General features: G+C 43.1%; 1 protein-coding gene across 3 annotated transcripts; it reads left to right on the forward strand.

Moving 5' to 3' along the window:
* The first annotated feature begins 3,779 nt into the window (after positions 1-3,779).
* ATP8B1 (ATPase phospholipid transporting 8B1) lies at positions 3,780-117,297 on the forward strand. 3 transcript variants are annotated; one of them, XM_082853604.1, is made up of 28 exons: positions 3,780-4,051; positions 55,172-55,374; positions 74,148-74,245; positions 75,966-76,079; positions 77,630-77,728; positions 77,842-77,903; positions 80,842-80,914; positions 81,028-81,098; positions 82,733-82,815; positions 82,936-83,094; positions 83,264-83,352; positions 85,437-85,627; positions 88,224-88,432; positions 89,876-89,919; positions 90,566-90,722; positions 96,506-96,694; positions 98,442-98,554; positions 100,181-100,345; positions 101,092-101,203; positions 102,200-102,275; positions 104,341-104,473; positions 105,296-105,584; positions 109,478-109,701; positions 110,877-110,960; positions 111,732-111,977; positions 112,302-112,440; positions 114,151-114,281; positions 115,373-117,297. In XM_082853604.1, the coding sequence occupies exons 2-28, from the start codon at positions 55,194-55,196 to the stop codon at positions 115,595-115,597; spliced, it is 3,756 nt and encodes a 1,251-aa protein (XP_082709730.1). In that variant the 5' UTR covers positions 3,780-4,051; positions 55,172-55,193; the 3' UTR covers positions 115,598-117,297. The 3 variants fall into 3 exon arrangements, with proteins under 3 accessions (XP_082709730.1, XP_082709732.1, XP_082709731.1); XM_082853606.1 differs by lacking the exon at positions 3,780-4,051 and adding an exon at positions 9,047-9,147; XM_082853605.1 differs by lacking the exon at positions 3,780-4,051 and adding an exon at positions 44,421-44,510.
* The last annotated feature ends 26,882 nt before the right edge of the window (positions 117,298-144,179 follow it).

Below are 144,179 nucleotides of genomic sequence, written 5' to 3' on the forward strand. Positions count from 1 at the left end.
TTCTTGTGGGTTCCAGGTAAGATAAGTTTTCAAAGAATTTCTCTCACCTAGGATGAAACTCCTTTACCTTCCTGCAAGGTTTCTTCAAATATAAGAAACCTTTCTTCAAATCCTACCCTGACCATATTATTTAAAATTGCACCTCATTTTCCCACTTCTAGTCTCTTAACCCTGCTCTTTTTTCCCCTAGGTGATGTCCTTTCTTTTTTTTTTTTTAAATTGAAGTATAGTTGATTTACAATATTATATTAGTTTCAGGGGTACATAGTGATTCAAAATTTTTATAAACTTCATTTAAAGTTATTATAAAATGTTTGCTTGTGCTTGTGCAATACAATATATCCTTATAGCTTATTTTATATGTACTAGTTTGTACCTATTAATCACCTTCTCTTATCTTGCCTCTCCCCCCTTCCTTCTCCACTAGTTTTTCTGTATCTGTGAGTGAGTTTCTGTTTGTTGTATTAATTCCTTTGTTTTATTTTTTGGATTCCACATATAAGTGATAACATACAATATTTGTCTTTGTCTGACTTATTTTAGTATAATACCTTCTAGGTCCATCCATATTGTTGCAAATGGTAGGATTTCACTCTTTTTTATGGCTGAGTAGTATTCCATTGTGTGTGTGTGTGTGTGTGTGTGTGTGTGTGTGTGTGTGCGTGTGTGTGTGTGTATATATATATATATATATATATATATATACCATTTCTCCTTTAGTCATCTGTTGATAGACACTCAGGTTGCTTCCATACCTTGGCTATTATAATTAATGCTGCTATGAACATTGGGATGCATGTATCTTTTTAAATTAGTTTGTTTTTTTTTTCAGGTAAATACCCAGGACTAGAGTTGCTGGATCATATGGTAGTTCTATTTTTAGTTTTTTGAGGAACCTCCATACTGTTTTCCACAGGAGCTGCACCCATTTATATTTCCACCAACACTGTACAAGTGTTCCCTTTTCTTCACATCCTTGCCAGCATTTGTTATCTGTGGTCTTTTGATGATAGCCCATCTGACAGGTGTGAGGTGATATCTCATTGCGGTTTTAATTTGCATTTCCCTGATGATTAGTGATGTTGAGTATCTTTTCTTGTGTCTGTTGGCCATCTGTATGTCTCCTTTGGAAAAATGTTTATTCAGGTCTTCTGCCCATTTTTTAATCACGTTGTTTGTTTTTCTGATGTTGAGTTGTATGAGCTCTTTATATATTTTGGATATTAACCCCTTTTAGGTCATATCATTTGCAAGCGTTTTCTCCCATTCAGTGGGTTGCCTTTTCGTTTTGTCCATGGTTTCCTTTTGCTGTGCAAAAGCGTTTTCATTTAATTAGGTCCATTTGTTTATTTTCCCTTTTGTTTCCTTTGTCTTAGGAGACAGATCAAAAAAATATTGCCAGAATTTATGTCAAAGAGTGTTCTATGTTTTCTTCAAGTTTTATGGTGTCTGGTTTTGCTCTTTTTTATTATTTAATTTTTTAGTGTGCAAATCTTATGTGCACAGGTCGATTAACTTTTATGTATGTACACACTAGTATAACCACCACCCAGTTCGAGATATAGAACTTTTACGGTGCCCTAGAAGGCTTCCTCAGTGGCGCCCTCCCAGCCAGTCCTGTTCTATTTTTTCAAAGCGTTTGTCGCCTTTTAAGATACAATTTGCCTGATTGGTTCATTGATGTATCCAAGTCACTAGAACAGTGCCTAGCACATAGCAGGGACTCAATAAACATTCGTTAAACGAACAAATCTTTCAAACAACACCCATCATGTCTCACTGTCCACACCTCGCCCTCCCCATGTACCCCTCCCCCCCTCCCCCCCTCCCTCATAGTCTGTAAGAGAAGCAACCTAGCTTGTAATCTTCAGTGTCTACACAGGGATGTTAAATGCAGCCGTGGGGATGGTATTTATCAGAGCCGGGCATGGGCGTGGATTGGATGTGTTTGAATATAGTTTCTCTTCTATGCAATGTTTTCTTGGACAGATTGAGCTCTTGCTGGGATGTCTGCAAGGAGGAAGGGATCCCTCCTTTAGTCTGGAGTCATCTCTTGATTCCTAGGTTTACTGGCATTTGCCCTTCTCAGCAGCCTCTCTCCCCTCCACCTCTCTTGTTCCTCCTAACACCGTCACCCAGTCTGGAGAACTTGGCTCATCTTCCACGCTTCCACCTGCCAGTCGGGTGCAGGTTCTGGCCACTCTGTGCCCTGGCCATTTCTCCTCCGTGGTGTCCCTGGAAGCCCCTCTTCCTTTTCATTTCCACCGGCAACTCCTTCAGGCCCACCTTATGCTACTGTACCAAGTGGTATCCCAATCTTAGCCTTATCCTTTTCCAAACTCTCCCCTTTACTTTCCCCAAAACACAACCTGATCATGTCCCTGCTGTGGTCATGAACTTTGAATCGTTTGCAGGTGCTGCCAAAAGCAAGCCCCCCCAACGCTGTAGCCTGCCTTCAATTGGGACCTGTTTCCAGCCCCCAATTCCCTCACTAGTCTTGTTTACCGATGCACTGCCAGCCATCTGGTCTACCCCATTGTCACTAAACAGGCCCTGTGTTTTCTGGCTTCTGGACATTTCCTCTGTTGTTGGGCTCAGAAAATAAGCGCTGGAAGGAACTATTTGAGATCATCTGGTCCAGACTCATTTTATGGATGAGGAAACTGAGGCTCAGAGAGATTAAACGACTGACCAGCACCACCTGTGTTTAACAATATCGGTTGAATCTTTCATATACTGAAGATCAAATTGGTGGACCACTCTTTGAATATCCTCCTCATGCAACCCGGATCCCGGAAAGTGTGGATCTTTGAGTTCCACCTCAAGCATGGCCTCTGAAATGAAGTCTTCCTTAAGCCCCCAGTTTGGAGTCTGAACTCTTGGCCTCTCTGATCTGCAGATAACTTGCTATTTGTCTGTGAGTCCTATCTCCCCTAGTACATTTTCAGCAAACTCTTTGCTTCACCTTTGACTTTCCTCCATTCTTATCGCAGAGACTTTTCCATAGCAAGTGAGCAGTAAAATTCTGCGGAACAGAGTTTCTGGTGTAAGGGACGGTGCTTCAAAGCGCCCAGACACCAGCTAGCAACCAGGCACGTGAGTCCAAAAGTTCCAATTACACCGCACCATTCGCACGCCGCGCCCTGGCTCCTTTTGACTCCAAACCCGTAAAGGTGAGGGCGTTTGGTTTCAGCCGAAAGCCTGCTTGCTGCAATTACAGGATAAGTTTCTCGAAGTCTTTTGGCGCTGTCTCTTCCCCCGCCCTCCGTGCGGCGAACCGCGACGCGCATTCGGTGACCGGTCCCCGAACGTGACTTGGCATCGAGAGGGTACAGCTCCCCTTACCGAGGGAGCTCAGGTCCCGGGCGAGCCGCGGCCTCGCCAGCTTTCCGGGCTGGCGCGGTCACCGACCTCAAGCGGCGGTCAGACTGGCCGAGGGTGGCGGCGAAGTGACGCGGGGCTGGCGGGGCGGGGTGGCAATCGCGTCCCCAGGGAGGCGGGAGCGTCCAGGGAGCCGAGAGCGGGCCAGGCGAGGCGGGAGACGCGCTCGGGGCACGGCCTGGGTGACCCCCTAACGCCGGGGCGCACGAGGGCACGGGGCTCGACCTGGGTTGCGTCTGCCCGTGCCGGGGCTCGCCGTCCAGCTCTTCTCCGCCCAGGGGAGGAACAGAAGGAGGGCCGACGGCCGGGCCCGCCCCCAGCCCCAGCTGCGGCTGCCAGTAGGAGACTAGAGGCAACACCCGGGAGCGGAGAAACCAGTTTGGCTGGTTTCGCGGAGCGGAGGGAAAAGGGCGGCCGCAGAGGAAGGGGGCGCGTACGCGGGGCGGGGGCAGGCGGGGAGCCACTGGAGAGCTGCGAGAGCCGGAGGAGCCTCCGCCAACTGGACACGCTTACCGGGGCCCCGGGCCAGCCCCGTGCGCCATGAAGCGCTAGCGCTGCGGCCAGCGCTGGGGCCGGGCTGGCGGGCGGCGGCTGCGGGCAGGTGCGCAAGCGAGCGCGCGGATAGGCGCGCACCCGGCGGATGCCCCAGTCGGGGCCCAGCGAGCGCCAGGTAAGGAGGGGCGCGGCGCCGCGACCCCTGATCTGCCGCACCCCGCGGGCCCCGCAGGTCCCCTGGCCGCCCAGGGGCGGCGGACTCCGGAGAACAGGGATGCAGTGGCAGCAGCTGTCCGCGCCCTCGGGCTCCTGAGCCCGCAAGGGTGGGATTTGGGTGGCGGTGCCGGGAGCCTTCGCTGCCTTGGGGATGGGGAGACGCAGCTGGTGGGGCAGGCAGCACTGTGGAGAAGGCCATGGGCTTTTCACCTGCGGGAGGAGAGGGAACTTGCGGGAGGTGTTTGGGTTCTTCTTTCGTTTGCTACGCTCAGGTCCGGGCTTAAGTTCCGAGGGGCAAGCCTGGCAGGGCCTGTGGGTACTTGAGGAGCGCCGCTGGTTTCCCTGCAATATCTGTCGCCCCTCTGGAAGTCCCTCTTGACAGGGTTCTGCTGGTGGCCCCTTTGGGAGCCGATGCAAACGCGTCCGAAAAAAGACCTTTGGGCCGAATGCACCGGCAGCACCTTCAGGGAGGGATGGAGGGTGAGGTCGCCCCCACCAAGCCTACTGCGGGACCAGGAACCCTCCAGACATCTTCCGAGGGCCTCAGTGCAGGTTGGGAGGTGATGCGGAAGAGGGGTACATTTTTCCCCGGTGATCGTAGGGTCGTATCCGCCAGCTCCCATGGCACTGCCAACAGGCCATCTCCTTCCCTCCCCAGTTTGATGCCTGGCGCTGTCACCTCGCTCTGGGCGTGCGGAGTGGCAGCTTGTTGGGGGAGGGGTGTTGCAGGGAATGGCGAGTGTTTTAACCCCCCCACTTCCCCACTCCTCCCCAGGTGAGGGAAGAGCTTGTAATTGTCCGCCCAGCTTCTCCGGGGAGTGTAAGCGCCTGGTCCCCGACGGGGGTGGGGAGGGGAGGCTTGGAACACTGATCAGTAACAGCTGTAGGGGAGGACGAGGGTGCTGAGGGGATGCAGAACGGCGGAGGAGGTTCGATACGCGCGGGGAAAGGGAACCCGAGCTCCATTTCTGCTTAGTGACCCCCTCAGCCCCGCCCGAACCCTTCGTCCTGCCCGCGAAGCCCCTGGCGCGCTCGAAGTCCTTGGGTAGCTCCGGACGCCGCCAGTTTCCCCTCCCGGAAACGGCCCGCCCTGTTGGCTTAAGAAAAGTTTCTCTCCCATCTTCCTGGTTGCATTGCCTTCACATCTCTGCCTTCATTCCTCGAGAATGAAATGAGACAACACAGGCGGAGTACTGAAAGACCACCCAGCACGCGGTAGGCTCCAGAGGAAGGTTAACTGCTTTTAAAAACAAAAGCCAAAAATGATGTGTGATAAAATCTCCAGTGATGGTCAACACAAGGGCAGATTAAAAGAGAAAACAGCACAAAATGTGAAGTAGAAGTTCTAATTTTCATGTCTGGGGAGTACTTTTGTGTTGGACCTAAAATGCCATTCATTAATTCCAGGCCTGTTGTTGAAGCCCTTATTAAAACCTATTATAAATGCATATACTGTGCAAAAGGTGATGAACGGTTATTAGCTGTCGCTTGTTACTTTCTGGGGGAGAAATCTGCCTGCCTGCAGTTATTCCTCGGAATCCTCTTAATGGTATTCATTAGGTAGTGGAGGCTTCCATGTTCTAATGTTAGGTGAGAAATCTTAACCTCTGTTCCTTTGCCATTTTATGGTGACCGTACATTCATAATTTTTAGGATTTCTTTGGTCTGTTATTGGGGGCCGAACAAGACTCAGACAGCTTAATACTAGTGAACGGAAATGCCATCTGCGTGAAAGCGGCCTTGGCCACTTTCAGGTTCTCTGTTTTTTATTTTAAGGAAAATGCATATCGGTATGCACTTATTACTTGTTAGTGATAGAAATAGGAGGGGTTTTCTGTTTGCATGTTTTTGGAATTGAGCCTTTAAAATAATGTGGTGAAAACGTGCATGTGTAAGTTGTCTGCAGGTGTAAAGCGAGTTGAGGACTGGCTCTGTTTCACCTGTATTTTTCTGTGGTCTTGGCAGTAACAGCACTGACCACATGCAGCTGTGGAATGTTTCTTGCCCTATCTGTTGCCCTTTCCCTCCTCCTTTTTTCTTTTTCCTTCCTTCTTTCTCTGTTTTCTAAAGCAAGGAGTCGTGGAAAACATATGGATTTAGATCCCCACAGGTTTCAGTTCTTTTACTTTAAATCGTATTTAATGTTTGCAATTTATTCTTATCTATTTACTTTAAAAACTGTATAACCTTAGACGAATTCCTAAATTTTCTGAATTCACTCATTTGCTGGAAAAAATATTTTTCAGCCTCCTTGGGTTGCTGAGGATTAAATGAGAGAACAGGCGAACCTTCCTTACACATAATAGGTGTTCGAATGTTGCTTTCTTATTTTCTTTATTAAATGGATATTTAAAAAAAATTAGTATGATGCCCAGATAGTTGGTGTATTTTAAATATTTTATTGCCTTACTGAAGTTTGAATTCAATTTTAGTGTTTCCTAAACATTCATGGAATCCGGGTGATCCTTATAACTCACCTGGGAGAGATTTTAATCTACTAGTTACCTTTGCTCTTTAGTTTCAATCATTGTAAAAGAAGCCTGCGCTCTTACGAATGCAGAGGAACTTGCTTTTTAGATACCAGAACAAGTTTTATGGGGTCTGTTCGTGTCCCATGTCTGTAAAGAGAGGTGCCTTTACAATTTCTTAGGCACTTAATTTTAGAATTTGCTTCTATATCTGCTTCTAGATTAGTCTCCTGGGATGTGTTTTTTTTGGTGTCTTTAGGTATCTTGTGAGTGTTCAGGTCTGTTTGTTGGCATTGTTCAATTAGATTAATTGCATTCATGCCTGTAGGTGTTGTTTTGTTACTTATTAAGATAAGTAAAAATTCATTTGCTACCAGAAGAGTTTTAATAACACGAAAAGAAGACAGGTTTATTCTGTTAAGCAGTTTACTCCCAGATCCCCATCCCTGTGCCCAGCTATAAATAATATCCAGTCCAAGATCTTTTGAGGTCCTGTGTCACCGAAGAGCTGGCATTATGGAAGAAGAGTCTGGAAGGTATACACACACACATGCACATCAGTGTGTGTGTGTGTGTGTGTGTGTATGTGTGTGTATAAAAGTCTTGTTTCTCATTTTTATTAGAAAACAAAGGATTTTTTATCATCTGATTATTTAGGAACATATTAATACTTTTCCTAATTCTTCTAAATGTGTTGCATGTTAAAATAAATTGTCACCAAAACCATGCACAATGGGAACTATGTTTGATAACTGGTCCCATGGAGACTGAACCCTGAGGCAGCAGTGAGGGGTTAGTGGCAGGTGCTTTGGAGTCCTGTGACCTGGCTTGGAATCCAGGCCTCACTGCTCCCTAGCTGTATAACCCAGGGCAAGTTATTAGTACTTAACTGATCTAGCTTTAGTTTCCTCATCTGTAAGATGGAATAGTAATAGTACTATCTCAGAGCGTTGTGTGCTGAGTTCCAAACGAGAGAATTTATCTAAAAGGGCTTAGCACAGAGCTCAATTAAAAGTAGTCAGTATTATTACTGTTGTGTTGTTGATATCTCTCAGCAAATATTTATGGCTCATGCAGCCATTGCCTTTCTCCTAGACTATGCGGGAAACGGGAATCACTCTGTATGTTAGTATTCATTTAGCAAACATAGGTGTCTGTTTGCACCAGGCATTGGTAAGAAAGAGTCCCCTGGAGCAGGGGCGAGGTTCTGAACTTTCAGATCCAGGGCTTGGGTTCTGGAACCCAAGTGTCTGGGGAGTGGCACGAAGGACCAGGGCGCTCAGTGACCTAGGGATGTGCTCACTCAGTCACAGCCACGAGGGGTGGCTGCTCCCACCGGGGCATTCTATCCTCCTGCAGAGTGGAGGGAGGCCCTTGGGACGTACTGAGCACTGCTGGGTCTCCTTTTCCCCCACTTCCCGTCTGTCTTTCATCTTCCTCACCTCTGTACTCTTGTATTAAAAAAAAAAAAATTAGGGCTTCCCTCGTGGCGCAGTGGTTGAGAGTCTGCCTGCCGATGCAGGGGACGCGGGTTCGTGCCCCGGTCCGGGAAGATCCCACATACCGCGGAGCGGCTGGGCCCGTGAGCCATGGCCGCTGAGCCTGCGCGTGCGTAGACTGTGCTCCACAACGGGAGAGGCCACAGCAGTGAGAGGCCTGCATACCGCAAAAAAAAAAAAAAAAAAAATTACTCTTCCCTGTTCAAAACTTGGGAGTTTCTGAACCTTGAGTCTTTTTAAAGGATCGGTACTTTCTGCATGGCTTCTGAGTTGTGGCACCTGGTAAGCATCGCTAATGACAGAGACCTTTGCTACAGTCCCATCCATCCACCCATCCATCCATCCATCCATTCATTCATTCATTTAAAACAATGGCTTGAACATCTTCTCCAGGCACTGTGCTGGGGATTACCCACTTGCTTCACGGAAGCCTGCGGGATTCACAGAGGGCCTGAGTCGTGTTTTTTTCTTTTTTCCTCTTTGGTAAGAAAGTAGACCTGGTGTTGTCTTTCTTCCTGATCTGGACTTTGTCCCTCTCTGCCTGGAGAGGTGGTTGTCTTAGACCATGGAGGGTGGCCCTGGCCGCTCCCAGTTCTGAAGCTCTGTGTTCATTATCAGTCTTCAAGTCTAGTGAATTTGCATTTTATAAAGGAGAGCTGGGCCTGGAGGCTATGACAGATCAGTGGTAGGAAGCTGGCTCTCAGTCTTGGGGAAAGGACTCCTGGGGTTGGGGGGTGTCAGGTCACCCCGGTTCTGGGGCCATCCTTCTGTGGTGATGGCACCTCCCCCTAGCGTGACCGAGAAGCCTGGCACTCCTCACTGAGTACGTGTGTAGCCTGACCTTTGGCTAGCAGCTCTGGTCTTTATTTACAGGGCTGTCATTTATGGCTTTGTCTCTTTGCTGTGTGGCTTTTGTTCACCAGAGTTGAGGTTTGCTTGACTTAGAGCAAGGCAGCATTTGAAACCAGTTTTCTAACCTTTACTCAAATTGAGTTGAGCTGGAATAGCCTCATCGGAACAACTCGGGCACCAAGCATTATCCGCTTACAGTCTCTGATCGCCCGTTCTTGCTGTTTGGGGAAGTTCCCGTGAGTTGGATGCATTACTTATTTTATAAAGTGCGATATGATTTGTGGACAAATCTTTACTGTGTCTTCTTGGGACACAGTGAACTATTGAGACTGTTCTCTAAGATCAGAGATCTGTGCATCCAGGGGAAACATTTAACACTCTCTATAAGAAAACAGCCATTTGACTTTGGTGGTTGAAATAGTCACTCGTGTGGGGAGGCAGGTCGGGGTTTATATATTTCACACTGGGAAAGAGTGGCCCTACCACCATATTGGAAACACATGTGTGGGCCTCTAAGCCAGGCACGGGCAGATGCTCTATAAGCTCAGAAGTTTTGTTAAAACAATGAAACTAAGAGTGTAGGCTTCTTCAGCTGCTGAGATGGTGAGAATTAAATGAAAATCTATGCTCTGTTTTTGGTACCAGAACAACACTGGGAGGTGAGGAGGTTCCTCATGATCTCGTTCTAGTGCAGAAGTTTATTTCATGGGCCTTTTGTTTTAATCATGGTAAAATATTTATAAAATCTGTCATTTTAGCCATTTTTAAGGTGAATTCAGTGGCGTTAAGCGTGTTCACAGTATCTTGCAGCTCTGCCACTATCCATGTCCAGAACTTTTTCATCATCCTATTCGGAAACTCTGTATCCATTCAACTGTAACTCCCCATTTCTCCCTCCCTGTGGCCGCTGATAGCGTCTGTTTGTCGCCATGAATTTGGCTGTTCTGAGGTACCTCATGTAAGTGGAATCATACAATATATGTCTTTTTGTGATGCTGATTTCACTCGGCATAATGTCCTCAAGGTTCATCCTTGTCACGGCATGAGTCAGAATTTCCTTCCACTTCCTTTTCAAGACTGAATAATATTCCACCATGGGTCTATATCCCACATTTTGTTGATCCATTCATTGGCTGAGGGGCGTTTGGGTTGTGTCCATCTTTGGCTATTGTGAGTAATGCTGTTGCAGGCATGGGCCTATGAGTATCTGTTTCTTCACGGGAGCTGTTGAGATCTGATTCAGTTTTGTGAGATTCATTGTTCATAGAACATGGTTAAGATGGGCAGGGTCATGTAGTATTTAATATCACACTTTCCTCCAAAACATCTTGGAGATAAGAACAGGAGGAACTGCAGGGAGGCTGGTTACCTGGAAGACATGTGAAGGGCAGCCTCATTTCTCATTTTCACCTGCAGCTGCTCTGACGAAGCTGATGGTCCTTTAGCGTATCATCACGTGCTGGCCTGCAGTGTGGGTGATACTGTGCTGTGTGCTGGGGTGGGCGTAAAAGCCCAGGAGACCTGGCTGTACCGTCTGGAGACCCATGCAGACCACATCTGCCTTCCAGGGAGGATATTCTCTAGTGGAGGCAAAAATCCTTAACTTTCCCCCAGAACTGACTTGAATGAAAGATAAAAAAAATTGTTTTTGGAGGAGGCAGGGTTAGAATGAGAGAAAAATTGATATTTAATGTCTGAAAAATGCAATACTTAAAAATCAGATTGTTTTCTACCTTAGGGTACAATCCATGGTTTTCAAGATAAGCTTTGAAAAAAGGCAAGAGATCACTAATAGACTGTAGGATGACAGAATCATCAGATGTTGCATCTGTGTACTAATGTGCTTCTTTGTGGAGCAGGATAAAACCAGAACCCTTTCGATCATGATTAGATGTCAGTCTATTAGGCTAAAGACATCTTAATCTGTATTTTCTAGAGAACAGTAGACTCTTTTGTTTGTTTGTTTGTTTGCGGTGCGCGGGCCTCTCCCTGTTGTGGCCTCTCCCGTCGCGGAGCACAGGCTCCCGACGCGCAGGCTCGGCAGCCGTGGCTCACGGGCCCAGCCGCTCCGCGGCACGTGGGATCTTCCCGGACCGGGGCACGAACCCGCGTCCCCTGCATCGGCAGGTGGACTCTCAACCACTGCGCCACCAGGGAAACCCGAGAACAGTAGACTCTTTATGTGAGTTTTTGCTCATACGGTGCCCTGAAAATTAGCCAAGATAAGGATATTTAAAAAGCAAGGCTTTTTTTTTTAAGTAAACACACACACACACACACACACACACACAGACTTCAAACTAACCCCAAATGTCACCATTCTTGGGTGTCAGTCCATCTCCCTGCCCTGTGCCAGTCCCAGCCACAAAGGGTATTAATCTCTTGGCGGTTTGATGCTTTGCCTAGCTCAATTGGAGATTGCTTAGAATGTTTTTTTAAATCACTCTTAGCCTTTCCCCCTTACCTAGAGAAACATGGTGAAAATTCTCAAAGGTCAGTTTGAGAACCTCAGACTCTTGAGTGGTGACATAAGTAGCATCCAGTGTGTCCTGGATCCTCGAGATCACTCGGACCAACACTTTTTTAAAGCTGAAGAAGGTTTGCTCAGACCCTGTACTCTTAGTAACTGCTGGTCTCATTTCCTGAGTTCTAGCGTCTTGAGTGGCTAGAGAAGTAAACTCATGGCTTCTCCCAGGGAATTTCCTGTCTCCTTAGTCAATTCACAGAGTGGACCCTCCTCCTTAGCCTTTAAAGTCCAAAACAAACAGCTAGCTGGCCAACAGATACTTACGAAGCACATCCTGTGCGCCTGGCGCTTGGCATCTGTTAGTCAGTCAAGGAGCTAAAGAGCCTGCCGTCAATTAGCTCACGTTCTAGAGAGGGAAGGGAGACTGTGGATAATAAATAGGTAAATTACATGGTATTTTTGAAGATTGGTGCTGCAGAGGATAAAGAGAGAAAGCTGGACAGGGTAAAGGAATTGGGAGGGTGTGCAAGGGGGCAAGATGCAGTTGGAGAGTGGAGAAGGTGGTATCTGGGTGAAGGCTCAGCAGGGAGAGGGTGAATCACAAAGATCTGGGGGTGGGGAGAGTGTCCCAGGCAGAGGGGACAGATGACTCGGTGCCTGGCTGGTGTGATGCGGGCAGTAGTTGGCTATTCCTCCAACCTGTGAGTGGGGAGGGCGGGGCATGGGGAAGACAGAGCAGAGAGGTGGGGGGCCCCATCGTGCAGGGCTTCCTAGCAGCAGAAGGGTTTTGGCTCTGACTGTGCAAGATGGATAGAGGGGTGGGGGGGAGTCGGTGCAGGCTGTCGCCCATTGGACGGTTGTGATCTTTCATTTGACTTGTATCTTAAATAGTCCTTCTGGTTGCTGTGTGGAGACCAGGCCAGGGAGGGCTCTTGGGTTGGGAGACTAGTTAGGAGGCTAACCCAGGTGAGCTATGTTGGAGCCTGGGACCAGCGTGAGACGTCTGAGAGAGAGAAGGTTGTGGATGTTTTTTTAAAGGTAGTGCCAGCAGGATTTCCGGACAGATTGGCTGTGGGGTGTAAGAGAAAGAGGAGGCAAAGATAACTTTCCTGGCAGAGCTTGGGCTGCAAATGGAAATCTGAATTTCAAAACGCTGTAAATTCAGTGTGCTCAGATCACTCATACTAGGTTATAAAGAGGCTCTTCAGAGATACACATTTATATAAGGTGTTGGTTCAGAGAACTTCAACAGAGAACTTTGTTTATCATTAGAGCATGTTCTACCTTGCTGGAGGGAGAGGGGAGGTGGTAGAAAATGATGATTTCCAGGAAGCAGAGGCCTTTGCATGTATTGGAAGGAAGATGGTCTGTAACCAACGGGGTATGCGGGGCCAGGAGGCCTCCTCTGTAAGAGAAAAACAGGCTGCCCCTGCAGGCCAGCAGCCAAATTGCAGGCGAGGCTGTGATCCCTGCCCCACTCCTCCCAGCCTTGCCATGCATTGTCTAATTGGGAAGGCAAGCTTTTTCCAGCCTGCAAATTCAGGCAGGCCACCCCCATCTCCACACACACAGGTTATCTTTTTTCAAACAGTTTTATCGAGATATAATTCATGTACCGTACAGTTCATCCTTTTACAGTGTACAATTCCATGGTTTTTAGTATATTGACGGAGTTGTACCGCCATCACCACAGTCTATTTTAGAAGCTTTTCATCACCCCGAAAAAGAAGACCCGTACCCTTTAGCTGTCACTCATATTCCTTCTCCCCTTAGCTCCTGACAACCTCTACTCTCCTTTCTGACTCTCTGTATTTGCCTATCTGGACATTTTATATAAAAGGAAGCATACAGCATATGTTCTTTTGTGATTGACTTATTTCACTTAGCATAATGTTTCCTTGGTGCTTTGCTTAGTGTAATTGTCCACGTTGTAGCATTTATCAGTATTTAAGTTCTTAATTGCTGAGTACACAAGTTACTTTTGCACATGAGGCATTCTTGAAAAGAATTCAGGAAATGGAAATGTATGTTAGTTACAAATAGATTGACTAATGTTAGAAAGGGAATTGTTTGTGCCCAGAGAGCTAAATATGTCTCTGTGAAGGGGTGTGTGTGAGTGTCTGTGTGTGTGTGTGTGCGCATGTATGCGCGCACACGCGCATGTGCATTAATTTGTTATCTTTCATAGCTGAATACAAAGTACGTGGGATTTGTGAGTGAATCTGAAGACTGGTGGCTTTCTAGTGACCTAATGATTTTCTTTCATTTAAAACGTCAACATTTGCTTATTAAATGCCCACTACACTCCAGCTCCCGTGCTATGTCCTGGTGGTTAATTCTGGGACGAACAAAACAGACAGGGGCTGCCCCCTTGTGACACTTACGGGCTTGTTGCGGGAGAGGTGGCAGGAGTCGATATTGAACAAAATATTGAACAAAAGAGATATGAAACAGACTGATATTAGAATTAGAATCTGTAATAAGCACTTAAAGGGAAATAAGACATGACTGAGAATAACGAGGGCTGACTTTAAAATGGCCCCAGAGGAGCCCAAATGGTCGTGGAAGGATGGATGGATAAACACAAAGTGGTCTATCCATACAACGGAATACTATTCAGTCTTAAAACAGAAGGAAATTCTGACACACACCACAACATGAATGAACCTTGAAGACGTTATGCTGCATGACATAAGGCAGACACAAAAGGACAACTACTTGTACGATTCCACTCATATGAGGTACACAGAATAGTCAAATTCATAGAGGCAAAAAGTAGAACAGTGGTTACCAGGGGCGGAGGGAGGGGGAATGGGAATTATTGCTTAATGAGTACAGAGTTTCAGTTTGGAAGGATGAAACCGTTCCCGAGGTGGATGGTGGTGGTGGCTGCACAACCGTGTGAACGTACTTGATATCACTGAACCGTACTCTTAAAAACGGCTAAGATGGTAAATTTTATGTTGTATATATTTTGCCACAATAAAAGATTTAGCCCAGGAAGATCTCTTGGAGGAGAACATTAAGTTGAGACCAGTTGAGGCGTTTCCTGGTCCAGCCCATAGGAGCAGCATGTGCAAAGGCCCTGTGGTGAGAGCTTAGTGCTGTGTTCTGGGAACTGTGAGAAGGCCAGGACAGCTGGGGAGAAGTGACAGTGGGGCTAAGAAGCATGGGGTGAGGTAGGCAGAGACCAAGCTGATAGGAAGGCATTGATGTATTTGTACGCAGTGGAGTGCCATGATTTGATTTCTGATTTCAGCTGAAAACTCAGGCTGTGATGTGGAGAATGGGTCGGGGGCGGGAGGGGGCCAAGACCAGAAGCAGGGAGGAGACCAGTTAGGAGGCTGCTGCAGTGGCCGAAAGAGAGAGGTCATGGGGGCTTGGGCCAGGGTGACAGAGCGGAGATGAGACGCAGAGGGCGGGAGCTGCATTTTAGAAGTGGAGTCTCGGTCTTGGTGATAGATCAGATTCGAGGACCTCACGGAAGGGAAGGAGCAGGTGATTCTCAGGTTTCTAACATAAGGGATGGGAGATAATGATGTCAGAGACAGAGGAGCAGGCTGGACGATTAAGAATTCAGCTTTGGTCGTGTTAACTTCCAGTTGCTGGGACACCCAGGAGGGGCCAGAGGTCGAGCTCTGATAGATTCAGAAATCTTGGCTGGAGACACGTAACCTTGGGAACCAGAAGCGTGGAGTTGGGTATGATGATTTCCACAGGGACGTTGGAAACCTTATGAAACCAGTGCTTGCCATCCTCGGGGTCAGCCTTTTAATTTTGGCCTCTTTTTGTGAAATCATACATTCGACTATTTTTTAGCGCCAATAAAGCAGTGAAATTTGAGGAAAGAAAGCAGCTGTGCAAATGCTCTAGCCCTGCTTTACGGACAAGGATGGCAGTGGAAGCCTGATACAGTATTGCCTAGTTGGCAGGACCAACACACACAGCTCAAAATGTTTGTAGCAGACGCGGGAAGGGGCCAGTTGTATATTTAATGGGAACTTGCTAAAGTCAGGGAACTTCTCATGGACAGTAGGGTATTTAACATGGCTTGTGTGGCTTCGTCTAAAAACCAAGTCATGGGGCTCCCCTGGTGGCGCAGTGGTTAAGAATCCACCTGCCAGTGCAGGGGACCTGGGTTCGAGCCCTGGTCTGGGAAGACTCTACATGCCGCGGAGCAACTAAGCCCGTGTGCCGCAACTACTGAAGCCCGGGCGCCTGGAGCCCGTGCTGCGCAAAAAGAGAAGCCACCGTGATGAGAGGCCTGCGCACCGCAACGAAGAGGAGCCCCCGCTCGCCGCAACTAGAGAAAGCCTGCCCGCAGCAACGAAGACCAAACGCAGCCAAAAAAAAAAAAAAAAACCACACCAAATCATGCTTTTTAATATGTGTATAGGGTGTATGACAAAATACACCTAGATCCTTCCCTCCTCTACCTCTGCCTCAATTGGTCTCCACTTAAATGTGATCCTGAGGTTTTTACTTTATGTCTTTGCTTGTTTTCTGGTCTGTTGCAGGCACCATCTTTAGACTAACTCTGAGCCTGCCATGTTTGCACATGTCCTTAGTGATATTCAAATAGCAGGGTTATTAGTATTTAATAACCCTGGTATTGTGGTAGACTCTTTTAAAGCAGGGGCTATTGTTTAAGGAGGAAAGCACTCAGCGCAAAAGGAAAAAGGATGACAGTGAAATATTTGATCATTAAAATGCTTTCCGTAGAAAAGGAACGTTTTCATTCCTGCAGTTAATAGTGCAGTTGCTGCTGCTAACTTTACCTGATAACAAATGTCATTTCCCTTTTTACCCAGAATTCTACTGGGAAAGAGCACATTCCCGCTGTCTCAGGGTCTCTGCATATGCTGTGTTCTTCACCTGCGACCCTCTTTCCCCTCCCCCCCTCCACCTGCTGACCAGGTGCTACTTCCTCCTGGAAGACTTCCTGCTGCTTCACGCTCCCAGGTCAAAGTGAGGGGCCCCTCTTTTGCTCCAGTCCCTCTCCGCACGTTCCTCTCCCAGCTTGGATCACGCCATCTCAGAGACGGTGGCTAGCTTTTATTTCACGTGCCAACTTGGCTTGATGCGTAGTAGTTGCCTAGATACTGGTTTTCAAAGTATGGTCCCAGAAGCAGCAGCAGCATGAACACAGCTGAGGGTCCCACCCAGACTTACTGAATCAGAAACTCAGGAAGTGGGACCCAGCATTCTGTGGCTCAACAGAACTTCCAGATGGTTCTGAGGACGCTCCAGGTTGAGACTCACTGGCCTAGAGGTATTGGATGAGTAGGATTCCAAGGCAATGTCCAGCCATGGCAGGGAGGAGTGTGTTAGGATTCCTTGGTGACGACACCTCAAGCAGGCGAGAAGCAGGAAGGATGCGGCCCAGGGGTGTGTCATCCCCCAAACGCCATGGTGATTGCTGGTCTGTTTGTCTCTTGCATGAGGTGGTCACCTCGGTGAGCAGAGCCCCTTTTTAAGGTTCACTCATGTTGTAGCCTGGCCCCCAGCACAGTGCTTAAATTGTAGGAGCTGTTCTAAATACAATTACATCTTAAGTATATTAAGTTGGTTGTTTTTGCAGTGACCCTGGGATAAAAAGAACCCACTATAGCCTGATCACATGAATTTTATGGCTTTCGTTCTTTTAGAAAGATGCCAGATGAGACTAACCAAGTTCTTGGACCTTATTACTTAGCAAAATAGTCACACACAAAAATAGATATTTTAAGATTTTGGTCCCGCCTTTTGTAACTTACTGCCATTCTTTTGCAAATGCCACATAATACCGGGGATGACTGTTAGTTAGCTCCTATTTGGGAAAAATGGACTCTTGTGACATCTTGGTCTGGGTGAGAGATCTTTTTACTAATGATACTTGGAAACTTCTAGATCATTCTATAACTCTGAACTAGAAAGTATTTGCATCCAAGGGAAAACAGCGAATGCCTACATCCACTCACTGTTCTGGTTTGGGTTTACGTTATTGTCAAAAGATAATGAGTTTTCAGGACCTGGAAAGTCTTTTGGGGTTAGTATAACAATTGTTTTCCATGAGATGGAGCAAAGTGAAGCTTAATACTCGGGCTGCTTTTATTCAATCAATTTTATGTGCTTGTCCACAAAGACAGAACATGAGAAAGTTGACATGATTTGTGGGACACTTATCCTGGGTTGGCTGTGAACATGTTGAGACAGAAACAGTCACCAGGTTTATTAAAAACTTTGCAAAAATATCCCTGACCTACTCAACCAGAGGTGATTTGGGCCCCCAGGGGGCATTTTTGGTTATCACAACGTAGGGGATGCTACTAGCATCTAGGGGTTGAGGCTGGGAATGTTGCTAAACAGATGATGCACAGGACAGCCTCCACCGTGAAGAAGTCTCCCACCCAGAGTGTCAGTAGTGCCAGGGCTGAGAAATCCTGCTGTAAATGATAGACAGGCATGATCATAAAATGCTGGGGTTCTGCAGGACTCAGTCCCAGGCTTGCTTCCCCCTCTACGAGGTAATCACCTCTATTTCTTTTGTTTTTAATTTCTTTTTTTAAAATAAATTTATTTTTATGTATTTATTTTTGGCTGCTTTGGGTCTTTGTTGAGGTGCACGGGCTTCTCACTGTGGTGGCTTCTCTTGTTGCGGAGCATGGGCTCTAGTCGCGCGGGCTTCAGTAGTTGTGGCACGTGGGCTCAGTAGTTGTGGCGCACGGGCTTAGTTACTCTGCGGCGTGAGGGATCTTCCCAGACCAGGGCTCGAACCCATGTCCCCTGCATTGGCAGGCGGATTCTTTTTTTTTTTTTTTTTTTGAGTGTATACAATACTTTTTAATATATTCGAAAGTTGTAAGACCATCACAACAATCAATTTGAGAGCATTTTCATCACTCCCAAAGGCAGGCGGATTCTTAACCACTGCGCCACCAGGGAAGCCCAATCGCCTCTATTTCTATGGCTTTAAATACTATTAATATGCCGATTTCTGCTGACTTTCCGTTACAGCCAGCTTTTTCTCCCTGCCAGCCTGTTCCCTCCACTTGAGTATCTCTTGAGAGCACCCACCCCAGACACAACACATCCAGCACTGAACCCCAACCAGTTTAGAAGACGACTCCTCTCTAGCTGGACTTGAGCTGTGACCCCTTTCTCTCCCACACGACACCACCTTGACCTTCATTTCCATTCCATCTCCAAGATCTGTTGCTTCTACCTCCAGAAGATCTTGAATCCACCTGGTTCTCTCCACCTGCCACCCGCTCCCTCTCCTGGACCATCCCACGAGTCTCCTGACTGATGCCTCTCTCCATTTTCCACCTTCCAGCCCAGAGCAGCCATTCATCCCGAAGCACGTCCACACCCGCCTGCAAAACCCTTTTGTAGCTCAGCGTTGCAGTTACAAGAGCATTTACCTCCTTTCCATGGCTCGCCGGGCCCGGCCCTGCTTCCTCCCCGCTAGGTCTGTTCTCGTCCTACTTCAGTTTCTATGAGGAGCCCTTTCCTGTCTCAGCACCTACACATTTGTGGCTTTCTCACCTGAAAAACTCTTCCCCTGAATGAATCCTCATCTCTTGCTTTTCGGCTCAAGTGTCGTTTCCTCAGAGCGTTCTCTGACCACCCTAATGAAATAGGTCTCTCCCAACGTATGCCCTCTGCTCTTTTTCTCTTGTACTCACGCGCGTAACCCTTTATTTATCTGTGGGATGACTGGTGTGCTGCCCTATGAGCCTGGAAGCTTCTGTCCTGCTCACTGTAGCTCAGTGGCTGACAGAATGGCCGAAGCTTGTGGTTTGATGACTATCAGTGGAATGTTAGTGGGTGGGGAGTGAATGGAGACCAGCCTGGAGGGGTGAGGGAGGGGTGCGTGAAACTTGAGGCTATGGGGGCACAGAGGAGGGAGTTACTAGCTCAGTTTAGGGGTGTTCAGGAAGGTTCCCTACAAGGGGTTACATTGGAGGGCCACCTTGAGGAATGATTTGGGCTCCTCAGAAGAATGACTTGGGAAATAATAAAAAGTTCCGATTGCGGTAGGGGTAATATTGGAAATTAAGTGGATCTTAAAGAAAATCCGGTGCCTGATTGTGCCCACCTGTGGCTGGGATGGACCTTCCAGAAAGTGGCTACTTCTATAGTGTAGACCAGCGGTATAGTGTAGACCAACGGCTTCTCAAACATGTGAATGCACATGTGAATCTCCTGGGGGTTCTTGTTAAAAAGTGGATTCTGGGGCTTCCCTGGTGGCGCAGTGGTTAAGAATCTGCCTGCCAATGCAAGGGACACAGGTTCGAGCCCTGGCCTGGGAAGATCCCACATGCCGCGGAGCAGCTAAGCCCGTGCACCACAACTACTGAGCCTGAGCTCTAGAGCCCGCAAGCCACAACTACTGAGCCCGTGTGCCACAACTACTGAAGCCTGCATGCCTAGAGCCCGTGCTCCACAACAAGAGAAGCCACGACAATGGGAAGCCTGTGCACTGCAACGAAGAGTAGCCCCCGCTCACCGCAACTAAAGAAACCCCGCGCGCAGCAACAAAGACGCAACACAACCAAAAATAAATTAGAAAAAAAAAAAAAAAGGGCTTCCCTGGTGGCGCAGTGGTTGAGAGTCCACCTGCCGATGCAGGGGGACGCGGGTTCGTGCCCCGGTCCGGGAAGATCCCACATGCCGCGGAGCGGCTGGGCCCGTGAGCCATGGCCGCTGAGCCTGCGCGTCTGGAGCCTGTGCTCCGCCACGGGAGAGGCCACGGCAGTTAGAGGCCCGCGTACCGCAAAAAAAAAAAAAAAAAAGTGGATTCTGGTTTGGTTGGTGAAATTCTGTAATCCTCATGAGCTCTTCGTCATGGAGATGCGGCTGGTCGCAGACCTCATGTTGAGTAGCAAGGACACCAAGGATGGGGAGGACCAGGTACGTTGATGAAAGAACAACAACCAGGGACCTTTGATAAATGGTAGAAAAGATGACTTCTGTGTTTTCTCCAATACTTAATTTTCTTTTAGATTTTCCTGTGAATCGTGTCAAGAAGTATTTTATGGCTTCATTTTCAGCATCTACCAGCTGTATTTGATACCTTTAAAGTTCTTATTTTACATGGGCCTGCCTGTATGATTAAACGAAATAGAAACATAAAAAAGTTGTTGTTTTGAGACAGATGCATCCATCCCGTTTTATGACTGTCATCCTTTTCAAAGAACCACAATAAATACAGTAGTACTTCTCTAAGACAGGAATTCACTTAGATATTATTGTCTCCATGCCTTCGTTCCTCCAGGTGCACTCTTCCCGCTGTAATCTGACCATTATCTATTTTATTCCTTCTCTGTAGGGCATTTTTAGCCCAGACAGTCTGTTCTCCGCCACCTGTCATGCTTCTGGGCATCACCCCCCTGCCCTGTCAACCTGTGTACCTTCAGAAAAGACAAACTAGTATTAATCTAGGCCAGTCATCATTCAGAGGCTAAATCTGTTTTCCTTAAAGAACCACGTTACAGTCCAGACTGAAACAAGTGGATTTCATGTTCTCTGGCGCCTTCCTTGAGATGCATAAACCAGAGGTGACTGAGGAATTGTCTCTGGGTGGGAGCCTGCAGCCCATTCTTGGCTGTGCTAATACATGAGGTGGTCAAACTTGGCTACAAATTAGAATCACTTGTGGAGCATCAACTATATGGATGCCGGAGATACTGATCACCCAACCGGGGTGCACCTGGCGTCATTCTAACCCGAAGTTGAGGCAGAGAACTGCTTGGATGCTGTAAGAGTCTGCTGTCTATGGGGTATCTTTTAGTGTATCAAAAACTCACTCAAGTTTATGGAAATGTCTAGATATAAACATTGGGGGAAGTGATTGAAATAACTGAGTGGAATAACTCCAAGACATCGGACTGGATTCTGAAAAGCATCAGCTTGTGAGTGACCTTGATTCAGTCACTTAACCTCATAGCTAAGGTCTGTGTAGTGATTTGCTGATTACCAAGTACCTTCACATGCTGGACATTAGTTTCACAGGAATTCTAAAGGGAGGGCAGGGCACTTTTTTCCCCTTTGCACTTTCTTGAAGGAACACAATTCTTTATTGCTTAAGGTTCAGCTTCAGTGTTCTTCTGGCCTGGAGCCCCTCCCGGGTACTTCCCAGGCTCGGTCAGGTACCAGGCTGGGTCAGGTATGACTTCTTCAAGCTCCCACTGCATCTGAGGCTTGCAACCCTCTCCTGCCCTTACCATATTGAACTATAATGATCTCTGTGATGGTTTCTCTCCTCTTGAGGAGACTGTCATCGTATCTTATTCATCCCAGTGTCCGTAGCCTACTAGGCATTCAATAACTGTTTGAAGATTTAGGTAATCCATTAATCACCACTTTACAGATGGAGACACTGGGGCAGGGGGGAGACTCAATACAGGTCCAGCACTGTCACCTCCCCTAACCTTTCTGAGCTCCAAATTCCTCTTGTAAAAATGAAGAGTTTGGACATTCTCTCTAATAACCCTTATGGCTCTAAAATAGGTGGTTCTGTTTTAAGATCTTAACTACTTGATAGTGTTATAAAAACTCAACAGAGCTCTTCAGATGGGTATGAAAGCCTTGAGAATAAAAGAGTAAAGAATATGATCAAAATAACTCATCTGTTGGCAAGAACAGAAATTCATTATTTACATTTTAGCCTAGACCAGGAACCTGGTCCTAACTCTGTACATCAATACAATCTACTTTCCCAGGAGTTTGAGAGAGTAGACACTCGTGGGTCCTCGCCCTTTTCTTTTTCTGACGTTCCCCAAGTGATTTGGAAACAGATCAGTCTGAACTGAAGGCCTGCCTTTTGCTGTTCAGGAGGTCGCTCACATCTGACCAGCAGTGGTTATGTGAATGGTCTGTAAGTGTGTTTAATGAATTTTAACCACCTGGCTGACTGTTTGCACAGCCAGCCTTGGCCAGGCCACATAAATCATGATTGCATTGCTGAGACAAGGAAGTTGTCTTCTGTCCAAATCATGATGGAATCAGGGACGTGGCTGCTGAAACTGGACTCTTGACCACTTAGAAATCATCTCCTAATCGGGGAGGGGGAGGGGCAGGTGAGCTGGAAAAGGAAATGTGAAGCCACATCTTTCTCTTAGGATAAAACCGTTCACAGGAAAAATAAGTTTCTCACATCTTGTGTGCAGTATGATTGCCATCAGGCAACCCCTTTGGCTGAAGCCAATGAACAGACTTTCAGGGCTGTAAAATGGGAGGAGTAGGCAAGTGTATCTGAGTTTAAACGAAGTGATTTCTCTGGCCTGGGGTATCGCTGGCAAACTCTTGTAAAGCCCTGTTGCCAGTGTAATTGTGACTCTTCCGCCCACCCACACATCTTCCGAGTTTTCTTGGTCTTCCCCCCAACCCCGCCCTGAATTGGAAGCCAGCCTACCATAGTTGAGCAGGATATAAGATCTGACTCTTTTAATTGTTATATTCCCGAAGCTGTTCATATATGTAAACACACAACAGGATGTTCCTTACAGCTGCACATAGTAACTTGGGAGCCAGGCATTTACAGAGTGAATCCTGTTAAAACCTTCAGCTATGTTTAGAGCCAAGGCGAACTTAATGCATTTTCATTTTAAAAGGACTTGTTAAAGAAATTGACAAGTTGTATATTTGTTAACCCTTTCAAGGATTTACTTAAGTGAGGAAAAGAAAAAATCTTGTTTGCTTTTTTATTTTAACCTATTTTACATATACTGATAAGCTCGTGAATTTGAGAGTCATCGTACTGGAAGACGAGGATCAGATATGTGAACTTCAAGGTCAGTTGATTTCTTCAGCTTTTGAACTCTAGCATTTAAATGCCACAGTGCTTTACAGTGGGCTTCACAGAAAGCTAATGTTTGACATTACACCTGAGTATTTTATTTCTCTTTCATTGCACAAGTTAAGAATTGATAATTAATCATTCCAAAAAGAATAGGATATCGACACCACGTATGGTGTTGTGAACATAAAAAAAAATGAACATCAGACCATAGCTGATACCAACTTTGATGTTGAAAGTTAATTGTGAATTTTATTTTTGCCTCTTCTCGGAGCCCCCCAGCTCCATCCGTGAGTGCTTATAATACCTCTTATCTTCCGAAGCTGGTCTGAGTGAAGTTGTGTCTCTCTGGTTTCATTTTACTGCGAGACATGCTTGTTCCGTAAGAGCTGTCTCAAATGACTTTTGACCAAAGTTGGGACCCTGCTACAATGTCTCAGGGTTCTCATTAAGTGTAGTTTGTGGCTTCTGTTTCTGGGTATTCACTCTCCTCATGTTTGGGCTTGACCTGGTGATGCGCTTCTAACGCATAGAATGTGGCCAAAGGGGTGGCATGTCACGTCCAAGGCTAGGGTGCAAAAAGACTCCTTGGACTTGCACTTAAGGTCTTCTGCCCATTTTTCCATTGGGTTGTTTGTTTTTTTGTTGTTGAGTTGTATGAGCTGTTTGTATATTTTGGAGATTAAGCCCTTGTCTGTCGCATCCTTGGACTTGCTCTGAGCAAAGCCGGCTGCCATATTGTGAGCTACCCTATGGAGAGACGCACATGGCAAAGAACTTAAGGTAGCCAATAGCCCATGAGGAACCAAATCCTGCCAACAGCCCTGTGAGTGAGCTGGGAGCCTTCCCAGGTGAACTTTTAGAGGACTGCACCCTGCGTGACACCTTGACTGTAGCCTTTGAGAGGCCCTGAGCCGTGCCCGAGTTCCTGGGCCACTGAAACTGAGCTAATACTTGTGTTTTAACTGCTAAATTTGGGGCTGTGGGGTTGTTATGTAGCAATCAGTAGCTAATACAAGGAAGAAGATTTAAGGTACAATTAAAGTGTCCCCTGCCTTCAGGGAGCTCACCATCTAACTAGTAAGCTCTTCGGTTGCCAAGCACTGTAGGTAAGCCAAGATGCCAAGTCATCATCGTTATTTTTCTGATGAAGGGCTCCAGCGGAAATAGTTTCCAAGCTTCAGTTTTTGTTGCACGTATTGTTTTTCAGTTTAATTACCCTTCAAAAGGTATGAGAGATGTAAAGTGTAAAATAAATCTTCCTGCCCCCTTTTACCCTAGTCCCCCTCCCCCAAGGCAACAGCCATTGTGAGTTTATGGTTAACCTTCTAGAGGCAGTCTTTGCATTTACAAATGCGAACATGCATATTTCTTTCCTTCCCCTAACAAATGGCAGTGGGATTTGACTCAACTTCCGCTTGGAATCGGGAGCATGGTTAATACGCAATAGATTGAAACCTTCAATAGTTTCTGCCAACGGATCCTGCTCTTAATAGATAAGACATTAACTTGAGGAAGCAGTTGAAGAACCTTTGAAAGGAAGATAACATATTGCATAATGATAGGGCAGAATGATAGGACCCAGAGGGGCCAACTGGTCTGTCTTCTTGCCTGTGGGCAGGAGGGTAGTTAACACATCCAGGGGAGCTGCGCTTGAGAGGCGCCCACAATGAAGCATCATGTTGATCTTTGGGGAAAAGGGTGGTGAAAATAACTGTCCATATCAGAAAATAAATATCAATAAAAATAAATATAAATAAAAGATAAAATAAACAATGAAAATAAAGATCAGAAAAAAAAGATCGGTTGTTCCAGACTTTTCTCCTCTCATCTTCCAGCCAACTTCTCCCTAAGAACCCTTTTTGTTGTGAAAAATTAGATGTGTGTGTGTGTGTGTGTGTGTGTGTGTGTGTGTGTGTGTGACTTGCTTCTGGTCGCCTTAGGGAACTAAGATGACCCTGGGTTAGGTGTGGAATGAGTCCTGAGAACAGATATGAAAGAAAAAGTGACGGGCTTGCTTTATGCCTGTTTCTTTTTATCACCCCCGTGGTGGAGACCCCGGTGGTAGCTGTTGTTAATCGCGTGGATGGTGTCCCAGGAGAAGAGTTTGCTCCTTCCCAGCTGGCCCTGAGACCTTTGCCACACATCTTAACCTGTTCATGTCTCCATTAACCTTCTGCAAGGTGAAGGTGATTAAATCATAACTTTCAAGAATGGCAGAAGCCTAATTAACATGGTATTTGAAGACTAATAAATGCCTTAGAAGAAGGGGGCCTTATGAATTGAGGTGGTACTATCATTACAGTCATTACCTTTAAAATTCTAGATGGCCTGCCGGGCAAGTTGCAATGGAGGCGAAAGAACAATTGGGCAGAGTTCAGCTGAACACAGATGGTTCGTTTTGTTTCCTTAATGTGTAGTATTGGCTTTAAATGGAATTAAATCATGAAGTAGGCTGGTTTGTTATGCCGACTCACAAGACTGGCCAATCCTTTGCAATAATTGTTCAAAGAACCATAGAAGAAGGTGGCTTACAAATGATGATGATTGTCGTTTGGTGCCTCGCGATCCCTTTCATTGGGATACAATGTATTGTGTAGTTTTTGTCCTGGCATTTTTACTAGATACTCATTAAAAAAAATTTTTTTTAACATCTTTATTGGAGTATAATTACATTACAATAGCGTGTTAGTTTCTGCTGCGTAACAAAGTGAGTCAGCTATATGTATACATTTATCCCCATTTCTCCTCCCTCTTGCGTCTCCCTCCCACCCTCCCTATCCCACCCCTCCAGGTGGTCACAAAGCACTGAGCTGATCTCCCTGTGCCATGCGGCTGCCTCCCACTAGCTATCTGTTTCACATTTGGTAGTGTAGTTACTCATTTTAAATGAATGCTTAATTATTTCACTGCTCCCTCATAGAATCTCCTTCTGTAGGTAGAAGAACCAGTTAATGTTTGTTTTAGGCCCTTCATCTGTGACCCTGATGATATGGAGTGAGAATCCCTCCCTCCCTCCATCTCTGCCTCTGTTTTCTTCCTTCCTTTCTGTCTTCCTTTCCTTCCTTCCTTTTCTTTCCCTTTCTTTTTCTTTCTTTCTTTCTTTTTCTTTTCTTTCTTTCTTTCTTTCTTTCTTTCTTTCTTTCTTTCTCTTTCTTTCTTTCTTTCTTTCTCTCTCTCTCTTTCTCTCTTTCTCTCTTTCTCTCTTTCTCTCTTTCTCTCTCCCTCCCTCCCTCCCTCCCTCCCTCCCCTTCCTTCCTTCCTTCTCTCTTTCTCTCTCTTGCTCTTTCTCTCTGTTCTTTCATTCTGTCTCTTTCTCAGTCTTTCACCAAATATTTGAATACCTACTATGTGCAAGCTGCTGGCTAGAAGTTCTGGATACCACAGGGAGAAAAATGAGACACAGTCCCCTGGCCTCATGGAGCTTACATTCTCGTGTAGAGAGACCTTGGTCATTAAGGACATTAAGAAGTGGAATGTCATTTATCTGATACATGCAAAGCACAAAATAAATTGGCACCAGGAGGGTAAAGAGTGAGAATGAAAGAGGTGAGGGCTATGGCTTTACACAGATGACTGCAGAGGCCTCATTAACAAGGTGACCTTTCATCCAGTCAGCAAATATCCAAATGCCTCTGACCTGCAAGGCCTTCACAGTCTCACCTGAGTCCCCCTCTCCAGCCATCCCCTCCAACCATCGTCTTCCTACACCTGCCTTCACTTCAGTAACTAAACCAACCCTGTGTCCTTCCACGCTCTGGAACCTTCACACCCATGGTTCCCTCTCCTGAAATGTCTTGCTTCTCTTCTCATCTCCCAGCCTGATCACAGACCCACCTGCCCTTCAAGGCCCAATTCAATCAACTTCCTTCCTCTCTGTCCTTCCCTGAAGTTCCAGCTCTTCAGGTGTAATTGACTGCTCTTCCTATGCATTCCCCTCCTAGCACCGGTCATAGGAAATTATATTACGGTGAGGTGTGTTTTCGTCACCGTTGCTGCATGGGTTGCAAGCCTATGAGGACGAGCACCGTATTTTATCTCTCTCTATACTTTATACACTTAGATATGCTTCATATGCTATGCGTACTTTACTTCTTTATATATCTCTCTGTATCTTTATATACTTTATATATAACCAATAATTTCTTGCATTAATTTGGGGGTTAACAGAGGAAATGGTGAAATTTTACATTGTATGAGTGTTGTTCCTTATGATTAATCTTTACTCTTTTTGTAAAGCACTGATGTAGGTCACGAACTTACAAGTGTGACATTGGAGATGGCAGGGAGGTTCTTTCTGAACTTGGAGGTCTAGGAGCTGGCTCATTTGTCTCAAAGCTAAAGGCCTCTTTCCTCGCAGGTAATCACGAATTTCTGGGCCTCAGGCTGTGCTCCCTTCTGAATGTGGTTTTTCTGGTTGTTCCAAGCAAAATACAGAGTGTGCCTCTTGACGTTACTGGAAAACTAATTTATCTTGTTTGATACCACTCAAATCTTCGGAAACTGGATGTATTCTGATCAGCTCACTGGTTTCCATTGTCAGGGATTACAGTAAAATTCAGTCTTAAGGCCAGTACCCCAGGGCACACCCCTCTGTGTGTGGCCTGAGAGACTCTTTTTTTTTTTTTTTTTTTTTTTTTTGCGGTACGCAGGCCTCTCACTGTTGTGGCCTCTCCCGTTGTGGAGCACAGGCTCTGGACGTGCAGGCTCAGCGGCCATGGCTCACGGGCCCAGCCGCTCCGCGGCATGTGGGATCTACCCGGACCGGGGCACGAACCCGTGTCCCCTGCATCGGCAGGCGGACTCTCAACCACTGCGCCACCAGGGAAGCCCCTGAGAGACTCTTGAGGCATTGACAGCTCATCACTTGTTAAAAAGGAAATTCAACATTGGACTCTTGAAGTGCAAATGCCTGAAAAGGACTCCTCAGCCTGATTCTTGGAAGCTTAAGTAAGGAGAACCTGTAATCTCAGATCACTTAGGAATTATGAAGAAGGCAGATTGAAGGGTCAGAGCAAGACGCAGAAGGGAATTATCTCAAAATATGAGATGTACAGAATCCACTGCTGGGGGTGGGCTGTATCATGCTCAGTGAAGCCATCTGAGTGTGTGAAGGGTGACTAACATATCCTCTAAAGGAGGGAGTTTTCTGCCAACAGAAAGAGCTCTGTTTTGATTTGATGAGGTAGTTGTGAAAAATGTTTTACTATCTTAATTCTCCCATCAGTTGTATCAGCACTAAGTCAACATTTCCTTCTGATAAAAATGAAAGTCCATTTCTTAGTAGAGAGGAGATGCTAAATAACCCACGTCTGACTGTCCCCTGTCCCTTTTCTGTCTCTCTTTAACATGTCCAGATGTTGTCACATGTGGGTATATTGCCATGCACTTGAGGTCTGCTGCAGGAGACAGGCTCCACACACCGGTCCTTCACACGTGGTTTGCCCCTCTGGCTGGTTAATCTCAAGTCCCCGTCCCAGCCTCTCCTTCTCCTCTAGCCCGTTCCCACCCCTGAAGCTCTTGTCTCAGTGGTTTGACTCCGAGGGCCCCTTGTTCTCACGGTGGGCTGGCTGGACATAGTGGAAGCGGTATTGTGTCGCACGCAGGTCATGGACCAAGGAAGACGGGGAGTGGAGAGAGGGCCTCTGGCCTTCCAAACTGAACAGAAACATGAATGCACAAGGTGACCAAGTTCCTTGGTATCGTTTTATGTAGAACACAGGCCTCTGGAGGCAAATGTGCATTTTGAGGACTACTCTGGGAAGATCCCACCTTATTTCCAGACAATAAACTAAAATCTTAGCATGTAGGCAGCACGGGTGGGTAGGGTACTTGGGGAGGACTGCTGGGCTAAGGCAATTCTGCCTGAGAACAAGAAAAAGGAGTTCTCGGCATGATGGTTTTACGAGCAGGATGCTGGAACCACACTGACTAGATTTGCATCTAGGTTCTCCTGTGTATTGGTTGTGAGATCCTGGGTGAGTGTCTTGACCTCAGTGTGTTCATCTGTAAAATGGGGATGACAGGACCAACCTCATTGGGTGTTTGTGAGCTTTATATGCATGTATGCGTGTGAGTGGTTGGAACGGTACCTGGTACAAAGGTTCAATAAATGCTGGCTAGTGTTATCATTAATACATTATTCAATCAGAATTACAAATAAACAATTCTTGGAGAATATATGCCATTTGCTATGCATCTGGAATGCTGTAAGCACAGGGCTCCTTATGAGTTAGTTTTCTTCTCCAACTCCCATCCTGACGGTCTATTCCGGGATCCTCTCTGGCTTTTTCTTGTCCCTTGAGATAATCCACATACTAACTGCCTTTTGCTTTACCCCAGCACCCTCAAGGAGCTTTACACCGTTTCTTGCTGGTTGTTCCTGATTTTAACTAAGCCAGGAATTGGTAAATAAATGGCCTTCCATTCATGGTGGCTTGTTGTAGAAAGTCTCATGGGCATTCCTGGAAGGGCTCTAGAGAAACTGGTTTTAACCTGAGGAAGGATTCTAATCACGGAGTATGGAGGAAGGAGCTTATTAGATCTTCTCCATCTCCCCACAGGACAGATCCAGGCAGAGACAGAGCACTGAGGGGGAGGGAGTTGCATGTAGGCTGGTGGAAAAGAGGGCTGGGGGTGGGGTTAGGGGTTGGCTGGGCTCTCCTGGGCTATTGAGTGGTTTTGAGCAACGCAGACACCAGCTCCTGTTTCTTTGTGACATGCCTGGTCCCGGAGTATGGGGAACAAAGGGGCTACATGTGGGCTGACTGGGTACACTCCTCAAAGCCCCCGTCCCTTGGCATCAGGACCAGAACACTCAGGCAACCTGGAAGGACCCAGTTCTTCACTGGGAACTCGCCCACCAGATTCTTCCGGGGGGTTTGGAGAGTGGGATCTTGGCCATTGCCTCTCTACTCAGGCTGGTCAGTTACATCCTGGTCAGTTTCCCAGCTGAGAAAATAAAAACATCTCCGTTTTTTGTTTTTTTTTTAATTTATGTATTTATTTATTTATTTTGGCTGTGCCGGGTCTTAGTTGCAGCATGCGGACTTCTTAGTTGCAGCGTGCAGACTCTTAGTTGTGGTGCGTGCGGGATCTAGTTCCCCAACCAGGGATCAAACCCAGGCCCCCTGCATTGGCAGCGTGGAGTCTTACCCACTGGACCACCAGGGAAGTCCCATCTCTGTATTATTATTTGCAGAAATTATCACCCACCTCTGGCTTCTTGCGCTTTTTAAGTGGCTAAAACTGATGGCTGTTGTGGTCAGTTCAAGGGTTAAACCTTTCTCCGGGTGTGTGTTTCATTTTACAGCATAACTCATTCCCTCCGTGCATCAATTTCCAGTTCTGTCCTCGGCTTGGGGTTTGTTACCAACTTGGCAGACAATACCGTTTGCCTTTTATTTTTAGAACTTAGGGTGAGGATTAGCAATGTAATATTAAGAATCCTGTGAATCGAATTAGGTAGGTAAAATACACAATAGAGAAGAAGCTGTAAACGCTTGACTTTTTTGGCACCTAATCAGTAAAAACGGCCTTTTAGAACTTTAATCTAGGGTGTATTATCCTCCCTCAATTGACCCTTGGCCAGTTATTTTGAGGATTTCAAAATGGCTTTGGAGAATAAGTGTGATTTTAGGGTTCTTCTTATCGGCTTGGAAAAAGTATTCCTTGTATCTCCTTATGTAAATGCTATCTAGGGTATTTGTAGCTTGAATACTTATTGTGAAGGGCGACCAGTGGTCTAATTTTTTACTCTGTAATTTAAAAAGTCAATTTAGAACTGTATGTGTGTGTGTTTTCATGAGTGAAGTCTCAAAACAGTTGTGGGCTGGTTTCCTATAATAAAATCAAGATGCCTGGCAAGTTTTAGATCCAGTCCTGCCTAAATCTTCCAGACCAGTGTGTCCAGTAGAGCTTTCTATGAGGATAAAAGTGTCCTGTATCTAGACACACGTGGCTATCGAGCACTTGAAATGTGGCTATAGTGCAACTGACTGAGGAACTGGCTTTCAATTCAATTTGAGGTAATTACATGTAAATAGCCTCACACGGCTGGTGGCTTACTAGTAGGTAGTCACAGCGGACTTGGACTATTCCCACTTGAAATAGCCTGTAACTCAGGCAGCAGTTGGCCGTCTGAGGAGCTAGAGCTTCAGTGGGGTTGGATGAACTAAGAATCAGAGGGACAGGTGCCACTGCCCCGTCTGCAACCCCTCAGGCAGTGTCTCTGCTGGAAGTAAGCCCTCCCTGGGATGTGATGATCTAACCTTAGTCCTTAGAACTTTAATGCTGAAAGCCCTTTCTAAGGCTCCACATCGCCCTGAGGATAAACTCTAGGCTCCTAATGGCTTTTACTATCTGTCACTTCTCAATTTCTTGCTCGTCACTTTTCCCTCTCATCACTTTGCCCATCATCCTCTGACTTCTCAACGTGTGGACAGACTTGCATTCCAAGATCAGGCTGTGTGCATTCTCTCCTCTAGACCTTTGCAAACACTGTGCCCTCTGCCTGGAATGCCCTTTCCTTTCCCTTCACCTGGCTCACTCCTACATGTCCTATGGGTCTCAGACTAGATGTCAATTCCTGTAGCATCTCCTCTGGGGAAAGCTTTGTGCCCCTGCTGCTGTGTATCCTAGGTGTATCCCCATCATAGCACCTACCGCACTTGTTTGAAATTGCTTATTTACCTATAAGTCTCTCCCCTTACACTAGAGCTTCACAAAGTGTGGTCCCTGGACCAGCCATATCTGCATCACCTGGGAGTTGGCTAGAAATGCAAATTCTCAGGTCCCAGCCTAGACCTCCTGAATCAAAAATTCCGAAGGTTGGGTCTAGCAAGCCCTCCACGGGAGTCTGATGCCAGCTAAAGTTTGGGAACCACTGAGCTAAGCCATAAGCTCCGTGAAGGTAGGAACCTGCGACTTCCCATTTGACACTGTGTCCCCAGCCTTTAGCGTACCTCATGGCTCAGAGGAGTAGATTCTCAAGAAACACCTCCAAAGATGATACTTTGGTTATGCTTTAGGTAGCTTGTCCTGTCGGAAAATTTTTAGCTGAAACCAATTTAAATCTCTTCTCCTTTCTCCAGAGGAGATAAAGAACAACTGAGCACCTTTTTTAAAATTAGGGTAAAGTATACATAAAATTTGCCATTTTAATAACCATACAGCTCAGCGGCAGTAAGTACCTTCACATGGTTGTACAACCGTCATCACCACCCATCTCCAGAACTTCTCCATCTTCCCAAACTGAAACTCTGTACCCTTTGAACACTAACTCCCCATTTTCCCCTCCCCCCAGCCCCGGAAACCACCATTCTCCTTTCTATTCTACTGTCTTTCTCTATGAATTTGACTACTCTAGGTACTTCACGTAAGTGGAACCATAAAGTATTTGTCCTTTTGTGGCTGGGTTATTGCACTTAGCATAATGTCCTTGAGGTTCATCCATGTTGTAGCGTGTATCAGTATTTCCTTTTAAGGTAGAATAATATTCCATTATATGATATGCCAGAATGTATCCATTCATCCATTGATGGACACTTAGGTTATTTCCACCTTTTGGCTATTATGAATAATGCTGCTATGACATGGGTGTATGTATATCTGCTTGAATCCCTGCTTCAACTCTTGGGTATATACCCAAAAATGGAATTGCTGGATTGTCTGGTAATTCTATGTTTAATTTTTTTTTTTTTTTTTTTCTTTTTGCGGTCCGCGGGCCTCTCACTGTTGTGGCCTCTGCCGTTGCGGAGCACAGGCTCTGGATGCGCAGGCTCAGCGGCCATGGCTCACGGGCCCAGCCGCTCCACGGCATGTGGGATCTTCCCAGACCGGGGCACGAACCCGCGTCCCCTGCATCGGCAGGTGGACTCTCAACCACTGCGCCACCAGGGAAGCCCTATGTTTAATTTTTTGAGGAACCACCAACCATACTTTTTTCCACAGTGGCTGCCTCACTTTGTATTTCCATCAGCAATGCACAAGAGTTCCAACTTGTCCTCACCAACACTTATTTTTAAATTTATTGAAGTATAGTTGATCTGCAATGTTGTGTTAATTTCTACTGTACAGCAATGTGATTCAGTTATATATATATGTCTATATACATATATTTTTTTTTCATATTCTTTTCCATTATGGTTGTTCACAGGATATTGAATGTAGTTCCATGTGCTATACAGTAGGATCTTGTTGTTTATCCATTCCTTATATAAAATAGTTTGCATCTACTAATGCCAAACTCCCAATCCATCCCTCCCCCATACCAATACTTGAAAATACCTGAGTACTTGAAAAAGAAAAGTTAACTTAAGGATAATGTCAGAGAAAGGGCCCTTCCTTAACTTTCTTAAATGTACTTCTTTGATCAATTAAAACCTATACACTGAGTACCTATTGTATGATAAATTGTATTAAAAGAAATAAAATCAGTAGAATTTATTCCAGTTGGTCCTTGAAAATGTTTGTTAGAATTTGAGGGAAAGAAAAAGGCATATGAAACCTTAAATGCCAACATGTTACTGCTATACATGTAGTAGTGTTCATGTTCTACATGTAGTAGTACTCCAACATGTTCCTCATACAACCTGTAGAAACAGAACTCCATCTTTAGAGAAGATTTTTTTTTTAACAACTATTCTATCCTTAGAATCTATCCTAAGGAAATAACTGGATAACTGTTCTATGACTCTATAGAGAACGTAAGAGAATATGGAGGGATTCTCTGCATTTAAGGCCTGGAAAGGATTCTCTGCATTTAAGGCCTGGAAATTATTAGCGTAATGGTATTGATCCCTTCTGCCCACTCTTCAAATAGTTAAAAGTTAGAAACTCCCTCTGGGAGCTTGCCTGTGTAAACAGGGGAGGCCATGCAGCTGACCAGGGAGGGAGCCCGGCCGGGGATCCATAGACAGTGAAGAAATCAATCATTAAACACTCAAATAATCAAGGATTAACTTGATGAAGCAGTTGATGTGAAATTGCCTAAACCATAGGAAGTTTTATCAAGGTTTTTTTATTTTGGTAGGAAAAAAATGAGAAGAATCGGTCTGTGTTCTAAGTTTTCCCTTCCCAAAAGTTGACATGGTTATATAATGCACGAGTTTTACCATTGAAATAGGATGCCGTCATAGAAACAGTTTAATACGCCAATTCCAGTGGGAGTGTAATATGTGAATATAAGAATACATTCAGCTTGGGGTTCTCCAATGTACGATTACACATTGTTGATAAACAACCTGGGACTATTTTGGGCTGGCTGGTATAGTGTGTCTCTTGCTGGCAAGAGACACACTGTGTATGGTGGCAGAGGTGTCAGATGTAAAGACAGTTTCTGTGTCTGAAAACAACACTTTCTCATTCTGAGAAATCCTCCTTTTATTCATTGTGCAAAGATACGGACCAAAAGAAGTGTGGTCTAGATTATATTTTGAATTCCAGAGTTTGGGTTTTGTGACATGTTTTTCCTTTACTCAGGAGAGTTGAAAAAGCTGGTAATGGATACACCCCAGTCCGCTTTGTTGTGGGCAGCTGGGAGAGTAAAATATTTAATGTCTCCCTCACTACTAGGGTGACATTTTCCTGCGGCCCGAGCACGGCAGGTTACGAGCTAGGTATTCCCCTCTCTATGAATAATTCAACAAATGAAGGTAAATTTGAGCCCTGCATGGGCTGTAGTAATTTCTTAGCTGTTCCTGAAGCGTTTCTTTGGTCACACGTTTCTTCTAGTGTTTACTCCTCTCACGGTAAGAATTAGGACGGCTAGTATTTACTGCACCCTCCCTTTGGGGCTGGCTGTATTCCAGGAACTTTCTATATATGCGCTCATTTCATCCTCACAGCAACCCTAAGAGGCAGGCACTATTATCGTACCCATTTGACAGATAAGAAAACTGAGGAACAGCAGTGTGACTTAATGAGCTTTCCTGAGGTCTCACAGCTGGCGGGAAGTATGGCTCTGGAGCCCATGCTCTTCACCACTGCTGCACTAGGAAGAGCTGTGGGCATGTTAAGCATGCTGCTGGGTCATGGCACAGGGGCATAACCTTGGCAACTGGAGAATTTGGACTTGGTTCCGGTTTCAGCCCTGTGGCAGCCAGCTGTGGGCCTTGAGCACTCCCTGTAACTTTTCTCAGCCTTGGTTTGTGCATCCTTGAAATGCAGAGAATGATATTTTACTCACATGTAGAGGAGAAGAAAACTAAGGATGGGACAGTATTTGAGTTAAAAGTGATTCTTAAAAAAAAAGTTATAATGTTGGGGGTGGGGAGGGAGGGAGGGATAAACTGGGAGACTGGGATTGACAAATACACACTACTCTATATAAAATAGATACCGAATAAGGACCTACTGTAGAGCACGGGGACTCTTCTCAAAAACTCTGTAATGACCTATGTGGGAAAAGAATCTAAAAAAGAGTGGATATATGTATATGTATAACTGATACACTTTGCTGTACAGCAGAAACTAACACAACATTGTAAATCAACTCTACTCCAATAAAACTTTTCTTTTTGAAAGTTGTAATGCACAAAAGCAAGATAAATGCTAAATGTTCTTAGTGATCCAAAGCACATATGCCTCCTCAGGTATCATACAAATGGGGCAGCCCCAAACCTAGAAAATGCTGCAGTTTTCTGTGACATTTCACTTTATGAAATATTCAGTGAAATCCACTTTTCACTTTAGAAAATATGAAATATTCAGTTTCACTTAACAATACTCTCCTTTTGACCATGAGAAGACTTATTTCATGTGAGTTATTTGATATGAGTTCACAAGATGGGCTAATGACCGCACAAAGCATGTGGTCCCTTCAGAGCCTGTGTTAATGAATTAGGACATATACGCTGCATATGATGCTGACCCAATGGTAATACATGAATTTTAAGGCTCGTTTTTTGTTTCTTTGCTTCTAATTGAGGAAGATTTCAGACACATATAAAAATAGAAATAATCATATAATCAAGCCCCCTTGTTCATGGCCATGGCCAACAGTCTTTCATCTATACCTCTATTTCTTCCCTGCCCCGTATTATTTCAAAGCAAACTCAGCCAGTGATCTTTCCGTCAAACCCAGTTTTGAAAGTTGTTTGTTTCACTTTTTTCATACCGTGATTGTTTGCTATGCAGACTTGAGGACAGCAAAAATATGCATTTAAGTAGTTAGATTACTAACTATAACTGTTTCCTAGCTGTACAAGAGTGATGGTTTTGTTTGTTTAATTTGGGTCCACTTTTAGGAGGTCTTGGAGTTATCCTCTAGAAAGTATATAGTGCCTTAAATGATCAAAGTTCTCTGGAACCTTACCCCAGTGGCCAGAGACAAGGTGATGAGGGGAGAGGATGCAGGATTTGTATTCAGATGATAAGATCTGGTTCTGGTCCCCTGCTTGTTATGAGCTCTGAGAATGTGGATACAACAGTGACCTCTGAGCTTGATTCTTTATCTATAAAGTTCATTCATTTGGTAGTTCTTTATTCAAAGGTCAGCTGTGTGTCAGCCACTGTTCTGAGCCATGGAGATATCCCAGAGAATAAAACAAAAATAATTTACTTTTCAATGACATTGTATAGCTCAAGTGCATTAATGGTATGTGAAAACTGTTTGCAAACTCTCAAGTAAAATACGAAGGTTACTGTTACCTTTATTTTCTTACTCTGCTTTTCACTTGAAAACTTCAGCTCACAAGTATTCTAGGCTTATAATAGTTTATAAGAAACTATTTAAGTTTTATTGAGAAGTATATTATTCATTGTCTCAGAGCTGTGCTGTCTTGCTGAATTTCTGATGAAGTGGTTCACTCCGTGGATACTTGGGTCCCAGGTGCTGTGCACCCTGCTAGGGGTTTTACCTGAGACCAAGATTGGGCTTCACAAGGATCTGTAAGATAGGCGTTACCTTCATTTTACAAATGAGGAGACTTAGTGAGGCTATCTTCCCCAAGGTCCCATGAGAGGTAAAAGGTAGAGCTGGGATTTTAGCCCTGTCTCTTTGTCTTCAGACTGAAGCCCTTAACCATCCCTTGATCCTGCCTCAGTTGGGAAATAAGAGGAATAGGGCTTGGTCCTGAGCTTTGGAATTTACTTCTTTTTAAGAAACAAAAGCAACCCTAGTACAAGGCAGAATACAAAGAACCGGTCAGGCAGACAGTAAGTTGTTCGCAAATGAAAAAGCCAGTGCATCAGGATTTGAGGATCTGGAAAAGGGATGAAAGTGACTTGCTGCCTTTGTGAGTGTGTCCCTGTGTGTGGGCAGGAGGTGGCTGGAGTGGGGCGGTGAGCGGGGCCAGAGCTGAGAGCCATAGCCTTTCTAATGCTAACGCAGATGTAAAACTAATCATTTCCCTAATGGAACAGACAGAAACCATCTGTCTGTAGCTTTTGAAGACAACCTGAATAATCTCCCAGATTTCCGCATCTGACCTAGGACAGCCTAGGTCATTGATTCAGTTTTCAGAACGTGTTGAATGTTAGTTGTATTTTGTATTTGGTCTTAATGGCAAAATTTAAATCTCTTTTGAGTGATTCCTCTCTTACTGATAGCGTGTCTAAACCGTGACAAGCGTTCGTAAAGATAAATCCTCATGTGATATGCACAAACACGCACGGAATTAGCAGCATCAGGGTTGGGCGACGTTGTGTTCTCTGCATGGCATTTAGACTTTGGAAAGCTAAGACGCGAAGTCACCATCGCCAGATTTCTGAGGTGAAAAAGCAAAGGAGAGGGTGTGGCCTCTGAGTCTGGGTTGAGTGTAGGCAGCCCTGAGCCCAGGGGCTGACCTGCTAGGCAGGTCTGGCTGAGGAGTGTTCGGAGGTGGCCCGTTTTGTGGCCAAAACACCAACTTTGGGTCTTGAGTGTAGCTTGGCTTTTCACTGACTATAGGATGACGGAGTATGTGTGTCACAACTCAGATATTGAGGAATGGCCCATCGTAAATCCAGAGCATGGTCTTTTCAGAGCGCTTTAAAAATGGGCTTTAAAAAGATTTTAATTTGTTCCAGATATCTAATGTTCAAATCCATGTAGTAGTTAAAGGCTTTTAAGTGGTTTTTTCTTGGATTGTGTACCGTGTGCACATATTCATTCCTGGCTTGGCTATGAAGATTGAATGATTATTTAAGCCCCTCATTTATTGATCGACTTATTGATGCTCTTCTGTTTATCCTTACACTACCTTTTTTTCCCTTTTTTTTTTTGGAAAGAGCTCTGGGCAGTCAGGAGGATTATTGTGTTGAAATATTAAGTTCAGGACAGTGAGATTTGCTACTTGTTGGGAGTTTATCCCTGGCATTGATTGATGATGGACAGTTGAGGGTTCGCTCTGGAGAGTAGAGGTGGGGTGGAAGGTGTTGGGGAGAGTCCTCTGAACACCTCCCCCAGGGCCTGCTTCCTCCCCAGCCCATCTTCCCAACTCAACTCAGAGTTCCACAGCATGCCTGCACCTAAACCAGGTGAGGTCACACGTTAACTATTACAAAAGTCTATTAGCCTTAGTAACAGTATGATAAAAGTTATGAATAGTATGATGATAACAATTGGGCTGAGGAAGTAATTTTCCTGTGTCCATAGAGCAAGTCCTTGCAGGAGGTGAGGGCTGAAGTCTGGGTCTTTGGAGAAGGTTGGCATCTGAAAGAGCAAAAAATACTCAAATGTATTTTGGTTGGTGGTTTTATGTTTTATTTCACTTCAGCCTTTAAACAAAATGCTCTCTCGGTATTACATGCCTTTGTGTTCAGGGTGGAGTAGATGTGGGAGAGGGGTAGGTATTGCTAAATCCAACGCAGGCCTCCCCACCATGTGCTAGTGCTCCCAGAAAGGTACACGGAGATTGTAAAGGGAAGCAAATATTGACCAAGGGGAGAAGAAAGTTTAGAATGAATTGGCATTTTTTCCTGGGGCCATGTTTTTTTTTTTTTTTTTTTTTTTGCGGTACGTGGGCCTCTCACTGTTGTGGCCTCTGCCGTTGCGGAGCACAGTCTCTGGACGTGCAGGCTCAGTGGCCATGGCTCACGGGCCCAGCCGCTCCGCGGCACGTGGGATCCTCCCGGACCGGGGCACGAACCCGCGTCCCCTGCATCGGCAGGCGGACTCTCAACCACTGCGCCACCAGGGAAGCCCTGGGGCCATGTTTTTTAAGAGATGGAATAAAAAGCTTTTTTAATTGGCATATTTTAAAAGCTCAAAACATTTTGCAGCTGTTTTAATAAATGTTGGACACCTCTATAGGTTTTATGTTTTCTCTTAAAATGCATATCAGAATAGATGTTTGTAGGAGGCCTTCATCAGTCATTCCTGTTTGAGCAGCCTACCCTTATTTGCATTAAATACCAGTTGTTTCTTCCAGTTGTTCACTTCAAATAACTTGTAACCTAGTTAAGTGGCAAAAAAGTAGCATGTCTTATCTTTGGGTAATTAGGAGAGAGAAAACAGAACATGGTCATTTACATCTTAAGTGTATCATTTGTTATGAAAGCTAGCCACCTCTTTCCCTTTTAGGTTCACAGTCATGTGGGAGGTGAATTCTGAATTTGTAGACACACAATAAGCAGTATCTAACTGTAACATCTTCTGTTCCTAGGAATTAAGGAACTTAAAAATTTAAAACCACACATTGAAACAATGTATGTATTTACTATGGCTACTGTAACAAAGTACCATAAACTGAGAGGCTTAAACAATGGAAATCTGTCCTCTCCCAGTTCTAGAGGCCATAGACGTCCAAGATCAAGGCCATGCTCCCTCTGAAGGTACTAGGGAAGGATCTGTTTCTGGTTTCTTTCCCAGCTTCTGCTAGTTCCTTGTGGCAGCATAACTCCGATCTTCACATGGCAGTCTCTGTGTGTGTGTGTCTGTCTCTGTGTCCAAATGTCCAGATTTTATAATGACACCATTCATACTGGATTGGGGCTCATCCTCATGACCTCACCTTAACTAATTACATCTGCAACGACCTTATTTCGAAATAAGGTCACATTCTGAGGTACTGGAGGGTTAGGACTTCAACATATGAATTTGGGGTGACATTCGTAGCAGGCAGCATGATATGGGGAACAGAGCTAAAGCCCAGGAGTTGGAGACCAGCCAGCCGTGGTGTACCCCAAGTATTTGACATGCAATGCAGATGATTTTTTAAAACCTCCTTCTCTATAGGACAAAATTATTTTCAGTTAGCAATCAGGAAATGAAATGAATAAGAATAATTTTCATTTCTGGAAAAGAAACCCAGGCAGCGATGTTTTCTTTTATTAAACTAGAATTCATTTTGAATTTTTGGAGATAAGTCAGAACTCACTGTATGTTTCACTGTTTTAAATTTTGAATGCAAATATAAACTCCAAGTGGCTACAGAGGGTGTTGGAATTGAAGGAAGCATTCTGTTTTGTGATTGGTTGTTTTAAATTTCATGTCACTCTTCTGTCTCTTGTCTTTATAATTGCTCATTTCACGTCTGCTGCAGAAGCTCAGGCATATGTAATACCAGAGGCTGGAAGACACTTACTGCTGGAAGCCAGCCTCAAAGCTCCTGTTGCAACAACACATGCACCTGAACTTCGGTGTGACAGGTGGGCTGTGTAACCAGGAGTTCTCAGAATTAGCTTCCGTAGAATCCCACATTTATTGTAGCTAAGTAGTTTTTTTTTTTTAAGTTTACCTATATATTATTGAAATTGAGCAGGAACTACAACAAAAAGATTTTTGAGAGGAGGAGTGTTTTATCACTGACATCCATTCATGGCGATAATAATGTAAGCAAAACTATGACTTTTTAGTTGGTTTTGCTACTGTCTTTGAATCTTCTACAGGGAATGCACTTCCTCGTTACCTGCAAGCTGGGCTAACCAAACTCCCTACTCCTTGTAGGTCCCTGCAGTGGCAGCCTGACCCTGACTAGCTGTGGGAACTTGGATGAGTCACATTAAACGATTCTGCACCCAATTCTAATGTGTGTGTGCTTTTCCCACACCACTAAGGAATTCTCTAACACCAGCTGGCTGTCCTACAATTCGACATAATTCTGACACTATCCATCGTACCTGAAGATAACCTCAGACCCCACAGGTTAAGGGCTCAGTCCTACAAGACTGCTCTCCCCCCAACTTCAGACACCAGTGGCATGTCCAGGTTGTCACCTGTGCTTTTGACCTACCAGCTATAGATGAGAGGTTCCAATGACCCCCTTTTGGGGTTCAATTAATTTGCTAAAGCAGCTCACAGAACTGAAATATTTTGCTTGTTCTAGATCACTGGTTTATCATAAAAGACTATAACTCAGGAATAGGCAGATGGAAGAGGTGCATTGTACAAGGGATGGGGAAAGGTTCACCCTCTTCCCAAATCTCTGCCTGTTCGCCAACCCAGAAGCTCTTCAGACCTCTCCTTTAGGGCTTTAATGGGACTTCATTGCATCGATGTGATGGGTTAAATCATTGCTATTGGTGACTGATTCAACCTGTAGCCCATTTCCCAATCACTAGGTGCTTTCCTAAAGTCACCTCATTAAATAGCAGAAGACACTTTTGTAACTCTCACCACTTAGGAGATTCCAAGTTTTTAGATCTGTCCCAGGAACAGGACAAACACCAAATACGTATTTCTTACTGTAAATCATGATATCACACACATCTCTCATTCTTAGTTCCTGGGAGAATGGGCCAAGGCAGTGGTCATTTTATCTTTTTTTTGAAAGCCATAGTTCTTCAAATAAAAATTCTACAGTACACCATAGATTTAAAAGAGATGGTTGGCTTCCCTGGTGGTGCAGTGGTTGAGAATCCACCTGCCAGTGCAGGGGACATGGGTTCGAGCCCTGGTCCAGGAAGACCCCCACGTGCCGCGGAGCAGCTAAGCCCTTGCACCACAACTACTGAGCCTGTGCACCACAACTACTGAAGCTCGCACCCCTAGAACCTGTGCTCCACAACAAGAGAAGCCACTGCAGTGAGAAGCCCGTGCACCTCAACAAAGAGTAGCCCTGCTTGCTGCAACGAGAGAAAGCCCGCGTGCAGCAACAAAGACTCAGTGCAGCCAAAAATAAAATAAATTTATTTTTTTTAAAAAAAGAGACGGCGGCTGAACTACTGAGCCCCTCTGCCCCAGGGGCTCTTCTAAGGACACTGCCAAGGGGCACCTTTGGGACACCACATGACCTGTCAGCGTAGGGGGCTGGATGGGGTAGAGGGCAGGAGCCAGGCAGCTCCAAGGACCTTCTTCCTCCCAGGTAAACAGAGGGCAAAAGGCATTTCATATAAAGTCAGAGACCCGGATTCTAGGTGACAGTGAGGAATTCTTTTGTAAGGGTGAACCCACGCTTACCAGTAGTGACCTCCATTTTATGCCCTTCCCCCTTGCTCAGTTTCCTCAGAGGTCACCTTGAGTGGAGACATCCGAGGATGTCGAGGGCATCCTGGCTGGGCACACGCCCATACTAGCTCCAACACAAAGTTAACTGTGTGTCTCTTAGTTATACGTCTCCTCAGCTATAAATTGGATTAATTATCTCTTCTCCAACTTACCCCATGGTGATGCTCTTAGGTACAATTAAGGCACTGAGTGTTGCGACTAAGCATAGACTTTCAATAAGGAATTTTACCCCATGTACCTCCTATATGCCCTTGGGCAGAGAACTTAACCTCTCAATGTCAGTTTCCTCATCTGTAAAATGGGGATAACAGTTTGACCCTCAGCAAATGAAATAAAATAGTACATGCCAAGCTCTCAGCTCAGTGACTGATACACAGAATGTGAAGTCAGCTACCTTTAAACACTTACCACCATCATCCCAGGAAAACACTGGAAGCTTTGGAAGCTCTATAAGTATTCTCATAAATCCTTAAACCTATCAGATCTTTAGAAACTTAGACACTTCTGTTAATTGACCTGTCCAAAAATCTGAAAGCCAGAACAGATAGTTAGAATCGCTGGCCATCTGTAGGAAACTCTGGAGATCGTTCAAACCAAACGTGTTTCCAAGGGACATATAAAATATTAACCATGTGTTTGCAGTATGATCTTGGTGCAAAACTTTGGGTGTGAATTCAGCTGTCTGGGAAGAGTTTGTAATCTGAGTTGTGTCCTCTAAGCTGACTTTAAATACAGCAGGGGAGACAGTAATGAAATATCAGCTGTGCCCTTCATCCCTTCAATTTCTGGGACCCAGAATTTGTGAAGATGTTAATGTTCAAATGGACCGAGAAGTAAGACTCTGTGACCAGGCATAGACATTCATGAAACCATGGCAGTGCCTTTTTTTGGGGGCTGCTTTGGGTATTTGTTGCTGCACACGGGCTTTCTCTAGTTGTGGCGAGCAGGGGCTACGCTTTGTTGCAATGTGCGGGCTTCTCATTGCGGTGGCTTCTCTTGTTGCAGAGCACGGGCTCTAGGCACGCGGGCTTCAGTACTTGTGGCTCATGGGGTCTAGAGCGCAGCCTCAATAGTTGCGGTGCACGGGCTTAGCTGCTCTGCAGCGTGTGGGATCTTCCTGGACCAGGGGTCGAACCCGTGTCCTCTGCATTGGCAGGCGGATTCTTAACCACGGTGCCACCAGGGAAGTCCCCATGACAGTGTCTTGAAAAGATACCAAGTAGGTGTCCTGATCATCCTTGATGTATCAATCATACATACTGTCTATTTAAACCCTGAAACGTATTTACAGATGAATATTTGGAAACTATAAAACATCTTTACACATAAAAAGGTACCACAAGGGAGTTGGTATTTTCAGTTGAGGCCACAGACCTTTCGGATGTCTATTATAATGGGATGAGGAACAACTAACATTTTAAATCATTTTGTGACTGGACCTCTGTCCAGGGCTCTTGAGGTCTGTTGTTTTTATTGCGTGAAGCCCGGAAGTTTAGTGAAGGTCGATAGTTTGGGGTCTCCATTGGCGCAGAGGGCTGTAAGGGAAAAAATGGGCCCAGACTAGATTTCATGGCATTTCATGATCCTTAGGAGAAAATTGGGATCTTATATTGACTAATGCACCGGGAAGGCGTGTTGATACGAAAGATAAAAAGGTAGGTTTCATCTCTCCTGCCTTGACATGCAAACCATCCCTTTTCAGGGCTCAGACCACCTCGGGATGAAAGCAACCTGCTTTCGCTCTTGCTCTTGCTTTTGGTTTTGTAATCATTTGCAAAGAGATAGGATTGATAGTAAGAAAGCGTGGGTGGGCATGGTCCTGATACCCTGACACATCTTTTCTCTCCCTTTAAACAGCTCTGTGACAAATCTTAAGAGATTTGGGGGCAAACACACCTGGTTGAAATCTCATTCTGTGACCCTGGAGGAGTCACCTAACCTCTATAAAGCCTGCAAAATGAGGATAATACCTGCTTTTTAGGTATGTTGTGAGGATTTCATGAAATGAGCCCAGCACATAAGTGACTGCTGAACAGTCTTCAGATATAAGGGGTGGGTAGGTATTATCAATTGTTGATTACTTTAGAAGGAAAACACACAGTGGGTTTCTTCTTCCAGAGCAAAAATCCTTTTCCAAAATACACATGTATGTGTTATTTACAAAGCTGCAGTAATAGGACACAATTATGATTTCTGTGTTTCCCCCAATTTAATGTTGTATTTAAAGCATTTCCTATGTTTCTAGGACTGTCATTTTTAATGGATACTCTACGATAATAATTTATAAAACCATTATCCTGATGGACTTTCAGATGGTTTCTATTCCCGCTTTATATAGCTGACGACAACAATCCAGAATTTTTCTGTGAATAGAGTTCTTTTACTTGTTGAATTGTTTCTGTTGGAGATGTTTCTATAAATGAGATTATTGGGTCACATGTTATAAATATCTTTAGTGTTATTGGGACGTAAAGTGTTGCTATATTGTTTTCCATTGGAATGTACCAATTTCAATGTCAGCAGCAGGAGGCGTGTGTGTGTGTGTGTGTGTGTGTGTGTGAGAGAGAGAGAGAGAGAGAGAGAGAGAGAGAGAGAGAGAGGGAATTCACTCAGCTTTACAACTGCCCAGCACTAGATGTAGTCATTGAATATTGTTAACTTAATAGGCATAAAATGGTGTCTTACGTTTTCATCAGTTTGCCCCTCTTTGATTGCTAGCAAGAGTAATCTTTTCCTGTGTGTTTGTTCCCATTTACGTGTTACATCAGACCTTTTTCTTTCCTTTTATTCAAACAAGCAGTTCCTATTGAATCTGAATGGGGAATACACATTGTCTCTTCGTAGAATGAAAAGGTTAAGATTTATATTCCGTTCTGCAAGATTCTGCTGATTCCTATACCCTGTAGTGTAACCTTTCTGTTAATTGCATCCATCCATCAATAGGCCGGTGACTCTTCAAACATTAAAATGAATTCAACTCGACAGACTAACTTTTGATTTCCCTTGGAGGTTTGGCTTCCAGGCAACTGTCAAATATGAAGCCCCAATGATTTTATATTATTTAAGCACGAATAGAAGTGAAAAACCTAATCACAGAGGCAATAGTAATGAAGTAAAATGGGACCATTGTCCCTAACAAGTAAGGATGACGCCTGAATGTAAAAATAACAATGTTTTTCTCCTGGTAACTTTCAGTATTTATGATCAAAACACACTGTGGATTGAAGCTCTGCTCCAAAGTCAACCTGTGGGGAATTCTGGCATTATTATCCTACAGGAATCCATTCTAGTCTTCTGTTTATTTTTCTTAGTTTTCCAGACAAAAGAATGGCAGCCCCACCCAATCTTAATTTGAAACACATTTTTCTAGCTGCCACCACCCTGTTTCGGGCCTGTGTTCCTTCTGGCAGCGGCTACGTTCACACGCTGAGCGCTATTGCTGAATGTGGCCACAGAGGTAATAGGGCCGAACTGCTTGGCTTTACCGGTGACAGGCGTGCCTGGGAGATTCTCAGTGTCCACTGTGACCCCTGGATGGTCTCCCTGCCTGGCTCTCACCTTCCTGGCCACCCACACTCCCTCCGCTATCAGATTCATCCTGCTGAAGCAGCGGGCAGATCGGATGTCTCTCCTTGCAGATACGTTCAGTGCTTCTGTCCACTGCCTGGAATAAAGCCTTGTCAGGTCCTCGTAGCGGGGGAAGATGACTCCAACCAGCCTTTCATGAGCTCTGCCCCAATCCCCCCTAAATCTTTCAGCCGGGCAGGTGCCTTATATTTACTTTCCTGCCGCTGTTTTCACTCTGTTCCTCATTCCTGAAAATGTCTCTCCCATCCATACAGAGTTCTTGCTCCCCTCTGTGATTCCCACACACATTGCCCAGCTCCTAACAGCTAGGAAATGATTATTGATTTCCATACACTCTAATGTGACATAAAGGGAGAAGCTTTTTTTTTTCTTTGCGATATGCGGGCCGCTCACTGTTGTGGCCCCTCCCGTTGCGGAGCACAGGCTCCGGACGCGCAGGCTCAGCGGCCATGGCTCACGGGCCCAGCCGCTCCGCGGCATGTGGGATCTTCCCGGACCGGGGCACGAACCCGTGTCCTCTGCATCGGCAGGCGGACTCTTAACCAGTGCGCCATCAGGGAAGCCCAAGGGAGAAGCTTTTAAAATTTTACAACTCATCCGTGAAGGAGAGACCTGTCTGTAGATGCCAGAGTTGGCTTTAGTTTGTCACGTTCTCCATTTCCTTTGCTTACGTTTTTCTTGTGACCTAGGAGGCTCTAAGTTGGTCTGTAGACAAGGACAGCACTTGCCACTTGCAGTCGGGGAGTGGGCTCTGATGCTTCCTGGGTGGAGCCTGAATGCCACTCTGAAGCCCCAGTGCGTGTACTGCACCACACCTAGCACAGAGCCGGGGATGCGGTAAGGGGGCCTGCATCCAATCTATGTTACCGCTTAGGAGCTAAATAACCTTGGGAGGGTTCCTTAACCACCTTAGGTTTCTCATTGGTAAAATGGCAATGATAGCACCTGGCCACCTGTCTCAGAATAATTCCACGACAATTGTGAGAGAGGATGTATGTGAAAATACTTAGGAGTGAACGGTAAGGGGCAACCTCGTGGTAACAGGAAGCAGTCTTCATTACTAGGATATGCTGGGGAGCCCATGACAGAGTTGGGATGACAGTATCACGAAGAAATCCTTTAAGTTTTATCAGGAGAATGAAAAAAACCGCCCTTCTCGAGAGGTCAAAGTTTTGAGGTTTCCCCTGCACCTTTTTAAATGGTAGCCGTCAGAGGTGTGTGATGTGAACTGGAGGTCGGTCTTCCTTTGTGGCAAAGGGCTCTGGGTGGACTTTCAGAGGAACAGAGGATAAAGCTGTGGACCCAGAGAAGGCTTTTCTATCATGAGTAAAGGCCCTGGCTGAATTGTCCCTACAACGGTGATATTAATGGTCCCTCAGTTTTGTGTTAATTATCCCAGGCTTCTAGGTTTTCTAGGCTTCAGTTTGGGAGGAAATAAAAATTAGAACCCCATTTGTCCTAGGAACAGTAATTGTATTGTTTCTAGAACAGTATGAAGTTTGAATTTAATCTAGATCTTAGGTAGGTTTTTTTTTTTTACATCTTTATTGGAGTATAATTGCTTTACAATGGTGTGTTAGTTTCTGCTTTATAACAAAGTGAATCAATTATACATATACATATGTTCCCATATCTCTTCCCTCTTGCGTCTCCCTCCCTCCCACCCTCCCTATCCCACCCCTCTAGGTGGTCACAAAGCACCGAGCCGATCTCCCTGTGCTATGCGGCTGCTTTAGGTAGGTTTTATTACTGTTGGTTCATGAGTTTTTTTGGTCTAATTACAACGGTCGTCCAGCTTATCAGATTTTACTCTCAAGAGTATTGAGCAACTAACACAACATTGTAAATCAACTATACTCCAATAAAAAAATTAATTAAAGAGAAAGAGTGTTGAGCAGATTCCAAACAGCGTGTGGCATGTGTCTGGACTGACGATGATAATAGAGATTTCTGCTGCCTCTCGGATGGGACTCTTCTTTGGAATTACTTGGAAATAATACCAGCCATATTAGGTGCCTTACCATAGAATTCTTATTATTTGTGATTAATGGTATGTGTATTAGTTATTTATTGCTGCACAACAAATTACTCCAAAACGTAGAACAACACGTATGTTGTCTTACAGTTTCTGTGGATCAGGAATCTGACCACTGCCTAACTGATTCCTCTGCTTCAGGGTCTCTCACAAGCCTGCAGTTAAGGTGTCAGCACAGGCTGGGGTCTCATCTGAAGGCTGGACTGAGAAAGGATCCACTTCCCGGTTCCTGTGGTTGTTGCCAAAATTCCTTTCCTTCTTTTTTAAATTCAAAAAATGTGCTTATTTGTTCTGGTTTTTTGAGATATAATTGACCTATAACATTGCATTAGTTTAAGGTATACAACGGAATGATTTGATGTATGTATATATTGTGAAATGATTACTACAGTAAGTTTAGTTAATATCCATCATCTCACATGGTTACAGTTTTTCTTCATGTGATAAGAGCTTCTAAGATCTACTCTCTTAGCAACTTTCAACTATACAATACAGTATTGTTAGCTATAGTCACGATGCTGTACGTGTACAAAATTCATTTCCTTAAGGGTTGTTGGACTGAGGACCCCAGTTGCTTGCTGGCTATTGGCCAGATGCCCACTCAGTTTCTTTCTATATGAGCCTCTCTGTAGGATACCTGCTTCATCAAAGCCAGGAAGGGGTGAGGGGACGAGAGCTGGCTGGCAACAAGGAAGTCACAGCCTCTTACAATCTAATCACGCACAAGACACCCCATTCTGTTGGTTAAAAGCAAGACATTATATATGTATAGCTGATTCACTTTGTTATAAAGCAGAAAGTAGCACACCATTGTAAAGCAATTATACTCCAATAAAGATGTTTTAAAAAAAAAAAAAAACAAGGCATTATGTCCAGTCCATTCTCACAGGGAGGGGATTACACAAGAGCATGAGCACCAGGTGGTGGGATCATTGGAGGCATCTTAGATTCTGCTTGCCAGAGTTGTAATTTATTTATTTATCTATTTTTATTTTTTGGCTGTGCTGGGTCTTTGTCACAGCACGCAGGCTTCTCTGTAGTTGTGGCACGTGGGCTTCTCTAGTTGTGGTGTGTGGGCTCCAGAGTGCATGGGCTCAGTAGTTGCAGCATGGGGGCTCTCTAGTTGTGGCACAGGGCTCTCTAGTCATGGCACGTGGGCTCTCTAGTTGTGGCACACGGGCTTCGTTGCCCTGCGGCATGTGGGATCTTAGTTCCCCAACCAGGGATTGAACCTGCATCCCCTGTATTGGAAGGCAGGTTCTTACCCACTGGACCACTAGGGAAGTCCCCCAGAGTTGTAATTTATTATATTTAGTATGAAACATATAACTAAAACATGCATAGATAACATAGAGCATATAGAAATATAATACACAAATTTATTATATCGTGAGACATGTTAAATACTTTGCATTATCTATAATAATAATAATAAAAATAGGCAAATGAAATGAGGAAAATTCCATTTCAGAAATACCCTTTCTTGTTGAGGACTTTAAAGAGCCATAAAAAAGATGATGAAGAATGAACAAAAATGAATATTGTGAATCTTACTTCCTGCTTAGGCTGGAGTCATCCCGGACATGAATCAGTTTATACCCCAGGGATATCATTGATCGGGGACTCTTGGCCTTCCCCAGCCTCTGAGTTGTGTTATGTGTACAGATCAGACCCTAGCAGTGGCAGAACTCAACTTTTTTCGTTCCTCCTTTCCCTTCATTTGAATCTAGCAACCTTGTGATAGCAACAGAAGTTTGTGCTTTCATTACTTCTGACTTCAGAGTTTTCTTGCAAAGGCAGAAAGGTATTTCTTTGTGCCTGCGTTTCCCTCTCTCTCCTTCAGACCCCCTCCTCCACAAAGGGAACAGAGAATTTCATGAATTCATTCACTTCACAAGCATTTCAGAGCCAATTATCTAAAGATGGCAAGTGATAGACGTTAGCGGTTCAGATTTGGAAATCCTGCCGTTTACCCCTCCTGTCTTCTGGGGTTTATGACCAAGACGGCTGAATACTGCAGAAGGCAGGATGGGAAATAAGGCATCTTCCTCCTCCGCCCTTTTTTTTAACAGATGAGAAAAATGAGCTTCCAAAATGGTAATAAAGTGGTGAACAGTAGGGCCGTCGTTTGAATCCAGACCTGTGTTCTTTCCAATTAATCACGCTGCTTTTCAGCCTGACCAAGAGCTGAGGACATTTCCCTAAGATCATGTGACCAGAAGAATCCTTGAATGCTAAATCACATTGATGACTTTTTAAAAATCCTGATAAATCTTTTGCTTCCTTGCTCTAATATTTATTCACATTTATATCCAATGTCGAGATTATAAGCACATGGATTAATGATGAAATACTGCATTGAACTGGGTATTGGCAGATGCGTGACCACAGCTTCCTCACAGGAAACGGGTGTGTTGTTACCTCAGGCGTTTGGAATTGCGTGTCTTTTCTAGTTAAACAGCTATGCAGCAGTTGAAATAGTACCATTCCCAATCAATAGGGCAACTGTACGATTTAGGGACATTTCCCCACCACTACACCTGGTGGTTTATTTCACATTCCCAAAGCATGCATGATTTATCCGGGTCAATAATGATTTTATGTGACCATGGGCATTTGATATTGACCACTTCTTTTGTTGCTGTCTCTTATTATCTTTTCTTTTAGTTCAGGGGTCAACAGACTTTTTTTCTGTGAAGGGCCAGATGGTAAATATTTTAGCCTCTGAAGCCATCCGGTGTCTATCACAGCTATTCAACTCTTCTGTTGTGCAAAATTAGCCATAAACAGTACATAAAGGAAAGAGCAAGGATGTGTCCTAAACTTTAGTTACAAAAACAGACGGTTGGCCAAATCTGGCCCTCAGGCTGTAATTTGCTGACTCCTGTCTAGACTGTAAGTCTCCAAAGGACAGAGTCCAAAGTGCCTCCTGTGTGGTTTCTGGAGAGGCCTCTCTCCTTGGCTGCCATCTTGCAGCATCCCCATATGGCCTTTCCTCTGTGCACGTGCAGAAAGAGACAGCTCCTGGGTGGTTTATCCTCTTCTTATAAGGACGTGAGACCCGTCGGATTGGGGCCCCACCCGTATAACATTATTTAACCTCAGTCACCTCTTTAAAGGCCCTATCTTCAAACACAGTCACGTTGAGGGTTAGGGCTTCAATCTTTGAATTCTAGGGGGAGGCAGTTCAGTCCATAACCCATAGGAAGGGTCTAAGCAGGAGAGTGGCATGACTCTGGTGGCCGGGTGGAAGTGGATGGTGGGAAGTCCTGTTAGACTCCACCTGCAGTATTTCAGGAGAGAGATGGTGGTGCCTGCACTAGGGTGGTGGCTGTGGAGACGGAGAGGAGGACATGGGTTGGAGGAATGTGTTTGGGGAGAAATGACAGGCCTTGCTGTGTCCTGGGGCTGTCACACATAATTTACTTACCCGTATCCCTCAATAACTTGGACGATGGTTTGGTTCCCAGTGCCTCCGGTAGCAGTCTGCACCGAGCAGGTGCTCAGTGGAGGTTGAATAAATGCACAGGTGTCTGTGACGTGCTGGAGTGATGGGAAGAGACATTACAAAGTTTCCAAATCCATGTGTGTAGTGCCTGCTTTACAGAGATCATGGTTTAGACTTGGAAAGCTGCTTTATGTCACCTAGGGCTTCCAAGAAATGATTTCTAGCTAACTTTTCTTTGGTAGCCTAAGATGGCAGAGCTAAACTATTCCGTGAGTGTCTGCATTACACTCACGTACATACAGCAAAGAACTTCCTGCTCAGCTTAGAGGTCCCCACCCAGCCTTCCAAGTCAGCCGCCCAGATCTGGCCTGTGGCAGGTGTTCGGCTGGTGAGTTGCTTGGTTGTGCAGTGGTTTGCTTTCTTTGAATCCCATGCTTGTGGTTGTAAATCTCTTCCTTTTTGTTTGTCTGCTCCTTCAACCTCGAAGGACTGGATTCGGACTGGATTCCATCTTCAATCTTTTTTTTGTTTGTTTGTTTGTTTTGGCCGCACCATGTGGCTTGTGGGATTTTAGTTCCCTGACCAGAGATTGAACCCAGGCCCTCTGCAGTGAGAGCATGGAGTCCTAACCACTGGACCGCCAGGGAATTCCCTGGATCCAATTTTTTTAAAATTTATTTATTTATTTTTGGGTGCGTTGGGTCTTCGTTGCTGCATGTGGGCTTTCTCTAGTTGCAGCAAGCAGGGGCTACTCTTCGTTGTGGTGTGCGGGCTTCTCATTGCGGTGGCTTCTCTTGTTGCGGAGCACGGGCTCTAGGTGCGTGGGCTCAGTAGTTGTGGCTCACGGGCTCTAGAGCGCAGGCTCAGTAGTTGTGGCGCATGGGCTTAGTTGCTCCACGGTATGTGGGATCTTCCCGGACCAGGGCTCGAACCCATGTCCCCTGCATTGGCAGGTGGATTCTTAACCACTGCCACCAGAGAAGTCCCCCTGGGTCCAACTTTAACATGGGAAATAAGCACAGAGACGCTTGGCAATAATGATAACAAAATGATCATAATGCCACTGACCTGGATACTTAAAAATGGTTAAAATGGTAAATTTAGTTGTGTATATGTACTACAATAAAGAAACTTTCTCTATGATGCTTTCAGACTTTTCAGTATTTTCTATGCCCCTGTAATGGAGAGATTAGATACTAACTCTGCCACTTACTAGCTGAGCCTCAGTCTCCTTATCTGAAAGATGGGTAGATAACATCTCCCTCACAGGGTTTTCCTGCTTGACAGATAGTAGGTGCTCAATAAATGGTCACCACTTTTATTATGTTTGTTGTGAAAAATTTCTGGTGAAAGTCTGCCTTTGAGAGTTTGGGAATTTTTTAAGGATTATATTAAAATATTAGCTAAAGCATAAAACCACAAGTAGGGCCAATTAAACACATGTAAAATCCCAAGAAATAGTCATTTACTAACCCGCAGAAAATTGGGAGAGAGGAAAAATGTTTTACTTGGCAACTAAAGGTTTTAACTGTGAATACGCCTGTGCTTAAGTATAACCATGTTTTGTAATAGTCTAATATTTTACTTCCCAGTGAGGGGCAGATGCATTTTAGAAGTGATTTTTGGAGATGGAAAAGGCAACAGGGATAGATTCCCCACACTGTTCCATTTGTTATTATAAAACACAGTTTTTCTAATTACGGAAATAATTGTTAACAATAACAGCGACTGACGTTTGAGTACTTTCTAGGCTAAATACCAAATCGAGCCCTTTCCATGCATCATCTCACTGAGAATCACGCACGGCAGTTGTTGAAATTTGGGGAAATGAATAAATGTCTGCGAATAACTGGGACTATTCTGTACATGTGGATTGTTAACTCGCCTTTCAACTAAATGTGTTTGGGTTTTTGCAGCGTCATTAAAAACTTGTCCCACCGTGATCTAACTTGTTTTGCGCTGTCCCACTGTGTGAAGATGCCACCATTTATTTACACAGTTGCTAATCACTGGATATCCACGTTGCTTCTGGGTTTTGTTTTAAATAATATTGGACAAATTCCTCACATAAGTATTTGAACATTTCCTAGATGTACACCTATGGTTATAAAAATTTAGATGTTCAAGATGCTAGATTGGGTATAAAGCATGCAGCCAGCGAAATGGTTCCACTCAAGGCAACTAACACTTGATGAAAATATCTAACGAACTGTAACATAAACGTAGAATATAAAAGATGTCTCCTTGGAAAGCAATTGCTCTTGCTTCAAAATTTCAGTAATTATTGTACAAGTTATCCAGCGTTGCAAAGGTTTGGTTTTCTCCTCTATAGAGTACAAATAACAATACCACCTTCACTAGGGTGGTATAGGGCATTTCAAGGAGCCATGTTTATAAAGCATTTCATGCGGAGCCCCGCACGCAGTTAACACTAAATAAATGTGAGCTGCCTTTATTAATGATAATGAGTGCATGTCGGTATGAAGCTTATGTAAATAATGCCAGGCTGTATGTCTGTCCTCACAAAGCCTGGGGTATTAGTGTAAATATTTTCCTAATATAAATATAACTGAGGTTGTACTTGGCACTTATAAAGTGTCACTTTATACAGTGGTGTATACACAAACAACAAATTTTAAATATAGGGAGTGGGTGGTGGCAGTTAGGCAGTAGGCTAGGATGTGCTTTCAAGAAGTCATTAGTAAAGTTTGAGGACCTAAGCTTGTATTTAAATGCATCACAGAGGAAAAGCTCAGAATATTAGCGTTAGCAGAAACCAGATATCTTAGGACAAACTTTGCCAGCAATCCACAATTTCCAAAAGAAATTCATTTCCATTAAGACCCACAGTGCAAACTTTGCCAGCAATCCACAATTTCCAAAAGAAATTCATTTCCATTAAGACCCACAGTGCAAATAAATGTATATATGTGTCTGTTTTGTAAAACTGTTCCCCAAACAGTACTGACTCTTTTTATGAGTGCTGTACTCTGATATTTTAAAATCTGTTTCACTTTATTTTAATGTTGGTTGTGAACCAATTAAATTAATTTTGCTGGGTAGAGACCCACGATTTGAAACACAACCTTAAAGCCTGTATACCCTTAAAAAAAGAAAGTTTGCAGCTACATGACAGTTGTAAATTCTCACCCAAGCATTTAATCAATAATGAATGGTTTTGTTGTTATTTGCATGATAATTTGAACTTTGGGATCATTATTCAGGCATATTTCCATGTTAGTAAGTCAGGTTCTGTTAAAAGCGTAACTGGGGCTTCCCTGGTGGCGCAGTGGTTGAGAGTCTGCCTGCCGATGCAGGGGACACAGGTTCGTGCCCCGGTCCGGGAGGATCCCACATGCCGCGGAGCGGCTGGGCCCGTGAGCCATGGCCGCTGAGCCTGCGTGTCCGGAGCCCGTGCTCCGCAACGGGAGAGGCCACAACAGTGAGAGGCCCGCATACCGCAAAAAAAAAAAAAAAAAAAAAAAAGCGTTGTAACCGAATGCAGGCAGAATTCAACCAAAAACTGGGTATGAGCCATGTTTCACTCTGGTTTCCCTTTCTTTTAAACCAGGTAGTTCCAATTTGCCAGCAGAATGAATACAGAAAGAGACTCAGAAACGACATTTGAGGAGGATTCTCAGCCTAATGACGAAGTGGTCCCTTACAGTGATGATGAAACAGAAGATGAACTTGAAGACCAGGGGCCTGCGGTGGAACCAGAGCAGAATCGAGTTAACAGAGAAGCAGAGGAAAACCGGGAGCCATTCAAAAAAGGTAACACGCTGGGACCTGGCAATGAGGTACTTGTCCGTCCTCACAAGGGCAGTGGCAACAGGTGCAAAGGACAGATGGTCCAGGAGGCATCTTCCTTCTCTTAGCTTCAGATGAAACTTGAAGCGCTTGGAAAAGTACACATTGTCATCGGTGTGGTAGGGCTGGTGGACCGTAGCTGACAAGTTCTGCAGAGCAAATAGAAGGTCTTGCTTCGTGCCTATACATTTAGAAGGAAGCTGAGTGTGGAAGAATTTGCTTGTTACCACACCCAAGAACCTTGGAGTCACCATACCTTTGGTTCAGTCATTTGTGAATATAAAAGGGTTTTGACTCTCCAGTTAAAAAAAAAAAATTATGGGTCTCCGCTCGCCACGAGTAGCCTGTGATGCAGCAGACTGTGCTCCCCGCCTAGAATCAGGGCAGCTTCAAGGCAGGGTCTAGACCACGGATTGGCAAACGTTTTCTGTCAGGGGCCAGGTAGTAAATATTTCAGGCTTCGTGAGTCATACAGTCTCTGTCAAAACTACTCAGCGTTACTGATGTTTCTTGAAAATGGCCATAGACAGTCTGTCATTTAGGGTAACAGAACGTAGCTGACTTGCATGATGTTGCTTTTTCCCTTGTGGCTTTTCTGTTTCATTCCCTGCTGGTTCTCCCACCCCGGCAAACACGGGTGTTCTTTTTTTCCTTTGCTCCATGTGGAAGCTGATCCTTTCCTCTTTAGACCCCAGATCTGCTTCAGATTTCAGGTTGAAAATGTTTTCCTCCACGGTCCCATGCATTCCAGCTAAATAACTTCAGTTTCCCATTCACAGAAATCTCCAGGAAATTGTTCTATTTCTGACTCTCCACATACACCTCTCCCCAGCCTCAATCAGAATAACCTCTGGTTTTATCTGGTTTCCCCAGAGCCTCTGTCATTGCTGATCTGCCCTTCCAGGCCTGCCAGAAGCCTGCTTTCCTTATGTCACTCCCTGCCCGTCTCTCCCTCCAGGATTCTGCTGCCTGTTAAGCTGGTTTTTTTCCCCCAACAGGTTTCACCTGTAGAAAAAGTGACACAGCGTGAAATCCTACTTATGTAATGATTCTTCCTGCTCTCTGGTCAGATGGTGCCTGTCTTCTGCTCTTCTGTGTGGGGACGTGCATGTACCACAAGGGCCCCCTGCCACTGCAGGCTTCAAAACCTGGGAAGGCCACTGTCTCAAGTCTATTGTTTTCCCATCCTCAGCTTTCCATATCAAACATTTAGAATTATCAGATCTTACTGTGGATTTCTGGCTGTAATTTTCAGCTATTGAGTATAAGTGCTTTCTGCCTTGACGCAGAAGGCACTACAATCAGGATAATGGAGCTACCGTGCAATGGAATCACTGCCAATCTGAACAGGAATGTGGCGTCTGTCATAACACGTCCAGACTGGATATCGTTCAGGCTGAAGTAGCCTGACGAGTTAGCACGGGGAGTTCTAGCTGATCGCCGAAATAGTAATAATGTGTTTCTTCCTCATTCCTTCTCCCACCGTGCTGCTGAGTTTCATATCTCTACCACGTGTGGGTATCTGATGAGCTGACACTGCAGTTCTCTAGGGGTGAACTTTGCTGTTGGTGCTTGCGTCCATGTTATCAGATGTGTGGTCCGGGACAAGGCCAGGGGATGGGGTTGGGTGCCTTCGGAAATGTCAGAGGGGCACGTAGTGGGCGGGAACTCTCACCTCTGTTTTTTTCCACCTCTGCCTTCACATGCTGCTGCCCTGGGCACTTTCTGGTCGTTCAGTTCACAGGTCATGTTTCTTGTAGATTTCTACCCCCAGAGCACAGGCATTGAGGGAGCTCGGACTTCTTCAGACTTGTCTTTTCCAGTGGTGGTTTATATTTCTAGGGGAATTTGGTGGTTTTCAAAAAGCCTTGTCAAGTGACTTTGCCTGTGACTTTAAAAAACATTACTATCGGGTTTCCCTGGTGGCGCAGCGGTTGAGAGTCCACCTGCCAATGCAGGGGACACGGGTTCGTGCCCCGGTCTGGGAAGATCCCACGTGCCGCGGAGCGGCTGGGCCCGTGAGCCATGGCCGCTGAGCCTGCGCGTCTGGAGCCTGTGCTCCGCAACGGGAGAGGCCACAACAGTGAGAGGCCCGCGTACCGGAAAAAAAAAAAAATTATTATCATTATTATTAACTTCTTTTTGGCCTTGCTGCGCGGTTTGCGGAATCTTAGTTCCCCGGCCAGGAATTGAACCCAGGCCCCAGCAGTGAAAGTGCCGAGTCCTAACCCCTGGATTGCCCGGGAATTCCAAAAACATATTATTGTTCTAACACCTCTGTGTGCCCTTTCCAAACACAGAGAGGGCATTTATTAAGTGCTAGACCTCTTTACTTCCGTTCCCTCGTCTGCCCTGTGTCCCTTACGGCCGCTCTGCTTCCTCTCCCCCCCCCCCCACCCCTTCCTCCCTTCTTTCTCTGCATCCGTCTTCCCCTCTTTTAATTTTTCTCCCATATTCTAACTTGGGCATTTTCCCAGTGAAGGTCAGTGTCACTCTGACTTTCCTTTTTAACTATAATCTGTCTGTCTTGACATTTTACGTGAAGGACAGTTTTCTTCAAAGAATTCACTTCTTTAGAGCACTGGAGCGTGAGTCACTCTGCGAAGTACCATCCAGTTGAGTGACACTGGGGACCCAGGCCTATTACAGCAGAGCAATGTCTAAAAATGTGTGAACCATGTTCATTTTTTTAGCCGTATCTTTTTTTTTTTTTGGCGGGGGGGCTGCATTGGGTCTTCGTTACAGTGCACGGGCTTCTCATTGCGGTGGCTTTTCTTGTTCCGGAGCATGGGCTCTAGGCGCCCGGGCTTCAGTAGTTGCGGCGCGCGGGCTTAGTTGCTCCACGGCGTGTGGTATCTTCCCAGACCAGGGCTCGAACCCGCGTCTTCTACATTGGCAAGCCGATTCTTAACCACTGCACCACCAGGGAAGTCCTTTAACCATATCTTAGTGCAGAAAATTGGTTTTCTTTTTTTTTTAAAGATGCTTTAGCCCCACTGAGCTTTGGTAAGCCAGTGTTTTGAGAGACCATTGCAAGTGCGTTTCAGTGGAAGGACGTTTCTTGTGTGCTGTGAGAATTGAGAACGGGTGTAAGCCTGCTGTTAGAATGTGCCATGAAGGAAGAAAGAAGCCCACAGATTTTACTAAAGTCCCTTTACCCTTGGTTTGGGCAACCGGTGACAAAAACGAGTGGGGATGTTTCCATCTGATGGAATGAACATTCTCATTTCCCGAACACACAAGAACGGTATATCCCAGAATGTGCTCTGAGAAACAGTAGTTCTGCCAGACATTCCCAGACACAAAGGTTCTGTGGTCCCTGAGACCAGAAACTCAGAATTCTTTATCCTTTAATTGGAGTTTAAGGTTGCCCATTAGCAGAAAATGATGCAAGAAAGTTTAGACTTTAAAGAAGCCAGTTTAATTTTATTTAGCCACAGGTTCCTAAAACTCCTTGACTCTAGAATTCCTTGACTCTAGGTGCTTTTCTGGTTTGTTTGTGTAGCTTACCCCTCCACCATCCTGGTGTCCCCAGGTCAACTCCCTGGGTAATTCTGTGCCAGTCGGGAACCAGCTTAGAGACGAAGTCCTTGGGAATCAGTAAGTGCTCTGCCTTAGTGCGCCCTGGCTCGCTCTTGTGAGCCTGCGGATGGAATGAGAAAGCTGTGTCCTACCTTGTTGGCAGCGTTGCTCTGTCAGTTAACTCTCCCCTCTTTCCGCGCTGGCTGGCTTACAAATACACTCACCGCTTGTCCTACAGCAAACTCTTACCTGAATCCTGCTTTCTGCCTCTGGCTGCTGTCCTGTCTCCCGTTCTCATGCCCAAGCTTCTGAAAACCCATTTCTCTACCATCACATCCACCCGTTCCCCCGGTCCTTCCCCTCTGTGGGCTGTCCCACCTCCCTGTGGGACACATTGTCTTAAAGATCACCAAGAACCCCAGTGCCAAGTCCAGTGAGCTTTTTGTCAACCATTCTCTTCCCACCTCTGTTTGCTCTGAAGCGCTTGACCTTTTTGAAAGTCTCTCCTTCAGTAAACGCTGGCCTCCCCGGCAGGTGATGACACCTTCTCGTCTCAGTACTCCTCCTGTTTCTCCTTCCTCTGGCTGCTCTTCCTTCCACCCTTAAAATGTTCCCATTCCAGGTCATCCTTTGTTCTCTGTCTACAGGCCTGCCTTTGGCAAGCGAACCCCCTTTACTCCACTTCATGTACCGCATCTCTGTACATGACCCCGAGAGGCAGTGTGCACGGTGGTGAAGAGGGAGGATGCTGGGCACGGGCTGTGTGGATTTCAGCCTTGGCGTCACCACTTTCTAGCTGTGTAACCTTGAGGAAAGGACTTCCTCTCTCTCTACCTCAGTGTCCCCATCTGTAAAATGGACATGATGTGAGTACCTACTTCATTGGGTGGTTGTGAGGATTAAGTCAGAAAACAAATGTAAAGGAATGAGAACAGTTTCAGGCATGCAGTAAATACTCTATAAATATTAGCTGTTGTCACCCCCACCCGTCATCTCCTCTCTCGTCTTTCCATCGTCAGATCTTCTTCTTGACCCTTCCACTTCCTTTTGGGATATTCAGATTCCCCTGGACCACCCCCCAGGCTGAAGCTGCTGAGTCACTCATTTTAATGGATCCTTCCATCCCCACATCTACGCAGAGGGAATGGGTGGATGGATGGAGAGGAGAGATGGATGGGCTGAAGAACAGTTAATTTCCCAGCAATGAGTTTGCCCACATATTTAAGGAGCGTTCTGGTGATTCAGTGTCATCCCTGCCTCTGCCATCTTATAAACCTTTCCTGTTAGTACAGGCTTCTCCAGCCTTCTCTTTTTTTTGCAAATCTGTGGGCAGTTATGCTGACCCCACCCTCAGGCTTTCCTAGGCTCCAGTGGGTTCTCAGATAAAACCTTAGACTGGGTCTCCGATAGTTCAGCACACCTGCCGGGGGGGGGGCGGGGGCAAGGCATAAGAGTCTTCATACAGAGAAGACAGAGAGCTGTAGTTATGGAAAAGTCCACCCACGCACACACAGAGGGACAGGAACAAAGCTAAAGTTTGCAAAAAATGTCTCGCTCATGCAGTGACTTGGTCTTTTAATGGATTGACCTGTGGTTCAGCTCCAAGAGCTGTGACAAAAGAGTCTGCCCTGGATGGGGGTCAGGGAAAGCTTCCTTGTGGAAAGGCATGCCCATGCTGTCAAGTGACAGATGAAGAAGAGTTAACTAGGGGCGGGGAGAGGAAGGACCCTCCCGAATAGGGGACCACATCCAGAGGCTCTGTGGCAGGAGGGAGGGTGGCGTGCCTGTGGCACGTGGAGGAGCTGGACTTCAGCCTGGGGGAATGAAGATGTTCTGAGCAGAGGATTAATAATCTCACTCCCGTCCATTTCAGCACCCATCACATTGTAACTTAGAAACGACTGGTTTCTATTTTATGCTGATTGTACATTACCCATCTTCCAGCTAAAGCTGCAAGTGCTCCAAGGACCCAAGGTCCAATCTGTCTTATTCTGAGCTGGTGTCAGGGCAGCAGGCGTGGGGGGCATTTGTCATGGAGGCTCGGTGGGTGTTGGTGACTGACAGCATCGGAGGCTCCAACAGAGATATGAATAGGGAACCAGGTGAGCGCTTCAGAGGCCTTCTCTGGTCAAGGAGGGCTTCCTGGAGGTGAGGACACCTGCGCTGAGTCCTGAATAAGTGTGAGAGGCAAATTGGTCCCCGTGGTCTCAGGGGCAGGGCCTACCAGGCCGACGCAGCATGCAGGAAAGCTCCAAGGGGCTGAGAGTTCAGGGAACTTCGAGTGATTCTTGGAGCTCAGTGATGGAGTGGGGCAGTGGCCGTGCTGAAGAGTTTGGCCCCTTTCCTGAGGGCCTCAGGGAGCCATGCCAGCAGTTCAGGCTGAAAGGAACACAGCTGAGAGTGCAGCAGCGGTCTCCTCCCACCACAGCTGCTCCGTAGCTATGTTTCCTCCTCTCAGTCCGATCTCCATGGTGGCAAAAGACGGCACTGCACTGGCATCTGATTCCATCTCCTTTCCTTGGCGGCTCAGGCCCGTGTGATTGGGCCCCATCTTCCTCTCCCAGCCGAGCTGGCTGGCTGGCTGCCTGCAACTTGCAGGCTTATTCACACGTCCCATTCACCCTGTTCTACGCTCAGTCCCTGGTTCAAGCAAGTCTTTGCCTCCTCCACGACTTTCCATCCACTCTTCCCCACGACCAGAGCAGCCCCCTTCTCTGTGGCCATCTCCTTCTCACCCTTCAGGGCTTGATATAGGCATCACTTCCTTAAAGAAGCTTTCTCTGACCCCCAGCCTGGAGCAGACCCCTGTTGTCTGGTCTCAGAGCCCCTTGCACTTTCCTTCATACCCTGCGGGCATTAATGATTATGTCCTTGGATGACTGCGTGAAGTAGGGATGAAGCTTCCCCAGTAGACGGTTGGCTTCATGAGAATTGAGGCCATATCTGTTCCATCAGAGCACGTAATAGACACTCAATAAATATACACTGGGTACATACATTTGTTTAGAAATCCTACATTGGCAGCAGTGGGGAGAAGGGAGTAGATAATAATCTAAGTGAGGATCAAAACCAAGATGGCCAGGATGCAGAGAAGGGGACAGATCATGACATGTTAGGGATTTGACATTCACAAATCCCATTAGATGGGAGGGTCAAGGGCAAAGGATGCCTGAGGAATAATTTCTGGCTTAGCTGCCCACCACCCCGCCCTACACCCAGTGGATATTCCAGTTATCTATTGCTACATAAAACACAATCTCAACTTACTGGCATAAAATGACCATTTCACAATGTTCACAGATTCTCTGAGTCAGGAATTCAGATAGGACACAGCAGAGATGACTTGTTTCTGCTCTAAGATATCTGGGCCCTCAGCTATGGAGATGAACAGCTGAGGTGACTGGGGCCTGGAATCATCTGGAAGCTTCTTTACTCCTATGTCTGGCATCTGAGCTGGTAACTCAAAGGCTCAACTGGGTCTTTCAGTGGGAGCACCTCCACGTGGCTGGGCTTCTCCCAGCATAACGCTGGGCTGCCATGGGAGCATTCTAGAGGGACCATCTGGAGAACCAGTGTCCCAAGACATCAGAGTAGAAGCTGGTCACAGAATTCATGCAGCATCCCTTGTGCTACCTGCTCTTGGTTACAGAAGAGTCACTGAGGCCAGCCTTGATTCAAGGGAAAGGAAATTAGACACCTCTTCTTGATGGAGGGGTAACAAGGTCACGTTGCAGGATTGGAGATACTGTTGCAGCTGCCTTTAGAAGGTGCCTTCTGCCTCAGTGAATAACAGAGCTGTTTGTGGGGATAAGTAGTGGTGGGGGGAGCCCCTTGTAGGTCAAGGAGAGGGTGGTGGTTTTGAACTTGACCAGTTCTGGATATTTGTAGGAATTCCACTTGTGTTGCTGGGTAGCTGGCAGCTTAGAAATATAGGATGAAGTAAGAAGTGACCAAGAATGGTGCAGCATCGTCCCTGGGAACCGTTAGAATTTTAAATTCCTAAGCATGCGGTAATAGCGCTGAACTTTAGTTCCCGGACTGGGTATTCTTAGGGAGAGGTGAGTTCAGTTTTAGGAGAGGAGCCCCTCCATAAGCACACAGGCACCCCCCGCCCTCGACCCTGGGCTCCTGGAGTACACATTTGCCCAGTTTGCATACCGTCTGTGCTTGTGAAGTTAGCAAAGACATGCGACTAATGTCCAGGAGAACTGAATAATTCTGATTCTACAGCTTTGGAATTGGAGATGATTCAGACAGAGGCTTTAGTGTCATTTATCTTTTTGTTTTTTGTTGAAAGCCAAATAATACTGTGAGGAAGATTGTGCAGGCGATGCTAAACCACTTGCAGGACCACTTCTAGGCACCTCTGAAGCACATGCCTGCAAGCAGCTGGCAGGCTAGACACGCACCTCTCTCTCTCCTTGAGAGCGCACCCCCAAAGATCTGTCTTCTTGACGGGGTTGGGTGGCTCTCTGTGCTTGAAAATATAAAACTGCATTTGTTTAAAAAATCTTTTCCAACTCAGAATTTCATTGATCAAAATCCTGTTCAGGGGCGAAATGATCATTGGTCGACAGTGTTTAAGGTGGACTGTTTAATCGTTAAGGCTTAAAGATATCACCACAAGAGCATCAGAACACAGAGAGGAAGTTCTCTCTTAGAGCATACATTCGGACCAGATGTGGCATCAACAGAACAAGGGCAGCTAGATCGCTGGTGAAAGTGATATCTTCAGATAAAAGTACAGATTTAAGGGTGTTGATCTTTAGAGCATCCGTGAATTTTTATCTGGAATCAAAAAACAGATTAAGCTAGTCCATTAAAATACGGAAATCCTAGGGAATTCAGGAAACATGCTGAGGAGCCCTATTTTCCACTTCATTTGATGCATTTGGAATTTTTGACCCACACCCCATGTGGAGATTCTACTTGGCTGCTTATTTTCTTTCTCTAATCAGCCATAAGCTTCCTTCCACCACAGCAGCCTTAAGAACTACAGCAGCCTTAAGAACGCCGCAGGAACTGGTGGCTTGTAAACGAAAGGCTGTGTGGGGTGTTCCTGGCTGAGTGATTTGTAATGACGGAGCGGGTGTTGAGACTGCGTTGTCTCGCTTTATAGAACTTGCTTTGAGCAGTGTCATTTATGACTGAACCTCAAGTGAGAAGCTCTTTTGCTCATGGACACCCAACTCAGCTATTGCTTTCCTGGTGCCACTTTGGAACCTGAGTCTCTAAAGTAGGTGTTTAATGATAGAAGTCACCTTAGGAGGACACTAACTAGGGTTTTTTAAAATATATATATAAATTTATTTATTATTTTTGGCTGCGTTGGGTCTTCGTTGCTACGCATGGGCTTTCTCTAGTTGTGGCGAGTGGGGGCTACTCTTCGTTGCGGTGCGCGGGCTTCTCATTGCGGTGGCTTCTCTTGTTGCGGAGCACGGGCTCTAGGCACGCGGGCTTCAGTAGTTGTGGCACGTGGGCTCAGTAGTTGTGGCTCGCGGGCTCTAGAGCGCAGGCTCAGTAGCTGTGGCACACGGGCTTAGTTGCTCCGCGTCATGTGGGATCTTCCCGGACCAGGGATTGAACCCGCGTCCCCTGCATTGGCAGGCGGATTCTTAACCACTGTGCCACCAGGGAAGTCCGTAACTCTAGGGGGTTTTAATCCTGCTGATGCATTAGAATCACATGGGGAGGTTTTAAAACTCCATAGGTGCCTGGACCCAGCCCCTGGAGGCGCTGATACAGTAGGTCTGGAGTGAGGCAAGGGGAGAATTCCACCAGGTTCAACCTCACATCACAGAATAGTCCATCTAATCCACTAGTGCACCTGCTCTTCAAGCAAGGTCTACCAGTTGGCCTCACGAGGGTTCTGATTAAATGTAGAACCTTGGGCTCTTCCCAGATCAGCCAATCAGAATCTATTAACAAAGACCCCAGGTGATTAGTAGGCACATTCAAGTTTGGAAAGCACCATGAGAATAAAGATTTCAATGAGGAGAGGGGCATTTATTTTAAAATCTAAAGTCCTACCTTGTTCATACCCTGCAGTGTATTGCTTCAGTGACAAGGTGTGCTGTAAGGAGGGTTTGTCACCCTCAGATGGATGTGATGGAGGCAGGAGAAAGGCTGGGAAATGCTGCTCTTGAGCAGTGGATAGCAGCCTTGCCTGCAGATTAGGATCACCTGAGACCTTTGCTGGGTTCACCCCAGTCTAATGCAAAAATCCCTGGGGGTGGAGCCCTCAGCATCCAGATAAAAGCCCGGATTCCAGTAGAATCAAGAGCAGCTCATCCCATGTCAAGGTGCATAGGAATTCATTGGGGATCTTGTGAGAATGCCCTTCTGGTGCCAGGTCTGGAGCATGGCCTGAAATTGTGCATTTCTAACTGGATGTCAGGTGATACACCTGGTCCACACCTTGCGTAGCAAGTGTGAACAAGAGTGAAGTTGTGTGTTTTTTCTTTTCTTTCCACAAGCAAACAGCAGCATTTGGCCTTTTGCTTTGCCTTCAGTCTATCAGTTTTTGAGTTTCTCTTTTTCTTTTACTTGGTGGTGGGAATGGGGAGCAACAGAGCTGAAGGCTACAAACACCACACAGTCAAGCAGATAAACTCGATAAAATCTTGACTCTGGCCTCTTACCTGCCCATACTTCGTGCCTTTCCCATTTTCTCAAAAGCTTTTCAAACTGTCACCGCTCTCCGGAGGGTGCTTCGTAAGTCAAGAAACTCAAAGCTGTTCAAACCCTCGCTTATCCTTCTCTGCCCCTCACCTTGAAGCCATCCCGCCTGCTCTACGCTCCCCTACCATCAGCCATCCATCCCCTCTCTTCCTGTTTCCTAACGCCCTCTCTCCTGGTCCCTTCAGTCTCCCCCTCCTAAAAAACACCTCCTGATGAGCCCAGCTCCCCTTTAGTTTCTCATCCAGAAGAAATGTATTTCAGTCAGGTCACCAGTGTGGTTTTGTGATCACCAAATCATTGGGCATCTATGCCCATCTTACCGGGCAGCTCGCTTCCTGCCCCTCCTGTTCTGCCTCCATACTCCCTTCCTGTGTAATCCATTCACTCTCATGACTTCAACTAACGTCTGAGTGTTGAGGACCTTCAGATCTGTGTCTTTGACCTGAACCTCAGCCTGGAGTTCCAGCTTGGTTTCTACAGCTCCTGGATGGACGTTTCCACCCTTGTGTCCTATGGGGGTCTTCAGTTCACCAGATCTGAAAATGCATTGTCCCCCCAACTGGATGGATACCTCTTAAGTTCTCTAGCTCATCTGTGGCACCTCTGTTCATCCAGTCACCCAAAGTAGGATCCTGGGGTCACTTTTTTCTTATTTTTATTTTATTTTTTAAATTTATATATATTTTTATTGAAGTATACAGTTGATTTACAATGTTTCAGCCGTACAGCAGAGTGATTCCGATATATATGTTTACATATTATTTTTCAGATTCTTTTCCATTATAAGTTATTATAATACAAGTTATTGAATATGGTTCCCTGTGCTATACAGTTGGTCCTTGTTGGTTATCTATTTTATATATAGTAGTGTGTATCTGCTAATCCCAAATTCCCAATTTATCCCTCCCTCACATTTCCCCTTTGATAACCACAGGTTTGTCTCTATGTCTATGAGTCTACTTCTGTCTAGTAAATAAGTTCATTTGTATCATTTTTTTAGATTCCACATTGAAGTGATATCATATGCTGTTTGTCTTTCTCCTGATTTCATTTTTATTCCCCATTCGTTCTTGCCCCCATTCAGTCAGCTGTCCTATAGCTCTTGAATCTGTCTTCTCCCCATTTCTGTCCCCTTAGCCCTGGGTCAGGCTCTCATCAACTCTCCCTTCCGTGACTGAAGTTGTCTTCTGCCTTTAGACTTCTTCCCTTCAAATGTATCCTGTGCACTGCTCCTACTGTGACCCGGGCAAACCACGGTCTGGCCGTGCCACTCCCATCCTGAAGCCCCCGGTGGATGTCCCCTGCCCTCTGCTTGCCGTACCAGGCCCACTCAGTCCACTGGCTCTCAGCTCATCTCCTGTCCTTCCTGTGGTCCCCTGACACCCAGCTCTTCACATATGAACCCAGGCCCGGCTGTTTTCTGCCTTTGTGCTTTGGCCACTGCGGTTGTATTTATGCCTGGAATGCCCTTCGCCCCTCTCCTCTCGCTGTACAGGCATGATTTGGGGGTAGCTTTTAAGAGTCCACTCAAGAGGTACCTCTTCCAAAAAGGTACCTCTTGATGCCACCATAGCCTGGCCGGATTCACTGCTGCTGCTTAGAATTCCTGTCCTGCCAAGGGCTTAGCTCTTTCCTTACATTTTCTTCCACATTATACATTGTCTTCACTCCTGTATGTGTTTAGGTATCTCTCCCGCCTACCATGGAGAGACAGTGCGCTCCTCAAGGTAGGGATTTTGTCTGATGGAGAGATGGTTTCCATTGAAATGAGCTCTAGTTCTACCTTATTTTGCTTTTTGTTTTTTTTTAAATTGAAGTATAGTTGATTTACAGTGTTGTGTTAATTTCTGCTGTACAGCAGTGACTCAGTTACACATACATACGTGTGTGTGTGTGTGTGTGTGTGTGTGTATATATGTGTATATATATTCTTTTTTGTATTCTTTTCCATTATGGTTTATCTCAGGATACTGAATATAGTTCCCTGTGCTATACAGTAGGACCCTGTTGTTTATCCCTTCTATATGTAATAGTTTGCATCTGCTAACCCCTAGTTCTACCTTATTTTAAATTAGTGGTTCTCAAACTTGAGTGTGTGTGCGAATCACCGGGGGAGGCTTGTGAAAACACTTTGTCGGGCCCATGCCTGGAAGTTCTGATATGACAGTTCTGCGGTAGTGCCTGAGAACTGGCATTTTTAACAAGTTCTCAGGTGATGCTGCTGCCACTGGTCTGGAACCCTCACTCTGTGGACCACTGCTACAAGCCATGTCATGGTTACAGCTGACCTGTGTTCTCTCCATCTATATGTTCTAGAGACTGTGAGTGTACATAGAGGTAGAGCCTAATCTAGGAAGACCAGAATCCCAAGACACCAGGGGGAGGAACTTTGTTTACTTTCCCAGGCAGGGTTGATCTCATGATTTGTTAAATCTCACCTTCTGTTCTACCCCTTGTGGCCTGTTGATGGTTCTGGACCCAGTTTAGAATGGAAGGACCCAGCGCATATATAGCTCAGTGACCGATATGCATTCGTGACCTGAGAGAGGTAGAGCCCCTCCTGGCAGCAGGGCTGGGTGTGGACAGGACACACTTTTCTCAATACCATCTGCTTCCACCTCCAACTTGACTCCCTCCAGGTCATGTCCAACCAGAGCCCCCAGGAGAACTTGGCCTGGCTCGCTGTTGGGTCATTGTTCCTCTCATTCACCTGTTCTCAGTTCTGGCCGTTGTCAGCATCCTGGGCTAGTTCCCTTCTGTCACTACTTTTTTTTTTCTGCGGTACGCGGGCCTCTCACTGTTGTGGCCTCTCCCGTTGCGGAGCACAGGCTCCGGACGCGTAGGCTCAGCGGCCGTGGCTCACGGGCCCAGCCGCTCCACGGCATGGGGGATCTTCCCAGACCAGGGCACGAACCCGTGTCCCCTGGATCGGCAGGCGGACTCTCAACCACTGTGCCACCAGGGAAGCCCTGTCACTACTTTTATTCTTGCCTCTTTTTTGATCTCCTTTTCCTGTATTTTGAAATACTGAAAAGTGCATAGAAAACAAATACATAGTTTAACAGATCATTATTAAGTGAGCACATGTGTAAGTACCACCCAGGTCCAGCCCAGGAAATTGCTGGGGCCCCTGAAGCCCCACCCGAGTCTGTCCTGCCCACCCCTTCCTGCTCCCTCCTCAGAGGTAACCTCCATCCTCATTTTTATCGTAATAACTCCCTTGATTTCCTTTATGGTTTTACCACCTACGTATATATCCCTAAACACTGCAGTTTAGTTTTACATGTTTTCAAACTTTGTGTATAAATGGAATCAGACACTTGGAATGATTTGGAATGGAATACAGTATGTATGTGTGTGTGTGTGTGTGTGTGTGTGGCTTTATTCTGAGATATTTTTAATATTTACTCATTGTTGAATGTAGATGTGGTTTTTACCTGTGACTGCATAGGTTTCCATCTTTTCCTGTCTTCTCTTGATTTATTCCCACCCACCATCCCACTGCCTTTAGAATAATATTTTTTAGAAATATTAAACATAATGACCATAAGAAAGTCAAGCAACTTACGTATTTGATTTATATGTAAACCTATAAAGGGAAGGAATTGAACTGCAAACCTATTTTTTTCCAAAGGTAATACATGCAGATAGAGCTGATGATAAAAGGGTACAGCATGAAAATGAAGTCTCCCTCCCTGCCTCTTCTGTGTCTCAGCCCTGCAGTTTCCTTTCCCAGAAAGAAGCTGCTGTTACCAATTCCTCGTATGTCCTTCCGGAGATAAACACACACTCCTTGCGCAAAGAACACTTACAAACATGAGCCCTTATATACCCACAGATACACATACACGTGATCACATGTGTGCAAGTGTGTGTGCATGCTTGCGTTCCTATTGTGCATTCATCCTGTATGTCACATCGCTTAAAGCATGGTAGATACTCCCTGCTTTTATCACTTAGTGTAATTTGAAGATATCAGTACACATCAAGGCACCTCATTCTTTTCTGCAGACCACGTAGGCTGTCACTGTGTGGGGGTTTAGCCAGCTGCTCTTGGTGGTATTTAGGTTGTTTCTAATCTTTCTGATAAACAGGGATGCATTGAATAGCCCTGAGATATGTTGTTTCTTTATCCAAGAGTATATATACACTCACTCAGCGCGTGTGTCTGTGTTAAAGTTTGATAGATATGGCCAAATTGCTCTCCGCAGAGACCACCTAAGAGGGCCTGTTTATTTTGCCATTATAGGATAAAAATGGGCACGTAACTGAAGAATTGTACTTCTTTTTTGATGAACTTGAGTATCTTTTCATGTATTTAAGAGCGCTTGAATTTCCCTGTGTATGAATGGTCTATTTGTCCCTTACCCATTTCTCTCTTGGGTTATTTGTTTTTTTCTTTTCTGCCACTAAACTTTTGATTGTTTAACTCTGCTAGTTTGCTGCCGCTTGTACCAACCAATGCAACTTTTTGGTTGCAGAGTTGTCTATAAATCAAGAGTTCAGAATCAGCTGTGAGAGGATGAGAGGCCAGGCGAAGCTGACTTTCTTTGCTGGATGGTGATGATCAAAGGACTTGGTGACCCTGGGAGCACCCAACATCGTGTAGCCATATTTGCATACACTAAATACATGTTTACCAGACGATTTTGAGCCACAGCTGGCTGATGGTAAATGCAACATGCGTTGATGATTTTATCAGGCACAACCTTTGTTAGCTGATTTCTCTCTATCTTAACCAAAGGGTCATATGGTGAAGGGGAATTTTTTGCTGGTTAGTGTATTACTTCTTCTCTTTTCTTGGTCAATATTTCCATTCTAGAAAATGGGTCAAGGTTCCTACTTTTTCTATAAATTAGCCTTGTGGTCCAAGTGTCCGGTAAGGTTCTCTGTTTTAATTGGGTACCTAGTAAATGTTTGATCAAAACCACAGATTTCCAAGTGTCGTTTCGCTACGTTTCCTAAAGGCATGCACTTTACCACAGCATTTCTCAATCCATATTAATAGGTGTTCTGTGATTGTTAAAAATGTGCCTGTGGTCACATTAATTTTGAAAAGATTAAATTAAATAAAATTAAATGTTTCTTTACTACAGGACTTCTCAGAGCCTTTAATACACCAGTGGGTCTATTGCATATCCAAGGGAGGGATGTAGGCTGCTGTGTTTTGCTGTGTAGGCTGCTGTGTATTTGACCACAGAACACGTTTCACTTACTTTATGGTCTCTGATTGAAATATTCCTCAGGCAATTAGCGTCAAACTCAGGAAATGATCAGGAAAAGGAACCAATTTCTTTGCCTGCTGATGTGTCTGAATTAGGCCAAACAAGGAACCTTGTTAGAAATAGGGTTATTGATTACTTGACTGCAATCAGGTTTCTGAAATTAACTACAAATGCTTCTGTGGTTAAGCTCAGTATATTGTAGACGAAGACACTAGTTACTTTCTCCAAGCTCCCCAACGTGTTATTCAAACTGTAAAATTAAGAGACCAAGGTCATTTCTAGCAGACCCTTCACTGCCCCTACTTGAGGTCAGATACTACCCTCTATCTGAGGCATCCAATTCAAACTGGGCTGGGGAATGAGGGGGTTGTGCTGTGACAGAGGAACCACTGGCTGGAGGACTTAATTATGAAGCAAATTTAAAGGGCCACAAGGGGGACGAAGAATCCAGCTCATTAAGAGGGCAGCTTATTCTTTCCTCTTGAGTATTTCTGAGATTGATTTTTATCCCTTCTCATTGGTCTTTTCTCCCTTCTCGAGGAATCTTGTCTGTTTTTCTTCTCAACCTTCCTGAATTTTTGAACGGCAGTTCTCAGAGGTATTCTAGAACACTCGTGACCAGGGATGTGTTACAAGTCATCTGGGAGCCAAATTAAACCTTTAAAAATTTGCAAGTTACCGTAAAATAGAATGGATTCAAGATTACCCTATAAAATATCTTTTTTTAACCTACTTTCATTTCGATCTTCTTTTTCAGTCGAAAAGAAATGTTCTGATTGCACACATTCTAACAGCCCTCAGGAGCTGTCGTGTAGTTCCATTTAAATTTTCCCTTTTGATAATATCGCATTTAAGCTAAAAAGATGCTTAGAACATTTCCATTTGTCATGACATAACAGTTATGATTACCCAATGAATGGCAGTCCAAATGATGCAAGAGAAATTTTCAATAATGGTACAGTGGTTTTTAAAAAGTCATAAGGTTAATTATTTGCTTTCTTCAGTAGTCCTCAATTGTTCCTTTTGCAGTATTATACGTACTTTCTTGGAAGTAAAAGTCTAGAAAGTGAATCATTAAAAAATGAAATATGGGGCTTCCCTGGTGGTGCAGTGGTTGAGAGTCTGCCTGCCGATGCAGGGGACGCAGGTTCGTGCCCCGGTCCGGGAGGATCCCACGTGCCGCAGAGCGCCTGGGCCCGTGAGCCATGGCTGCTGGGCCTGCGCGTCCGGAGCCTGTGCTTCGCGGCGGGAGAGGCCACAACAATGAGAGGCCCGTGTACCGCAAAAAAAAAAGAAATATGTTTTTTTCTAAAGCATATTTAAGTTTTTATAATTGTAGTCATAAGATTGATAATCTTATAATCCTTTACTTGTAAATGTTCTTTAATATAATCCCATCTCCAAAAAGAGTGTCTCACGAGTTGTTGATCCCCCTTCTGTGTCAGTTTGCAGAAGAAGGAGCTCATCAAGACCTGGTTCATGGAGGCCCTGGTGGCCTAGTGGTTAGGATTTGGCGCTTTCACTGCGGAGGCCTGGGTTCGACCCCTGGTCCGGCAACCATCCCACGTGCCACACGGTGTGGCCAAAATACAAAAAAAAATTTTTTTAATTAAAAAAAGAGTAATGTGGGGAAAAAAAACCCACCTGGTTCACCCACTCTCGTGTGTGTCACACAAGGGAACTTCATCTCACGTGCATGTTCAAACACACAGTCAGTGGGGGACCTTATGCCAAAAAGCTGCTTCCTGAACGTTTCTTCCTAAGTTATAATATCCTTGTCTTGAGCTTTCATAGCGGTGACAACTCATGCCTTCCTGTTAGGAGAAGAAGCACTGCCTGATATTAGGTAACAGTGGAAAGGTTGACCCTATACTGATAAGTGACCGCCCCCCCACCCCAAGTCTGCTCACTAACAAGGCAGTTCTCATGGTGGTTTGTAGCATAAATCACAAAAGAAAGTCCAGTCAGTAGAGCGAGGTGGATGGAGAGGTTGGCTTGGGGGTCAGACTGCCAGACTTTGAATTCTGATTCTCCCCCTGAATCCTGTCTCTGCCTCCGTTTCCTCAGCTGTAAAACTGACATATTAACTAACTACTTGGCATGATGCCTGGCACCTACTAAGCACTGAACAAATGTTCCCTTTAGAGCCATATATCATGCGACAGTAGAAGTCAAGAGCGGATGGGCAAAGACAGAACAGGTGGGTGGAAATTTCTTCCCTACAACTGTAGCCTGACTGCCAGGCTACTCATCTCTAGGTTGAAGGTCCCTTTGGCTGAAATTTCCATTAGGAGCTGGACTCCACCATTGAGATGGAAAGGAATCAGGCTAGAGATAAACTATATCTCACTGTTTGTGAACTTTACCTTTCCTGTCCATTCAGAAGGTCGGCAAGCATGTCCTCGGAGGGTCCTCCCAGCCTGTCAGAGGTTTTATGGGAACCTATCGCCTGAGAGTTGTTCCCTTTAGCAACAGAGAAGCCGAGGGCTTTCTAAAGTTCCCTGGAATTAGAACTGGCGTTTGAGTGGTAGATGTGACATTAAGTGCATGGAATGAACTTAGAAAGACAGCAGCAGATGCTGGCCATCAGGATAAAGCCATGCACAGCCCCGATCTATGATCACGACTCCAAAGTGTTGAATTTGTCGGCGATACCCTTTTTCTTTGATTTATTCATTCGCTAAGTATGTAATGGGTTGTACATTTTACAGACCAAGTAAATGAGTTTGAAGTAATAATTTAGCTGTCACTTTGTAGAGCTCTGGGACTTTTGTTCGGGCCATGTTTAAATGAGGATTTCTCTTTTAGGATTGAATGTTCTATGGACAGTGGGTCAAGTTACAACATGGTCATTGGTTTGCTCAGGCTGCCCTAACAAAGTACCATAAACTGGGCGGCTTGAACAGCAGATATTTTTTGTCTCACAGTTCTGGAGGCTAGAAGTCTGTGATCAAAGTGTTGTGGTGTTGATTCCTTTTGAGGGCTGTGAGGGAAAGATCTGTTCCAGGCCTCTTTCTCCTTGGCTTGTAAGTGGCTGTCTTCTCCCTGTGGCTTCACACTGTCTTCCCTCTATGGGTATCTCTGTCCCAATTTTCTTTTGTCCTAAAGTCATATTGGATTAGGGTCCACTCTAATGACCCCACTTTAACTTAATTGTATCTGCAGTGACTATTTCCAAATAAGGTCGTATTCTGAGGTACAGGATGGGGGTTAGGGCTTCAATGTGTGAATCTAGGAAGGACACAATTCAACCCATAGCAACCTACGAATTTTCTACTTGATGGACTTTTTTCTCTTTCTTTTTTAAAGATTGTACATGGCAAGTCAAAGCAAATGATCGAAGCTTCCACGAACAACCTCATTTTATGAACACAAAGTTCTTTTGTATTAAGGAGAGCAAATATGCGGTAAGTTGATTTTAACTTCCTAAATTAATTATAGTAAAAGCCAGTTTTTCCCAGTAGCCATCATGCTTACTGGCTTCGTGTGGTACCTGCCTTCCAGGTAACCCCTGGCCTGGGGCTACTGATAATCATCATTAGTTCTCTAGAATGTCATTTTTGAAATTGAAGTCTAGTTGATTTACGATGTTGTGTTAATTTCTGCTAAACAGCGAAGTGATTCAGTTTTATATATATATATATATATATATATATATATACACACACACACACACACACACACACACACACACACATTCTTTTAAAAGTTCTTTTCCATTGTGGTTTATCACAGGATATTGACTATAGTTCCCTGTGCTATACAGTAGGACCTTGTTGTTTATCCATCCTATATATAATAGGTTGAATCTGCTAACCCCAAACTCTCACTCCATTCCCCTTGGCAACCACAAGTCTGTTCTCTAGGTCTGTGAGTCTGTTTCTGTTTCATAGACAGGTTCATTTGTGTCATATTTTAGACTCCTAGAATGTCATTTTTATTCATCCCACTAAGATTAACTACCTTAAGGGTGTGTGGGGGTGGCTTACAAAATTGTGTAGATTGAAATTTCCCCTCTGTGTGTGCAAAGCTCTTTAAAAAATATTTTATAAAAGAATCTACAGTCATATCACAGAAGCCTTGTTTTTGACAGTAATAAGAATTTGAAAGGAATCTTAGTAACATATTTCCCCCTCCTCTGCCTGTGATGGATTTAGAGACTTTGAAGCTATTTTCACCTCAAAAATGCTTATTGTCATTGAAATATAAAGAACCCCCACTACGTCTGGGCTGAAATGTTTGTTAGATCCCTAGGACTGCTCTAATGAAGTACTACCACTCGGGTGGCTTAAGTCAACAGAAATTTATTCTCTTACGATTCAAGGGGCCAGGAGTCTAAAATCAAGGTGTCAGCAAGGTTGGTTCCTTCTGGAGCATCTGAGGGAGAATCTGTTCCAAACTTCTCCTGTGGCTTCTGGCTGACACTCCGTGGTGTTCCTTGGCCTGTAGACGCAGCACTCCAATCTCTCTGCCTCTGTCTCCACATGGCCTCCCTGTGTGTTTCTGTGTCTTTGCCCAGTTTTTCTCTACTAAGGCCAGCAGTCATTGGATTAGGGCCACCTTAAACCAGCATGACTTCACTGTAACTTGATTACATCTGCAAACACTATATTTCCAAATAAGATGACCATCGCAGGTATCGGGGTGAGGACTCGAGCATATCTTTTGGGGCACACAACTCAGCCACACCCATCTCTTTTTCTCACACAGCCTCCATCCCTCTTACTCACACAGCCTCCATCCCTCTTAAGTAAAAGAACGTTCCTTTTCGCCCCATGTTGATGTCTCCTATTTTCTTCCCATCTTTGCCCCATTTTCAAGGAGGCTTCTAAGGGGTCAAGGGACCCAACAGCAGGATCCATTTGGTCACAGCCAGATTTGCCACAGAGACCTTTGAGGTGAAATGTCTGCATCTTGTTACTGTCTCTGACATAAGCCTCCAAGGGGTCATTTTGAGACCCAGTTAGAAGTAGAAGCTTAAAGGAAATCTCAGTATCTTTCTGACGACTTACGTCCTTGGTCCCTGTAGGCCACAGGGCTTAGTGATTTTTGCAGGTGTATATACATTGTGACGCTGTGATAAGTGTGTGGCATTGTTTAGAATGACTTTCTCATTTTTTCCAACAGACTAATGCAATTAAAACATACAAGTATAATGCGTTTACCTTTCTACCAATGAATTTGTTTGAGCAGTTTAAGAGAGCAGCCAATTTCTATTTCCTGGTCCTTCTTATCTTACAGGTAATGCCCTTTGATATCTTAAATCTGTTTTGAATTATGGTGACTTAATAACATTCAGGTTGTTATTGTTTAAGTTGCGTATAAAATGTGAATAATCTTGAAAGTTTTCTATATGGACATCTGCGTTCTGCACGTAAGGGAAAGTGCCTTATAGACAACGAGCTCAACAGTGTTAAATGAACAGGGAATGGGAGCAAATGGAAATGTTATTTTAATTCTGTATTTTAAAAAATTCAATTTCCTACTGATGTCAGTGGTAAAACTGGTTTCCCTGAAGTGAGTAAAGTTAAAATCTTCACTTTGTAAAATAATCGTACCTTAAAATTAAATCCATTTTTTCATGGTTGGCCTTTATTTTTTTATTTAGATGCCAAAATATTGATTTTTATTAGTATTTTGGTCATAATTCTCCAATTATTTTTGTGAACTAGTTTTACACTACTGGAAAGGCCTAATTTTTTCCTGAGGTTTTTTGTTGTTGTTGTTTTTTATCTTAATCGTGGCAAGGAATCCACGTATCTGGATAGCACAGTGCTACCTTCCCTTTACTTCCTTCTAGACGGAAAAGGGGAGTTCCGCATATTGACAATAATGTGGGAACTGAGCTTTCTCTCTTCTAACCATCCCCTAATTATCTTTTCTGAAGGTACAGTGATCCAGATTAGGGAACTAGTAATAGCCCTAGACAGCCCTTTCCTTGCACTGTTACTTCACTTAATTCTTGTGCTCGTTAAGTACTATCATAACCTTCCATTTGCAGAGAAGAACTGAAGGCTGGTGAGGTAGAGGAACTTGCTTCAAGTCCTATCACCCTACGTGGCGAGGCTGGGTAGGACTTGGATCCAGGAGTTTGACTCCAAAGCTTGTCATTTTAACCACTACATGATGTGGCCTGACGATCAATAGGATGGTTGCAGGAGGTCTTTACTTGCTTCCCAATCTTTTATTCCAACTTGATGGCCATCTTGATGGATGCGAGGCTTCCTGCAAGGCCACCCTCTTTCTTGGCTAGACCGATAGCAAGGACCATGAAGGAAGCACTTCCTTCTAATGGTCCCATAGATGCCCCACCCAATCCAGAGCCAGCCACTATCTACTGCCGTTTTTGCCTCCATCATGGGACCCTCAGAGACCACTGCTGAACAACCAGCAGCGTACAGCCTGCTGTATGCAGTCCCTGGGACCCTACAGTGCCTGCCCGTAGTTAATTATGACTTTCACAAAAGGTTTGGAGCATTTCTCTCTTAGATATCATGTTACAAAGCTTCCTTGGTGTCCAGTGAAAGCCATAATGAGACCAGGAGCCACTGTCCTCTGGGCTGTGTCCCAGGAGACCAGAAGTGAGAGAGAGACAGAGAGAGAGAGAGAGAGGGGCACGAGAAAGGTTAGCTGGATGCTTCAGCACCTTTTCATGCCTGATTGGCAGGATGCAGACCTGGGTGATAATGGAGATTAGCCTTAGAATCAACAAGCTTAGAGTTAGCAGTTGCCTGTAGGTTAGCTGTGCCTTCCTGGGCACACACGTACGCCTTCTTTTTTATCTCTTTCAGGCAATCCCTCAAATCACGACCCTGGCGTGGTATACCACCCTGGTGCCCTTGCTGGTGGTGCTGGGCATCACGGCCATCAAAGACCTCGTGGACGATGTGGTAAGGATTTTTTCCACAGCTTCCTCCTCGCTGCTGCAAGCATATTTTCAAGTGGCGTTAATACTTGACATTTTGAGATTATTAAAATAGCCTTTCCCATCCCTCCTCTCAAGGCTCGCCATAAAATGGACAACGAAATCAACAATAGGACGTGCGAAGTCATTAAGGATGGCAGGTACCATGCTTTTCTCAATGTGTGACTTTCTTCCAAGGATGTGTTGTACAAATACATCTGGAAACATCCTTAGAGATAACTATTTGAACTTGAAAGTCTATCAGTGCATGAACCTTTTCCTTATAAAGGCCTCTCTTCACTTCCTGAGACAAAGCTATACCCAAGTTGGGGTCCAGGCGGTTGCCCGATGGGGCTCTGTGTCCTCGGCACTCCTGTGTTTACACTCATCCTGGAGTGTGCCGCTTCATCTCTGCTCTTCCCAAACTTATGCTGCCCAGGGCTTTGCCCAGATGACCTGACACCCTTCCTGACTCCCCAGCTACAGTGATTTCTTCCTTCACTGTTTTTTTTTTTAAATAAATTTATTTATTTAGATATTTATTTATTTCGTTGCTGCGCATGGGCTTTCTCTAGTTGAGGTGAGCGGGGGCTACTCTTCGTTGCGGTGCGCAGGCTTCTCATTGCGTTGGCTTGTCTTTGTTGCGGAGCACGGGCTCTAGGTGCGCGGGCTTCAGTAGTTGTGGCTCGTGGGCTCAGTAGTTGTGGCACACGGGCTCAATAGTTGTGGCACGCGGGCTCAGTAGTTGTTACTCACGGGCTCTAGAGCGCAGACTCAGTAGTTGTGGCACACGGGCTTAGTTGCTCCGCAGCATGTGGGATCTTCCCGGACCAGGGCTCGAACCCGGGTCCCCTGCATTGGCAGGCGGATTCTTAACCACTGCGCCACCGGGGAAGTCCCTCACTGTGTTTTCAGAGCGTTTTGTTTTCATCTTTCTTATTAGGATCTGAATTTCATTAGAATTATTTGTGTGGAAGTCTCATCTCTCTGGAACTCTGAGTTTCTTGGGGAGACTGCACCTGGTGGTATTTGTTTTTGTGGCCGCCTGAGCACCCAGCGCACAGAACGTGCTCCTCAGTGTTTGCTAAAGTAATGTAGTCAGTGGTGACCCACGTGCCAAGTCAGGGACCAGTGGTGAGTCGTTTTTTGAGCAAGAGCTTCCAGGCAGAACTACAAATTCAAGTGCTAAAAATAGCGACTGAGGCCCAATTCAAAGACGTTTCGTGTGTCGACACTGAGGAAAATAACCCGAGTTATAGCCACACTTCAGTGGTGTCTACTTTGAATATAGACTATTTTAATCTATAAATATGTTTAGATGCTTTTTTTCCCTTCCAAATAAATAGATTCTGTTCCAAAGGTTACCTTTCAAGTCACTTAGAATCACTGTCGTGGATGGTGGTGAGATTCACAGCCAGAGCCCTGTGTAGCCCACAGCCCGGCCGACTACACTGGTAAAGAGTAGCTCTGAGTAGCCTTGAACTGGGGTTAGGACTGCATATAGGCATGACTGTGGCCCCGACAGCCCATGTATGGGGACTTGGGCATCCGTGGGGCAAAGTGACAGGGGTCTCCCAAGGGGAAACTGGACATCACAGTGGCAGAGTCGAACGGAATTGCTTCTAATACCCCTGAAGAGCTGTGGCAAGAAGGTGCTTAACTTATTCGTTTATAATTGAGACCCACACGCAAATTGCTAATTGACCATTTCAGAAATATTAAAATGTAAACTAACTACCATTCCTCTTAGTGAAAGATAAGCCAGGTTAAGAAAAATCTTGAGATTGAAAATTGTGTATTAAATTCTTGTAAAATTGGGGAAACTGAGGTATAAGCGTATATTTTAAATGTACCTTAAATCTCCAGGTCTCTTTTATCCATAAGTTAATGGGAGGACCAACATAGTAATTGGATTTCTGTCTCCAAAACAATTAAGGATATTAGTTGTGGTAGGTTCATAATATCTGTTAGGGATATCTTTTCTATAATGAAAACCTTTAAAACAGACAACAGGCAGACCTTACTTCATTGCATTTTGCATTATTGCGCTTCACAAATACTGCATTTTTTTAACAAATTGAAGGTTTGTGGCAACCCTGCGTCAAGCAAGCTGCCGTATTTCCAACAGCATTTGCTCATTTCGTGTCTCTGTCACATTTTGGTAATTCTTGAAATATTTCAAACTTAATCATTATTATTTTTTTGTTATGGTGATCTGTGATCAGTGATCTTTGATGTTGCTTTTGCAAAAAGATTGCAACTCACTGAAGGCTCAGATGACAGACTTTTTTAGCAATAGAGTATTTTTAAAGAATGTATGTACATTTTTTTTAGATATAATGCTATTGCACACTTAATAGACTACAGTATAGTGTAAACATAACACTTATATGCACTGGAAACCAAAAATTTCATGACTCGCTTTATTGCAATATTTGCTTTGTTGTGGTGGTCTGGAACTGAACCTGGAGTATCTCCAAGGTCTGCCTATACTATAGTTTAAAACTTTTAAAAAATGTTGACTTGTTAAACATTTAAATGGGTGTTTCCAGTAGAATTTAATACTGAAGGAAGCAATCTTTTTATTTTATCAATATCCTTAGGAGATTCATTAGGAAAGTGGTACACACTCATCAAAAAGATAACTTTAAACAGTAGAGAGGAGGCCAGCACTAGAGCTCCATGATGATTCCAGGTGGCCCATGTGGGAGCCATAGTGCATCCCTGTCCTGGGACTAGCGGGTGATGGATAACTGAGAGGAAAGGAAGGAGAAGGGCTGGGAGTACAGGACATGAGCAAAAACAGAGGGGTGGCATGTGTCTCCTTCCCACACATTTAAGGAGCCCCCATTGACCCTCAGTTATACAACATAGAATGGAAAGGACACATCAAAGTCAGCACCGCCATTGTTCCTTCCTTCAGAGGAGATGATGGTCCTGTGACCCCTTAATCATCAGATGGCTGAACTTCTGGCACACCTTTTCCCTGTGATGTATATGTTTTCCCAGAATCTTTGGCTTCCAGACAGAATAATTCCAAATCCCTTGCCAGTAACTTTAAAAAGCCACTACACTATCATTTTTTTTTTTAATATTTAGGTTCAAAATTGCCAAGTGGAAAGAGATTCAAGTCGGAGATGTCATTCGTCTGAAAAAAAATGATTTCATCCCAGTAAGTGGACAAGCTCTGCTGTCTCATTCCTTGCCCTCACATCTGACCTGGTGCTCAGTTTTGCCTGGGGGGTCAGGGTCTCTCTGTGTTATCGTGTGTTTTGTTTCAAACAGGCTGACATCCTGCTGCTGTCCAGCTCTGAACCTAACAGCCTCTGCTACGTGGAAACGGCTGAACTGGATGGGTGAGTGGGTCTTAGCTGGGCCTGTTGGAAAGCTAACCTTTGGAAGGCTAACCTTTGTTGCATTGAAAGCTGTGCACTTGGATGAGAAGACCTGAGGTCTGGCCTTACCTCTACCCCCTGCTGGCTGCCCAGCAACCTCTGTAGGAGACCAGCCTCTCTTTGTCTTTGCCTTGTTAGTACCTAGAAGGACCAACAGTAAGACAGCAGTGGTCTGACTCCCTAGTATACCAACTTCTCTTTGCCTATTCCATCGCCCTATCTGAAAGCCCATTTTCAGGGAAAGTAGAAGGTTTGATGACACAATGTATGCCTGAGCCCTTTGTAAGCTGCTGATCAGTGTTCAGACACAGATGAATGACTATTAGTATCTGTTTTGGATAAAAAGAATAGATTTTTAAAGTCTTTGCCAGTGGACTATTTTCCCCCTTTGTAGGTTTTGGTTATTATGCTACCACTTGAAAAGATAAACTTCCATTTTTGACCATTTTGACCAGTTTTCAGTATATTTATGGAGTGCCGACTAGATTGCATTCGTTTTGCGTAGTAGCTCATTTAATCTTTTCAACAACCCTATGAGGCAATATTATTATTACCTCGAAGTTACCCATGAGGAAACTGAGGCACTGGAGGGAGGCCGCCTGCCCAAGGTCACACAGTGGGTGGCAGAGTTGGAGTGCTACTCCCCTGTGCTCGCTCCCAAGGCCAGTGCCTGTGCTTTCCATTCTGGCATGAACCCCTTTCCCCACACCCTAGATGTGTGTAAGCTTCGTGATGGAGAGCTGAGATCATCTGAGTAAAAACGAGGGCTTTCTTTGCTCTATACATCAGTCTGTTGATTGTTCAACCTTAACTGTACAACAGCTCTTATTCCCGTGAGTGAGAGATTCTAAAGTTTTACAAAGATATAAAATGCTAGCATGCTCTGTCAGAGCAAACAGAATGGAAGGTTGAGAACCACTGGTCCACTTCTTAGTGCATGGAAATCCCCAGTCAGTATTTGTGGAACTTGAAAAAAGTCATTCATCGTAGTAGGAAAGGCTTGCTTTCCGGAGCATGTGTGCGCAGCCTGGCCCCGCGTGTCCTCTTGCATGTGCCTAGCCTTCCACTGCGGTGGGAACATGCCAAGTATTGGGGGTAAGGTGACCATGTCCTTTTTTAGATAGAATTAATCTTTCAAAGACACAGGATCCAGTTATCACTCTAGAAAATATTAAATTGATAGAGTCTTGACCCTTTCAAACACAAATGTGTTTTGTAGAATTATCTTAGTGTGATTAAGTATTAGAAGCTAAGTTTTTAAACAGCAGTTTGATAGTTCAGGTTGGTGGTAAGAATTAAGTTAGTAAGAAGTGGGAAAGGAAGCTTCTGGGTACCTCTGTCCTACCCAGATTGCCTCACTGTAACAAACAGCAAAGGGGGCCAACATTTCCCGGGTCAGGGATTTTTGTCTAGTTCAGGGGATAACTTCATCCAAACCTGAAGTTCCAAAGTGAACAGAGAGTTTGAAAATAGAAAAAAACTAATTATTTACCTTTCACTTCCAGGTATGCCTAATGTTACTTTGTACAATTTTCTTTAACTTCCTGTTCGAACTCTGACATTTGTTCATTTAATTTTTTTTTCTCTTCCTTTAGAGAAACCAATTTAAAGTTCAAAATGGCACTTGAAATCACACACCAGCATCTCCAGAAAGAAAATTCATTGGCAACATTTGATGGTTTGTGCAAACATGTCTTCCTTTGTTTCAAATTTTCATTGCTTGATTCAGTCCGTATTCATTAAAACCAGAAAATCTTTCATATGTGAGTACTTATGTAGATCATATCTCCTTTAAAAGGTTTTGTTGAATGTGAGGAACCGAATAACCGACTAGATAAGTTTACAGGAACACTGTTTTGGAGAAGTACAAGTTTTCCTTTGGATGCTGATAAAATTTTGTTACGCGGCTGTGTAATCAGGAACACTGATCTCTGCCATGGATTGGTCATTTTTGCAGGTACTTTCTGAGTCTCGTGGGAAATTGATCTGTAGGCTCATTAAAAATTCAAAGGAGGAAATTGATCTTATGTCCTTTCTCCGTTGAAACCAAAGAAAGAGCCCTTTTATTGGCGCGCCAGTGAATTGGTTCTCCCCATTGTTGATCATACTGAATTCTCCATTTTTAGGTGCTGACACTAAAATAATGAAGAATAGTGGGAAAACCAGATTTAAAAGAACTAAGATTGATTACTTGATGAACTACATGGTGTATACGGTATTTATTTTCTGTTTTGGTAGATTGCTGTCATTTGGTCTAGATTTGTTGGCGCAGAGAAGTCTTATCTCTGTGGGCCAAGTAGGAAAGTTCACAAGGAGCACCAGAGTTGGGAGGGGGTGGGTGGGAGAGGAGGTTCCCTCACCTTTTCTCAGAAATGCTACATTTCTAATTGGAGAATCTCCCTGGGAATGTAAATTTCAGTTGTGGGGTATCCTGAGTTGATGAGTGAAGTGAGCAGTTGGGAAACCAGGGAGCCTTAGATAAGTTAGTGGGACTGGACTCCTAAAGTCAATGTAGGGTTGATTTTACTGCTGTTAGTTTCCCATAGGGATAGTTCTCTTAAAAGCCTACCTTTTCTTTTTTGCCCCCCAACATGTACTGTATGAGTCCAGATATAAGGCAAATTTAGGTATAAGTTCTCTCAAGGGTCCCCAGGACCACCCCCAGTTTTGATGATTCACTAGGAGGACTTATAGAATTCAGTGTATAGTTGTCCTTATAGTTAGAATTTATTATGATAATTCTTGCTTATTACAAAGCAAGATCAGCAAAGGGAGAAGGCTCATGGGGCAAAGTTCAGAGGAAACCAGGCGCAAGCTTCCAAGAGTCCTCTCCCAGTGGGGTCATACACACCCAGTGGGGTCATACACACCAGACACACTTAATCCTCCCCAGTGACAACTTGTGTCAGCCCATGTGAAATGTTAGTTATACCAGAGAAGCTCATTAGAGACTCAGTGCCTGGGTTTTATTGGGGTCTGGTCGTGTAGGCACTTATCTGCCTGGCATGTACCAAAATTTCAGACTCCCTAAAGGAATGTGGGTGTTCAGCATAAAACATATTGTTTTACACAAATAGTTAGGCACAGTGAGCCATTCTTGTCAGAGAATAAGAAATAAGGAATCAGGAAACCCTTCCAAAATCTAAGTTCCCAGAAGCCAGCCAACAGTCAACCTTGCAAACAGGCCTTCTAAGGATAGCAGTCTCAGGACTGCTATGTTAACTGTTCTGCATGTAGGGTGGCCCTAAATATCAGGCAGTCCTCCAGTTTGCCAATGAGAAGTTTTTTCAGGTATTTAGTTTAGTTTGGTATGTTCACAGGGGAGGTGAATTCCAGGTCCTTCTAGTCCACCATTTTGATCAATCTGATCTAGTTTAATTTGAATACGTAAACTTTTAGAGACTTATAATACTTACAGTACTTCAATTGCATATACATATTCAAAATTACATAAAAGTAATATATTAATTTAAGGACAGTTCGTTTTTCCCTGCTCTCACATTTCATGAGAACTTCATTTGAACTTTTCTGACGCATCTTCCACGTCATTGTCTTGGTTATGGCGTGAGCCTTCACGAGGTGCTCATCATCTCTCCTCTGTGCCAAGTTCTTTTGAAATATAGCACTTTCGGAATCTGTGTCCAGAAAATTAAATTTGCCCCTGGAAATTTTATTCTTACCCGCAAATAACCAACTAGCACTAGGGCTGTTGACTTTTTTATTCATCTCTTAAGTATATGCTCAATTTCCACAACAGAATACTTACTATATGACTTCTTAAAGGATCGTAAACGTTAAGTGATCATTAAACCTTCAGGAATAATTACCCAAATCTGGGTAAAATTTTCTTGCCTTCTTCTTTAAAAAAAAAATCATTTCCTTCCAACATTTTCTATACGTATCCCAATTTAGCATTCTTTGAAATTGTTTCATGCTAAGGTAAGGTGTCTTTCCCAAACAGCGTGCTATTGTTCAGAGGAAAAGTAATTGAGAGGATGTCCAATAATATGAGAATATTTAAAGATTTGAATGTAAGATACCACCTTCTCTTCTGAAAGATAATTTGGGGAACAAAATCTCACCTTATATGTGGTATGTAGGATAAATCAGTCAACCATGGAAATAAATAGACTTTCAAAGCATTCTTATGACACTGTTTCTATTTTAAGTGTGTTGTTTTTACAGACTACTAAATTATCATACATAAGGAAAGTATTGGTAAGATAAACTAGCATCTATAAAATGCGTGGGGTCGATAATGCATCTTTCGAATAAACTTAACTGTTGAATGTCTTTTAGATCTTTGTTGTCCTTATCTTGCTTTCTGCGGGTCTTGCCATCGGCCATGCTTACTGGGAAGCTCAAGTTGGCAATTATTCTTGGTACCTCTATGATGGAGAAGACACTACACCCTCCTACCGTGGATTCCTAAATTTCTGGGGCTACATCATTGTTCTGAATACCCTGGTGCCCATCTCTCTCTACGTCAGGTAAGGCTGTATTCTCTTTGGCCTTTTGCTTTAATGGAAGAACACAGTACATCTTCCCAACTTAACACCTTCAGCTCTAGCAATTCTTGTTTCAAAGGTCATAAGGAACAAGTAAGAAAATAGCTTTCATTTCAGATTTGAGGGTGATACGGGGAGAGGAAATTAACGTTGGTGTGTCTGCTCTGTGCCAGACACAGCATCTTTTATCTCGACCTCTTGACAGATACGGCTACCAGATTCAGAGATCAAACTCTACTCCTTAGTCACTTGCTTGGCAAGGTTCCTTCTTGGTGGGCTCCAAAGCCCAAGCATCAGAAAGAGCTGTGTGAAGATTTACAACGTCGTGGAATAACTTGGTTGTTTTCCTTTTCAGGAGGCTTCCTAACCTCTTTTCTGTGTCTTCCTTATTACCACCTGCTATACCTATTGCTTGGAAAACTCACTGGGTTTCCTGGATGCTGCCTTCTAATGGGAATACCACTCTCCCTGCCCACCGTCAACCTCTCCAAATGTTCTGTGTTTCTCATCTCAACCTCAACCGCGATAAGAGTCAGGATCGTATCTCTGACAAATGGTCATCACCTTGTTGTGTGATATTTCGGACTTTTTTTTACTTTTTGTTTTTTAATATCAAAGTTCACTATCCCTGGTCAATTGAACTTCAGACCGTTGGGAGAGAAATGGTGCCTTGAGATATTCCCAGCATTCAGAGCTTCTCTTAGTTCCGAGAAGTAATAGCCCAGAGGCATATAGGGCCACATGCACACCTGTAATTAGAAGCATTTATTTTATTTTAATTTTATTACATGTGCATTTGTTTTATTTTTAATTTTATTACAGGTAGTTACTATTGTTCTTTTAACATGAAGTAAAGCCCTGGGGAGCCATGTGTTTGCAGTTATTTAAAAAAAAAAAAAACTGAGATGAGTTTTACCTTTGTTAGGGGAACTATTATACAGATGATTTTGTCTCTATCTATAAATGTATGTTATGAAATAAACCGTATATGTCGTTTTAGGTTTAAAAAGCCACATCATGTGACTAATATGATTTTCTTTGTTTCTCTTGGAAGTAAAGGTCCTTTCAAACTGTAAATCGATCAGGTCATTTCAGATAGTATCTCTGCTTTGTTTTTAACCCTACGGTCTATTCATTCAGAAAAGACTCACTGAAGGCACACTATACCCACAAGGCCCATGTGATCTGCTGCTCTGCCCTCCACACCCAACCATAACCTCCAGCATCTCTACCCACTCCCTGGACTCCCTCATCTCTAGCCTCCTTGAATTCCTCAGCCGTACCAGTGCCTGCCACAGGGCCTTTGCGCCTGCTCTGACCTCCACCTGTAACATGCTTTTCCCCTCCGTATCTACATGGTTGCTCTTTCATTTCCTTCAGATCTCTGCTCAAAAGTCACCTTATCCCCCTGGCTTTTCCTGACCCTCTCTTTCTTAAACATCACTTCTTCTGCCTGTCGGTCTCCAGCTCCCCTCACCCTGCTTTGATTTTCTGCGGAGAATTTTCATCACCTGATATACTGTGTGTTTACCAGTTTATTTATTTGTCCATCTCCATTAGAAGGTAACCTCCTTGAGAGCAGGGTTTTTGTCTCTTTTGTTTACTGATGTGTCCCCTGTACCTAGGATGGTGTCTGGTACACAGTAGGCACTCAGGAAATACAGAAGGGAGGAGAGAAGGAGGGAGTTACTTTTCCATTTGTTTAGCTTATTATGGACACATCCTTTGCCCACTGAACAGTTGCTGGATGTGTAAGCACCTTTCTTACATAGTTGAGATAGATTTAATCAGTTATAGTTTTTAAATGGAAATTATCCTTTTAGAATATCGTATTTTGGACATTCTATAACCTTACAAGAATTTAGGACTGTAAACAAAATGGATAAATGACAAGGACCTACTGTTTAGCACAGGGAACTATATTCAGTATCTTGTAATAACCTATAATGGAAAAGAATCTGAAAAAGAATATGTAAATATAGGTACACATTCCTCAAAAAATATATATATATCACTGAATCACTTTGCTGTATACCTGAAACTAACACAATATACTTCAATTAAAAAATGGTTAAAAAAACAATTTAGGAAAAACATGCTTTAGGGGTTATTTGCCAAAAGCCCTTTGTCCTACTTGAGAGTACACACGGGTGTATAACCTAGTGGACCCTCACTCCCTTTGTCCTCCAGTTGAGGGCAAAGGTGAACATGCCTTTCCAGTTGTCTCTGAGTGCGATGGGGAATGAGAGAAAAGAGTAGAAGCTGTCACATCGTGGGGTGCCCCCTGCAGTGTTACCATGTCACCCGTGTGGGTGGCGTGCTCTGAATGTGGGGTGCCGTGGCCAGATGTGCTCAGGAGTGAGTAGGAAATCACACTGAGAGGACACTTTGACCCTGAAGCTGGAGAAAGATGTGTTTGGTCAGGAGAACCCAGAGACTGGGCACATGGGTCACCGCAGGGCTTGTCTCTTTGTATCAATAGATAAGCAGCTCGCTCCTGGCGCAAAGCTAGGACAAGATCCACTGCCTGCCACTCATATCTGAGAGCTCGGTCAAAAGTAATCTTTTGTCTTCCTAGCGTGGAAGTGATTCGTCTTGGACAGAGTTACTTCATCAACTGGGACCTGCAGATGTACTATCCTGAGAAAGACACGCCCGCGAAGGCAAGAACCACCACGCTGAATGAGCAGCTCGGGCAGATCCATTACATCTTCTCTGACAAGACAGGGACGCTCACACAGAACATCATGACCTTTAAAAAATGCTGCATCAACGGGCAAATTTACGGTGAGTGGAAGCTGTGACTCAGTCCCTGGGCATGTGTGACCAGAGGCTGCCTTCCCAGAGTGGCTCGGGGAGGTCAGGAGTCAGAAATAGGTACACATTCCGCAAAAATGTAACTTGTCATGTGACCCAGCAATTCTGCTCCTGGGTGCACACCCCAAATGAACGGAAAGCAGGGACTCGAGGAATATGTGCACGCCCATGTTCGTAGCAGCATTATTCACAGTGGTGAAGGTTTAGAAGGAACCTGAGTGTCCATCAGTGGATGAATGGGTAAGGAAAATGTGGTATATACACACAATGGGATTTTCTTCAGCCTTAAAAATGAAGGCGATTCTGAAACTTGCTACGACATGGATGAAGCTTGAGGTCATTCTGCTAAGTGAAATAAGCCAGGCACAGAAGGACACATACTGTATGATTCCACTTATTTGAGGTACGTGGAGGAGTCAAATTCATAGAGACAGAGAGTAGAATGGTGGTTGCCAGGGGCTGAGGAGAGGTAGTGTTTAATGAGCACAGTTTCAAGTTTACCAGACGAAAGAGCCGTGGACATGGATGGTGTTGATGGCTGCACAGCTGTGTGACTGGACTTAGTGCGGCTGAACTGTTCACTCAAAAATAGTTGAGATGGGGCTTCCCTGGTGGCGCAGTGGTTGAGAGTCCGCCTGCCGATGCAGGGGACGCGGGTCCGGGAGGATCCCACGTGCCGCGGAGCGGCTGGGCCCGTGAGCCATGGCCGCTGAGCCTGCGCGTCCGGAGCCTGTGCTCCGCAACGGGAGAGGCCACAGCAGTGAGAGGCCCGCGTACCACCAAATAAAAAAAAAATAGTTGAGATGGTAAATTGTATATTAACGTGTATTTCACTACAATTATATTTTAAAAATTGATTTCCATTTGATATTCTGAATTGTGCTATAGATTCAAGGCTAATGCTGTATTCAAATAGGGTGCTCTAACTTTTAAAGAAAAACGATATAATTCTTTTAAAAGCTGTAAGCATAACATCATATGCTTTCCACTTGGAGGAAACTTTGTGCTGTGTATGGTACTTTCCCAGAACATCAGTGAGGAAGGTGGGATGCTGAGGGCTTGAGGAAGGGGTTCTCCTCTGCGTGGGTGGTGGTTCCTTCTGAGCTGGGGGAGGGCGGCGGTAAAGCACTTCATAGGACGTGATTCTGGCCCCAGAGGAGATGGCAGTGTAGACGGACACAATTTGCCAGTATTTGAACCTCTAGACCAGAAACCAGCACACTTTTTCTGTAAAGAGCCAGATAGGAAATATTTTAGCCTTTGCCGGCCACATATGGTCGGTATCAAATAGCTTCTTTGTTATGCTTTGTTTGTTTTTTAAAACTCTTGAAAAACCATTCTTAACTCGAGGGCTGTCCAGAAACAGGCTTTGAGACCCGTTGACTCAATTTGTTTTGTCCTCTTTGTTCACAGGAGACCATCGGGATGCTTCTCAGAACAGTCATAGCAAAATAGAGGTGAGTCCTTTCACTTAGGAAATCTCTTGGGTTGTGTATGAGTTTCCTGGGCTGTAACAAACCACCATAAAATGGGTGGCTTAGAGCAACAATAATGTATTCCCTCACAGCTCTGGAGGCTAAAAGTTTGAACTTAAGGTGTCAGCAGGGCCACGCTCCCTCTGGAGGCTCTAGGGCAGAATCCTTGCTTGCCTTTTCCTAGGTTCTGGTGGTTGCCTGCAATCCTTGACATTCCTTGGCTTGTGGACTCAGCACTCAGAAGTCTGCCTGTGTCGTCACATGGCCTTCTGCCTGTGTGTCTGTGTCCAGATTTCCCTCCTTTTATAAAGATACCAGTCATTGGATTAGGGCCCCCCCAATCCAGTGTACCCTAATTTTGATTACCTCGACCAAGACCTTATATCCAAAGAAGGTCCTATTCCCAGGTACCAGGGGTTAGGACAACATATCTTTTTGAGTGGACACAATTCAACTCACAACAGGCTGTGTTAAGACAGATGTGAGCCTCTTGACACTTCAGAACGTGTTAAAATCCTAAGGTGATGCTTGCATGAAGACACGGCTTCAGAGAAAAGTTCCTGTCATTTGTGAAGCCCAAGTTGTTTCTTTTAAATCACACTGACTTTTCCTCCTCTGCTTCTTTCAGCCAGTGGATTTTAGCTGGAATACGTATTCCGATGGGAAGCTTGTATTTTATGACCATTATCTCGTCGAGCAAATCCAGTCGGGGAAGGAGCCGGAAGTGCGACACTTCTTCTTCCTGCTGGCGGTGTGCCACACGGTCATGGTGGACAGGCTCGACGGTGAGTGTGGCTCTCGCATCTCGGACACTGGGGACCAGTTTTTTTAGTTTACGGGGAACTCGTGCTTGGGACTCGAATGCACAGATGAAGAGTTGTATGAACTAGAGGTGTTTCAGTTAGGTTTCAATTATGATATTTTATACCCCAGAGAAGTGCATGGCTTACATGGCATACTCCAGGGAGCCTGGGTTCTATTTCCCATAGGTAATTCTTTGCCAGAGATATCCTGCAAAAGGCGTTTCTGATATAAGCTTTCTTCTTCCTAAAAAATATGATTGGTCTGTTTACCCAGAGGGCCAGCTGACAAAACAGTTAGACCAGGTCGCCTGAGTCCTTTTTTTTTTTTAATCCCCTCTGGGGAAAAGAAGTGAATGGATAGCAGTGCAACTGTCTTAAAGTCCTTCTCCCAGGGATCCTGTCACATATTTCAGAGAACCCAAATACCCTCAAAGTAAATGACTTCTGAAAATTCCCATCTCAACCTGGTGAGATTTAAACTTTAGAATCACAGGAGCATATGAATTACGATGGTATATCACGTCAAGTTTCAAATGATTACAGTCTGAATCCACATAGCATATTGCAAATCATCACTAAATTAATTCAAAGTACAAATATAACAAGGTGTATACATATTTCCTATAATAACAAATATTACTGTCCAAAGGAAAAATAAAAAAAGAGTTGTGTGCGTGACAAGTTGTCGAATCTCCACCCAAACGATGACTGTCTGTGGGCCCCTTCCACTAGATGGTATACGAGGCAGCAACCCATGAAACAGGCTCCTGGCCTCCGGAAATATACATCACCTTCACAGTTCTAGCGCCAGATGTGTTTATCACTTTGGAATTGAAATCTTATCAGTAAGAAAAATGATTGACTCTTGCATTATAACAGAAGAATCAAAATCTTCTCACTATCTGAATACTTAATATTTATGAAGAGTCACACCTTATCTGGATGATAAGGGGACTTTAAACTTGGACAGTCTTTACTACAAAATAATTTCAGAGAGAACTTAGTTTTTACATTCAGATATGTTTGGGGTTTGAAATAGTAGCAGCCAAAAGCCTAGGCCTCCTGAAGGTGCCTTTTTCTTTTGAAGGAACATAATTCATGTGTATTTGCATGGGAATAAGCAAGTTGACTTGTAGGTTCCTCTGAAGAATTCTATTTTTTTTTAATTAACCTTTTTTAAAAAAATTGAAGTATAGTTGATTTACAGTGTTGTGTTAATTTCTGCTGTACAGCAAAGTGATTCAGTTATACATGTAGGTACATTCTTTTTTGTATTATTTTCCATTATGGTTTATCATAGGATATTAAATACAGTTTCCTATGCTATACAGTAGGACCTTGTTGTTTATCCATTCTATACAGTAGTTTGCATCTGCTAATCCCAAACTCCCACTGCATTCCTCCCCCACCCTCCCTCTCCCTCGGCAACCACAGTCTGTTCTCTCTGTTTGTGGGTCAGTTTCTGTTTAAGTTCATTTATGTCATATTTTAGATTCCACAGATAAGTGATATCATATGATATTTGTCTTTCTCTTTCTGACTTCACTCAGTATGACAATCTCTGGGTCCATCCATGTTGCTGCAAATGGCATTATTTCATTGTTTTTTTATGGCTGAGTAATATTCCATTGTGTATCTATACCACATCTTCTATTCATCTGTCGATGGACATTAAGGTTGTTTCCAAGTCTGCAGCATTCTTAAATGCAGCTTGTGCTAGCTTTGTTAGAGCAAATTTGTCGAGTATTAATGAAAGCTAGGTATCTTGTCACCTATGGACACAATGATACATTATATAGATACACATGTGCATTCTGGAGAGAGCAAAAGGTGCCCTTTTGTCATATGCATTCTCCACTTTAATCAGCCCAGCATACAAACGAATGTCCTTTTCTGTTTCCTGATGCTGAGGCTTCACAGGTAGTGGATGAAATCTCCAGAGGAGAAATAGACATAAAAACTAAATGTGTAGAAGCTATTGGAGGTAAAAGAAAAAATGATTTTGGCTTTGATACATAAAAGCACCTTGAAAGGGTCCATCGGAAGGGACCTTGGGAGTAACTCCTCCAAATGTTATAGATGAGGAAATTCAGACCAGAAGCACCAAGACCTGCCTGATCTCAGACAGCATGTTAGGACCCATTTTAGCTGAGTCCTTCCACTCCACCATGCTGGTGTGCCTCTGCTCTTGCACTCTCACCTTCCCTCTTTTACAAGAAGAGTAGAGATTGGCTCATCTTTTATTATGCATAACATCAACAGTGAGAGGTGAGAATCTTGTCACGTATGCTCAGCAGAAGGTTTGTGTGGCCCAAGTGTTGAGTACATGTAGGGCACGTGGAGGCTGAGTGTGGAGAAGCTGCATTGGTTTTCTGTTGCTCTGTAGTGGATCACCACAAGTCAGTGGCTTAAATCACCCATTCATCAGCTCACAGTTCTTTAGGTCAGAAGTCTGGGCACACGGCATGACTGGGTTCTCTGCTAAGAATCTCCCTAGAATCAAGGTCAGGCCACGTTGTCAACTGGAGATCAGCATCCTCTTGCAAGCTGAGAGCAGGATTCAGTTCTCTGTGGTTGTAGGACTGAGGTCTCCATTTCCTTGCTGGCTGTCAGCTGGGGCTGCTTTCTGCTCCCAGGGCCTCCCTCCTTCCTTGCCACATGGTTTCCCCTGTCTTCAAACCAGCAGTGGAGAATCTCCCTTCCATCAAACCCCTTTCATGCTTCAAATCTCTCTCTCCAGGAAGAGCCCCGTCCCTTTTGAGGACTAACCCAGTTAGGTTGGGAACACCCAGATAATCTCCTTATCTTAAGGTCAACCCCGATCTGGACCTGAATTATATCAATAAAATCCCTTCCCAGCAGTACCTTGGTTAGAGTTTGCTTGAGTCACTGGGAGAAAGTGTACGTGTACACAGGGTGGGGAGACACACCTTGGGGCCATGTAGCCTCCTGCCTCCTGCAGAGGCCATGGGAGAGAAGAGTTCGAAAGGCTTGGAGGCAGTTTTTTTGCCTGAAGCCCTTTAAGTTGGGATGAACCATGAGATTATGATTAGAGAGCTGAGTTTTAGGAGTTTGGAGCCAGGACGCACGAGATGGGTGAGGAAACTGAGGACCTGGGTTAGCGTGGAGTCTTTGGGAAGGACGAGAAAGTAACAGATGGTGGGGGTGGGGGGATAGTCAATCTGAGACGTAACTTGTTTCAGCATCTATTTTATTTGCATCAGTTCTGTGATCCACAAATTAGTCTGTAAAAGAAAAGAAAGTCTCTTGGGTTGTGTCTGAGCATGTGGTAAATAAAGAGTTTTCTTCAGAAGAGGTTTCAGGAGGTTAATTGTTAGTCCAGGTTTCCTCCTGCAAACATAAAGTTGGAGTTTGGACCAGGTCTCTGAAGTTCCTCCTGTCTCTATTAGTCTGCAATTCTGTGATTCCATTACTAGAACAAAATGGAAGGATTTTCTTTTAATGATAAAAATATCAGTGTTCTCTCCAGATATGATTGTCTTACTCATGGGAACTTTACCACCTTTTATCATTTTGTTCCTTTTCTTTCTGTTGGAAATAAGTTTGCCTTCAGTATGATGCAATATATCCCTGCCAGCGAAACTTGCTGAAGGGAGGGGACTGTGTTCTCACTGCTGCTTGTTTAGCTGTGGTTAAATATTTTACCCTCTGGCATGTGTGTGTGTTTGTAGAATGGCCGGATTTAGCAAGTGCATTCATAACTTCTGGTGTATGACTTTCTGGGTGAACAGATGAAGAGAGACCAACCTAACTGTCATCTTTAATTACTATTTGGGAGTGATTAATATTGACTTAGAGTGAACCACCTGCGCATGTATGTGAAGGGAGTAGGGTAGGGACGGGGCGTTGAGCTCTACCTACAGCTGTGCACCCTGGGGCATCCGCCCCCTCCCCATAGACGGATGGGGTAAAGAACTGCCCATCCATCTGTGGGTGCATCCTGATCATACCATGGTGGAAATCGAAATGCCTTTTCCTGTGGAGATTCATCTGACTATAGAAATACTTTTCATTCTACTTTGAGATGGAAGAACTAAGAGTAGAAAAATAGAAACTCTTGGATAGGCGGAGCTTGTTTTTTCTTTTAATTTTTTACTGAGGTACAACATGTATACAGAGACAAGCATAGAGCTCGTTTTCACAGGTTGAATACTCCCTTGTCGTGAGTACACAGATTTTTACAAACAGAACATGTTCCATCCCCTAGACATCCCTTTTATGTTCCCTTTCAGTCACTGCCCCTCCAGGGGTGACTACTGTCCTGACTTCGAACAGTGTGGGTAGGCTTTGTCTGTTTTGCAGTTCGTGTAAATGGAATTATGTGGTATGTACTTGGTGTCTGGCTTCTCCACTCAACATTGTGAGATTTACTCCTATTGTTGCAATTTAGTTGTGAAATAAAGGCAGTTTCCCATTATATAACTTTCAAATATCAAGATATTGAACAGATTGATACATTTTGAGACTTTTTTAAATTATGAGAATATAGCTAAGTTGAAGAAAGCACACTCTTCTAGAGGGAAGATAACCTGGTACAACCCTTTTAGAAAAGAAGTGAGTAAAATATATGCCAACAGGTTTAAAAATTACCAAGATTCTTTACCCCAGTATTTTCACGACTAGGAAGCTATCCTTAGAAAATAGAGTCAGAAAAACCTTTATACACATACAAAATGCTTATTACAGTGTTTTTAAGTTATTTTTTAAACTTTTTTTTAGTGGTTTGAAAGAAGGCAGTTTTGTTTGTTTATTTATTTATTTATGGCTGTGTTGGGTCTTGGTTGCTGCACGTGGGCTTTCTCTAGTTGTGGTGAGCGGCGGTCACTCCTCGCAGCAGTGCACAGGCTTCTCATTGGGGTGGCTTCTCTTGTTGCGGAGCACGGGCTCTAGGTGCGCGGGCTTCAGCAGTTGTGGCACGCAGACTCAGTAGTTGTGGCACACGGGCTTAGTTGCTCCGTGGCATGTGGGATCTTCCCGGACCAGAGATCGAACCCATGTCCCCTGCATTGGCAGGCAGATTCCCAACCACTGCACCACCAGGGAAGTTCACAATGTTATTTTTTAGAGTAAAAAAATTGGGGGAAGGAACTAAGTGCCCGTAATAGGAAAATGGTCACATGTTACAGTCACAGGTTACATTCCTTTAAAATAACACATAGAAAGACTTTTTTAAAGCTATGATAACATACTCAAAATACAATGTTAAAATAATCAGGATGTAAATGTATATTTAGCATGATGGAAACTATTACAGAAATAGGCATTTCCAAAAGGACTGGAAGAAATGATAACAGAATGTCAATAGCGTTGTTTTTCCTCTAGATGGTGGGATTATGAGATTTTTTTTCCCCTATTCTTGGCCAGATTTTTCTTTTTTTTTTTTACTTCTAGTTTATATCACTGTTTATGATTAGAAATAAAAGTTTACCTTTTAAAAACTTTAAAATTAACGTTGGCATACTCCTTAAAAATCAGTGACTTGTTTTCTTGAGGCTGATTTGGGCTTTGCAATACAGTTGGTCCTCTGTGCCTGCAGATGCGGAACACCAGCTGTATCTGCGGTAGTCTGCCATTTTATAAGGGACTAGAGCATCCATAGAACTTGCCTGGGGGTGCTCCTGGAATCAGTCCCCTGCGGGTACCGAGGGGTAACCATACATCCTCACCCAGCACGTGAACTGCACTGGTGAACCCTTGGTGGTGAGCTCAGCTTTTCTCGTTTTCTCTCCTGCCTCGCTCGCTAGGTCAGCTCAACTACCAGGCGGCCTCTCCTGACGAAGGTGCTCTGGTAAGCGCCGCCAGGAACTTCGGTTTTGTCTTCCTCACCAGGACCCAGAACACGATCACCATCAGTGAGTTGGGCACTGAGAGGACCTACAGTGTTCTCGCCATTTTAGACTTCAACAGTGACCGGAAGCGAATGTCTATAATTGGTAGGTCTCCGCGTCTGTGAATGGCTCATTGAGATGCTGCCTTTCACACATTTTATTTAGCGACACCAGGATAAAATAGGCAGCGAATGAACCCCTTGGCTCCTGGAGGATTTCCGCAGGCTTGTCCAAACTAGTGTTTTCTTTCTTCATTCTACACCATGGCCATCGCTCGAAGGGACAAATGCAGTAGATCTGAATCTTGCAGATCTGAATCTTGCAGATGTTGATGTGTCTTCAAAGATGTGGGCTGCCAGCTGTGGAATCTGGGTGGCAGCACCGTGGGTGGTAGACCCACATGAGCTTTTATATCGTGAGTCACTCTGAGCACTTCTGCTGGAGGCTTGAGGTACACCAGGGAAGGGAGAGTGTGGCAGGAGAGGAGCTCTGAGAAAAGCGAGGCTGTGCTTAGGAATCAAAATCATACCTCCAGCCCAGGCAGCCAAGTGGAGACAGTGATCACTTCATAATACTGAAATGTTTTAAGTTCATATTTTGAAATAATCTCAAACTTACAGAAAAATTGCAAGAACACTTGAAAGAACTCCTGTGTTTTCTTCCATATCCACCATTGTTAGCACTGGTCATCACAAATTCTTTGTCATTATCATTTACAAGTTCTTGTTTTCTCAGCCATTTGAGAGTCAGTTGCAGATCTCATGCCCCTTTCCCCCAAATACTTAAGTAGGTATTCCCTAAGATCGGGAACCTTCACCTATTTTTATATACAGTACACTGATCAGACTCAGAAAATTTAACATTACAGTATTATTATCTGTACAGAACGTTTTCGAATTTTACCAGGAATTCTCTTTCTGATTCAGGACCCCGCCTAATATTCCACATTGCGTTCGGTGATTGTTACTCTAGTCTCCTTTATTCTAGAAGAGTTCCACAACCTGTTTTTGATCTTTCATATGCTGACATTTTTGAAAAGCCCAGGCCTGTTATTTTGTTGAGGGCCCCTCAGTTTGGGTTTGTCTAATGTTCCCTCATAATTAGATGACGCACTGTTGGCAGGAAGGGTACGTAGATCGGTGCCGTGTCTTTCCCAGCGTATCACATCAGAAGGCGTGTGACTGCTGGTCACATCAGCTTGGATCACTGGGTTAAGTGATATCTATAAGCTTTTCCACCATGAGATTGACTTTTTAACCAAAAAGATATATAGGTTTAACTGCCTCCTGAACTCGGATTAGGCTCATTTTACTGAGTGCTTTCTGCGTACCCAGCACTGATCTGGGCTGATATCATGCCTGGCATCTACCTTAGAGAACTTAAAATCTAGTTACTGATGAGGCACGTAATACAATTAAATTACTGCAGAGATCAAAAAAGCCAAGAAAATGGTCACAAGGAGCATGTTTTGGTCCCAGTATTAAAGGCAGTTAAGTGTTGTGGGTTTATAGGTAAGAAAGATTCCCACTGGCTGGCATGGACAAAAAAGGCTCTGTGGAAGAAGCTAGCACATAGTAGGGAGTCAGTGAATATTTGCTGAAAGAATAAGCAAGGCTATGGAAAACTGAGCTGACTGAAGGAATCTTTTCATATTTATTTCACTATTACATTCTATGTAGACAGTGGCTTACCAACGTTGTTGAGAGCAACATTTTTCTCAGTACATTGCTGATTTTAAACTAATTATGAATGTTTAGCACTGTAACACTTCAAATTAACTTTATGAATGTACTTTTCTTTTAAGAAATCAAACATTAACTCTTTTATTTGCTTTTCCTTCCCTTGCTACTAGTAAGAACCCTAGAAGGCAATATCAGGCTTTATTGTAAAGGTGCTGACACTGTAATTTATGAACGGTTACATCGAATGAATCCTACGAAACAAGAGACACAGGATGCCCTGGATGTAAGTCTCACTTCCACTCTTTATGCCACAGATTCCAAACTTATTTTCTGGTACTATCCCTTAAGCTGGAATGAAAGCTCTGTGTTAACCGTTGACCTTTCTATTGTCTTGGTGTAGTTGAGTGGAAAGAGCACCAAAGTAGGAATATGTTCTGTCCCTGACGCTGACTTCCTAGGAAATGACCTTGCTACCTCTTCCCAGCATCCAGGTCAGCAGTATCTACAGGACTGATCCAGGAGAAAGACTGGTCTTTCTTCTGGTGCACTCAAGCAAGCTACATAACCATCCTGTGCTGTAGTCTCCAAGAATTCCAACGTCCTAGTGTACAGTGAAGGAAAGAAAGCATTCATGTATGATAGGGCATGACAAAGCAGTGCACTGGATAACCAAGTTCTGATATCTTTGTTAGAGAATCACTTTGGTCTTCATTACTTCAAACTTGCTATTTTAGGGGACTATGAACTTGGTCCAGTGATACTGCAATTATTCAGAATGCTTCTGGAAATTTCTCTTTTAGAATCGCCTACCAACCCTTATATTGTTTTGCTTATATAATGATGGCAATGAAGTATGGAGCATATCTGTCAGATCTGGTGTCCCAGTTCTGCCCCTTTACTTGTTTTGTGCCCTCTGGGGGGAAATGGTTGATGTCTCAGATGAATCATTAATTGCCTGTGTGGAAGAGGAACGGGATAATTCCTACCATGGAGGGTTGGTGCAAAGCCTCTTGGATGAAAACCATCTTGCACAGCCCCTAGCACTTAGTAGGTGCTTAATAAAGGGTTTTTTTCTTCCCTTCACTTGACGGGTCAGAGTTTGGGGGCCAAAGGTCCTTCAGAAAGAAGCCTGATGAATATGATGTTTAGTAAGTGGGGTCACATTTTAAGGTTATATATGTTACTGAAGCAGTTACACTGGATAATTTCTCATGAGGAGATGAACAAGGGCAGTCTAATCAAATACATGCAGAACCTTGCAAAGAGTCTTTGACAACAGACCCTCAGTTGGGTGAAGCAGTTCTGCCATTTTGGGCTAGACAAGATGTGATTGTGAAGTAATGGAACATTTTTACTGGTTCATATTTAAGCTATTTAAATTGGCTTAAATCTGTTCACCATGATTAAATCTTCCAGACTCTTTCATTAAAATGTTTTATCTCAGCTTTAACAGTGACTCATGTATTTCAGAATTGGTTTGAGGGAATAATGCCTGGTTGAGAGTTCATAGTTGATTGGACTTGTAACAGTTTGTAGAAACAAATTATAAAGGTGTCAGGTCTGGTTTACAAAATCATTATACCCCAAGGCAGCTTCCTTGGTCTGTTATTTTCTTCGTTAAGAGAAAAAGGGTTTTTTTAATTCTCATGACTTGATTTAGAAGAAAGATATGCTTTTCCCTTGAACTGATTTCGGAACGACGAATATATTCCTAAGATATTGAGAATACTTAGAAAAATAAAGTATTTGTTTAATCTCCTCTATGGAATGTATGTGTACAGAATCCATCTTTCACAGTCTTTTAAAATTCTCTTATTGTATTATTTCAAAGTAAGACTTCAAACTTGATCTTGAATTACATAAAATTAACTATTCTTTGGGTGAATGGATTGTCTTTTAAATTAAACAGATCTTTGCAGGTGAGACTCTTAGAACCCTGTGCCTTTGCTATAAGGAAATTGAAGAAAAAGAATTTGAGGAATGGAATAAAAAGTTTATGGCTGCAAGTATAGCCTCAACCAACCGGGATGAAGCTCTGGATAAAGTATATGAGGAGATTGAAAAAGACTTAATTGTGAGTTTTAACCTTTGTAACTTTCTCCTTGATATTCCAAACAGAATTGGAAATTTTATTAAGTTTTATTACAGTTTTGATCTCATGCTTGAAAGAGAATTCCAGCTTCAGTATTTGAAATTGGTGCAGTGGATCTAGGTCACCTGAATTTCTTTTGTTCAGCAAGCAAAATAGGAGTTGCCATTAGGAGAAACCAAATGACAGAAAACACGATGAGATTCTGATTCTGTTATTTTTATATCACTTATTAAAATTCACTGATTTGTATACAGTAACAAGCCCGCATATACTTATTACATTGTGAGAATTACTGAGATGATTTATATTTTGCAAAATCTTGAAATGAGAAAATATACCATTTGTTAAAGAGACTTTTTAAAGTTTAAGACTTACTGCTTTTAGTGTTTATATTAAAAGGAAATGTTCAGTGAATAGTTAGTATTGACTTTTAGCAAGAGAAATTGGCTTGTGTCCGTGTAAAGTAGTATACACACAAGGAAAGTATCTTTTTATTGTCTTTGATTCGTACTTACATTTTTGTCTTGGTGAATTACTTTAAGAAAAAATTTTTGGCTGTTTAGTTTTTGATGAGTATGACACACGACAGCCTTCCCAGTTAATGCTGGCCACTGGCCCCAATAGAGCACCAACTGGGGTGTATTTAGTCCTTTTTACAGTTTGGCAAACTGCAATTAAGAACATTTTTGGCTTATTTGCTAATTCCTTTCTTCTAATGTACATTTCAGCTATTGGGAGCAACAGCTATTGAAGACAAGCTACAAGATGGAGTCCCAGAAACCATTTCAAAACTTGCAAAAGCTGACATTAAGATCTGGGTGCTTACTGGAGACAAAAAGGGTAATTTAGTTTGCACGGAAGCATATCTGTCAATTCACAAATATTCATAGCTCCTGTTTCCCTTGCTCAAGGTGACCTCAAACTCTCCATCCTCTACAAACACTGTCTGTTTCTTTGGGACAGAGACTCTTTCCCTAAGAAATCCTTCTGTTATTCCAGCCCATCCTGACTGCATCCTTCCCGAAGCTCCCTCAGTAGCAGAGTTTACTCCTTAAAATTGAGCTCTTTGTCGTGTCTTCCTGATTGTGTTTAGTCTTATCTCTCCCACCAGATGTGGGCTGCTATACTGGGCTGCTATACTCTGGTCCCTTCTGTCCTCCCCAGCACTTTGCCACCTGTTGGGCATAGACTAGAACAGTACAAAATACTGAACAACAACTTTTGTTTTCTTGCCCCTTTTACTGCTTGAAAATTATAATGAAAATTATATACCCAAGGGAAGATTTTCATTTTTAAATTTAGAGCTCAACAAGTTGTTTGTATTGATTCTTTACTTCAGAAGCCTCCCATGGGAAACTAGATCACTTCTCTTACTCTGATTGACATAGTTGATGGGTTACACACTTTGATAAGCTAAGGGATTAAGTCCTGACCTTAAACAAATAATGGTGGTGGAAGAGGGGGAAAAAATCTCCAGTAGGAACCCCATGTGAGGGCCTATGGAAATTGTTATCCTTCTCCCCCATAACAGAATGATTAAACCACATGAACTAAGTGTGTTCAGTATTTCAATCAACATTGATTTATTAAATAACCGGTTTATGTATTTGATATATAGCACATTTTATTATTGAAAACATCTCAACCGGACTTTGACTTATTACATTTACTTTATTACAGAGAAAGGGATTTTTTTACGTGATTTCTAGACATTGCTACAGAAAAACAACATGTCTGATTGAATCTGGTTCACTAATTGAAAAAATATCATTACTGAAGTCCATTATTAAATTCATCAGTAGGAATGACATTTGACTTAACTTTTTTCTGTTGTAGAAACTGCTGAAAATATAGGATTTGCCTGTGAACTTCTTACTGAAGATACCACTATCTGCTATGGGGAAGATATCAGGTGAGTAAAGGGCCTGCAGTATGAGAATATGTCACGTCTCATTTTTATAAAAGCAAGACTAGACCCAGTAGACACAGCAGATACAGAGAAATGGGAGCTAGAATGTGTCAGTTGGCACAGTTTCCTCAAGTTTAAATGAAGCAAGGAAACAACAGGCAGCTCCAATTCACCATGTTTCGACCTTATGTTGTAGGAAAACCTGGGGCCTTGTTTGCCTTTTCAGGGGCCGTTTTTCTGTATTCCTTGGAAGCACTCAGTGCTTGTCTGCTGAAAAAGGAAGTGGGCTTGAGACACCACTATTTAGTATGAATTATATACATATTTTTTCTCTTCCAGCCTTTAGTGACTTGTCTTGATCACTCCTTATTTTCAACTTGAAAATGAGAATTAATGTGGAAAGTGAATAATAAATACCTCATCTTCTAGTGCAGTGGTTTTCAACTGGGGTAGGGGAGGTGGGGACTTTGCCTTCTGGGGAACATTTGGCAATGTCTGGAGACATCTTTGACTGTCACGGTGGGGAAGGAGGGGGGTGCTCCTGGCTTCCAGGGGGTAGAGGCCAGGGATGCTGCTGAACACCCTACAGTACAATAGACAGCCACACGCAACACGGAATTAAGTGGCCCAAGACGTCAGTAGTGCCAAGGTTGAGAAACCTGTTCTTAAAGGTGAAGAATAAAGGCTCTATGTGTGTAACGAGGAAAACTCTGGCGGAGATTTCGGAGTCCTGAGTCCTCACTGCAGTTTTCCCATCAACTCGCTGCAGGCAAATCACGTTCTCTCTCTCGGGCTTGATTTCCTTATTTGTAACATGAAGAAATTGGATATCTACAGTCCCTTTTACTCCAAAATTCCACGACTCATTTTTCTATCCCATGAGTGAGTCGTATGTGGTCTTCTCAATAATTTGTTGATATAAAGCACTGAGAACATCTCAAAAGCAGACATAACTTTGTGTGGAAGTAAGTTTTTTTCTGCCCAACAGTGGTCACTGTTAGTAATACACTACGGTTCACCCCTGTGTATTATAATTCAGATCAAGATTGCCCTCCTTCTGTTGCTTGTGAACACATTTTCAACTGTATCTTCCTTTAGCTGCCTTTGGCAAATAATGAAGTACCGTGAACATGGTGCCTCCGTGGTGGAGGAATCAAGACTTAGTAAGATTATATGCCACTTAATTAAAAAATGGCCAAAGGACTTGAATAGACATTTCTCCAAAGAGGACATACAAATGGTCAATAAACATATGAAATAATGCTCAACATCACTTAGCATTAGAGAAATACAAATTAAAACCACAATTTCACCTCACACGGATGGCTACTATTTAAAAAACACAGAAAGTAACAAGCCTGGGCAAGTATGTGGAAAAATTTGAACCCTGTGCACTGTTGGTGGGAATATAAAATGGTGCAGCCACTATGGAAAACAGTATGGTGGTACCTCAAAAAAATTAAAAATAGAATTACCATATGATCCAGCAATCCCACTTCTGGATATATATCCAAAAGAATTAAAAGCAGGGACTTGAATAGATATTTGTCCACCCATGTCCATAGCGGCATTATTCACAATAGCCAAGAAGTGGAAGCAACCTAAGTGTCCACTGACAGATGAATGGATAAACAAAAATGTGGTATATCCATACAATGGAATATTATTCACCCTTAAAAAGGAATAAAATTCTGACATATGCTACATGAATAAACCTTGAGAACAGTGAAATAAGACAGTATTAAGTGAAATAAGCCAATCACAAAAAGACACATACGATTCCATTATATGAAGCAGAGTGGTGATTACCAGGAGCTGGGGGGAGGGGAGAAGTGGGGAGTTGTTATTTAATAGGTATAGAGTTTCATTTTAAAAGATGAAAAAGTTCTGGAGATTGGTGATATGAATATACTTAATACTACTGAACTGTATACTCAGAAACAGTTAAGATGATAGATTTTATGTTGTGTTTTTTACCACAATTTTTAAAAGAGTATATGTCAAAATTGTCTCACAGTCAAGGGCCTGTTCATGGTCTTGTACTTTAAACACTTAAATTTTCCCCCAGTGCTCTTCTTCATACAAGGATGGGAAACCAGAGGAACAGAAGTGGAGTCTATGCAAAATTTGTACCCCAAGTACACGAACCTTTTTTTCCATCTGGTGGAAACCGTGCCTTAATAATCACTGGTTCTTGGTTGGTAAGTATTAGTGTCTCTCCCTTTGGCTCAAACTGAAGCAGGTCATTCTGGACCAATTTTCGATGGTTTGTCATATTAATTACCAACCTAAAAATCTCTTAGCCTATAAATAAAGTGCAATTTCCCAAGTCTGAGAGTTTATATGATACATATAATATTATATGATACAAACTGGTGGCAGTGGTTATTACTAGTTTATCAACTAACTAGTTGATCATTAATTTAAATTTTCTTCTTTGTATATTTTAAATTTTTCTATATTTTTATAGTAAATATTTTATAATCGGAACAATATCATCAATGATATAACCCAAGAATTATCCTTCAGATGACTAAAGTCTTGGGAATGGTACTTTTTTAAAAAATAAATTTATTTATTTATCTTGGGCTGCGTTGGGTCTTTGTCGCTGCGTGTGGGCTTTCTCTAGCTGCGGCAAGCAGGGGCTACTCTTCGTTGCCGTGTGTGGGCTTTCTCTAGCTGCGGCAAGCAGGGGCTACTCTTCGTTGCCGTGTGCAGGCTTCTTATTGCCGTGGCTTCTCTTGTCGCAGAGCATGGGCTCTAGGTGCGCACTCTTCAGTAGTCATGGCCCGCAGGCTTAGTAGTTGTGGCTCACGGGCTCTAGAGCGCAGGCTCAGTAGTTGTGGCGCACAGGCTTAGTTGCTCCGTGGGCATGTGGGACCTTCCCGGACCAGGGCTCAAACCCGTGTCCTCTGCATTGGCAGGTGGATTCTTAACCACTGCGCCACCAGGGAAGCCCGGAATGGTACTCTTGTTATTAAACCCCAAATGATTAGAATCCTTTCCCTTTCTGATTTTCACAGAATGAAATTCTTCTCGAGAAAAAGACCAAGAGAAGTAAGATTTTGAAACTGAAGTTCCCCAGGACAGAAGAAGAAAGACGAATGAGGACACAAAGTAAGAGGAGGCTGGAGGCTAAAAAAGAGCAGCAGCAGCAGAACTTTGTCGACCTGGCCTGTGAGTGCAGTGCGGTCATCTGCTGCCGGGTCACCCCCAAGCAGAAGGCCATGGTAGTGGACCTGGTGAAGAGGTACAAGAAAGCCATCACGCTCGCCATTGGAGACGGGGCCAATGATGTCAACATGATCAAAAGTGAGTCTCGCACGTGGCCAGTGCCACCTGAATCGGTAGAGAGGAAATGGCAGGAACATTTTTGGGGGTAGTTTTTTTCTGATTTCATTGCTTGGGCTTTCATGAAGCAGACCTTTAATAAAGGCACTTAACTGTGGTAACTACACCTGTGACCCTGCCCTCAGGAAGCTTACAGTCCACTCAGTAGGAGAGCGCAGGCATGATTATTCTATACAAAGAGTGCCAAGTCGAAGATGAGCTCTGTGTGGGTGAACTTATCCTTATTTGTTTCCTTCTTTTACATATGTTTGGATTTGGTTTTGTGTTTTCTCCTGCTGCTTCTCCTCCCATATTTCTTCAGGGCTTATTAAGAACCCTGCTATTTAATGTTTTGCAAAAATTCCTGCTGAGCTTGGCATAAATTATTGAACTCTCTTTGTTATTTGTTTTGGGAATATTATTTTCCCACACCTAAGCATTGTTTTCTGGGGCTTTCTTCTTGCCTTTGGTAAATCTGTTGAACTTCACCCTTAGGTGACCTAGTGTGAGCTCAGTGTAACATTGAAGCACAGCTCTGACATCGCCTCAAAATTCTCCTGACCTCCCAAGGTCATTCTGCTGGTTGGAGGACCCTAGGTACCCACAAATTGACAGATTGAGTTCTGTCACTGCAGAAATACAATTTTGCTGGTATTAAAAGCATACGGAACCAAACCCTCATCAATATGTCTGAATCCTGGTCCTTTTTCTCCCTGTATTACTTATACAGGAGTATCTTGTAATGAAAATGCCCAAACTAATGAGACCTGAATACTTGTCCTCATCCTGATGCCAGCATGCTGTGTCACCCTGGGCTCATGCTCAGGCCTGTTTTCTCATTTGAGAACAAGAAAATTATCTCTGATGTCACCTCTAGCTTTGTAGTATTTTTCTTAAGATGAACTATCCATGGCATGTATACACACGTCCTGTGGTGCCGGGTAGCTTAAATGCATCATATGTATAACTAGACTTTTACTTCAGCCTGTTTCGTAACTCTTCTCTTTCTTTCCTTAGAGTCTCTTCCTTCTCCTCCTTGATATATACTAAGAATATTCCAACTTTATCTTCCTCAAAAGGAGTCAGCTATATAATGTACGTTTTCTCGCTTCTTCATGTGTATGTCTGTGGCCACGACCAGTTTAATTTCTTTCCACCGTGTTTTGCACATATTCATCCTGCCATGCGAATGGCATTTCTTGCTCTGAGTTAGATCTATTTCTTTCCTCTGTAGCCAGCTCTAGTTTATTTTCCATTATGTACCTTTTAACATAAATGACTGTGCCAAAAGGGCAAGTGACTCAAACATTATTTTTCTTCAGTTGTAATGAAGACTTCTAGATGCTGAAGGGGGACTCCGTTTCAGATTTCCCGATTATGTGACTGAGACTTGAAAACTCTTGTTCCTCTGAGTTCACCAACTAATAGCAAAAGGGATCACACAAAGTTGGCATAGATAACCTCCTAGAGACTGTTTTTTCTTGTTTTCAGAATTTTATTAAGCTCTGTTATGTGATACACACTTTTATATATAATGTAGGAGACATCCACTTGGGATGAAAATCAAAGAAACTCAGGTCTCCTTGGAAGTCAGTAGCTTAACCCAAGTATTAAGTGCCTTTTTGAACTCTGAAAACTGTCATCTCTTTTACCTACATCAAGAACAATGAACTGAAAGAAACTGTTTGTTGTTTATAAAGAAGTACAGTGAAATTTAAGTGTCCAAAAAATCTGACCATTTGCTAACATGTTTCATGGTTAGTGGTGTAGTCTAGGAGAAGTGGAGGGAACTGCAGTCCACCACGGTTTGCCCCTAGCAAGGATCCAAGGACCCTCGGATACTGCCCTCTCTCCTGCTTGGGCCTGAAGATGGCTGGTGGGTGTTATTTTCCTTAGCCTAAATCCTGAGAATGAACAGGCAGCATTAGAGAGGCAAAAGGAAGCGACCAGCTTGTCAGGGAATTATGAAGTGGCCTACCGGGCAGGCATTTGAAACCACATCGGCAACTTCAGGGAAGTCTAGGTGCCTATGTTTAGGTTTTAGGAAAATACAAACAAAAAGCAGTGTGGCCAGATAAAGTACATCTGTTCAGTTGCCGCTTTAAGTGTGGCAGTGTACACTTCACATACGGTCCCTTGGTCTGCTCGGCAGAGGCTGGACTGGATGTCAGGGCTGGGGCGGTGGCTCCTCTTCCTTGTCTCTGCCAGAATCTCAACATTTCCCTGTTATTTGTTCAGAAAAGAAGGCCATGGTTTGGTAGGAAAGAACAGTTTGGCAACCACAACTGGTCATTAAGAACTATTTATGTGTATAAAGAGGTTGTAAGTATTGATTGAGATGCAGTTAATTCTATTTTATAGAATTGCAAAGTGTTATTAAAAACTTAGGTTTTGGACAAGTCACTGTGTTAATGCCAGACCTTGTATTCTGCAAGTGGGGCAGGAGTTGTGGAGCTTCTTTTAGTTGGAGACTCTGCTGAGCTGGCAGGCACTTCTCAGGGTCTGAGTAGTAATAGGTTGTATTCTGCAACACATGTTCTAAAAATGATCTCACTTCCATGACTCTTAAGACCTAGATAAAACCCATAATTCTCTAAGTGGAACATGTGGTTTAATGACTGTTGGGAGGATGGATAAAATTGGGACTTTCATTTTTATCCATTCTGGAAACCTCCCCTCCTCAAAACAACTGTGTGTCTTGGGGTCTCAGTGGGCCATGCATAAGCCTTTGAAAGTTTAACAGTATCTAAGTTTAAACACTTTTGGTTGCAAGTATTGGAGAACAATTCAAGTTAGCTTAAAACAAAAAGAAACCTATTTTAAAAGTTACAAATATGTCTCATGCTGCTCAAGAAGCCAGGCCTCAGGAATATGCTAGAACCAGGACCTGAAGCTGCACCAGGAACCCAGTGTCTGCCCTTCTCTCTCATCCTTTCTCTAGACTACTTTATTTCTCTGCCCCTCAGAAGTATATCCATCCCACAACTCAAAAATTTACGTTAAAATTCCAAACACAAACACACCCAAATCCTAACTCCAAAATACCGAGAGACTGAGGGAAACAGATTCCTTTGGGTACTTTAAGCAGGAAGTGATTAATAGAGGGGACCAGGTGCTCATGAAAATTCTGGATGAACTGAAGAAGTAGGTTCTAGGCTGTGTCTGCACGTCTGGGTCACTCACCAGAGGAGGTTCTAGCTTTGAGGCTCCTCTGAAGAGCTTTCCAATTGAGAAGCCCTTGCAGTTGTTTATCAACATCTGGGCAGCTGGAGAATGGATATGAATTCTGCTGCAGAAATGCCAAAAAGGGAAGGGATGCTGGGCTCCAATTTGCTTCTGCTTCCAAGTCACAAGCAGGTCCAAACAAGTGGAACTTAATTCACAAAGAGAACCTAACTGCAAGGGAGTCGAAGCAATGTAGGGTTTTTATTTGCTTTCCCACCTCTCCAATTAGAACAAAAGTTCTAGAATGAAGGAGAGCCAATTCGTAGTATCTACCATAGATTATGTATCTGCCCATGGCTGACTCAGCTGTGGCCAGGGAGGCAGGGACACACGGTACACATGGATGCCTGGGGCTCACCCTTTGGGTGAGAAGGATGGCTTATGAGCTGGGCAGATAATCCAAATGGAATTCATTACCCACTTGAGATCCTTTCACAAATATTTATGGAAGCCCAACCACGTGCTATGTTTAGCAACTCGTACTTCTGAGTTCAGAAGCTGGGGGTGGGGGATGGTGAGCAACAGTTTTCACATTTATTGTTTCATAAATTTGAGGGTTTTTTTGTATTGCTACGGAAACATTTTTATCATCTCAATGTTTTGCCTTAAAATAAGCTTATGATTCAGTTATCTTCTCCCCACCCCCACAGCTGCCCACATTGGTGTTGGAATAAGTGGACAAGAAGGCATGCAAGCTGTCATGTCAAGTGACTATTCCTTTGCACAGTTCAGATACTTGCAGAGACTGCTGTTGGTGCACGGCAGGTGGTCTTACATAAGGATGTGCAAGTTCCTACGATACTTCTTTTATAAAAACTTTTCATTTACTTTGGTTCATTTCTGGTACTCCTTCTTCAACGGGTACTCTGCACAGGTAATATACCATCATCATTATTATTAAATGAGTAGAGCTCTTCTCTTACATGAATAAAACTACGTCTGAAATTTTCTTCCCCCTCCATATTTGCAGTTTTGGTGCTCTCTCTTAACAGCTGAGGTACAGATTAAGTTTATGAATCTTCTAAAATGTTTCTGGTGCTTTAAACCTATTTTATTTTGCCTTTAAAAAGGCAGGATTTGTTCCTGGTCTGTTGACTTTTGTTTATGTGTCTTTGCCTTCACCATAGATTTTTTTTTTTCCCAAGTCACCTTGCCATTAAGAATAGTGATAACAAATTGTTCAACTTTGAAAAAATTGTTCAAATTTAAGTATAAAATTACATTGGGGCTGAAGGGATTATATAAATTGGGGATGATCATAGATCTAACATCACGTCTCCACTGTTGGTTTTTAAGTTTTAACATTTTGCTGAAATGGGAGTGGGGGCATATCTACAATGTTAAATTGTTGATATGGCAGAAACACACCATTAGCAAAAAACCTAAGTCAGTGCCTGTGGTTGTCCAAACTTCTTTGATGCTATGCTACAGACAACTGGCATGAGAGGAGGCCAGGTGTAGAAACTGGAGGGGTTTTGAGCAAGGTTGGGGCCTTCTTCCTGTTTCTGTGCAGGATGGTGTATCACTGTTGGTGCTGAGTAAGCCCATTTCCTCTATCCCCCACTGAGGACTGGGGTGTGCACAGCCTTGCTTATCCTTTTCAGAAGCATCTTTCTTATATTCAAATTCTGGTTTATAAAATGTTTAAATGGAAATGCTGGACTGGCAAGAGAAAAGTATATTTGAACGGTACTTACGTGCTTTTGAACCAGTTGTATGTAATCTAATTCATTAATAAAAGGGATATTAAAAGACGGTGAACACTGATTTGTTTTCCAGCATTCTTCAAATAGACCAGACTCCTTTTCCAAAAACTTTTCAGAGTCTATTTCCCCACTTATTTTACGGGGAAGATAATTGCCTGTGGAAAGCCCTTTGATTCTGTCCATTCCATCAAAACAAACTCGTGCCTGCTACTGGCATAGCTGGCGGGGGGAGGGGTGTTTACTTTCCCTGGGGACACCCCTGCTCTGAGGGCAGATGCGCACGTATTAACTAGGTGGGCAACATTTCTTCGTCGGTGAAACAGACTCTGTCATCTCCTCACAGACCGCGTACGAAGACTGGTTCATCACCCTCTACAATGTGATCTACACCAGCCTGCCCGTCCTCCTCATGGGGCTGCTCGACCAGGTAGGAGCCTGGCGCTGACAGGGTCGCTTCTGGACAGACTGAGTGACTGTTTCAAAGCAAATATTCCAATGCATTCTTTTGGTTTTCACTTCTTTCTGAGTAAACCCTATTATATTTCTGCTGTCAGGCAATCAGAGCAACTGCTATGCTTGTTTTATAGTAAGAAAAGAGGATTTCTGTGCCTGGGTTGAATTCATTGACAAAAGAGTTTATTACCCTCATTTCGGACACTAAGATTTTCTTGTTAGATACCTAACAGTATGTCTCTACAATAACAACTTACACATCTTTAAAGTAAATTATTTTAATACCTCCCCAAACTTACAGGTTTAATTTCCAAATTAGTCCGCATTCTATCTAGTAGCAACTTTTACAGAAACTGCTTTCAAAAATAAAAAGAATAATTTGGAATTAACTCATCGATGTGTATGTGAAAACGCTTTCCCAAAGTATTAGAAAAAATGTATTCTCAGAAAGTAAAAATCGGCTTCCTACACTTCTTTGAACATTACTGATCTGCTTTCTTAGCTTAGTAGCAAAATAGTAATACTTTACCTAGTCTCAGAATTAAATATCAAATGATGGTGGACTACAGTAACGAGGTTGCTCTCTGCACAATGAAATTATTCAGGATTTATCATCTTTTTTAGTTTTTGCCTTCCTAGAACTTAACAAGTTGCAACTCCTTTCGAGATGGAGGTTGTGACGTATCTCTTGAGTTCTTTGATCCTGATGGACAGCACTCAACTGTAATTGTGTTTTCCCCTTAAGGATGTGAGCGACAAACTGAGCCTCCGCTTCCCCGGGTTATACATGGTGGGACAAAGAGACCTACTATTCAACTACAGGAGATTCTTCGTAAGCTTGTTGCACGGGGTTTTAACATCTTTGGTCCTCTTCTTCATACCTCTTGGAGCTTATCTGCAAACTGTGGGACAGGATGGAGAGGCGCCCTCAGACTACCAATCTTTTGCTGTCACAATTGCCTCTGCTCTTGTAATAACAGTCAATTTCCAGGTATGTGGCTTTAGTCAACTGTTTTCAGTACCTGTTGGTACTGTATGCATTTCTGTATGTAGACCAGCGTGCACATCCGCCTGGCTCCCATTCTTCCTCCAACTGAGGCTCTGCTGCTTTGCAAATATGAATGGATGCTATTCTCATCCCTTATACCAAACATATTTCCTATTTCTTGCCTGAGCCAAAGATAGCTTCTGATTGTTCAGTATTCAAGCCATACCATGCTTAAATTGCTGAATTCTATTTTCAGAATCCTTAGATCCTTTATTTCTTGCTAACTCCCCAAAATGAGTGCTCTGTTTTTCTCTGGTTTCCCAACAGATTGGCTTGGATACTTCTTATTGGACTTTTGTGAATGCTTTTTCAATTTTTGGAAGCATTGCAATTTATTTTGGCATCATGTTTGACCTTCATAGTGCCGGAATACATGTTCTCTTTCCATCTGCATTTCAATTTACAGGTTGGTGTTTTCTAAATTCCAAAAATAAATAAATAGAAAAATGTCATTAATTTAGATTCTGACATAACTTCAGGGTAAGTAAAAACATAAACTGTAAATTACTGCTAGTGAAAATTAATGTCCTGACTAGAATTGGGGGTGGTGGGTTGGAAGGGTGGTAACGTGATGGGAGGAAAGCAAATTAAAATAACTAAGCTATAATTGTGCTTTTTTTCTTCCATAAAACCTAGTATTAGTAGGTTATTGGGAAACTGGGAATACATGTATTGCTGGTAGCACTATAGTTTAATCTTTCTAAAGCACTACCTAGAAATATGTAATGAATTTTTGTGTACATTTTGATCCAGTATTTCCACATGGGGAAAATACCCTAAGATGAAACACACCAAATTTTGGAAAGATAATCTGTACAAAGACTGTATCACTACAACATTTCTAATTGTCTTTTAAAAATTGGAAATAACCCTCCCTAAGACCTAAGAATATCAAATTAGCTAAACAAACTGAATCCCAGATGATGGAATTCTAGAACTTAAAAGTGGACTGCATCATTGGAAATACATATACAGAGCAATAAGTAAACTTATGGAAAACAAAACAGTTTACAGCTATATAAAATATATGACAAATTGACAAATGCTAGAATGAAATGATAAATATCAAAATATTATAAATAGCGTGAATTAGAATTTATGAACATCTTATTATGGATAGAGTAGTTTGGATTCACAGTGGAAAAAAATTCCCCATAAACTCATTTCCCTGTAAAAGATTAGGTTTTTCTTTGTTTTAATGATCAGTTGTTGGGTTATAAAAGTTGCTGTGGTAACCCTTTTCTTATTGGTTTTCTTATTGGGATTGAGCTCATTTTTTTTATGACTGTGTTCTTGCTTACTGACTCTGTGTTTTAAAATTTTAGTACCCACTTACTTAGAATATTCCCATAGGGAATGTGTTTTAAACCCATACACATTTATGCTATTATTTTTATAAACTCACAGTGTAAGTACAGAAAATATTGTGAGAAATTTGGTTCTAGTTTTAAAATTGAGTAGTATATGGTCACCTGGTTGTATTACAGAATTGAATTGTTACTTCCTCTGACATAAAAACTAGTAGCCTAATTCAGTGGTAAAAGCCTAGCTCTAGTCAGATGGACATGGGTTTTAATTCAGGAGTTGCCATAGCTAGTTCTGTTACCTTGGGCAAATTTTTTTACTCTCCACAAACTCAGTTTCTTCATGTGATAGAGGGCAATACTCCTCTCAGAAATGATTAAGTGGCATGACCTAAAACACCCAGCATAAGGCTTATCCCACAAATGGCAGTGCCCATTGTTAATACATGGCGTTTCAAACCAAAACTATAAATTGGAAGTGCTTTTTTAAGTTCCTGAAAAAATCCAAAAGTATAAATTGCCTACTTTTCCATTTTTAATTAATGCAATGTCAACAAATGTACTTTCCTTTTTCGCTATTTATATGTTCACTTATGTACATTTGCCTTGTTCCAAAGAATATACGTGCCGAATTCTGCTTTGCTTAGTCTGGTTTTAAAATGTTCATTCCTTGAGCAGTGCTGGGATGTTCTCGGGAGGGCAATCTGGTTGTAAAAGCTCACCACAGAGAATCCACTTGTGGACTGTGGAATATTAGCTATGCCCCCCTTGGGATGAAAACCATTGTGATTCATTCTCTGTGCTTCTTCCAGGCACAGCTTCAAATGCTCTGAGACAGCCATATATTTGGTTGACCATCATCCTGACTGTTGCTGTGTGCTTGCTGCCTGTTGTTGCCACACGATTCTTGTCAATGACCATTTGGCCATCAGAAAGTGATAAGGTATAGAAAAAGAAAGTCTTCTCCTAACTCTGAGTGCCTCTCACAGAAATCAAAGCATTTCTCCAAAGCAGCTTTCCTGCAAAATTCTAAGCTCTTGGGAAGTTTGGTCTGAAAATTTTTTAGGACTACTCTTTTTTTTATTACAAAAATTACCAAATATCAAAAGGAAAATAGTATAATGAACCCCCATATATCTATCCTCTCAATTTAGCAATTATACTGTTAATATTTTGCCCTGCATACAGGTTGGGGTTTTTCTTCATTTAAAGGAAAATGAAAAGTCTTGTAGCAGGATCCTTTGAGCTACAAGTAACAGGGAGATATGGCTCAAAATGGTTCAATGATGATGTATCACCTCCACTCACATCATAATTAGGTTTCAGGCTCAGCTGATGGGCAACTTAATGTTATCAAAAAAGAACTGGGGTTTTTTTCCATCTCCCCCCCTCTGCTGAAAGATGGCTACAGGAGTTCCCGGCATTGCGTCCTGACATGTCAATATCCAGGGGAAGATTAAAGACTGATTATGCTGTTGCTTTCCCTTAGGAGCCTGGCAACTTTTTTTTGTTTTGCCTGGGAACTTTTTATGGAAGGGCCCAGCACACTTTTCTCAGGCCTCATTAGCCAGAATTAGATCACATGCCCATTCCTGGACTAGTAGAGGGTAAGTCAAGTCGATCAGTCCTACCCCTGAGGGTGGCGTCCACATGGAGGAATGTGGCTGTAAGCAGGAGAATGGTACCTGAGTAAACTCCATTTCCATCAGAAAGGAGGAGAGAACAGCTGCTAGGTAGGTAGCCTTCACTATCCTCCAGCTTTCCCTCCTCCACTGACAAGGGTGTGCAGTAGCAACCCAGAAGGAGGCTAACAGTCTTTTCTAAACCTGTACCTTTATGAAATGGAAAGAGCACTAGTTTAGGAGTGGGAATCCTGGCACCCCATTTTCTAGCTCTGAGAGCTTAGAAACGTCATGTAACCTGCCTCCCTCCATTTCCTCCACTTTAAAGCGAGTATGGTTATGCCCGCCCCCAAATGAGGCAGGTGTGCAGCCAGTTCTTTTTAACCTTACCCCATCTCTCCTGCTTTCGTAGATTCAGAAGCACCGAAAGCGGTTAAAAGCCGAAGAGCAGTGGAAGCGGCGGCAGAATGTGTTCCGCCGGGGCGTGTCCGCACGGCGCTCGGCCTACGCTTTTTCCCACCAGCGTGGCTATGCCGACCTCATCTCCTCCGGGCGCAGCATCCGCAAGAAGCGCTATCCCCTGGATGCGGTCATCGCCGATGGGACGGCAGAATACAGGCGAACCGTGGAGAGCTGAGGCGTTTGCTTCAGGTGACCTGTAGCAAAACAATCACACAAAGTAAAATGTCTTCTTTTTTTATGAGAGACTCGACTTTTTGGGAAAAAAAAAAAAATTTGTCACGAGGATGTTGAAGGCAATAACCTTTTTAACAAGCTACAATACTTGGGTTGGACTACTGCAATAGCAAAGCCAAGGAGACCTTTTGAAAAGTCGTATTCTTCAACTGTTGATGTTTTGTTTTGATTCAAAGTGAACGTTTTTAACCCCATCTCAATCTAGGACAAGAGAATTAGAAAACGTCTTATTTCAGTTCAAATGGTATTGTACTGTAAAATTACAATTAGATTTTCCTGTCTGGGATCTTCAGCACAAATTTCTCAGACGCTCCTTTTTTCCGGGAGTCCGCCCTACTAACAAAGATCTTTTATTTACAATGGTAGTAACGAAAGATTCATGAATGTTCATCCCCTAGAAGCTAAGTGGTCTGATGACTTTTTCAGAGTTGATAATGGGGCTGCCTGGTTTCATGTTCTCATATTGGTTTACTAATTCAGCTCAATCAACAAAAATTACTTCACGTTTCGTAAGTACAAGGTTTTGATCTGTTTCAGTTTACTACCAGGTTAAAAGAGCACATTACATACGTTTACTCTTACTATTATATATTATTTCAGACACTTCCTGTAGTACCAAGTGCATTTATTTTCTACTGTCATTAAAAAAAGATACTTAAATATTTATGGGCTTTTTAAAAAAAAGCTTTTAAAAACTGAGGGTATCAGTGATAAATTGCAGAATATTTTGCAAAGCTTTCTTTTGAAAAGCAAACTTTTGTGCCTGCCTATATGTAAAGTATTTTATAAGGGATTTGAACAGAGACCTCACTCTTTTCTACTTGTCTTATGTCTTGAGAGAAAAGGCTGTTGGTAGCCATATTTCTAAGACTAACAGTGTATCATTTTAAAACTGAACATAACTTTAGGCAATTATGGAAACTATCCTCAAAGAGGTAAAAGTTATTTATCCAGGGGCTTTTCTCACTCTGTGTGTTTCACACACTAGTTTCCATGTTTCAGTGAAGACAGAGAAGTGTCTTCAATAATTCTGTTCTTTACCATTAGGTTGTGAATGTTCACAATATCTGTTCCTTTGAATTCCTTATGAGGAAATCACAGCATGTATATAGTTCACTGTCTAGATATGAAAAGAATATAGCTCTTTAGTCTACGGAAGTAAATTTCCGGAAGTTTACAACTTTTCTTTATCTTGTAAATTTAAAAATTGTAAGTTTTTTTGTGTAATTCTGTCAGTTTCAGATTTCTCTCCCGTTTTGCAAATTGTGGGAAAGGTCGACAATGCAAATGTGTCAAAGACTTACATGGTTGGGTGCAATATTAACAATTTTAAAATGCAAATTGCTTTGGATAAATTATTTCTATATTCTGTAAATCTGAGATTAATGTATATTTTTGTTTAAAAAATAAATGCTTTAGTAAAATCTTTGGAAGTACAATCTTTTAAAATATTTTTTAAGCTGGGTTTTTTATTTTAGACTGGGGCAGATGATGGAAGAATCTAGGCCTGCCTGGTTTTTAAAGGAACATAGGTGGTAAGAAGTAAGTTACTGGCAGGGTACTAAGTGTTAGGGTCAAAGTGGCTGAGAAAAGGATCAGACTACAGAGGTAGAGGGTATGGATTTATGGTTGGCAAGACCAACTGTATCCCGGGAGGGTGCATCTTAGGATATTAGGGAACAGTTTTTCCAAGTGACCTCAACTCTTTGGAGCCAGAATAAAAGCAAAGGTAAGCCTTGACCAAAAGTAGGGGCTGGGAAGTGAGTGCTGCCTTCATGTGATGTGAATGAAGCTTAGGAAAATTTTAAGACAGCTTCTAAAAGTCTTGTCAGAATCTGCTTCTAAGTTATAGCTGTAATAAAACTTCTGGTGCACGGGACTTCCCTGGTGGTACAGTGGCTAAGAATCTGCCTGCCAATGCAGGGGACACGGGTTCGAGCCCTGGTCCGGGAAGATCCCACATGCCGCAGAGCAACTAAGCCCGTGTGCCACAACTACTGAGCCTGCGCTCTAGAGCCTGCGAGCCACAACTACTGCAGCCCGCACGCCTAGAGCCTGTGCTCCACAACAAAGAGAAGCCACCGCAATGAGAAGCCCACACACTGCAACAAAGAGTAGCCTCCGCTCGCCGCAACTAGACAGAGCCCGCACATGGCAACAAAGACCCAACTCAGCCAAAAAATAAATAAATAAATTTATATATATAAAAAAAAGGCTCATACTCTCAGACCCACCTGCACCAGGGCCCAGCACAGAAGGAGCCAACTGAAATGCACCCAGACTTTATGTAAGAGGCTTTATTGCTTACCTTAGAGTGTTGGTCCGAGGGACAGGGGTCAGATTTAACACACACGCCTGCTGGGGTACCCTCCAAGGACAAAGGCTGGTGGATGCCATCTTTGTCTCACTCCTGCCGGCAGGGCACCATCTTTTTAGTATTTTAATCTGCATTCTTTTTTCCCCCCAGTCAGCACCATCTTTATGCCCTCCCTATGCTGCCATGTAGAGCACCAGTATCTCAAGAGGGCAGCTTTTACATGCATCTGGTATCCTTTTTTTTATGTCTGGTACCCTGGTTTTTGTGACTACAACTCAGGGGACACCCCTGATTGGCTGGCTCTGGCGGCCAGTGGGGCTTATGCTCATGGGTCCAGCAGGACTGTAACCAACAGCAAAAGAGTTCTTAACCGGCTACCATCTCCAGGGCACAGCAAGAGGCAACAGTCCGAGGAGTCTTACTATGAGAGGCCCACTAACTTATCTTCATAACTGTGGCCTGAGATTTCCAAGGAAGCACACATCTAAGTGTCTACTGTAATGCTCTCCAGCAGCCTCAGAGCGTGAGCACTCTCTTTGCGCTTTCACCCTACAGCCATCAGAGCACTACTGTCTCCCAGGGAGGAGCTCATACATGTGTCTGGTCCCAGGTTTTACATCTGGTGCCTCAGTTTTTGTGGCTGCCACCTAGGGGATGCCCCTTAATCACCTGCCTCTGGGAGCCAGCAGGGCTTGTGTTCCTGGATCCCATGGCGTTGTTATAAATGGGGAGACAGTTCTTGGCCTGCTACCACCCCCAGGGCACAGTGAGACAGCAGACTGAAACAAACCCCAGTCATTCTGTGATAAAGGAATATTTGCTTGTCCTGGAGCTTTGGCCTGAGGGGCAGGCTTCTGGTTGGATGTAGGGACCTACTGAGATGCTCTCCTTGGACAAAAGCCAGAGGACACCATTTTTGTGCTCTCCATCTGCCCACCAGTATCTCTCAGAAAGGAGTTTGTACAGTTGTCTGGAGCCCCAATTTTTGTGACTGATACCCAGGGGGACACGTTTAGGGTATCCAGCTTTTGCAGCCAGCAGGGCTTATGCTTGCAGTCCTTCAGTACTGTATATATTTGTATATGCTGCTACCTGAGAGTCTAGCTTCCAATAAGCCTGCTAACTGAGACCCTCCTCTATGGGATACTGACAGGTCTTGCACATGCTCAACAACTGAGAGCCTCTAAAATTAAAATGGGCAGCCTGGACAATCACAAAGGTATGAGAGACAAGCAAGAGCTAGGGCAGGGCTGGATGACAAGGTTCTCCTACATGAGGCCACCCCCTCAAGCTTAAGGAGAGGTGGCTGTTTTACCTCCGCATAGACACCAACACAGAGAGTCAAGGAAAATGAAGAAATAGAGGAGTATGTTCCAAATGAAATAAGATAAAATCTCGGAAAAAGAATTAATGTAATGCAGATAAGTAATTTACCTCATAAAGGGCTCAAAACAAAGATCATAAAGATGCTTACCAAGCTCAGGAAGGGACTGGATGAACACAGTGAACTCTTTGACAAAGAGATAGAAGGTATAAGAAAGTATCAAATAGAAGTCACAGAGCTGGTGGTTGGGGGGTGGGATGAACTGGGAGACTGGGATTGACATACAGACACTACTATATAGAAAACAGATAACTAATGAGAACCTACTGTATAGCACAGGGAACTTTACTCAATGCTCTGTGGTGACCTAAATGGGAAGGAAATCTAAAAAAGAGTGGATATGTGTATGTGTATAACTGATTCACTTTGCTGTACAGAAAGAACTAACACAACATAGTAAATCAACTATACTCCAATTAAAAAAAAAAGTCACAGAGCTGAAGAAACAATGATCAAACTGAAAAGTACACTACTGGGGTTCAACAGTAAACTAGACGAAGCAGAAGAAAGGACAAGTGGGCAATGGACTTCACCTAATCAGAGAAACAAAAAGAAAAATGAAAAAAAGTGAAGATAGCTTAAAGGACTTATGGGACAACATCAAATGGACCAACATTTGCATTAAAGGGGTCACAGAAATAGGAGAGAGGAGAAGACTCATTTGAAGAAACAACAGCTGAAAACTTCCCTAACCTGGGGAAGGAAACAGACACCTAGGTGCAAGAGGAACAGATAGTTTCAAATAAGAACTCAAAGAGACCCACACCAAGACATATTATAATTAAAATGTCAAAAGTTAAAGACAAGGAGAGAATCTTAAAAGCATGAAGAGGAAAACAACTTTTTAGGTACAAAGAATCCCCCCTAAGACTATCATCAGATTTTTGAGCAGAAGTTCTGCAGGCAATATAGGGAGTGGCATGATATATTCAAAGTGATTAAACAAAAAAAACTTTGAACGAAAGAATACTGTATCTGGCAAAGTTGTCATTCAGAACTGAAGAGATAAAGAGTTTTCCAGACAAGCTAAAACTAAAGGAGTTCATCAACACTAGACCAGCCTTACAAGAAATGTTAAAAGGACTTATATAAGCTGAAAGGAAACTGTGCTAATCAGTAACAGGAAAACATGAAAGTCTCACTGGTAAAGGTAAATATATAGTAAAATTCAGAATAATCTAATGTTATAAAGGTGGTACATTAAAATCACTTATAAAGCTAGTATGAAAGTTATGTAAAGGCCAACTAGCCCGAGGCAGGGGAACGCAATCAGACTCACAGGTTGCATCAGACTGAAACTTTCCGGACCACCCAGTTCCAGAAACTGACCTGGAGACATTCTGGACCACCCAGTTCCAGGAACTGACCTGGAGACTTTCCGGACCACCCAGTTCCAGGAACTGACCTGGGGACTTTCCACCCGGCCCAGCCTTCCCGCCTTTTGAGAGGCGGGACTAACGGTCCCAAGACTGATGCAACCAGCACCGGATATTGCCACGATACCTGAAGAGACCACCAAATAAGGAATAACCTGCTCCCTCCCAGATTCACCACACCCCTTTCCCTTCTTCCCCTATAAATTCTGCCCAAACCCTCACCCGGGTGCGACTTCTCTGGCCCCTTTCTCTCGGACCAGTGAACCTCGCCTGGGAGCATTCCCAAATAAAGCTTGTTTAAGCTCTCCTCCGTTTCTTGGTGCTGTTCCTTACAAGTTAAAGGACAAAAGTAGTAAAAAAATGTAACTATAATAATTTGCTAAGGCATACACAAAATAAAAAGATGTAAATTGTGACGTCAAAAACATAAAACAAGAGGAAGTAGAAAATAAAAATATAGAGCTGTAGGATGCATTCAAACTTTTAAGTTGTTAGCACCTTAAAATAAACTGCTATAAATATAAGTTGTTATATGTAAGTCACAGAAAAAAACCCATAGTAGATACACAAAAGACAGAAATAAAGGAATCTAAGCATACCACTACAGGAAAGCATCAAATCAGAAAGGAAGCAAGAGAAGAAAGGAACAGAAGAACAATAAAACAGCCAGGAAACAAGTAACAAGATGGCAATAAGTACATACCTATATATAATTACTTTAAATGTAAAAGAACTAAATTCTCCAATCAAAAGACATAGAGTGGCTGAATGGATTAAAAAAAAAAAAGATCCATCTATGCTGCCTACAAGAGACTCACTTCAGATGTAAAGGCACACAGACTGAAAGTGAAAGGATAGGAAAAATATATTCCATGCAAATGAAAACCGAAACAAGCTGGGGTGGCTATACTTCTATCAGATAATATAGAGTTTAAAACAGTCTGTAATAAGAGATAAAGAAGATCATTACATAGGTACAATGGGGTCAGTCTAACAAGAGGATATAACATTTGTAAATATTTATGAACACAACATAAGAGCACCTAAGTGTATACAGCAAATATCAACAGACCTGACGAGAGAAATAAAAAGCAATACAATAACATTAGGTGACTGTAATACCACAGTTTCACGAATGGATAGATCATCCAGACAGGAAATCAATAAGGAAACACTGGTTTTAAACATGTTAAAGCAAATGGACATAACAGATATATACAGAACATTCCATCCAAAAGTAACAGAATACACATTCTTCTCAAGTGCACATGAAACATTCTCCAGGGTTGATCATTTGTTAGGCCACAAAACAAGTCTTAATAAATTTAAGACTGAAGTCATACCAAGCATCTTTTCTGACCACAATGGTATAAAACTAGAAATCCATCAGAAGAATAAAACTGGAAAAATCACAAATATATGAATATTAAATAACATACTACTGAACAACCAATGAATCAAAGAAGTAATCAAAAGAGAAATTTTAAAATACCTTGAAACAAATGAAAATGGAATACAACACACCAAAACCCATAAGATGTGCCAAAAGCAGTTTGAAGAGGGAAGTTCACAGCAATAAATGCCTACTTCAAGAAACAAGAAAAATCCTAAGGATTTTACACCACCTCAAGGAACTAGAAAAAGAAGAATAAAGCCCAAAGTTAGTAGAAGGAAGAAAATAACAATGAGCAGAATGGAAATAACTGCTCTAAAGACCAAAAAAAAAAAAAAATTTTAGAAAAGATCAATGAAACTAAAAACTGGTTTTTCAAAAAGTTAACAAAATTGACAAACTGTTAGTGAAACTCACCAGAGACAGAGAGAGAGAGAGAGCTCAAATAAATAAAATCTGAAATGAAAGAGGAGAAATTACAACTGATAACCATAGAAGTACAAAGGATCCTAAGAGATTACTATGAACAATTATGTATCAACAAATTGGACAACCCAGAAGAAATGGAAAATGTCCTAGAAACATATAACCTAACAGGATGAATCATGAAGAAACGGAAAATCTGAACAGACCAAATACTAGTAAGGAGATTAAATTAGTAATTAAAAACCTCCCAAGAAAAAAAGTCTAGGGCCAGATGGCTTCATCGGTGAATTCTCCAAAACATTAAAAGAATTAATACCAATCCTTCTCAAACTCTTCCAAAAACCAGAAGAGGAAGGAACACTTCCAAACTCATTTTATGAGGCCTGTATTACCCTGATACCAAACCAGAAAAGGATGCCACAAGAAAAGGAAATTACAGGCCAATATCCCTGATGAACATATATGAAAAAAACCTCAATAAAATATAGGCAAACAGAATTCAACAATACATTAAAAGGATCATGCACCATGATCAAGTGGGATTTATTCTAGGGATGCAAGGATGGTTCAACATCCACAAATCAATCACTGTGATACAGTACAGTAACAAAATGAAGGATGAAAATCACATGATCATCTCAATAGATGCAGAAAAAGCACCTGACAAAATTCAACATCCATTTATGATAAAAACTGGGTATAGTGGGTATAGAGATATTATGTTGAGGTATACATACCTCAACATAATAAGGGCCTTATATGATAAGCCCACAGCTAACATACTCAATGGTGAAAAGCTGAAAGCTTTTTTTTTTATAATATCAGGAACAAGCTAAGGATGCTACTCTTACCATTTTTATTAAACATGGATTTAGAAGTCCTAGCCAGAGTAATCAGGTAAGAAAAAGAAAAGGCAACCAAATCAGAAAGAAAGAAGTGAAACTCAATATTTGCCAATGACATGATATTATAGAAAACTCTAGACTCCATCAAAAAACTGTTAAAACTAATAAACAAAACAGTACAGTTGCAGCATACAATATCAATACAGTTGACACTTGAACAACAGAAGTTTGAACTGCATGGATCCACTTACACATTACTTTTTCTCAATAAATACACACTACAGTTCCACACAATCTTGGTGGTTGAATCTGTGGATGCGGAGTGCCAGCTATAAAGTTATATGCAGATTTTTGACTGTGGGGGGGGGGAGTCAATGCCCCAAACCACATGATGTTCAAGGGTCAATTATATATAAAAACCTACTGGGTTTCTATACACTAATAACACAAGAGCAAAAAAAAAAAAAAGGAGGTGAAAGGCCTGTACAATGAAAACTGTAAGACACTGATGAAAGAAACTGAAGATGACACAAATAAATGCATAGATATTCCATGCTCATGTACTGCAAAAATTAATGTTTTAAAAATGTCAATACTACCAAAAGCAATCTACAGATTCAATGCAATCCCTATCAAAATTCCAATAGCATTTTTCACAGAAATACAATAAATAATCCTAAAATTTGTAAAGACCCACAAAAGACTCTGAGTAGCCAAAGCCATCTTGAGAAGGAAGAACAAATCTGGACTCATCACACTCCCTTATTTCAAACAATATTCCAAGTTATAGTAATCAAAACAGCACAGTATTGGCATTAAAGAGACACATCAATGGAACAGAATAGAGAGCCCAGAAATAAACCCATGCATATATAGTCAATTAATTTACAACAAATGAGCCAAGAATATACAATGCAGAAAGGACAGTCTCTTCAATAAATGGTGCTGCATGCAAAAGAACGAAACTGGACCATTCTCTTACACCATAAACAAAAATTAACTCAAAATGGACCAAATGTTTGAACATAAGACGTGAAATAAGTGGTAAGTTCCTTGATATCAGTCTTAGCGATAATTTTTTGCATTTGACATGAAAAGCAAAGGCAATAAAAGCAGAAATAAACAAGTGGGACTATGTCAAATTAAAAAGCTGCACAGCAAAGGACATCACTGAATGGGAGAAAATATTTGCAAATCATTTTTCTTATATGGGGTTAATATACAAAATATATAAAGAATGCATACAACTTAATAGCAAAATAACAAACAGTACAACTAAAAAATAAACATTTTTCCAAAGAAGACATATAGATGGCCAACAGACACATGAAAAGGTACTCACATCACTAATTATCAGGAAAATGTAAGTCAAAGCCACAATGAGATATCACCTCACACCTGTCAGAATGGCTATTATCAAAAAGACAACAGGGCTTCCCTGGTGGCGCAGTGGTTGAGAGTCCGCCTGCCGATGCAGGGGACACGGGTTCGTGCCCCGGTCCGGGAAGATCCCACATGCCGCAGAGAGGCTGGGCCCGTGAGCCATGGCCGCTGAGCCTGCGCGGCCGGAGCCTGTGCTCCACAGCGGGAGAGACCACAGCAGTGAGAGGCCTGCATACCGCAAAAACGAAAACAAAAACAAAAAAAACAAACCAAAAAAGACAACAAATAACAAGTGTTGGTGAGGATGTGGAGAAAATGATCACCTGTGCACTGCTGGTGGGAATATAAATTGGTGCAGCCACAATGGAAAACTATGGAGGTTCCTCAAAAATAAAAATAGAACTATCACACAATCCAGCAATTCTACTTCTGTGTATTCATCCAAAGTAAATGAAAATACTGTGTCAAAATGATATCTGCACCCCCATGTTCACAGCAGCATTATTTACAATAGCCAAGATATGGAAACAAACTAAGCATCCATCAATGGATGAAAGGATGAAGAAAATGTGGAATATATATACAACTGTTGTACATTACTCAGCCATGAAAAAAATAAATAAAATTTCATCATTTGCAACAACATGGATGGACCTTGAGGGCATACTAAGTGAAATAAGCCAAAGAAAGACAAATACTATATGGTCTCACTTTATATGTGGAATCTAAAAAACAAAACAATAAAAAACAAACAAAAACAAAACCAAAAAACTCCTTTGCTCATGGATACAAAAAAACTGGTGGCAGATTGGGAGGTGGGAAAAATAGGTCAAGGGGGTAAAAAAACACAAACTTCCAGTTATAAAATAAATAAGTCATGAGAATGTAATGTGCAGCATGGTGACTCTAGCTAATAACACTGTATTGTACATTTGAAAGTTGCTAAGAGAGTCTTTTTTTTTAAATTTAATTTTCTTTTCTCTCTCTCAATCTCGCCCGTGAGGCATGCAGGATCTTAGTTCCCTGACCAGGGATCGAACCCATGCCCCCTGCATTGGGATAATGGACTCTTAACCACTGGACCACCAGGGAAGTCCTGAGACTAAGTTTTAAAAGTTCTCAACCCAAGAAAATAAAATTGTAACTATGTATGCTGAAGGATGTTAACTAGACTTACTGTGGTGATCATTTCACAATATATACAAATATCAACTCATTATGTTTGAATATTACATGTCAATTATATCAATTAAATTTTTAAAAAATTTAGAAAGGGATGAAATGATAATACATGCTACATAGTGGGTGAACCCTGAAAACATGCTAAGTAAAAGAAGCCAGATTCACAAGGTTACATATTTATGATTCCTTTTATGTGAAATACCCAGAATAGGTAAATCCATAGAGACAGCTGATTGGTGACTGCCAGGGGCTGGGAACAGGAGCGTATAGGGGACAAATGCTAAATGGGTGTATTAGTCAGGGTTCTCCAGAGAAATAGTATAACTGGTGTTTAAGGAATTGGCTGACACCATTGTGAGGGTTGGCAAGTTTAAAATGTGCGAAGTAAGAGGTTGGCAGGCCGAAATTCCAATAAGGGTTGATGTTGTGGTTTTGAGTCCAAAGGCTGGAAACTGAGCTGAGTTTTTATGCTGCAGACTGGAGGCCAAATTCCTTCTTCCTTGGGGAACCTCAGACTTTTATCTTAAGGCCTTCAACTAATTAGATGAGACCCACTCACATTACAAAGAGTATTCTGCTTTATTCACAGTCTACTGATTTAAATGTTAATAACACCTTCATAGCAACATCTAGATTTGTGTGTGACCAAACAGTTGGGCACCACAGCCTACCCAAGTTGACACATAAAATTAACCATCACAATGGGAATGGGCAGTGAATTAGCCCATCAGCAGCATCTATCAGAGGCATCATTACTTCTTCATATTTATATGGCGAGAAGACCTTTAAACTGATCCTAAGTAAGCACTACAACCTTGAAGGCTAAGGTGGTTTTAGCTTTGTTACTGTTTTGTATAAAAAGAAAATCAGTTTTTCTAGTATTCTTTCAGTTGATGTGAAATTCATGTACATAAAAGTAACCATTTTAAAGTGTACACTCATAATATTGTGTAAGGGGATATATGTATATGTATAGCTGATTCACTTTGCTGTACAGCAGAAACTAACACAACAATGTAAAGCAACTACACTCCAATAAAAATTTTAAAAAATTAAATTAAAAAACAATGTTGGGCTTCCCTGGTGGCGCAGTGGTTGAGAGTCCGCCTGCCGATGCAGGGGACACGGGTTCGTGCCCCGGTCCGGGAAGAACCCACATGCCGTGGAGCGGCTGGGCCCGTTGAGCCATGGCCACTGAGCCTGCGCGTCCGGAGCCTGTGCTCCGCAATGGGAGAGGCCACAACAGTGAGAGGCCCGTGTACAGCAAAAAATAAATAAATAAAAAACAATGTTGTGTAACCACCACATCTATCAAGTTCCAAAACATTTTCATTACCACAAAAGAAAAGCCCATACTCATTGTGATGGTTAATTTTAATGTGTCAACTTGGGTTGACAGATGGCAGAGAGAAAATTAGGTTACTGACATAGTTGGACTGCTAGTAGTACCTCCAGACAACTTCCATATGAGAAAAATAAATCCTTACTTGCTTAAGCTGTGTTAGGTTTTCTGCTACTTATGGCTGAAAGCAATTCTAAATGATACAACGGAAGAAATAACAGCAAATCCAAAAAAGGAAGAAGTTTAAAGGGGGAGAATAATTTGAATACAACTAGACAAAAAAAATAATAATAAATTAGATACATAAAAATTGTGAGAAAGGAAAAATGTATTACTTTTGAAGGTAATATGGTGGTATTCTTGGAAAACACAGTAGAGTCAACTAAAAAACTATGATAGTTAGATTTCAGCAAGATAATGGGAACAAAACAAATATAAAGATAACTTTCATTTATACCAAAAACAAACAGAAGATATAATGGGGAAAAGATGGTACAGTTGACCCTCGAACAAGGTCGGGGTTAGGGGGGCTGACTCCCTGCACAGTTGAAAATCTGCACATAACTTTACAGTTGGGCATCCATATCTGCAGTCCTACATCCATGGATTCAACTAACCATGGATTGTGTAGCACTGTAGCACTTATTGGAAAAAAAAATCCACATATAAAGTGGCCCTGTGTAGTTCAAATCTGTGTTGTTCAAGGGTCAACTATGTTTACAACTGCAACAAAAATGATAAAATACTGAGGAATAAACTTTACAACTAAGACCTCTACGAACAAAGCTTTAAAACAGTAGTGAATTCAAAAGAATAGTTAAGCAAATAAAAGGCATGTCCTGTTCCTGGATAAGACATAATACCATAAAGAGTTGAGTCTCACTAATATATAAATGGCATAAGATCCCTATAAAAATGCCAACAGTTTTCTTTAATACACAGACTGATTCTAAAGTTCATGTGAAAAGATTAATAAGAGCCAGAAAACTAACAGAGAAAGCAATGAGGGGAGACTACCGCTACCAGACATTAAATATAATTTTAAAACTGATTTAAACAGTGTGAGTCTGATGCTTGATTACACATTCCATGGAACAGATCAGAAGATCCAGAAATAGCCCCAAACATATGTAGAGATTTACTACACATAAAGGTGGTATCAAAGATCAGTGGGGGGGGGGGGGGGTGCTTCACTGGTAGCACAGTGGTTAAGAATCCGCCTGCTAATGCAGCGGACACGGGTTCAAGCCCTGGTCCGGGAAGATCCCACATGCTGCAGAGCAACTAAGCCCGTGTGCCACAACTACTGAGCCTGTGTTCTAGAGCCCAGGAGCCACAACTACTGAAGCCCATGCACCTAGAGCCCATGCTCCTCAACAAGAGAGGCCACCACAATGAGAAGTCCGCACACTGCAATGAAGAGTTGCCCCTGCTCGCCACAATTAGAGAAAGCCTGTGCGCAGCTATGAAGACCCAATGCAGCCGAAAAAAAAAAAAATCAGTGGGGGAAAGACAGGCTTTTTAATTAATGGTGTTGGAACAACAGGAAAACAAACTGAATACCTTACACTGTAGTAGAATAAACTGCTAATAAATAAAAGATTTGAAAGTAAAAATACTCATAAAAGTACTAGAAGAAAAACATCAGAAAATTCAAATACAGACTTGGAGTAAAGAAAGCATTTCTAATTAAGACGGAATTACCTGGCGGTTCAGTGGTTAGGACTCAGTGCTTTCACTGCCAAGGGCCCGGTTCAATCCCTGCTGAGGGAACTAAAATCCCACATGCCGCACAGCACAGCCAGGAAAAAAAAGGGCACTAGGGCTAAAAACACAAAGCTTCAAAGGGAAGGCTAATAAGTTCAAATACATAAATGTAAAAGCCTTCCTTATTACAAAAAACAAAAAAACAAAGATAAATGGTAGGGACTTCCCTGGTGGCACAGTGGTTAAGAATCCACCTGCCAATGCAGGGGACACGCGTTCAAGCCCTGGTCCAGGAAGATCTCACACGCCGCAGAGCAACTAAGCCTGCATGTCGCAACTATTGAGCCTGCGCTCTAGAGCCTGAGAGCCACAACTACTGAGCCTGCATGCCTAGAGCCCGTGCTCTGCAACAAGAGCAGGCACTGCAACAAGAAGCCCGCACACCACAATGAAGAGTAGCCCTCGCTCACCACAACTAGAGAAAGCCCGCACACAGCAACAAAGACCCAACACCGCCAAAAAACAAATAAATAAATAACTTAAAATAATAATAATAAATGGTAAAGTGGATAAAAATACATTTGCAACTTGTGAGACAAAGAGCTAATTTCCCTAATAAATAAAGACTTCCTTGGATCTGAAAGACTCCAACAATCCAGCAGAAAAAAAATGGGCAAAGCACACAAAGAAATCACGAAAAAAACATACAAAAGACTCCTACACACAAAGATGTTTAACCTTATCTGTAATAAAGGCAAATCAAAATGATTCAGTGGACCACGTTCACCTATCAACTTGGCAAAAAAGAAAAAGGTTGGCAATGCAACACTGAGACTATGGCAAACAAACCCTCTATTTTATAATATTACTGGTAGGAATATAAATTGATGAAAACTCTTAGCAACTTAGCAACGTCTGTTAAAATTTTAAATGTGTATATCTTTTGACCTAGCAATCACATTTCTCAAATTTATCCTGCAGCTATATTTGCCCACAAGGGAAATGACATGTACTATTGTACTGCAGTACTGTTCATAATAGCAAAACACTGGCAATGAACTAGAAATCCATCACAAGGGACTGGTTAAATGAAGTAAAGTACATCCCCGCGACAGAACACAATGACACTGTAATGCAGACGATCAGAGAATAAGATCTCCATGATTCATTATGACGTGAGAAAAGCCAGGTACAGAACTGTGTTTGTGGTGCCTACCTTTTATGTATAAAACAAAAGAGGGGAAGGAGATTAAATTGATCTATAGATTCAACACAATCCCAATCAAAATTTCATAGGATTTTTTGGGTAAAAATTGACAAACTGATTCTAAAATTTAAATGGAAATGCAAAGAACCTAAAATAGCCAAAATGAGAAAGAAAAATAAAGTCGGAGAAGCTAACATTACTTGATCTGGAGAATTATTATAAAGATATATAGTAATCAAAACAGCATGATATTGGCCTAAAGACAGAAAATAGGTCAGTGAACAGAGTAAAAAGTCCAGAAATGAATCCACGTATATATGAACAACCTATTTTTGACAAAGGTACAAAGGAAATGAAATAGAGAAAGGATAGCCTTGTCAAAAAATGGTGCTGGAACATTTGGATATTCACATGTAAAAAAACCAAAACAATGAGCTTGGATCCATACCTCAAGAGTAGCAAAAGATTTGAATAGATGCTTCAACAAAGAAGATATTCAGGAGTGATGTTACCAAGATGGCAACATCGGTTGTTCCTGACTTCACTCCCCCTCATAAGGAGATCAACTAACAACCATTTATTGACAAGACTCCACTGAGAGGATCCTAGGAGGCTGGAGAGAGGCTAAAGCACCCCCCTGCAACACAGACCAAGACAGACCTCCTTAGAAGGGTAAGAGGAATGGTTACACGCTGATCACACTGCCCCTCCCCAAGGCAGCATGGCCCCACTCTGGGGGGTCTCCCTGAGCCTAAAGTTCCTGCCGTGGAAAAAGAGCCCAGGGTGCACACCCAGCTCCTCCAGCATTCTGGGTTGTTTCTTGGGAGCTTACACTCTGGTCTTGCCCCACAGGGACTGTGGGTAGATCTGCAGTGCTTGACCACTGGAAATCTGACTGTGATGGAGAGGGGAAAGGGGCTTGCAACAGCCAGTGCTCAGATCTTGGCAGAATGAGTTCCTACCTGTAGCACACAACTGACAGCCCCAAGCGGCGGCTGTGCTCATCTGCAGAGCCAAGAACGTGACACACCTTGACCAGGGAATTCAGTGGGATACAGATCTGTCTGACTTCAGTCTTCAAACAAAGAGCTTTGCAGCCCTGCAACCTGGCTTTCCCCACAGGGGCAGGGGAGCTGTGTCACAGCCAGCATGCTGATTGTAGCTCCCAGTCCCTCTAGACCAGAAAGTCTGACCTGGTTCCACTGTGAGGCTGCTTGGAACTAGCCTGGGCAGGGGAACTAAGTTATAGCCCCACCCACTGCTGAATAGAGCCTTCGGTCCACTCGACCAGGGAGTCTAACCACAGCACTCAGGAACCAGTGTAACCCGCCCAATAGCCCTGCTTACAGTGGTACCTGAACAAAGAGCACAGCCTCTGGCTTTCCCCATCTACAGAGCAAAAGCAGTAGCCCCATCTTGCCAGGAATTCAGTGCACAGTCTTGCCTGATTCAGGTTCCCAAACAAAAGGCTGTGCACCCCCTGGAGCCTGTCCTGCTGCCCCATCAGGGCAAGAAAGCTATTTCATAGTGCCATCTACTGCTGAGTACAGTACCTAGTTCCAATCATCTAGTAAGCCTGGCCAGAGTACCCATCTCACAGCCTTGCTTGGGCAGGGAACCAAGCCAGCAGTCCTATCTAACTGTTCTCAGCCAGGGGCATTCCCCCATTTCCCAACCCCAAAGCTCAGGCAGCGTCCTCACAGAAAAATAAACCCTGATGGTAAACCCCACCTGTTTATTACCAGCAGACACATCCAGAAGCCCAAACTGAGCTGACTGGTGAAGAAATGTCTCAGCCAAAGTGAATAAAGTCTGGAAGAGGAACCTGCTAACTCAAGTGAGGAGATAACAACATAAGGAATCATGGGCCATGAAAAATCAGGTAAACATGACATCACCACAGGAAACTAATAAAGCTCTGATAACTGATCCTGAAGAAATGGAGATTTACCAGCTGTAAGATAAAGAATTCAGAATAGTCCTCTTAAAGTAGCTTAGTAAACTACAGGAACACACAGGCAACTAAATGAAATTAGGAGAACATTGCATGAGCAAAACAAGAAGTCCAACAAAGTAACAGAAACCCTCAACAAACAGATACCAAGAAATCCTAGAGCTGAAAAATACAATGACTGAACTGAAGAATTCAATAAAGAGCTTCAAAAGTAGACTTAACCATGCAGAAGAAAGAATCAATGTTCTAGAAAACAGGACATTTGAAATCCCGTCACAGGACCAAAAGAAAAAAGAATTTTAAAAACTGAAGAAGGTATGTGGGACTTAAGGGACACAATCAAAACAATAACTGCATTGTGGGAATTCCAGAAGGAAAAGAGAAATAGAAAGGGTAAGAAAGTATATTTAACGCAATAATGGCTGAAAACTTCCCAAACCTGGGGAAAGAAATGGATATCCAGATCCATGAGGCCCAAAGGAACCAAATATGTTGAACGCAAATAGGGCTACACCAAGGCACACTATAATTAAACCATCAAAAGTCAAAGACGGGGCTTCCCTGCTGGCGTAGTGGTTGAGAGTCCACCTGCCGATGCAGGGGACATGGGTTTGTGCCCCGGTCCGGGAAGATCCCACATGCTGCAAAGCGGCTGGGCCTGTGAGTCATGGCTGCTGGGCCTGCGCATCTGGAGCCTGTGTTCCGCAAAGGGAGACGCCACAACAGTGAGAGGCCCGCGTACTGCGAAAGAAAAAAAAAAAGTCAAAGACGAAGAAAGAATTCTAAAAGCAGCAAGAGAAAAAAGAGAAGTTATATAAAAGGGAAGCTCCGTAAGACTATAGGTGGATCTCTCAACAGAAATTTTTCAGGCCAGGAGAGAATGAAATGATATATTCAAAATATTGAAAGAAAAAAACCTGTTAACCAAAAATTCTATATACCTGGCAAAGCTGTCCTTCAGAAATGAAGGAGAATAATTCAATAACAAAACAAACAAAAAAACCCAATCAAAAAATGGGCAGAAGACCTAAATAGACATTTCTCCAAAGAAGATTTACAGATGGCAAATAAGCACATGAAAAGATGCTCAACACTGGTAATTATTAGAGAAACACAAATCAAAACTACAATGAGGTATCACCTCACACCAGTGTGAATGGCCATCATTAAAAAGTCTACAAATAGGGCTTCTCTGGTGGCACAGTCGTTGAGAATCTGCCTGGCAATGCAGGGGACACAGGTTCGAGCCCTGGTCTGGGAGGATCCCACGTGCCGTGGAGCAACTAGGCCCGTGAGCCACAACTACTGAGCCTGCGCGTCTGGAGCTTGTGCTCTGCAACAAGAGAGGCCGCGATAGTGAGAGGCCCGCGCACCGCAATGAAGTGTGGCCCCCACTTGCCGCAACTAGAGAAAGCCCTCGCACAGAAACGAAGACCCAACACAGCAAAAATAAATAAATTCATTAATTAAAATTTTTAAAAAGTCTACAAATAATAAATGCTGGAGAGAGTGTGGAAAATAGGGAACCCTCCTACTTTGTTGGTGGGAATGTAAATTGGTGCTGTCACTATGGAAAACTGTATGAGGTTCCTTAAAAACTAAAAATTGAGTTACCATATGATTTGGCGATCCCACTCCTGGATCTATACCTGGAGAACACTAATTTGAAAAGACACATTCACCCCAATGTTCATGGCAGCACTATTTACAATAACCAAGACATGGAAGCAACCTAAACATCCATCAACAGATGAATGGATAAAGAAGACATGGTACGTATGTGTATATGTGTATAACATATGCACATTTATACATGTACACACACACACACACTGGAATACTACTAAGCCATAAAAAAGAATGAAATAATGCCATTTGCAGCAACATGGATGGACCTAGAGATTATCATACTATGTGAAGTAAGTCAAAGAAAGACAAATATCGTATGATATCACTTATGTGTGGAATCTAAAATAGATACAAATGAACTTATTTACAAAACAGAAGCACAGACATAGAAAACAAATTTTTGGTTACCAAAGGGGAGGAGGGAGGGGGGAGAGGGATAAATTAGGAGGTTGAGATTAACAGATACACAATACTACATATAAAGTAGATAAAACAAGGTCCTACTGTATAGCACAGGGAACTATATTCAATATCTTGGAATAGACTATAAAGGAAAAGTACATGAAAAAGACTATATATATAGTTTTACATACATAAAAATATATATTCATATATATATACAAAAAACTGAATCACTTTTCTGTACACGAGAAACTAACACAACATTGTAAATTAACTATCTTTCCATTTAAAACAAAGATTTAGAAAAAAGAAATAAAGGAGAGATGAAAGACTTTTCCAAACAAAAGGTGAAAGCATTCACCACTAGACCTGTCTTACAAGAAATGCTAAAGTAAAAGGACACAAATTAACATCACAAAAACATAATAAGGCAGCATAAAACTCACCAGTAATGGTATATATATATATATATACATATATATACACATACATACAAAAAGAGTCTGTAATATGGTAACGGTGGTGCAAAATTCACTTACAACTCTAGTTTAAAAGTTAAAAAACAAATATAGTGGGCTTCCCTGGTGGCGCAGTGGTTGAGAATCTGCCTGCCAATGCAGGGGACATGGGTTCGAGCCCTGGTCTGGGAAGATCCTACATGCTGTGGAGCAACTGGGCCCATGAGCCACAATTACTGAGCCTGCGCATCTGGAGCCTGTGCTCCACAACAACAGAGGCCGCAACAGTGAGAGGCTTGCGCACCGTGATGAAGAGTGGCCCCCGCTCGCCTCAACTAGAGAAAGCCCATGCACAGAAATGAAGACCCAACACAGCCATAAATAAATAAATACATTAAACAAATAGTAAAAATAACCATAGCTACAATAATATGCTGTTGGTCACACAATATAAAAAATATGTAAAATGTAACATCAATAACCTAATTGTGAGGGGGCGAGAAGTAAAAATTGTAAAGTTTAGGAATGCTATTGAAGCTAAGTTGTTATCAACTTTAAAATGGGTGTTATAACTTTAAGATATTTTATGGGACTTCACTGGTGGCACAGTGATTAAGAATCTGCCTACCAATGCAGGGGACATGGGTTCGAGGCCTGGTGTGGGAAGATTCCACATGCTGTGGAGCAACTAGGCCCGTGCGCCACAACTACTGAGCCTGCGCTCTAAAGCCCAAGAGCCACAGCTATCAAGTCTGCGTGACCAGAGCCCGTGCTCCACAACAAGATAAGTCACCAATGATAAACCTACGCACTGCAACTAGAGAAAGCCCATGCGCAGCAATGAAGACCCAATGCAACAAAAAAGAAAAAAAACGATATTTTATGTAAGCTTCATAGTAATCACAAGCAAAAATCCTGTAGTATTAAACAAAAGAACATGATAAAGAAGTCAAAGCAGGTGATGAGCGGAAGATGGCGGAAGAGTAAGACGCGGAGGTCACCTTCCGACCCACAGATACACCAGAAATCATCTACACAAGGAACAACTCCTACAGAACGCTGGCAGAAGACCTCAGACCTCCCAAAAGGCAAGAAAGTCCCCATGTACCTGGGTAGGGCAAAAGAAAAATGAATAAACAGAGACAACAGGATAAGGACAGGACCTGCACCAGTGGGAGGGAGCCGTGAAGGAGGAAAGGTTTCCACACACTAGGAAGCCCCTTCGCGGGCGGAGACTGCGGGTGGCAGAAGGGGGAAGCTTCGGAGCTGCGGAGGAGAGCACAGCCACAGGGGTGCAGCAGGAAAAGTGGAGAGATTCCCGCACAGAGGGTTGGTGCCGACCAGCACTCACCAGCCCGAGAGGCTTGTCGGCTCACCCACCAGGGCTTGCGGGGCTGGGAGCCGAGGCTCTGGCTTCCGTCGGATGGCAGGGAGAGGACTGGGGTTGGCGGCGTGAACACAGCCTGCAGGGGGTTAGTGCACCACGGCTAGCCGGAAGGGAGTCCGGAAAAAAGCCTGGACCTGCCGAAGAGGCAAGAGACTTTTTCTTCCCTCTTTGTTTCCTGGTGCGCGAGGAGAGGGGATTAAGAGCGCCGCTTAAAGGAGCTCCAGAGACGGGCGCGAGCCGCGGCTAAAAGCGCGGACCCCGGAGACAGGCATGACACGCCAAGGCTGCTGCTGCTGCCACCAAGAAGCCTGTGTGCAAGCACAGGTCACTATCCACACCCCCTTCCAGAGAGCCTGTGCAGCCCGCCACTGCCGGGTGCCCGGAATCTAGGGACACCTCCCCCGGAAGAACGCACGGCGCGCCTCAGGCTGGTGCAACGTCACTCTGGCCTCTGCCGCCGAAGGCTCGCCCCGCACTCCGTGCCCCTCCCTCCCCCGCAGCCTGAGTGAGCCAGAGCCCCCGAATCAGTAGCTCCTAAATTTAACCCCGTCCTGTCTGAGCGAAGAACAGACGCCCTCCGGCGACCACACAGAGGCAGGGCCAAATCCAAAGCTGAGCCCCGGGAGCTGCGAGAACAAAGAAGAAAAAGGGAAATCTCCCCCAGCAGCCTCAGGAGCAGTGGATTAAATCTCCACAATCAACTTGATGTACCCTGCATCTGTGGAACGAAGAGACAACGAATCATCCCAAATTGAGGAGGTGGACTTTGAGAGCAAGATTTATTATTTATTCCCCTTTTTCTCTTTTTGTGAGTGTGTATGTGTATGCTTCTGTGTGAAATTTTGTCTGTGTAGCTTTGCTTCCACCGTTTGTCCTAGGGTTCTATCCGTCCGTTTTTTTCTTTAAAAAAATTTTTTTTCTTAATAATTATTTTTTATTTTAATAACTTTATTTTATCTTATGTTCTTTCTTTCTCCCTCCCCCTCCCCCTCCCTCTACTCCCTTTTATTCTGAGCCATGTGGATGAAAGGCTCTTGGTGCTGCAGCCAGGAGTCAGTGCTCTGCCTCTGAGGTGGGAGAGCCAACTTCAGGACACTGGTCCACAAGAGACCTCCCAGCTCCACATAATATCAAACGGCGAAAATCTCCCAGAGATCTCCACCTCAACGCCAGCACCCAACCTCACTCAACGACCAGCGAGCTACAGTGCTGGACACCCTATGCCAAACCAACTAGCAAAACAGGAACACAACCCCACCCATTAGCAGAGAGGCTGCCTAAAATCATAGTAAGTCTACAGACACCCCAAAACATACAACCAGACGTGGACCTGCCCACCAGAGAGACAAGATCCAGCCTCATCCACCAGAACACAAGCACTAGTCCCCTCCACCAAGAAGCCTACACAACCCACTGAACCAACCTTAGCCACTGGGGACAGACACCAAAATCAACGGGAACTACGAACCTACAGCCTGCAAAAAGGAGACCCCAAACACAGTAAGATAAGCAAAATGAGAAGACAGAAATACACACCAAAGATGAAGGAGCAAGATAAAAACCCACCAGACCTAACAAACGAAGAGGAAATAGGCAGTCTACCTGAAAAAGAATTCAGAACAATGATAGTAAAGATGATCCAAAATCTTGGAAATAGAATAGACAAAATCCAAGAAACATTTAACACGGACCTAGAAGAACTAAAGATGAAACAAACAACGATGAATAACACAATAAATGAAATTAAAAATACTCTAGATGGGATCAATAGCAGAATAACTGAGACAGAAAAACGGATCAGTGACCTGGAAGATAAAATAGTGGAAATAACTACTACAGAGCAGAATAAAGAAAAGAGAATGAAAAGAACTGAGGACAGTCTCAGAGACCTCTGGGACAACATTAAATGCACCAACATTCAAATTATAGGGGTTCCAGAAGAAGAAGAGAAAAAGAAAGGGACTGAGAAAATATTTGAAGAGATTATAGTTGAAAACTTCCCTAGTATGGGAAAGGAAATAGTTAATCAAGTCCAGGAAGCACAGAGAGTCCCATACAGGATAAATCCAAGGAGAAATACTGCAAGACACATATTAATCAAACTGTCAAAAATTAAATACAAGGGCTTCCCTGGTGGCGCAGTGGTTGGGAGTCCACCTGCTGATGCAGGGGACACGGGCTCGTGCCCCGGTCCGGGAAGATCCCACATGCCGTGGAGCGGCTGGGCCCGTGAGCCATGGCCGCTGAGCCTGCGCGTCCTGAGCCTGTGCTCCACAATGGGAGAGGCCACAAAAGTGAGAGGCCCGCATACCACACACAAAAAAAAACTCCTAAAAAAAATTAAATACAAAGAAAACATATTAAAAGCAGCAAGGGAAAAACAACAAATAACATACAAGGGAATCCCCATAAGGTTAACAGCTGATCTTTCAGCAGAAACTCTGCAAGCCAAAAGGGAGTGGCAGGACATATTTAAAGTGATGAAGGGGAAAAACCTGCAACCAAGATTACTCTACCCAGCAAGAATCTCATTCAGATTTGATGGAGAAATTAAAACCTTTACAGACAAGCAAAAGTTGAGAGAGTTCAGCACCACCAAACCAGCTTTACAACAAATGCTAAAGGAACTTCTCTAGGCAAGAAACACAAGAGAAGGAAAAGACCTACAAGAACGAACCCAAAACAATTTAGAAAATGGGAAGAGGAACATACATATCGATAATTACCTTAAATGTAAATGGACTAAATGCTCCCACGAAAAGACACAGACTGGCTGAATGGATACAAAAACAAGACCCATATATGTGCTGTCTACAAGAGACCCACTTCAGACCTAGAGACACACACAGACTGACAGTAAGGGGATGGAAAAAGATATTCCATGCAAATGGAAACCAAAAGAAAGCTGGAGTAGCAATTCTCGTATCAGACAAAATAGACTTTAAAATAAAGACTATTACAAGAGACAAAGAAGGACACTACATAATGATAAAGGGATCGATTCAAGAAGAAGATATAACAATTGTAAATATTTATGCACCCAACATAGGAGCACCTCAATACATAAGGCAAATACTAACAGCCATAAAAGGGGAAATCGACAGTAACACATTCATAGTAGGGGAGTCTAACACCCCACTTTCACCAATGGACAGATCATCCAAAATGAAAATAAGTAAGGAAACACAAGCTTTAAATGATACATTAAGCAAGATGGACTTAATTGATATTTATAGGACACTCCATCCAAAAACAACAGAATACACTTTCTTCCCAAGTGCTCATGGAACATTCTCCAGAATAGATCATATCTTAGGTCACATATCAAGTCTTGGTAAATTTAAGAAAATTGAAATTGTATCAAGTATCTTTTCCGACCACAATGCTATGAAACTAGATATCAATTACAGGAACAGATCTGTAAAAAATACAAACACATGGAGGCTAAACAATACACTACTTAATAATGAAGTGATCACTTCAGAAATGAAAGAGGAAATCAAAAAATACCTAGAAACAAATGACAATGGAGACACGACAACCCAAAATCTATGGGATGCAGCAAAAGCAGTTCTAAGAGAGAAGTTTATAGCAATACAAGCCCACCTTAAGAAACAGGAAACATCTCGAATAAACAACCTAACCTTGCACCTAAAGGAATTAGAGAAAGAAGAACAAAAAAACCCCGAAGTTAGCAGAAGGAAAGAAATTATAAAAATCAGATCAGCAATAAATGAAAAAGAAATGAAGGAAACGATAGCAAAGATCAATAAAACTAAAAGCTGGTTCTTTCAGAAGATAAACAAAATTGATAAACCATTAGCCACACTCATCAAAAAAAAAGGGAGAAGACTCAAATCAATAGAATTAGAAATGAAAAAGGAGAAGTAACAACTGACACTGCAGAAATACAAAAGATCATGAGAGATTCCTACAAGCAACTCTATGCCAATAAAATGGACAACCTGGAAGAAACAGACAAATTCTTAGAAATGCACAACCTGCCAAGACTGAATCAGGAAGAAATAGAAAATATGAACAGACCAATCACAAGCACTGAAATTGAAACTGTGATTAAAAATCTTCCAACAAAAGCCCAGGACCAGATGGCTTCACAGGTGAATTCTATCAAACATTCAGAGAAGAGCTAACACCTATCCTTCTCAAACTCTTCCAAAATATAGCAGAGGGAGGAACACTCCCAAATTCGTTCTATGAGGCCACCATCACCTTGATACCAAAACCAGACAAGGATGTCACAAAGAAAGAAAACTACAGGCCAATATCACTGATAAACATAGATGCAAAAATCCTCAACAAAATACTAGCAAACAGAATCCAACAGCACATTAAAAGGATCATACACCATGATCAAGTGGGGTTTATTCCAGGAATGCAAGGATTCTTCAGTATATGCAAATCAATCAATGTGATAAACCATATTAACAAACCGAAAGAGAAAAACCATATGATCATCTCAATAGATGCAGAGAAAGGTTTTGACAAAATTCAACACCCATTTATGATAAAAAACCCTGCAGAAAGTAGGCAGAGAGGGAACTTTCCTCAACATAATAAAGGCCATATATGACAAGCCCACAGCCAACATCATCCTCAATGGTGAAAAACTGAAAGCATTTCCACTAAGATCAGGAACACGACAAGGTTGCCCACTCTCACCACTCTTATTCAACATAGTTTTGGAAGTTTTAGCCATAGCAATCAGAGAGGAAAAGGAATCCAAATTGGAAAAAAGAAGTAAAGCTGTCACTGTTTGCAGATGACATGATACTCTACATAGAGAATCCTAAAGATGCTACCAGAAAACTACTAGAGCTAATCAATGAATCTGGTAAAGCTGCAGGATACAAAATTAATGCACAGAAATCTCTGGCATTCCTATACACTAATGATGAAAAATCTGAAAGTGAAATCAAGAAAACACTCCCATTTACCATTTCAACAAAAAGATTAAAATATCTAGGAATAAACCTACCTAATGAGACAAAAGACCTGTATGCAGAAAATTATAAGACACTGATGAGAGAAATTAAAGATGACACAAATAGATGGAGAGATATACCATGTTCTTGGATTGGAAGAATCAATATTGTGAAATGACTCTACTACCCAAAGCAATCTACAGATTCAATGCAATCCCTATCAAACTACCACTGGCATTTTTCACAGAACTAGAACAAAAAATTTCACAATTTGTATGGAAACACAAAAGACCCCGAATAGCCAAAGCAATCTTGAGAACGAAAAATGGAGCTGGAGGAATCAGGCTCCCTGACCTCAGACTATACTACAAAGCCACAGTAATCAAGACAGTATGGTACTGGCACAAAAACAGAAAGATAGCTCAATGGAACAGGATAGAAAGCCCAGAGATAATCCCACGCACATATGCTCACCTTATCTTTGATAAAGGAGGCAGCAAAGTACAGTGGAGAAAGGACAGCCTCTTCAATAAATGGTGCTGGGAAAACTGGACAGGTACATGTAGAAGTATGAGATTAGATCACTCCCTAACACCATACACAAAAATAAGCTCAAAATAGATTAAAGACCTAAATGTAAGGCCAGAAACTATCAAACGCTTAGAGGAAAACATAGGCAGAACACTCTATGACATAAATCACAGCAAGATCCTTTTTGACCCACCTCCTAGAGAAATGGAAATAAAAACAAAAATAAACAAATGGGACCTAATGAAACTTCAAAGCTTTTGCACAGCAAAGGAAACCATAAACAAGACCAAAAGACAACCTCAGAATGGGAGAAAATATTTGCAAATGAAGCAACTGACAAAGGATTAATTTCCAAAATTTATAAGCAGCTCATGCAGCTCAATAACAAAAAAACAAACAACCCAATCCAAAAATGGGCAGAAGACCTAAATAGACATTTCTCCAAAGAAGATATACAGACTTCCAAGAAACACATAAAAGAATGCTCAACATCATTAATCATTAGAGAAATGCAAATCTAAACTACAATGAGATATCATCTCACACCAGTCAGAATGGCCATCATCAAAAAATCTAGAAACAATAAATGCTGGAGAGGGTGTGGAGAAAAGGGAACCCTCTTGCACTGCTGGTGGGAATGTGAATTGGTACAGCCACTATGGAGAACAGTATAGAGGTTCCTTAAAAAACTACAACTAGAACTACCATACGACCAGCAATCCCACTACTGGGCATATATCCTGAGAAAACCATAATTCAAAAAGAGTCATGTACCAAAATGTTCATTGCAGCTCTATTTACAATAGCCAGGAGATGGAAACAACCTAAGTGTCCATCATCGGATGAATGGATAAAGAAGATGTGGCACATATATACAATGGACTATTACTCAGCCATAAAAAGAAACGAAATTGAGCTATTTGTAATGAGGTGGATGGACCTAGAGTCTGTCATACAGAGTGAAGTAAGTCAGAAAGAGAAAGACAAATACCGTATGCTAACACATATATATGGAATTTAAGGGAAAAAATGTCATGAAGAACCTAGGGGTAAGACAGGAATAAAGACACAGACCTACTAGAGAATGGACTTGAGGATATGGGGAGGGGGAAGGGTAAGCTGTGACAAAGCAATAGAGTGGCATGGACATGTATACACTACCAAACGTAAAATAGATAGCTAGTGGGAAGCAGCCGCATAGCACAGGGAGATCAGCTCGGTGCTTTGTGACCACCTAGAGGGGTGGGATAGGGAGGGTGGGAGGGAGGGAGATGCAAGAGGGAAGAGATATAGGAACATATGTATATGTATAACTGATTCACTTTGTTATAAAGCAGAAACTAACACACCATTGTAAAGCAATCATACTCCAATATAGATATAAAAAAAAAATTAAAGCATATTGATACTAAAAGTTACCAAAACACACACAAAAAAGGCAGAATTAGAAATGATGGATATACAAAAGAGCCAGAAAATAATCAACAAAATGGTAATAGTAAGTCTTTACCTATAAATAATTGCCTTACATATAAATTGATTAAATTCTCCAATCCAAAGACACAGAATGAATGAATGGCTTAAAAAACAAATAAACCAAAAAACCCAAGACCCAATTATATGCTGCCTACAATACAAATACTTTAGCCTTAGAGACATGCATAGACTGAGTGTGATGGAATAGAAAAAGGTATTTCAAGAGAATGGTAACAAACAAAAACAAAACAAAAAACCCCCCAAAATTTATTTTTAAAAAGGCAGGGATAGCGATAGTTATATCAGACAAAGTAAATTTTAAACTAAAAATGGTAAAAAGAAACAAAGAAGGTCACTGTATAATGATAAATGTGTCACTCCATCAAGAAGATATAGCAAGTGTAAATATTTATATAACCCAACATCAGGGCACCTAAATATATAAAGCAAAAACTAACAGAAAAAGGACAAATAAACGGCAATTCAATATAGTTGGAGATTTTAATACTCTCAACAATAGGTAGATCATCCAGAGAATCAATTTTTAAAAAGCAGATCCAGGGCTTCCCTGATGGTACAGCGGTTAAGAATCCGCCTGCCATTGCAGGGGACACGGGTTTCAGCCCTGGTCTGGGAGAAGACAAGCTACAGAATAACTAAGCCCGTGCACCACAACTAGTGAGACCACGCTGTTGAGCCCCCGCACCACAACTACTGAAGCCCACACGCCTAGAGCCCATGCTCCATGAGAAGCCCGTACACCACAACGAAGACTAGCCCCTGCTCACCACAACTAGAGAAAGCCTGTGCACAGCAACAAAGACCCAACACAGCCAAAAATAAAGCAATAAAATAAATAAAGTTATGTAAAAAAAAAAGCAGATCTGAACAACACTATCAATCAAATGAACCCCATGGACATAAACATTCTATCCAACAAAAGAACACACATTCTTTTCAAACTCATATGGAACATTTTCTAGGATAGACCATATGTTAGGCCACAAAGCAATCCTTGGCAAATTCCAAAAGTTACAACCGCAGCAACTTCTCTGGCCACAATGGTATGAGACAAGAAATTAACAATAGGAGGAAAACTGAAAAATTCACAAATACAATGGAAATTAAACAACACTCTCCTCAACAACCAATGGATCAAAGAAGAAATTAAAGGGAAAATT

This window comes from Leucopleurus acutus, assembly GCF_964270905.1.
Source record: "Leucopleurus acutus genome assembly, chromosome: 13".
NCBI classification, from domain to species: Eukaryota; Metazoa; Chordata; class Mammalia; order Artiodactyla; family Delphinidae; genus Leucopleurus; species Leucopleurus acutus.

Bases quoted from the DNA above. Each gene is read 5' to 3' on its own strand.
- ATP8B1 (XM_082853604.1), top strand. From the start codon at position 55,194: ATGAATACAGAAAGAGACTCAGAAACGACATTTGAGGAGGATTCTCAG. The intron at 81,099-82,732 runs GTGAGTGGGTCT...CTCTTCCTTTAG, and splicing joins GAAACGGCTGAACTGGATGG to AGAAACCAATTTAAAGTTCA. The intron at 111,978-112,301 runs GTATGTGGCTTT...GTTTCCCAACAG, and splicing joins TAATAACAGTCAATTTCCAG to ATTGGCTTGGATACTTCTTA.